General features: G+C 33.1%; 2 protein-coding genes and 1 long non-coding RNA gene across 5 annotated transcripts; 1 reads left to right on the forward strand and 2 right to left on the reverse strand.

Annotated features, from left to right (window-relative positions):
- Nucleotides 1-12530: 12530 nt before the first annotated feature.
- On the reverse strand, nt 12531-15771 carry LOC143067641 (uncharacterized). Its single transcript, XR_012975993.1, has 2 exons — nt 15615-15771; nt 12531-14920 (listed from the first exon to the last, which is right to left on the reverse strand). It is a non-coding gene; the product is annotated as an uncharacterized LOC143067641 (long non-coding RNA).
- Nucleotides 15772-19821: 4050 nt separating this feature from the next.
- LOC143067643 (tetratricopeptide repeat protein 13-like) lies at nt 19822-59180 on the reverse strand. The gene is made up of 24 exons (XM_076241055.1): nt 58894-59180; nt 50122-50222; nt 49309-49384; nt 47855-47925; nt 46984-47049; nt 46267-46359; nt 44204-44320; nt 43614-43727; nt 43018-43100; nt 42365-42506; nt 36866-36970; nt 35210-35276; nt 34451-34610; nt 31971-32142; nt 30655-30694; nt 29898-30036; nt 29276-29359; nt 27493-27574; nt 25460-25575; nt 24804-24936; nt 24203-24282; nt 22901-22979; nt 22617-22696; nt 19822-22001 (listed from the first exon to the last, which is right to left on the reverse strand). The coding sequence occupies exons 1-24, from the start codon at nt 59156-59158 to the stop codon at nt 21899-21901; spliced, it is 2568 nt and encodes an 855-aa protein (XP_076097170.1). The 5' UTR covers nt 59159-59180; the 3' UTR covers nt 19822-21898.
- A 211-nt stretch (nt 59181-59391) lies between these two features.
- Nucleotides 59392-76745, forward strand: LOC143067645 (uncharacterized). Of its 3 annotated transcripts, none has more exons than XM_076241058.1 (4): nt 59392-60027; nt 71171-71402; nt 73676-73811; nt 75599-76745. In XM_076241058.1, the coding sequence occupies exons 1-4, from the start codon at nt 59471-59473 to the stop codon at nt 76489-76491; spliced, it is 1818 nt and encodes a 605-aa protein (XP_076097173.1). In that variant the 5' UTR covers nt 59392-59470; the 3' UTR covers nt 76492-76745. The 3 variants fall into 3 exon arrangements, with proteins under 3 accessions (XP_076097173.1, XP_076097175.1, XP_076097174.1); XM_076241060.1 differs by lacking the exon at nt 59392-60027 and adding an exon at nt 61366-61462; XM_076241059.1 differs by lacking the exon at nt 59392-60027 and adding an exon at nt 61665-61696.
- Nucleotides 76746-108182: the final 31437 nt, after the last annotated feature.

A 108182-nucleotide genomic window follows, 5' to 3' on the forward strand; every position in this document is an offset into this window, starting at 1 on the left:
TGAAAGCCTCTTCATTTTTATCCAAATTTGCATGTTAAAATATTGACTGAGCTATTCTTAAATAAGGGGTACATGAATTGAAATTCTTTGAAACACTTTTTAGATAACTATTTAAAATCAAATGAAATTTTCATTTCAGGTTCAATCCACCACTTTCTACTTTTGAAAATGCCTGTACCAAGTCAGGAATATGACAGTTGTCCATTCGTTTGATGTGTTTTGTCATTAAATTTTGTCGTGTGATTAGGGACTTTCCGATTGAATTTTCCTCGGAGTTCAGTGTTTAATGTGATTTTCTTTTTTTCCCCATAAATTCTCTCTTACGTAATGCCTTGATGGCAATTTTATGAGTTATTTTAAGGTGTCCAGTAGCAAAACACCGAATAAACAAAAACTAAAAACGCCTTATTAAATACGGAAAACCAGAAACGAGAAACCCCTTATTAAACACAGAAAACCAGAAGCTAGGAACCTTGTTAGACACCAGAAATCAGAAACCCCTTATTAAACACAGAAAACCAGAAGCTAGGAACCTTGTTAGACACCAGAAATCAGAAACCTTGTTGAACAAGAAAAAACAAAAATCCGATTTCGCCTGAAACCAGTAACTAGAAATCTCTTGTTAAACATAAAAAAAAACAGTAACCTGTTGTAAATTAGTAACCTAGAACCTATTGTTAAACACAAAAACAACAAACAACATGATGCATATAAAAAAAAACTCATCATAGATACCAGGATTTAAATTTTGTTACAAAATTATCAATCCTGAGAATTATAATTTTAGCTAGGATTTATTTGAAAAAGGTTTCATTTGCAATTACATGATTCTCTGTCAAACATATTGGTTGCCTACTATTTATGAAAATGCCTACCAAATTACAGTGTTATGATTTAAAAAAATTTTGGTATATTTTAATCAGGAACAAAACACAACTTGAATTAATTTCTGATGTCACGTTTTAAAAAAATTAAATTTTTTTCTCGGTATGCATCAAATCTCTTTGCCTCACATAAAATGGACAAGCAGGGCCCTTGCTAACATGATGTCTGTTTTATAGTCTTTTTGACCAACATATTTCTTATGCTGTATCTCAAGTTAGTCGAATCATTTTCTTAATCAATACTGTAGTGATTTAATGTTTTCGCTCATTAACTTGAATGTACCCTCTGATAACTGACCTTTATATTTCAAGGTAAGATGAAAGGCCTTGCATTCATTAAAGATCCTGATGGTTATTGGATAGAAATCCTCATTCCAAACAACAATTTTTGCTTGATTTTTATATAAATGATTTTGAGACCACAAGGCGTCTATTGTAGTAAGAATATATGTTTATATGTATGGATTGTTCCATGCCTCATTATTTTCCAAATCAGAGTTAAAATGTTTATGTTGCCTGTTTGTTTATGGATAATGTATACAGATATGGTGCAAATGTACTTTCCTATTATTGTCAAGTTTATCAGCATAATAAAAATGTTTGGTGAAAAGCACATTTAGTGATTAATATACATTCATTCAATTTGTAATTTCTCAGAAATGAGACTCTTTTACAAAATCTTAATGTAACACCTAATATGTTTTTATTTTCATGATTTGATCCCTAGTGAAACTATTATTCTTAAGTCAGTTAAGAAGGTCTTCTAATCTACAACTTTTTGTAAACCAATATACAGATTTCCAAAATTTTTATAACATAATTTTTTTGTTTGGCTTCCTCTAGTTTTTAGTCAGAACTTTTAGGGGTTTCCTAAAATAAGATGTGGGCATAAAAAATTCTATATGATGTTGCTGGTGGGTACTTATAAGTTTGTTTGTAGAAAACTGGTTCACTGGCAATATATTTAGAACAGCAAAATGACAACACTTAACACCACTTTTCCAAAGGGGGTCAGTGTGCATTACTACCACATTGCAATCTTTCTCTATCTGACATCCACACTTAAACGCCTTCAAATTTGACCAGAGTAAAGTATTGTTTATTCAAACAGTGTTTTATGTCCTTCTGATTCAGTGTTGAACTTGTTGGCAATGGTGCTCTATATCTTACCACTGAAGATTATTTGGAAGCAACTCTTACTTTTTTAAAGATACTTCCTGATACTTTTTAGATTTGCTGGTTAGGCAATAAGATACATTATATTAGAATATGAGGATATTTGTTTGAAATCAGTATGTCATATTTTTTAAAAACTTTACAAGTGCTAGTATATTTACAAAGTGATTGAACGTCTGCCTTTTAGACTTGTTTCATTTTTTATTCAAATTAAAATCAGGTATTCATTGTAAAAAAGGGGAGAGAATCACAAACACAAAGATGAAGAAAAACAGGCAACACAATGGACAAAAACAATCCATAAACACTATATAATTAGGTTTAGAAGCTTTATCAGATTCAGCTGTTTATACTTTATCTTCCGTCTTGTATGGATGACTACCATTTCACATGATATGATAGGTGTCATGGTAGTCAGCAGTGTTTATAATATATGTTGTTTGATCTGCTAGTCAAATGCGTTTTGTTAAAATATACTTTTCCATTTTTTGATATTTTGGAAAATGTTGTTTATACTGTATTTAGACCTGTCTATCAAGAAATTTGTTTTGCATGAACATGTATAAAAATTGTGGTTTTTATACAAATTCAAAAATTAAATATTTTGGTTCATATATTGGTATCGCATCGGCGGAGGCGGCGACGTCGTCAGCGTCACCCAAGACAGATGGTTTCCGGATAATAACTTTAGTATAAGTAAATAGAAATCAATTAATTTTTTACATAATGTTTATAACCACAAAAGGAAGGATGGGATTGATTTTGGGGGTTATGGTCCCAACTGTTTAAGAAAAAGGGGTAAAAAAGGGGCCCAAATAAGCATTTTTGTATTTCCAGTCAATAACTTGTGTTTAAGTGCATAAATCTCTCTGAAATTATACCACAAGTTTCCATACTAGAAAGGATGGTTACGTTTTTTTTTTTGGCTCAAATCAATTAGCAATTAGAGGCAAAAAGGGGGAAAACAAGGGTTTTTCTGGTAAAAGGACAATTTAGACAATTTAAAAGCAGTGTAAGGAAGGTAATCCAATTCTATTTGAAGAATACTGTTATATATATATGTTTGGTTACCTCCCTTACACTGCTTGAACATTTTAATATTTTCTTATGTATTTAAATGAGTAGTTGTCGCAAACTCCATTAGAAATTTATATTGAGATTATTTTTGGAAAAAGGGTAGGGGATGGGGTTGGTACAATTTTTGTCAATTACATTTCAGAAATTAAAAAGAAAATTTTTCAAATATATTTTTTGAGGGGATTAATATTCAACAGCATAAAGTATTGCTCAAAAGCAAAAATAATTAAGTTCATGTGTTAGAAACCTTTGCTGTGTCAACTATTTAATCACAATCCAAATTTAGAGCTGTATCAAGCTTGAATGTTGTGTCCATACTTGCCCCAACTGTTCAGGGTTCGACCTCTGCGGTCGTAAAAAGCTGTTCCCTCCGGGACATCTGGTTTTCAATGCAATCATAGTTTTGAACGTTGTTTTCCACTTAGACTTGTTTATATTTTTCATTTTGGCTTGTATTATATTTGCCTTTCGGGTTTATATAATTCGTTCTTTAAAACTTTAAAATGAGGAAATACGAATTTTCCAGTATTTCAAAGGAAATCAGTCTTAACTCAAAGACTCAAATTATATAAATATCCGTCCTCTAATTCTTCATTCTCTTTCCAATACTTGACCTACAATTAAAATAATAATGTACAAGTCTGTGTACTTTAAACATCAAGACATAGGATAAATTTTTTTTTATTACACATAGACATAGGATTAAAAAAGTTTTTATTACACACTAATATGTAAATAATTTCTTTTATTATATATTGTCCTAGTAAAATAAAGTGCATGGACATTTTAACGTAGAAATATTGATGTCTTTTATTGTATCTATGCTTACTGAATCAAACAACAAATCCAGTTTTGGTGTTAAATTGCTTCTAAGTTAATGCTATATAGATTACTGTAATTTGAGTTAATGATACTTTATACATTTTAAACAGTTTGTTCTCTTATAGATATCTATCCCATATTGTTCTAAGTATTACAACAAAATTTACAACACAACCTCAACCATTAATCAAACAGTTAGATAGCTATTCATTCAAGTAAACTGTAGTTTTCAGGGATATATCTATTATCACTACTGATGCATTTTTTGGAAACAAACTAGTATAATATTTTGATACTTTTAAATACAAATGTATGTTAAAAATGTAACAAGATTAAATATATTTCAAATTTCAATGTATGCACAGTAATAACACATATATGTAGACATATCCCTGTTCCTATTGAATAGAAATTATGGACATATATATATATATATTAAATGGTTTGAATGTTTGTAGATACAGGGTTTATGAGTTGAAGGCCAACAGGAATACCTGATTCTGAGTATTAAGATGTGATAAAGACTTACAATAAAGAAAGGAGATTGGACAGTGAAAAAATAATATATTATCAAATACATAGGCTTTTTTCATCACTATTAGTATTCAGGAATATAAGCCCTCCGTAGAATTTCATATTATGTGAGCTTGCAAGTACGATACATGTATGTTTTACAAGGCACAATATTCCACAAGACCCATGTTATAAGCTATTTATTGCATAGCAGATGATAAAAACACTTACTTCAATGATTGGCTCTTGATGAAAACAAAAAATATTAAGGTTTATTGCACTGGTGCAACATTAAAGAATCATTGAAAACTAAATATTGGTTAGTTTATTTTGAAGATATGATGTTTCTATACAATGAAAATAAGAACCAATATTAGTCAAAAAGTATAGCGGTAGAAGTCAATAGAAGAATATGTACAAATTGTAATGTGAATAAGAGTACTGGGCAGGAGTTTCATGTGTGAAAATTAGCTTTAAAATATGAACTTTCAATAGTATTAACTTCAAATTCTTGATTTTGGTAGGATTGCAAACGATCATTCTAACAACTGTGTTCTGATGTGTTGCCATCCTCCCAAGTATGAACAATTTCTTTATAAACTAATGATTCTGGATCGTTGAAAGGATTACGATGGTAGATCAACTTTTTTAAATTGGCTACAAGTTCAAGAACGGAGAGTGGTTTCCCTTTTTTGCTAAATATCAGTAAATTTTTATCGAATTTTAATATGTCCAAAACTTGATCGTCTTTATAAAGATTTATTTGCGTCTTTAATGCCTTAATTTTTTTCAGTTTTTGTTCTTAATTTATCTACCTCTGTTTCTAATTCAATTTCCTAGTTCCAAATTCCATTTTCCTCTATTGTTTTCTTTACAGTTGCCTTTTTATCTGATTTTCTTCGAACTCAATTCTTTGATTAATTATTTTAACACGGTTATTGAATAATTGTTTTTTTTAAATAGCGATCTAAAGTTACTTGTTTTCGGTTTTTAATTGCCGATTTTAATAAGATCTTCTTGTCACTGTTTGATTTACTATTTAGCCAAGTTTGTGTTTTGTTATTGTTATACACAGTTTTAGTCTCGATAGCGCCTACTATAGAGTTTGGAGACTGTTTGATTGCACTGTCCAGTTTTCCCATCAATAGCTCAACAGTTATATGATTAGAAGGACACGTCCTTGCTGTTGTTTTTAAATCATCTTCTGCATTGAAATATTTGCCACCACACAGAAAATCAGAGAATATTTTTTAGCTTTCTCCATACATGCCATAATAACAAAACATAATTTGGAAATAAATAATTCTGTTTAATCTCGACTTTCATCCGCTGTGAAAATATTGTGAAAATATTCGGAACATCATGACAATTTTTTTCGGGGCCAAAAAATAATTTTATATGATTATCATATAATAATGAAGGTGATTTTTACAATATTGTCTAACACATGAACTGCAGTATATATGTCCCATTTCAATCGGTATTATCTTTTCTGAAGCTGCTTTCCAATGTGGACCTATTATGGTTTAATTTACATATCATTCCCAAAGCTTGGCATATACATATTAAAGTTTTGTTTTGGAGACAAATTTTAAATTGTTGTTTATAATTGGTCGATGCCACTGCTGGTGGAGATGTATTTCCCCGAGGGTATCGGTAGTCGGCACTTTTTGTGTTGACATGAATTATCATTGTTATGGTTATATTTATAACTTAACTGTTTACAAAATTTAGATGATTTTTGAAATACTAAGGCTTTTCTACCTCAGGCATAGATTACCTTAGCTGGATTTGGCAAACTTTTTTTAGAAATTTGGTCCTCATTGCTCTTCAACTTCGTACTTTATTTGGCCTTTTAACTTTGTTGGATTCGAGGTCCACTGATGAGTCTTTTGTAGACGAAACGCGCGTCTGGCGTATATACTAAATTTAGTCCATGGTATCTATGATGAGTTTATTTAAAGACATTTTTGACTGTAAAAGATAATTTTACAATAACATGTTTCAAAAAGAAAATTCCGTCAGCATTGTGAAATTGAACGTTAAAACGGCTCCCTCGCATCTTTTCAATAGGAGTATGGTCAATACCTTGACTCTTTAAATAAACATTTGACATTGTTGGGTCTCCTGACCCATCTTTATAAAAAAGTTTTGAAACAAAATTCAATAAAATAGATATATATGTGTCTTTTCGGTTTTTATCACCATCTCTCAGTTTAAAGTTTTCCCCCTTTTCTATTTCTTTAATACTTTTATCACAAACATCCCAAAACTGAATGAGAGGACGCACAGAACATTAAAAACTATTTATGGTATTGTTATTGGAAGTTTCCATCAAAATGCGGTTAGTTTTTTCCTCTGTAGCACTTCTATCAGTCATATTTTTTTAAAATTTTAAACATTATATTTAAATCAGGATTAGCAATACACACATCATTAATATTAATAATGATTATGGAATATAAAACTGTTTTATGTGTTTGAGCTTTTGATTTTGCCATTTGATTAGGGATTTTCCGTTTTGAATTTTCTTTGGAGTTTAGTTTTTTGTAATTTTACTTTTTGCAATAAAACACATTTAAGCGATATTTTCTTTGTTGCCTATAAATTTCAATTATGTTTACATTTTTTTCTGCATCATATCGACATATGAACATAAATATACTAAAAAGAACTTGTTTTTTTTCTTCATTTTTTTTATATCCATTCCAAGTCATCACATCAACAGCGTAATGTATATTAAGACCCGGCCTCTGCGGATGTATGAAAATGATTGAACAGATTGAAATTACCGAATACCACTTTGAATAATATAACCTTGTAATAGAAAACTGCAATAGATAAAAGCTTTTATCTTGAAGTTAATAAAATATAAATAGAGGAATTTTAAGGAGCAACGAAAATAAACAAAACAAAAAGTTTCACAAAACTGAAAAATTACCCCTGTAGGAGTTATTGCCCTTAAATGCATATTTTCACCTATTTACCTTATTGTTACTTTTACTTTGAGGAGTATAATAGTGTACAAAGAGTAATGAACACGGCATACTTTATTAAAAATTAAAGATCTAGACCCCATTTAGGAGTAAGTATTTATTTCTTCACATTTGGTTACTATCTTGAAAACAAAAATATATAGCAGAACAATGTAAACTTCTAAATATACCCTAGGGTACTAGGAAAACGGAGCATCAACTTTTATCCATTGATTAAAAAAACAAAGATCAGTAGACGTTTAATATATATTCGGACTGATACACAGTTTGTAGAAAGCGATTGCAAGATGTAGTTTTGCTGCATTCATCTCACTTCTTAATTGTAGAGAATAGTTCAACCATTGAATCCTTGCCAATGATCCCCTTCTTGAAAATAGCACCAGGCCAATATGTTGCATGAAGTTTCTCTGTGTTCGAAGTCTTCGAAATTCATAATCTATTCATCAAACAGTGAGGAAATAATGCCAGTGTTCATATTCCGATAAAAATGACGAAATATTGTATTTCTGCTAAACGACAACGCGTTAGCAACATTGTTATACTCATTAAATATCTCATAGTCAAGATTTTTTTGAATGGTAAAGTTGTGAAATGATGTGTATTGGCTGAAAATCCTATATCCTGAACACAGTTTTGCCAATGCCTCTCCAAAACTGTCAAATGCGATTTTAAGAAGATATTTTTCTTCATCTCGTAACAAACAGTGCAATAACAATTCTAGTTTATAACAGACCAAACCTTCAATTTTGTTGTTAAACAAATTTTCATCCTTTCTAAAATAATGGGGACAGTTTCCCCCTTCAACCCACTCCAAAATTCGACTTAACAGCAGCTCTAAACACAAAAGAATGTTGTCAGGCCGCTAAAAACTATTATTTGTTTCTGTTGTGAGGTAGAATATACGGTTTTTACAGTGGAAACTTGACAAAGAATCTCCAATTACTGGCCGAATAAATGTCCCTTTAATCATTTTCAACAAGATATAGCATTTCATTTGGGTGTCATTCAAACTGTGAATATATCGTTGTTCAAAAGAAAACAAAAGCTTCCATTCTAGTTCTGGCTGTGAGCTAAATGGATGACAAACTGCAACTACTAAAGCTAGACATGTGTCAGTGGGTAATATATTGCACTGCCTGGAATATTGTTAATATCATATGACTACTAAAATTTTGTTTCATCTCAAATATAGATTTTTCTGGTAAAAAAAAATCCTCTATAACTTTATTACATAAATCTTGTACCTGAACAATTCAAGCATTTATAAAAACGTACCATAGTTATATTGGTCTTAAATCATACAATACATTTGAATTACTTAAGAAAGGTTGGTCCATTTATATTTTCAGTTTCAGGATCAAATTCATTATCTGATAATGAGATGAAAACCTTCAATTTTTTTTTTTTATGTTTATTCAATTATTCAACATTTATATACAATAGATATATTACATATTACACAAAAATATCAGAAGACAATGTTTTCAGTAAAATGGCATATATAATCACCACAATAATTAGAAATTAAATGTTATGACACCTTCAACAATATTTTTTCTAAGAAAATATCTTTTTATTTTCATTTCTACTTCTCCATACATCATATACATTACATGAAAGAATTATTTCACATAACTCTTTATAAGCTACATCACAAATATGTTTTGATAAACAACCTTTATCTAAACTACTTAAAGTAGTATTAAAAATCAATTAACCTTTCAATTAACTTTACACAACAGAAATGGAAGCTTTTAACGACCTTGACTGGCTATACAGCCCTTGCACGGTCGGATATATTAGGAGTGGAACCGGGGATCGAACCCGTTAACTTTACAATCCAGTTGATATTGAACTACTATGAAATATAATTAAGCATTAAAAGGAAGTAAAGAAAATAAAAAAGAATTTCAAAATAATTTTTTTAACAGTTCTAAGATAGAAAAATAAAAGAAATAATATTCTGATATGTATTTGCATTGAATTTCTTATAAATTTAATCTTTTTACAAAAAAAATCCATAAAATCAAGGAGTATATTGTGAAAGGGGACAAAAAAGGGGAAGTAGCTCAAATTTATTGTAAAACAACTTTGAAAAAGTCATCATTTTAAAACGAGGTGTTTTGACAACTAAGCTGTCAAATGAACCCTTTTACTCAGAAAATTGAAGATCCTATCCAAGAAGAAATACAAATTTGCCTGTATTTCAAAGGAAAATCACTTATGAAATCGAAAATCAGTTATGAAATCAATCTTAAGGTTCAAGAATTTGAATCATACAGGATCATTTTATGATTTTCCAGGTTATTTTATGAACTGTCTGATATTTGAAAAAAATCCTGGGTATGGTGCGAACAGCAGGATACAGGTCAATTGGGAGGTATGAATGTGGTTTTATTTCCATTGAGACAACTATACATAAATACCTCATCACACAATAACCTTCAACAAAGAGGAAGTTCTAAACTGTACAGTTATCTATAAAAGTGTGAAAGAATTCAAAGAAATCCTACAGCCTGATTTTGATTTTATGATTTTTGGTGTTCTAGAGCCACTTTTAAGCACTGCTTTTGGACTATTTCTTGGCAGTCAGTTTTTATTGGTGGAGGAAACCGGAAGGCCCGGTGAAAACCATGGACCTTCGATAGGAAAACGGACAATTCTAGATAATTAAAATTAAAGTCGAGTGCACCCGCACGAGCGGGGTTCGAACTCACAAACCTCAGTGTTGACTGGCTAGTGATATTAGTAGTAACTACTTAGACCACTCGGCAACCTAGTTCCTCAGCCTCATCTGTACTATAATATTAAACGATAAAAACAATTGATACATCCAACGACCACTATATTACAAGATCCTGACATATTAAAGAAAACCATATAAAGAATATGCCAAGATAAAACTGTTTTATGAGTCCTTTCATTGAAAGTGGTGTATTATTACCACAAAAAAAGAATTCAGCTTGGTGAAAACACATTCATCAGACTTACTAAGCACAAAACAAGTTAAAACAAGAATGTGTCCAAAGTACACGGATGCCCCACTCGCACTATCATTTCCCATGTTCAATGAACCGCGAAATTGGATAAAAAATATAATTAGGCATTAAAATTAGAAAGATAATATCATAGGGAACATGTGTACTAAGTTTCAAGTTGATTGGACTTCAACTTCATCAAAAACTACCTTGACCAAAAACTTTAACCTGAAACATGGACTTTCATTTTCTATGTTCAGTGGACCGTGAAATTGGGGTCAAAGTTTAATTTGGCTTTAAAATTAGAAAGATCATATCATAAGGAACATGTGTACTAAGTTTCAAGTTGATTGGACTTCAACTTCATCAAAAACTACCTTGACCAAAAACTTTAACCTGAAACATGCACTTTCATTTTCTATGTTCAGTGGACCGTGAAATTGGGGTCAAAAGTTTAATTTTGCTTTAAAATTAGAAAGATCATATCATAAGAAACATGTGTACTAAGTTTCAAATTGATTGGATTTCAACTTCATCCAAAACTACCTTGACCAAAAACTTTAACCTGAAGCGGAACAGGCGGACGAACGAACAGACGGACGGACGAACGAACGGACAGACGAACGGACGCACAGACCAGAAAACATAATGCCCTTTACTATCGTAGGTGGGGCATAAAAAGACAAAAGATACAATTTATGGATTTAACAAAAGCTCACTTGCAGTTACTGAATATATACACAGTAACAGTTACTGTGGTTTTTTTTATCTTCAAATATTTTTTCTTACTTTAATTTTTCATTGAGGAAAATACACACAAAGCATATTTCACTGATGTTTTACAGATCTATGTTAATTTTTACTGGATGCTGAAGACCCATTGGTGGCCTTCGGCTGTTGTCTGCTCTTTGGTCGGGTTGTTGTCTCTTTGACATATTCCCCACTTCCATTCTCAATTTTATTGACGAAAAATTATATACAGAATCTGTCCAATTGTCAAGGATCAGGATACATTTTATAAATTTACAAATTTCAACAATTTTAAAGCTTTCAAAAACACTAGACTACAAATGTCACAAGAGAATAAAAAAAGATTGGACATGCACATACACATGCTTTCCTCGTTCAAATCCATTCATTTGAACCTGTGTGGCAAAGGTAACTGAAACGACAGGCTTCTACAAATACACATCATGTAGGAGGCACACTTGTCAACACCTGATACAAAAGAAAAACAAAGTGATTGTGAGCTTTGAATGGTAAAGATTGCTTTTCTTTTACAATTTCGAAATCGAACATTGAATTGCCAATTACCACTTTGTTACATGTTTATATGTCTTTTTAGTGATGAGAATTATAGCACAACGTTGACTGCTGTATTGTTGACATTTTTACTATAACAATGTATGTCTGTTTGTTTTGTTCACGCATCGTTGTCAATATAATGGAATTTGAAACGACTGTTTTACAAGTGAGAGGTTTAGCTAGCTGTAGAACCAGGTTCAATATACAATTTTATAAATAAGAAAATGCCTGTACCAAGTCAGGAATATGACAGTTGTTATCAATTCGTTTGATGTGTTTGAGCTTTTGATTTTGTCATTTGAATAGGGACTTTCCGTTTTGAATTTTCCTTGGAGTTCAGTATTTTTGTGATTTTACTTTTTGCAATGGAACACATTTAAGCAATATTTTCATTGTTTCCTATAAATTTCAATTATTTTTGCGTTTTTCTGCATCATATCGACATATGAACATAAATATACTAGAAATAACTTGTTTTTTTTCATATTTTTTTTTATCCATTCCATCATCACATCAACAGCGTAATGTATATCAGGGACCTTTGCAGATATATGAAAATGATTGTAATAGAAAACTGCAATAGATAAAAAGCTTTTATCTTGATGTTAATAACAGATATATAGACGAATTTTAAGAAGCAACAAAAACATACAAAACAAAAAGGTCCACACGACTGAAAATTGACTCCTTGTATGAGTTATTGCCCTTAAATGCTTATTTTTCACCTATTAACCTAATTTGTTGCTATTACTTTTAGCAGTATAGTGTATAAAGAGAAATGAAAACTGCACAATTTATTAGAAATATAAGATCTACAAAGGTCAAAAATAACTATCACATCAATGGACTCCTCGTAGGAGTCATTATTTATTTCTGCAAATTTGTTTACTACGGCTATTTTGAAAACAAAAATATATAACAGAACAATGTAAAACTTCTGGATATTCCCTACGGTTCTAGGAAAACGGAGCATCTTCTTTTATCCATTGATATTTTTGTTTTTTTAAACCAAAGACCAGAAGACGTTTAATATATATTCGGACCGATAAACAGTTTGTAGAAAGTGATTGCAAGATGTAGTTTTGCTGCATTCATCTCACTTCTTAATTGGAGAGAATATTTCAACCATTGGAATCCTTGCAAATGATCCCCTTCTTGAAAATAGCACCAGGCCAATATGTTGCATGCAGTTTCTCTGTGTCCGAAGTCTTCGAAATTCACAATGACGTATTTTAATTTCTCCAAGTTTCTTGTGGCGTTTTGGAACTTTTTGTTTCTTTTATTCATCAAATAATGAAGCAATAATGCCAGGGGAAGACAGTCTATAACGCAACATCCATGCCAGAAACCAAGTCTCAGATCAGCACCAAAATGCTTACTCGATCCAACATGTCAATAAAACTCGTATATCAACGGACCAAATGTTAGTGGTTTTTCAGTTGGTAAGAACAGCACGCAGAATGCCATACACTGTTCATTTACAGTCTGGAATGTAGGTTCATCCTCCAACAGCCAAGTAGCAAAATTCTTATTGACCTTTACATTGAAATTCCAACACCGACAAACTTGGCATATATAGTTGGAACTCTTCTTTCGGACGTAATCTAAAAGTTTAGTTTCCTTTTCAACATCATCAATTACATGATAAATAACAGCTCTTTTTAAAATCGAGGAAAACAAATCCGGACTAGGCCCTTTCTCTAGATGATCTAAGGCAAGATTGATCACACTAGTTAGGTTGCCAGAAATCCCCAAAGAAACGCATTGCGCCCAACGGCTCGTATTCAAGAAACGAATCATCCAACTTGCAAACTTTCTCTCCAAGTCTTTTCCATTTTCCGTGATTTTTATAAGTCGTTTTATGACAACTAAATGGCAGAGGATTGAGACACCGGTGTTCTTACTCCGACAAAAATGACGAAATATTCTGTTTCTGCTGAATGACATTGCGTTAGCAACATTGTTGTACTCATTAAATATCTCGCAGTCAAGATTTTTTTGAATGGTAAAGTTGTGAAATGATGTGTATTGGCTGAAATTAATCCACAATCCTGAACACTGTTTTGCCAATGCCTCTCCAAAACTGTCAAATGCTATTTTAAGTAGATACTTCCCTTCATTTCGTAATAAACAGCGCAATAACAATTCAAGTTTACAACGGACCAAACCTTCAATTTTGTTGTTAAATAAATTTTCATCCTTTTTAAAATAATGCGGACAGTTTCCTACTTCAACCCACTCCAAAATTCGCCTTAACAGCAGCTCTAAACACGAAAGAATGTTGTCAGGCCGCCAAAGACTATTATTTGTTTCTGTTGGGAGGTAGAATATACTATTTTTACAGTGGAAACTTGACAAAGAATCTCCAATTACTGGCTGAATAAATGTCCCTTTAATCATTTTCAACAAGATATAGCATTTCATTTGGGTGTCATTCAAACTGTGAATTAATCTTTGTTCAAGGAAAGAAAACGAAAGCCTCCATTCTAGTTCCAGCTGTGAGCTAAATGGGTGACCAACTGCTACTACTAAAGCTAGACATGTGTCAGTGGATAAAAGATTGTGTTGCCTGGATTTTTTTGACCAAATGCTCGTTTGCATTCGATATTTTGGAACTACTAAACCATATACAATATCTCTCGACTGAAATCCTGGTTCTTCGTCATAAGTAAATGCTGGACCATGTTGGTCAAACTTAGGCATGTTAGTAATATCTTTGAAGCATGTGTTTCTAAGAACTATTCGACCATGTTGGTCAATCGCATGAAGACTGTGTAACACTATGTCTGGCTCTGGCTTGTCCGTTTTTAAACGCTGTAATTTAACGTATCCAGGAAAAGATAATTCATCTGCTACTATCAGATAACACTGTTTATTTGGCACCCAGTCTGCCATGTTTTGAATGACAATACAATTTGTAGGACACATAACCTGATCAATATCAGAATTCATGTCAAATGTTGTAGCTCCCTCGGAAAGACTGCCAAAAGAATATGTAACTAAAGATTCGTTCCTACATTTTATAGTGACGTTTATTGCTACCTCTATCAGCTTTGTTTTCATCTGTCGTCTGTGTCTTGCTTTGTCCGATGCACCGATTCCATCAAGTACTTCATTAATTGCTAGTGAAAGTTTTCGTCTCTTTTCACCAAACATTGCAATATTCCTGCTGTAAAATAGGGAAATAAACGTAGAGACATTGCTGTAGTCAATTTGAATTCAACATAAACAAAATATTTATTGAAGATCCCCTTAAACGTAGGCTTTCACTATTTTTCATACTATGGGACCAGATATTTTAGTTCACTTTTCAATTTCAGTTTCAGTCGACTTTTGTCGTTTTCCTAAGGAATGAAAACGTGACAGAAACGTTAAGAAAGCAAGAAAAAATGTTAACCAAAAAAATAATCCAAAGAATAATGTAGATAGATATGTGCGGTTTTAGTAAAAATGCATTGGTGTCTACAAGTTAGGAAAAGTCTATTAAGCATGTTAAGTGACTGTCCCAACTAAAATGATATAATTTCAGTGGAGGTATTCAAATGACGGTCTCTCTTTTTCTTTCTTTCTCTCTAGTCTAGACTACTATGTTATTAGTAGTCTCAGATTTCAGTTCGAAGCAGAATTTAGACTCTTCTCTCTTCTACAGAGCATTCAGTGAACTTTGAATTGTAACCGTTGTTTGACTATAGATTCTTCCAAATAATTGCATACCACCTCGATCTGGTTGCAAGGGTTTATACACCCACCATACAAATCCCTTATTCATGTTATTGTTGGTTTTTGATAATATTATCTATACTTAGCAATGCTGCAAAGCAAATGACGCTATGCCATTCAACAATTGCGTGAATATAACATACCTCAACTATTTCTTCGTTATATTTAAACCAGGAAGAAATAATCCCCAATAACTGACGACCGTTTCCGTTTCACCTCTTCCCATTTATACAACTAATGCAAAATGACATAGATGACCATCCTTCTCGAAATTATTTGTTTTGCTAGCATTAATTATTTTACCCAGTAAAATCACTTATACATTATCAAAATTGAAAGCCAGGTACAATAATAATATTTTAACATAGGCAAAGTGTGTTAGTAATTTTTGGGTTAAAGTCATATAGTACATTGGGACTTTCACACTTGTATCATGCATGCTATTAATAGTAATACTGTGGAAATATAATCCCCTTTATTTGTTCCAATTTAAAAAAAGAACCAATTTTAATCTTTTAAAAGAAATTGAATTTATAGGCTTCATTACTATAATATAATTATATGTGAAGTAAAGGGTCACCCTGATAACCAATAGGGTCATTGTTATGAAAGATTCTGGCCACTAAATAATCAACATAGTCAAGAATCATAGTTGTAAATGATATTGGGGACTAAAGGTGTAATCTCAATAGTAAACAAAGTCCTTATTGTAAATGATACTGGAAACTAAAGGGGTCAACTTAAATGCTAACAGAGTCCTTGTTGTAAATGATACTGGACACTCAAGGGGTCAACTTAATATCAAGTTCTTGTTGTAAATGATGCTGGACACTAAAATGGGCCAACTTAAATGCTAACAGAGTCCTTGTTGTAAATGGTACTGGACACTCAAGTGGTCAACTTAAATGCTAACATAGTCCTTGTTGTAAATGGTACTGGACACTCAAGGGGTCAACTTTATAGCAAGTCCTTGTTGTCAATGATACCAGACACTCAAGGGGTCAACTTTAAAGCAAGTCCTTGTTGTAAATGATGCTGGACACTAAAGGGGTCAACTTAAATGCTAACAGAGTCCTTGTTGTAAATGATACTGGGCACTCAAGGGGTCAACTTAATAGCAAGTCCTTGTTGTAAATGATGCTGGACACTAAAGGGGTCAACTTAATGACTAACAGAGTCCTTGTTGTAAATGAAACTTGACACTTATGGGGTCAACTTAATAGCAAGTCATTGTTGTAAATGATACTAGACACTCAAGGGGTCAACTTAATAGCTAACAGAGTCCTAGTTGTATATGATACTGGACACTCAAGGGGTCAACTCAAAAGCTAACCGAGTCCTTGTTGTAAATGATACTGGACACTCAAGGGGTCAACTTAAAAGTCAACAGTCATTGTTGTAAATGATACTGCACTAAAGGGGTGAACTTAATAGCAAGTCCTTGTTGTAAATAATACTGGACACTCAAAGGTAAAATTAAGTCGCCCAAGTCCTTGTTGTAAATGGTACTGAAAACTAAAGATATCAACTTAATAACAAACAGAGTCCTTGTTGAAAATGATATTGGACACTCAAGGGGTCAACTTAAAAGCTAATAGTCCTTGTTGTAATTGATGCTGGACACAAAAGGGGTCAATTCCATAACTAACAGTCCTTGTTGTAAAAATACTGGACACTCAAGGGGTCAACTTAAAAGTTAACAGAGTCCTTGTTGTAAATGATACTGATCACTCCAGGGGTGAACTTAATAGCAAGTCCTTGTTGTAAATGATACTGGACACTCAAGGGGTCAACTTAATAGCAAGTCCTTGTTGTAAATGATGCTAGACACTAAAGGGGTCAACTTAAATGCTAACAGAGTCCTTGTTGTAAATGATACTGGACACTCAAGGGGTCAACTTAAATGCTAACAGAGTTCTTGTTGTAATTGATACTGGACACTAAAGGTTACAATACACCATTAGATTTTATGGGCGCAGCCATTTTATGAGCATAACATGGTATTCAGAATTAAGAGTATGACTTATCCTGATTGGTCGATATGTGCGCCCGTTGTTTTTTATTATTAGAGACTTCGTGCACTCTGCTTTATACAAAAGGCAAAATAAAAATTATTCCGTAGCCCTAAAGGCACTGAGATGACTTTTCAACGCTAGGACAAGACACGTATTTTTAAGGGCAAAATTGATAGGCATGGGAGATAAGTACAAAATACGCTAAGAAAAGCAACGCGAACCTATATTTTTTGGACCAAAAAATACTGTCATAATAACTTTTCTTTGATTCTAGCAAGGTTTCGTTAAGAAAATCAACTTTCTAAAGTCTTGATCTCGAAAAAGGCTACCATTGTCGCCTATGGGGAAATTAATTGTTTATTTCAATCTATAGGGGTCAATGCAATACTTAACAGTCCTTGTTGTAAATAATACTGGACACTCAAGGGGTCATCTTAAAAGTTAACAGTGCGTTGTTGTAAATGATACTGATCACTCGAGGAGTCAACTTAATAGCAAGTCCTTGTTGTAAATGATGCTGGACACTAAAGGGGTCAACTTAAATGCTAGCAGAGTCCTTGTTGTAGTTGATACTGGACACTCAAGGGGTCAACTTAAATGCTAACAGAGTCTTTGTTGTAAATGATTCTGGACACTAAAGAGGTCAACATAATAACTAACAGTCCTTTTTGTAAAGGATACTGGACACTCACGGGGTCAACTTAATAACTAACAGAAACGTTGTTGTAAATGATACTGGACACTCAAGGGGTCAACTTAATATCAAGTTCTTGTTGTAAATGATGCTGGACACTAAAGGGGTCAACTTAAATGCTAACATTGTTGTAAATGGTACTGGACACTCAAGGGGTCAACTTAATAGCAAGTCCTTGTTGTCAATGATACCAGACACTCAAGGGGTCAACTTTAAAGCAAGTTCTTGTTGTAAATGATGCTGGACACTAAAGGGGTCAACTTAAATGCTAACAGAGTCCTTGTTGTAAATGATACTGGGCACTCAAGGGGTCAACTTAACAGCAAGTCCTTGTTGTAAATGATGCTGGACACTAAAGGGGTCAACTTAATGACTAACAGAGTCCTTGTTGTAAAAGAAACTTGACACTTATGAGGTCAACTTAATAGCAAGTCATTGTTGTAAATGATACTAGACACTCAAGGGGTCAACTTTATAGCTAACAGAGTACTAGTTGTATATGATACTGGACACTCAAGGGGTCAACTTAAAAGCTAACCGAGTCCTTGTTGTAAATGATACTGGACACTCAAGGGGTCAACTTAAAAGTCAACAGTCATTGTTGTAAATGATACTGCACTAAAGGGGTGAACTTAATAGCAAGTCCTTGTTGTAAATAATACTGGACACTCAAAGGTAAAATTAAGTCGCCCAAGTCCTTGTTGTAAATGGTACTGAAAACTAAAGAGGTCAACTTAATAACTAACAGAGTCCTTGTTGAAAATGATATTGGACACTCAAGGGGTCAACTTAAAAGCTAACAGAGTCCTTGTTGTAATTGATGCTGGACACTAAAGGGGTCAATTCCATAACTAACAGTCCTTGTTGTAAAAATACTGGACACTCAAGGGGTCAACTTAAAAGTTAACAGAGTCCTTGTTGTAAATGATACTGATCACTCAAGGGGTGAACTTAATAGCAAGTCCTTGTTGTAAATGATACTGGACACTCAAGGGGTCAACTTAATAGCAAGTCCTTGTTGTAAATGATGCTAGACACTAAAGGGGTCAACTTAATAACTAACAGAAACGTTGTTGTAAATGATACTGGACACTAAAGGGGTCAACTTAATAGCAAGTCCTTGTTGTAAATAATACTGGACACTCAAAGGTAAAATTAAGTCACCAGAGTCCTTGTTGTGAATGGAACTGAAAACTAGAATATCTAAATAGGGTATGTTCTTTCCTAAGTATTTTTTTTGTAAATCTTGTCTTACTGATCATTTTTGCTTATTTAAGTTACTTTCTATCAATTATAATTTTCGAGATAATAGACCCTTTAGATGAAAATCAACAATATGAAGAACTCAACATTTTAAACATTTTCCCACTGCCAGATTTTCTCTATTTTAAGCAGGTTTTTTTTTTTATAGATAATAGACTTGCATTTAACTAGAAGGTTGTATTTTTGGCCTTATCATCCTCATTGCTTGTCATCAGACACATGTTTTAAACCAGATACTCCAATGATGATTGTGGTCAAATTTGGTTAAATTTGACCCAGTAATTTCAGAGAAGATATTTGTAAAAGGTACCAACGACGACAGATGTCAAGTGACGATAAAAGCTAGCTTCAGGTGAGGTAAGAATGCAAATAAACAAATTAAGAGGTAGTTTTCTTTTATTGACTTTTATCACAGACAGTAACTGTCAATTTTATTTGTTCTGTGCAAAAAATTTAAAAAAAAGAAGAGAAAAAATACACAAAACACATTGTTCATCCAGAAACTCATAAGCAACATAATATTTGCAGATATAAAATAAGAATAAAACTAAAAAAATATAACTGTTATCAACTATTACAATACATTTGGCACTTTAGCACTTCAGAAATTAACAAATATTGCTGTTACTGAACAATTTAACGAATCAGGATCTTTAATGGTTTTGAGTTGTCAATTCTTGGGAAAAAGGAAAAATTAGCACTCACAATTGAAGAATGTGTAAAAAAGCTAAAAAAGCAAAAAAAGCTATAAAAAAAAAAAGGCATACAGCTTTTAATTAAACCACCAGTATATACACAGTAGAAAATGTGCATTTAATCATATCTTACTAAGGATTTGAAAAAAAGTGTCCAATACAGGCTGTCCAATTTAAACACCTGGCACCTAGATAGAAAGGATGCTCTTTTTCTGATGCTTTTGAATTTAAATTTAAATACTTTCAAATAACTTATCAAATAATAAGAGTTTAAAAAAAAAATCATTTCTCAGTTGTATTTTAAAATAGTTATAACCTTTTTAAGCCATTTATAAAAAAAGATAAAATATTATATAGAAAGGTAAAAATATGAAGCAGAATATATTTGAATAACCAATAACATCAAAACAATCAGAATTCTATCTGATACTAATTTGTCAACAAAAACTTCAACAATAAATCTATAAAATAAGCATTAATATGAATTCAACATTCTTTCAAGCTGTTCTAACAAAATTTTGTTTCCTTGCATGAGGGTTCTATTTCTAACTCATATTAACAAACTTTATAAATTGTACATTTTAAAAAAGAAATAAAAATGAAACCTTGTTCATCTTTTGAAATTTTGTACAAAATTAAAAAAAAAAACTGTTAAAAATCAAGCAGACCAAGTTCCTTTAGTTCTAAATGAAGTACAATGATACAAACGTAACTGTATTTTTCTACAATGTGTATAACAGGTCAGAAAATTACAATTTCATTATTTGAAAATGTTGACAGTACCAAAAATAATTTTGTAAATATTTTTGATTTGTACCTTTACTGTGACATTGCAAGAGAAGACATAGAAATATTTCACCTCAATAATTGATTATATTTGGCAATAATCTTGGGTTCAAAAGACTCATTTAAACCTAAAAAGGCGGCGTTTAGAGCTCACACTTCAGAATCATAGGTGACTTTTGTCTAATTCTGCAATCAAATTCATAAAATACCATAAGAGAAAAATAATCACAAATATTTCAGTATTACTTACAAACCATTTTTATGGCACCGTTTAAAAAAAAAAAGCCAAATGAAAGAGTACAAGGCATCTGTTTGTCAAGTGTGTATCACTAGCCTGTCAACACTGAGGATATGCCCTTGACTAAATTCTTAATTGACTAATATCGCATTTTCTAACTGATGGTCGGTTGTACTCTCCAACTTACGCCATCAATAAAAACTGATCCTCACAAAAAAATACAATAGTCCTGAAAGTTGCATTATCCACCAATCTATCAATGTAAAGTGTGAATTGTCTTGCTCCTCTGACATTTGAAATTACCAAGTTTTGTAGACTAAATTTGTTTGTTTATCAGTACAGCTTATAAAGTGTTTAAATAAAATTGAATTAAAGTGTATAGAATGGCATCACGATTGACATATACCAGTCACAACTTCTCATAAAAACAGTCTTAATGTTTGATGGAGTGTATTATGCTAACCATTCAGTAGCCAATATTACAAGTATATACAAAACCAGATGATAATTGTGCCATTGTACTGTAAAAAAAAACACCACAAGAACAGCAAAAACAAATGTCCTAGTGTATATTAATTGTTTTGATCTTTTTCACTCAAAGTAGAATGGATTAGTTTTCATAAGTGTAGACTTTATGCATATTTTTTGAAGATTTCTTTCAAATATAAAAATCTGGTTTATAAACTCCTCCTTAATTAATTTGTGTGTATAAAATTATAAAATACAAGACAATTGGTTAAGAACATAAATCTGTATTGACATTTAAAACTTCGATGATACTTCGGACTGTAGGAAAAACTTCAGTAACAGATGGTAACTGTGAAACTGGTACAGCTAATCTAAAAATACAAATTAATCTCAACGTTTAAGGAAGATTCAGAAAGAGAACAGGTAAATACAATATTTAATGAATTAAATTGCTCAGTTTGAAAAATGTCTTTCATCCACAACAAATTTCTTAACATTGAAAAACTGAAAAGGCTAATGAGTTGTTATTTAGAAGAAAAAGACATTACAATGAGTTTGAAGTGATCAGAAATACAAATAATTGAATATACTCAAGAAGTCACAATTTTTTTGATACAATTAGTCAATAATGTATAACAAACCTGTAGTAACCATTATTATGTAAATAATAAGTTTGGACAAATTATTCTGAAATTTTAAACTCAACTCAGCACAAATGAACATAAAATAAAATATTGAAAACTGGTTGAATTAAAAAAAAAATGGAAAGCCCAAGATAACATTACCATCAGATTTCTATAAATAATGAGGGCAATGTACAGAGTATTTAAAATTGCAAGAAATCGTTAAGTTTATACTTAGGAGTGTCAAATACCTACTTAGAGCTCATGCAAACAATGAAAACAAGAACAAGCCAACACTGATTCAAGGTAAATTGTATGAGTACCTGAACTTACTGTACTCAAGCTAAATAAAAATATACCTACTTTTTAGTTTGCATCCACTGTTTGGTTACAAGAATAAAGGCATCTGGAGCTCCAGATAACATGGCCTCCATCTCTAATAACTGAAATAAAAAAAAATCTCCCAAAATTATATCTAGTTCATGATAGTCATCACAATTACGAGTAAATACTTTTTCATAATTCAAAAGCTTTATGTGTTTACTAGTTTAATACTGAACATACTGAAGGACGTTTCTGATGTTGTAGAAAAATCAACAAATACGCTATTAACTACAGAATAATGAATAAATAAACACAGCAGTTACCTTTCCATTGGGAACTTTTCCTGTCACCTGTCTACCAACAGACATTAACAATCCTAAGGCTACTGAATAAGCTACCACACTACAAAAAAGAGTTTTTAATGCATAAAGATCCTCAAACCTCTGATTTAATATTCTTCTTAAACTTGTGCTTAATATTTAGCGCAGTACTTAATAGTGACTGGTAGTTGGTATTATAATAACTAATATACCAATAACAAGACCATACAATATGACACCATGCCCCACTGACATTTCTAATTAACATTAACATGACAAGTTGTACTAGTTTTCAGTTTATTGTGACCACAACTTCATATTCTGTGTTTATGATCAATGTAATTTACCATGATGTTTTGGTCACATCAACTATAAACTTAGAAATAAGAGGACGTGGTATGAGTGCCAATGAGACAACTCTCCATCCAAGTCACAATTTAATTAATGTGTAAAAAGGTAAACAATTGTAGGTCAAAGCTTATTTAGAGGTAAACTTTTAAATTTTACAAATTGAATACATGTACACAAAAATACTATAAATTATTATTATGTTCCTCAGTTCTTTTTTGGCTGAATTTTGTATATCATGAAATGCGGCATATTCATGACAATAACAGTATTGATTAATTTTCATGATAGAAAGTTCTATAAATGAACAAGAAATATGTTATGTAACCAAGTTTGAAAATTATTTCTCAGTGTTGTCTTTACATTTAGGATATTATTTGCACTTTACAGGAAGGATGAAATTGGTTTGACTGATTCTAACTAAAATAACATCCCAAATAACTTTGGCTTAGAAGGTTCAACCTTAAGATATTGTTGTCAGTTTCAATGGACTTGTTGAATTTACCTTGTAATTTGGAATTTTTGTCACTACATATTATTTTTTTTACTTTGAGCAGGACCAAAAATACAAAAACGTGTAAGTTACAAAGCTTGCAAAAGGAATAATTTATTTGACTCTTGATCTCTAATTGTCTTTGGTCATGGCAGTTGCCAATCACAATGGTATTCTATTGGATGTTGCCTTACAAAAATAACCAAAATAGCCAGAAAATTGACAAATAAAAACAAACATACTTGAATTACAGGCTAAAAAAAGACATAATACAAATTTTCACAGTTCATTTGTGAATATGTTCACAGACATGAAAATTCTTGGCTCCTGTTTGGTGATGCCTTAGAAAAGAATTTGAACAATGCTTTCATTCTATAAAAAATGTTATGTCATGACTACATTGGTATATCTAACTAAATAGTACTATATAGTTTTTTAATATAGGCTTTTAACATAGTACTTACGAGGAGCCTCTTGTTAAAGGCATTAAATTGTAGAAATAATACACTAATGTCAGGATGATGTTTACTACAGAATCCACATCCTAAAATAAAACAATCATATATAAATCTTTACAGCTCTTCTATAAAAGCATGAAAACAAAACTTTGATCAACTTGCTTGCTATGTTTGCTTGGATGTTTGCAAAAAATAGGTAGGTAGAGTTTCAGTCTGTTTTATATATACTGGGGTTTGATTTGTGTTTAAAAGAAAGATAACCCTTTTTTCAGGAATTTGTTCACATCTTTTCTTTGATGAAATATCATTTGAACAGCTGGATGTTAAGCCCAATCATTACTTTAACATTTATAAATTGTTGCAAATACTATAGAAGATTTATGACATCGCATTTGTTTCAAACCAACATATCTTAACCCTAAATATGGACCTCGTCAGAAACATTTAAGTTGTTAATATTCTACCATGAAATTTGGGTAATTTCAGCCATTTTACATAATTTTTTAAAAGATACAATGCATGAAGTTTTAACTGATTATTTCCAAGCTGGTATACTTATCAAACTTCCTTCTAACCATAATCTTTATAACATAAATAATGTACATACTGTTAATTTAGTTATTCCTGTCCTTTTTATTTCTTCCTGTAACTGATTGAATACAGCATCCAGTTCTGCATGGTATGCTGATGTCCGACTCTTGGAATGTACGACATGGATTGCAAACATCATTTTAGTACTCCTAAAAAAAACAAAAACAAAACCATTACTGATTGGTCCCTGTCAATGCACTGGGTTATTTAGAAAGATAATTTGTACTTGATAAAATGGTATTGTTCAAGATGTCACCTTGATATAAACATTTTGTTCCAAACTCAGTCTATCAATTACTGCTGTGATCTTGACGATTATCCTGTTACCAAAATGTTGACAACTGGATGGTAATACATTAACTCTGGAAAAGTAATTGTGAAAATTACAATTGACCTGCATTTCACACCTGGTAGTAAAAAGCTGCATGGCTCACATCTTGCACAAAAGTGGACTTCTGTCCAACTGAAACTATATGTAATATCTTATGAAGCAAAACACTTAAACAATGAATATAGATCATGACTTTGAAAGTAATAACACAGTAATTTAATTCTTTCCCTAAGGAAACGTCAGTTTTCATCTATTGAATGGACAAATAAGCAAAGTGGTGACCACCCAAAAATTTCAGTGCATAAAAAGTGAACTTGTAAAATGTTTTAGAAATGACGTACCAGCTATCTGTCAATATTAACATTGCACCATCTAATCTATTATTGTTATTGCCATCTTTTCTGCTACTTGGTACTTGTGTAGACACCATAAAGCCATGCTGATTTATTTGACGCTTCTGTAAAAAAAAAAAAAAGTTTTATGTAAAAAAAGCACAATATAGACTTAATATTTTAACTACTAGTAACGAATGAAGATACTCCCAGCTCAGATAGCGACCTACAATTATGTAAACTAGCATAAGAATGCATCAAAGAAAGCATAAAGCCTGCCACCAAAAATGTCATTCTAATCAATCTATTGATCTTATGATATAGATTCAATCATCTATCTGTGAACACCTTCTGTCAGTACGGACCAATAATAACAAGAATCAACATTTATTTGATAGTAAAGAGTCATATGCTAATCCAAGAAGTTAGGTGTAGCAAAATAGTGTGCTCTGTCAGTCTGCGACGTTAAGCGGTAGCCCGAAGCCCGTGTCTAGTTTAAATAAGCTCGGACTAGTTAACGTACGCTGCCGATAGTCCGACCGTTCTAGTGCATATCTGTGTACACTTTTTTAATCGTTACTGTAAGTTAACGCAGAATGTCACTCAACGCCATCGATATTAATAAACTGATACTCTCTTCCTTGCAAAAATTCCGTAAACAAGTTTTGACGGTCTCCCTAATAACCGATTGTTCAAAATTAAAAAAAGCGCGAAAATGGTCAGTACCACGTGTTTTGAAAATGTCAAATTTTGGTAATTATTGATTGATTTATGTTGCATAGACTGAATAAAATATAATCATAACAGTAAATTAAAAAAAAACATTGAACATTTTTGCGTCGGAAGATATTAATTTGTAACTGCCCGCTTGACATCTTGTGTATTTTAGACGATTGGTTATTAGTACGACTTTAGTGACTGGTTACCATTAATTTTATGAAGAAGTGGAACCAGTTTTGTTTTCATTTCGAAAAAGTACACATAATTTTGGTGACAAACATCGTTTAATATAAATGGCTTCACTGTCAGAAATTGCGAGACCATGAAAGGCACCTAAAAGGCCGTCTCGCAAGTCGACCAAGTTACGGAGGCTAAAAAAAATACGAGGATAAACGGGTCCGAGAATTTAAAACTCATTGGACGGACAGTCGTCCCTGACCCTGGCTCCAGTATGAGAATCTAGGATCATCTAGTTATGTTTTGTAGCTACTGTAAGGAGCAGGGAAAAGGAGGCAAATTTGTATCTGTATTTGTATTTGAACAGGAGTTGTTCAGCAAATTGAAAAATAATATGAAAAATTATGAAGAATAAAATTTTAACTGATTGATTTTCTTCTTTTCTTGGACTGCATCAGAAAGGATGATCTCTTTAACTTCCAAAGTCAAATTTGAACGAGAAATTAATTTAAATAAAATGTGATGGCAAGGGGTTTATATCTACATGTATACATTTATTTTACATGTATGTCTTAAATTCAAAGAAAAGAGTCTTAAACAGTCTTGTCAACAGTTTTGAGAAGGTTTTTTTTAAGGAAAGTAGAATTTTTTATATTACATGGAGAAAAAACTCTATATTTTTGAAAAGTTATATACACTTCCAGATACAAAATTGTAACCTCAGAATGCAGGATTTTACATCTAATATTCCAAAATTTTCTTGAGGGGGCATGCCCCCAAACTGGTTCGGATCACTACGTGATCCTCACCGGTGACACAGATTTTATTCGGTCCAGTACATATGAATTCGGGGCTAGTAATTTTTTTTTTTAACTAGCCCATAGGGCTAGTACTTCAAATAGTTTTTGGCACAGACTGCTCTGTTTAAATGCAAAATTTGAACATAATTTTCACACCAATGTTCATCTTTTAAATCATAACATTTATGAAATCAAAATCAATTTAACATTTTTAGTAAAACAGTCAAGTAAAAATGAAAAAGAGTAAGAAAATTGTATGCAACCTTCAGAATATATACGTAGATTAATATGAGTATGTTTTTATATGATTTCAGTACAACAGATTCTTACTACTTTAACACTTACTCTTGCTACAGTTAAAAGATCATCAACTGTTTTAGCTTTTTCTATGTCATCTTGTAATTCAGGATAAAAAACAGCTCCATTCCTGTTGATTGAAAAAAATGATTTGTTTTATCTAACATTTTTACAGCTATTCCATCTGAATAATATATATTTGTGAATTGATCAAATGTTTACTAACTACTAATCTTATCATGAAATATTGACATAAATATATGAAGCTAACTAAAGTTCAGATGATATATCAGAAATGTACAACTATCAGTTAATCTATGAAACGAATTACATTAAAACTAAACAAACAATATTTTTAACATCTATATACCTGCCAACTTTTGAAAATGCCCATGGGGGTTTTAGCGCGCGACAACAATTTCAAAGTTTAAAATTCTTTGCGACGACTATTTTGCGCGAAAAAGTGTCATTTTTGCATGATTTGTAAGATGAGCTTACATCCCTTTTTTTTTAAGTTTATTTGCATGATTCTAGTTATTATATCAGCAGAAAATATGAACATGTAGCTGTAAGACCAGGAATTATTTTCATGTGTAAGGATACTAAATAGTTGTTGACTTTTCCAATTTAAAATTATACACAAAGAAGGACTTTTATCAGGTTGGGAACAACACATAGGGATCCCCCCTCAATGTTAGGACATTAAAAACCACTTTTTAAGTACAAATGAGCATTCATATTATTTGAAGAAACTTTTCCCAAAGAACTGTACATCTTATGATCTATCATCGTCTATCTGGTATTATATGGTCAACACATGTCCAAGAATTTTGATATGTTCTTGGCCTTATATCTTCTTTATTATTCAAAATAATAGGACTCTTCATTTAGAAAAGCTGTTCCAAATATAATGTCAGAATTTCCCATTTTCAAGTTAACAAATCTACATTTTCCTATTTAATTTTTACAAGAGTGACCCCTTGACTAAGGGTTGTCCCTCATTTAAGGGATTCCTCATGTTGATGGGGGGGGGGGGGTTCCATGTGGAAAATAATGAAGAGTACATTATCCTTTAAATGATTGAATACATAAATAAAATTATGTTACAGTAAGTGTACATGTAATGTCAATAAATTAGTGAATAAACTACTATTTATTATATTCATGGTAGTACTGCATCATTGAAGTTTGTCAATCAGCCATGCTTTTATTCTTATTCAGTGTAAGAACCTCCTTGCAGTTGAAAAATCATTTGCCATGTTCACGTTTTTACAATTCTGACCAACAAACAGAGGAATACAACACAAGTTCAATATCTAGCATGTTAAAACAATCTTGAGAGAAAACGTTTTTGATTGGCTGATTAATTTGATCATGAGAAACGCACAATTTGATTGGCTGAACATGATTTTCCTCCATTGGACACAGTTCAAAATCGGGAACAACAATATTTTTCGTGTAAATTTTCACCAAATCGTGTTTTAGAGGGTTTTTCAGGAACACGATCGTGCAATCGTGACAAAGGGTCAAAATCGTGTAGTACACGCCTAAATCGTGAAAGTTGGCAGGTATACATCTAGCAGCCAAAAATATGCAGGTCACCTACTCAATTTTATTTTTTGCTGTCAACTCAAAACAAAATAAAACTTTACAAACTGTTGTGATGGCTTGAACTTTTTTTACTCTTGTAAGCACAAGTTTTTTTCTTTGTTGTAATCAGATAAAAAGATAGATTTTTTATAAATACTAACCCTGAGTAATGTTCAAGCATTGTCTTAGCCAGTTTGTTTGTTGTAATTAGATAAAAGATAGATTTTTTATAAATACTAACCCTGAGTAATGTTCAAGCATTGTCTTAGCCAGTTTGAACACCAAATCAAAATACTGCATCAGTTTTATATTATGTACAGATCCCCTGAAAATAAAATAAATATATATAAAAATCTGGCAATGAGTTACCTAGTTTGTTTAAAATAAACAGTCCAGTAATTTGTGTTTAAATGGCTGTTATATTACAGTTTTTGTTTACAAAGGATCATTTGAAGCATTCTCTGTTTAAACTTGGTTATTATATCACATGCTTTTTTTGTAAAAGAAAATTGGGACCTGCATATAAAAACAGAGGTTTTTTTTGTACAGGATCATTGTGACTATGCTTGGTTTAAAGCATCAGGTAAATTCATAGTACATATGTTTGAACAGTTGAAGGCCAAAAGATAGGGTCCAGATGGGGGTCATACTATATTCTTTTTTTTCTTTTTTTCCCATTATTCTGTATTTTTTATATGTTAACAACATATTATTCCTTATTCTTTTTTTCAGCCTTTATTTCAGCAGTTATGACAGTTTTCTGTAAATGCCATCCAGACCTTGGTAAGACAACAGATATATAAAACTGAATGTTTAAATAAACTGACAAGGCTCTATTTAATAACCTAGTGAGCTTAAATTACCTGATAAAACTAAATTCTGTTCTATAATTTTCATTATCTGGAGGAGTCATTAAATCTAACCATAAAACAGGTTGTTCTGGATCTACCAGTCTTCTGTATTGTACTGCTATGTTAAATACATCACGCCATAACGCTCTCTCTGAAAGGGTAACAACTCTATATCAACAGTTATTCTGAACAGCTGTGTTTTGTTGAATACATCTTCCCATGAAAGTTTTATGTACACTGTTATATATAATGACAATGTATTCAACAATTTGGGTCATTATTCTTACATGGGGTTCCAATATATATCATAATTTGCCTGTTTTTCTATTTCTAGTAAACATAGCAGCCATTTATGGGGGCAGTTGGGAGTCCATTGTTATATCTTTTTTAATCTATTCAACAAAAGTTTTGTAGGAATTGGATATTTACATTATTTTGCAAGTTTCAAAAAAATGATAACTGTTAGATTGTAGTTTTATTCAACTAAATTCAAAAAGAATATCATAAATGTCTTTTTTAACCAATTTTTTATATAAACAAATGAGGTGTCATGATGTAAGATTTTTTGATTGGATCACATTTAACTAATGTTAAATAATTGGGTTTTTTTTTAGGTTATCATTTTTTTTACATGAAATCATGACACTGTCGCAGCTTGCAATAATAATATTATGAAAATATTACAAACATAGAAATTATAAATGTCTTATTTATTGATAATGTAAAAATAAAATTAATACAATAATGTGTTCTCTCCTTGAAAACTTACCCATTTGTTGCTTGTTTTGTCGTAATCCTTTCCATTTTGCCTGAAAAAATTATTCACTTAGATTAAAGTTTCATTGAAATAATATACAACATAAACTAAGCTATCAAATTTCTGAAAGTAAATTTAAATTGATTTAAAATATCAATGTTCTACTTATCTGAGGCCATGAGCTTAAAAATTAGTTCAACTCATCAGACATATAAATTCAAATTTAATAAATACTTGTTTTACTTTATATATCTTAAAAATTTAACTTTTCTGAACTTACTCCAATAAAAGAACAGAGTTCCAATGTCCCCCCATGTTGCATATATCTTATATTTCCAAGGGGCATTACACTTTTTAAACAAGAATGTGTCCACAGTACACTGTCAGATGCCCCATTCACATTATCATTTTCTATGTTCAGTGGACCTTGAAATTGGGGTAAAAACTCTAATTTGCCATTAAAATAAGAAAAATAATATGATAGGGAACATGTGTACTAAGTTTCAAGTTGATTGGACTTCAACTTCATCAAAAACTACCTCGATCAAAAACTTATAGCGGGACAGACAGACGGATGAACGGGCGAACGAGAGGGAGGGAAGCACAGAATAGAAAACATAATGCCCATAAATGGGGCATAAAAAGTTCATCGTTCACCAATATAATACTTGTCTGAGATATTGCTGATGTTAACCTATAGTAAAGTTTTATAAAAAATCTGGCAAGAATTGTACACATGAGAGCACTAAGGAGCCATTTTCCATAAATTTAATATTTCTGAGGGGCATAACTCTTTTTAAAATAGTTGATTGTCAACCACTTTAAAACTTGTCCAAGATATTGCTGATATCAACCTATAGTATAAGTTTTATAAAAATCTGGAAAGAATTGTACACATGAGAGCAATAAGGAGGCCATTTTCCATGAATTTAATATTTCCAAGGGACATAACTCTGTTAAAAAAAGTTGATTGTCAACCATTTTAAAACTTGTCCAAGATATTGCTGATATTAACCCATAGTAAAGGTTTAATAAAACTCTGGAAAGAATTGTACTGTGAGAGCACTAAGGAGGCCATTTTCCATAAATTTAATATTCCAAGGGGCATAACTCTTTAATAAAACAGCTATGAATCTGGCATGAACTAAGTGTATGTGATTATATAGAAACAATGAAGGAAAGAAGTATGTTTAAAATATTAAGCTTCAACTATGTTTTGTCTGGTAACAGCTATGATCCAAGTGAAAGATTGGAATGAAATGTTCTACAGATTTTAGTAAATGAATTAACTGACAAAGTGTAGGTAACAGAGACAATTATTGACTTACCTCTAATAACTGGGCTATGTGTATTGAAGCTAATCCCATGGCTAAATTATATCTTTTATTAGGTGTATAACCATCAGTATTGACTTGCATCATTTTACCAACAGCATCAGCCTTACATAATAATATTTCTTTATTTTTATCTAATTCTTCAAATTGTAATAAATTCACATCACTGAAATTACAAGCATATGTCATATTTACTATGAGTTCAAGAAATAGCATCAAACAAGTGAGTATTAGTTACTCTATTTAGTTTAGGCCTAAATAATGCCAATTGAAAAATGATAATATACCACAAGGTTCTGTAAATTCACAAATTATTGCAATGTTTTTATTATTACGAATAATGCCACAGGGTTATAATCGCAATAATCAAAACTAACATTTAATTTTTTTTATATGAATCAAACAGGATTTTTTCTGAATATTGCAAAAATTCAAATCCCATTTTAAGTCTAAAATGACAATCGCAATAATAAATGCACTCAATAATTTCTAAATTAACAGTAATATTGAGGGTTGTTTCTTTTTTCTTGTCCAAGGAAGTTTATATCAACATAAATCAAAGTGCATCTCAATTACATTCAGACCTCCTTTAACTTTGGAGTACATTATTTATAAATAAGCTAAATTTAGGTTTTGAGCAAGCTTTTTGTAACTGTCAGTACATGGTTTGAACTAGCTTTTAATAACTGTGAGTACTGGGTTTTGAACTAGTTATAAGTTACTGTAAATACTGTGTTTGCACTAGCTATCAGTAACTGATAGTATTGGGTTTTGAACTTGCTTTTAGTAACTATGTGTACTGAGTTTGAACTAGCTTTCAGTAACTGTAAACTATTTGTTTAAACTATTAATAAGGCCTAAAATAAAATATTGTTTGTTTCCCCTCACACGACCGACTCGGTAAAATCACCGCGACCCGAAAAATTTTATTGGCCATTCTTGTCCACTATTTTTTTTTGCTATGTTGGTTATTGGTGATATCTTTTCGATGCTATAGTCAACGATCGTTGGGTTTTGATGATACCTTTCCGATGCTGTAGTCAACGAGCGTTTTAAATCAAGGTATTTTTGCATTGAAGCGTCTACATGATTCGGATTCAAGGAAAACAAACAAAATGCTTTCCACACGATTTGTTTGTGTGAAAGGGTGATCTTTTTTTGAAAATAAAAAAAAAATGTAGTATCTTTCAACCCGCTGAGTGCATCTTGATTTGCCTTGTGTCTAACCTCTGTTCCTGTTTAAAGGATAAAATCTTAAAGACTTTGAGTAGAAATGGTCTGACTCGTGCTTTAAAATCTATCTGCTTTGTCTTTGAACAGTTTGGGCACAAGTCAGGAAATGTGGGATACAACGTCCTTGTTGGGTGTAAAAAAACCCAATTTAAATGGGATTTCCTTTTTCAATTTATGGCATGAAAATTACAAAAGGGCACGTTTTAACGTTATAACTGCATCAGTAGAATTCGTAAATACTTATTAAAAGTATTTTAGGAAATACAAAACATGAATATAAAGTGAAGCCTTGTTTCTTCTAGAACTCGAAAAAACATACAAATTTTTGTTTAGGAATCAATTGACCAAGCTGCATGATCCAGGTGTAACTGAAAATAACTGAATTATGTTCACTTCTATTGAAAATTTTTATTCATTGAATTTTAATTCCCAAGTGATTAACATACATGTATCTTTTTGTCATCTCATAATTGGTGATCAAGGTATGAATTGGTGAACAAAGGAATTGTTTTGTTTTGAGTTATGCATCAAATTAGACTTGAAATAAGCTTGATTTTTTAACTAAAAAAACACTTTTTCATTAAGCATTGTTATCACAAGTAGAATGTGCGCTTTTGTAGATTTCATTACATTAAATGAATAGGAAAAAAAGGAGGTCCCTGTATACTGTTTTTTTTAACACCAGAAAACTGTGGTGTACACTGAATTAGAATACAGGGAATACCCCACTTTTCTTGACTTGAGCCTTACCTGTTGAATTTTGTACAAATTCAATATAGAAAACCATATCAAGGAATAAAATAAAATAATTTGCCTACCTACCTACCCATACCCTAACAACCTCAGTCGGGAGAGGGGAAACAAAGATATTTTTAATGTTGAGCCTAACTGTAAGTACAAGGTTTTGAACAAGTTTTCAGTAACTGTGAGTACTGAGTTTGAACTAGTTTTCAGTAACTGTAATAGTCAATTGTGATTATTGGGTTTGAACTAGCTTTCAATAACTGTGAAAACTGCATTTAGAACTTGCTTTCATTTATTGTGAATACATGGTATAAACTAGCTTTTAGTAACTGGGAATACAGGGTTTGAACTATTTTTATGTAACTGTGAATACTGGGTTTCAAACTAATTTTCAGTTACTGTTTTTTTGTTATTTGTTTTTGTGCTTGATTTCAATTTGAGTCATAAAACCTTCTGACAAATGGTCATTTAAGTTTATTTAAATCCCATTTACTTACGGTATTTCTGGTTGAAGACCAGGTTGTTCCTTATATTGTGTTTTAAATGTAAATGGAGATATCTTGGCCCAACGATCTTTAAATTCATGGTTTAAATCTTCATCCAATTTTAGATCTGTTAGAGAATATTCTAAATGTGCATGTAGATATCTTCCATATTCTGTAAAATATAAGTAATTGTTGTAGCTCTAGCACATTTTAATTACTAGCCTTATTAGCCTTACACTTATGTTGGATAATTAGGTATCAGTGCAATTTAATGTTATAAATTCATTATTTTCTGCAAAGAATTGCAGTATTTCCATTGTATTTTACCAACCACAATAAGGTGGATATTATATTCTGATGTGTTCAGGTTTTAATAGCATTAGGGCTCTTTTGTCATGTGTAATAAATCTCACAAATTATTCTAGATACAAACTTTAGAAATCATTGTCCAGCTACAATAGAAATATTACTCATGTAACTGCACGAAGCAAGACACATAAATTGTTACAGTGTATGAAAAATACAAGTCACTTTGTATGTAATTTATTGTATAACCTTAGTTTATGAAAGGCAAATATTAAGGTCTTTTGTTTTCATGACATTTTTATACAGGTCATCATTTTATGCCTTAAAGCAAATTTTATTGAAACTTGGTATCTTTCGGGTTGATTCTTCAAAAGAATGACCTATCATTCTGAAAGAAAATAACTTCAAGTAGGTAAATAATAACAGGTAAAAGACCTGACATGTCACAGATTTACATCTACATACCTCTTAAATAATGAGCTCGTAAAAATTCAGGAGTAGCTTTCATCATAGGCATATTGTTAACCATTACCTGATAATGATATTATTCATATGATCATATTAATGATCTTATAACAATTCTTTATAACTATATTTTTCTTTATATATAGAGTGGGGTGCTCATTTTCGCCATACCTTTCCATGTTTCTTCAGTTTATGTTCAGGTCTTTATGTTTTTGAAGTATACTGATATTTCTATATGAAGATAGCTTCAAATGCAAAATATTCTTAGCTTTAAAATGTGTTTGTTTTGAGAAAAATCATTTGAAATGTTGGATTAAAGGGTGTTTGAAATTTCCTTATGTTTTGTCAACGGGGGACACATATTCGCCTTTGTTACACATTTATTTAAAACCAAATAACTGCAGCTTTAAACAATATTTATCAAATAAATTTCATTATAGATGAATAGCAGACATTTGAAAGGTGTAAAAAACTGAAAATTAGGGCAATCAGTCAAAGAATTAGTAAAGAAATACTTCTTTGAAATCGTTTTTTTCATTCAGGAAATTGGCTGAAAATCGTTGTCCGTTTTTCGGTCCTTTGCAATAAGTGCCGAAATTTGGTCTCATTTTCAAAAATAATCATAATTGTTATAAAAATATAATTTATCGGCATATTTCTTCAATTTCAACCATCCTTTGAAGTTTTTACACCTCAAAATCATAAAGCGGCGAAATTGTGTCCACGGCGAATATGAGCGCCCCACTCTATTATGAAATGATTATTTACTGATATAAAATATTACCTACAACATTAAATTGACAGAAATATGATCAGAACAACAAATATAGACTGAAGCTTGGTTTCTGTTTGTTGTTAGAGTTGTTCCAAAAATAAATGTATGGGGGGTCAGAAGGCACTTTTTATTTGTCCCCACCATGCATACATTTTTATTTGGATATTTCCTTTAAATGTTCGACCAATTTTTTTAAAATAACCACCACCCATCAAATTTTAATTAAAGTGCCTTCCAATTAATTCTGGAACAGCCCTTAGTTTAACTGCCTTTCAGGGTTTGTTGTCTTGTTGACATATATTCCACATTCCCATTTAATGAGGAAGTTGTAACACCAAGTAATAAAATAAAACTACGGTAACATTGTATACTTTACACTGTAGTTAATGATGATATTGTATAGATTTCATAAATATCATGAAGATTCAGCGTATTTTGCAATCATAACGTATTTATTGAGATTCCACAACAGGGGTTGAGCTTTCGTATTGTTTTGAAGTCCTCATTGTGACTTTCAGATGAAGATCAGTAATAAAATTGTGAATACTTTGCTTTCTGTTTTTTTCAAGTGTCTAGTGATTTTTCACAATGAATTGCTACATCTTATCCTTTCTTATAAATTATATCAGAAAGTCTAAAAGTACTGTGGATTCATTAATATTTGTTGGATACCAATTTTCGTTGATTTTGTGGGTACAGGTTAACCCGAATTTAAATGTTCAACGAATTGTATATTTTCCATTGGATTGTATGCAGATTATGGCAAAACCACAAAATTAAATATCCAAGAAAGTGTCAGTTTTCCTCAATCCACAAAAATTGGTACTCACGAAAATAAATGAATCCACAGTAATAAAGATAGAAATAAACTTTGACCTTACCTTTGTTGTTGATTTTAAACCTTCATAGAATTTTCCAGTAGCTATATATGACAAAGCTTCCATATACTGACAGTGTATATTGTCTGGGTCCACACTTAAACATTTCTGTGGATAAAAAAAAAAATAAATTTAAATGTTCTGCTTTTGCTTTGTAAACAACAGCAGAATAAAATTTGTAATATATCTATATTTAGTGCAGACTGACAAATGTACACATGTATGTCTGTCACAGTTATTTCCAAAGCAGATTTGTATGTATCCTAACTTATATACAAACTATATGTTGATCTGCGTGTACCCTAACTTATATACAAACTATATGTTGATCTGTGTGTACCCTAACTTATATACAAACTATATGTTGATCTGTGTGTACCCTAACTTATATACAAACTATATGTTGATCTGTGTGTATCCTAACTTATATACAAACTATATGTTGATCTGTGTGTATCCTAACTTATATACAAACTATATGTTGGTCTGTATGTATCCTAACTTATATACAAACTATATGTTGATCTGTGTGTATCCTAACTTATATACAAACTATATGTTGATCTGTATGTATCCAAACTTATATACAAACTATATGTTGATCTGTGTGTACCCTAACTTATATACAAACTATATGTTGATCTGTGTGTATCCTAACTTATATACAAACTATATGTTGATCTGTATGTATCCAAACTTATATACAAACTATATGTTGATCTGTGTGTACCCTAACTTATATACAAACTATATGTTGATCTGTGTGTATCCTAACTTATATACAAACTATAGGTTGATCTGTATGTACCCTAACTTATATACAAACTATATGTTGATCTGTGTGTATCCTAACTTATATACAAACTATATGTTGATCTGTATGTACCCTAACTTATATACAAACTATATGTTTGATATGTTGATCTGTGTGTATCCTAACTTATATACAAACTATATGTTGATCTGTGTGTACCCTAACTTATATACAAACTATATGTTGATCTGTATGTATCCTAACTTATATACAAACTATATGTTGATCTGTGTGTATCCTATCTTATATACAAACTATATGTTGATCTGTATGTATCCCAACTTATATACAAACTATATGTTGATCTGTGTGTATCCTAACTTATATACAAACTATATGTTGGTCTGTATGTATCCTAACTTATATACAAACTATATGTTGATCTGTATGTATCCTAACTTATATACAAACTATATGTTGGTCTGTATGTATCCTATCTTATACAGTGAAACCTGTCCAAACCGAACACCTACGGGACTTTGCGTTTTGTTCGGTTTTCACAGGTGTTCGGATTGAAGAGGTAAACGGAAGTCAACACCAAAAATAATTTTGGCACTTACTGACAAGGCACGATAGGTGAAACAACAGACGACCATTTATTTTCATGATGATTTAAATGTAAATGTTAAAATTTAGATAGATGAAAATAGACGTATTTTTCCTTTTTTGATATAAATCAAACGCCGCTCCGTCAATCACAATCCTCGTTGTGTAAAGGTATAAATCGTTCAATAATGTCCGACATGGAGCGAATGTGCTTTTCATAATTATTTTCTAATCCGTTAATTCAGTGACTAATTCAGATTCTCAGTCACTGCCAAAAGACGATTCCGTTGTTGAATCGATAGCGTCATTTTCAATAATCTGAACACACGAGTTCTTGGACTAAACTGGTCACCCCCTGATCGATACTTTGCCAGAAGATAAGAGCGAAACAACAGCAGGGGTCCAGTTTATTCTTGGACTTTATCGTTGACAAATAGATAACGGAGGAGGAGCATGAATTATATAAACAGGGCCTCAAAAGGGAATCCGGCATCCCGTAAATTTAATTCGAAAGTCTTGCACGACTTCTTAATCCAGCGAAAAGCTTTAAAACTATTGTTTAATTAAACAGGTTAGCTACTTAATGACAGTTACCAATATACCGTAAATATTTGAGTAATGAGCATTTAATTGATCAAAGGAAAAGATCCATTCTTGTCCTTTTCGGCGATAGGGCAGCTGACCAGAACGTTTCTTTACAAACAAATCATTTGATCACTGAATACAAAGACACAAACATGCTTATTAGCTGATTAGTTTGTAATAACAACTCACCAGTTCATTAAACCTCAAATACCCTCGGGGATATTCTGTCATCCTGTGTTTGTTTAATTAAATCATGCAAATAATTAAAAATACTTTATTGTTTTGATTGCTATCGATCGATTTTGACAGGTAATTTTTAGATACATACTTACTAACGAGCCTTCAAAAAGCGTTCGGAATTCGGTGTTGACAGGGTTCGGTTTTTCCGGGTTAGATTAACGTTAATTGATAGGGAAATTTTGTAGGACTTTGAAAATTGTTCGGTTTAAACTGAAATTCGGTTTTATCAGGGTTCGGTTTACCCAGGTTTCACTGTATACAAACTATATGTTGGTCTGTATGTATCCAAACTTATATACAAACTATATGTTGGTCTGTATGTATCCTAACTTATATACAAACTATATGTTGATCTGTATGTATCCTAACTTATATACAAACTATATGTTGATCTGTATGTACCCTAACTTATATACAAACTATATGTTGATCTGTATGTATCCTAACTTATATACAAACTATATGTTGATCTGTGTGTATCCTAACTTATATACAAACTATATGTTGATCTGTATGTATCCTAACTTATATACAAACTATATGTTGATCTGTATGTACCCTAACTTATATACAAACTATATGTTGATATGTATGTACCCTAACTTATATACAAACTATATGTTGATCTGTGTGTATCCTAACTTATATACAAACTATATGTTGATTTACTTGTGTGAAAATTACAATTGAAAAATATTACAAAATTGTTATTCCTGTCATAATGCATATCAAAAGAATTTATGTATTCAATATTAGAGCAAAAAAATATATAAGATTCTGCACATTGCATGAATTATCTTTGGGGATTGATGTAATGTCAACATTTGACCTCATTGGAATGAACTCTCAAGCTGTAGGTAATTCCATTGTTTGTATGATTTAAATTCAGATACTATCTCACTAAAATAGAGTTTTTGATATATGTGTTGTTTCACTTTTGATACTATTGCATTAATTGAACATTTAGATTTCAGCAATGCAAAAGGCTGCTCACTTCTTAGTTACAACAAGTTAAGTTAGTTAACTAATGATTTGAGGGAAATAGAAGCCAACAAAACAAATTGTAATTAAAACTGCCAATAAATGGGTTGAGTGTTATAAGAATTCAGCAAATTCTTAGAGAGATTATTTTGGATATAAATTCATGCAAACCAATGATATGTTGGGAATTTTAAAGATGTTTTATAGGCTGATTTGCACATATTTTATCAGTCCAAGGGCAATAACTTAAATAAACCTTCTATTTCTTTCTTTAAAACTTTTATAAATATCTTACAGAAATAAAGGCATGAGAGTATATGCATGGCTTTTTCCAATAATATTTCCAAAGGACATAACAATGATAACTCTTGTAAAAATATTTGATCAGCACTTATTTTCAAACTAGTCCTAAACATTGCTGATATAAACCCTTGACATAAATTTGATAAAAATCAGGTATAATTGTTCTTGTAAGAGCACTTATAATTCAACTTTCCATATGATTTATATAATAAAGGGCATAATATTTTTTTAAAAGTCAGAAACATTGCAGACATAAATCTATGATATAGTTTTTGATAACATCTGCCATGTCAGAATTGTATACTAGATAGCTCTTACAAATACAGGAGGACAGACCAACAGACAGGTCTTACTCAGTGATCAGGAAGGACGTGCGCCCTGCGCCTATAGCGCATATCGACCAGAAATGGCGCATAGAGTGACTTATGTAAGCCCCCACGTGGCGCACAATATTTTTCACTTCATTTCGAAATGTTTAACTATTATCAAAATGGATTAACGATCGTATTCTGTGTTGCCATGTGTGTGTACACAATGTGTTATGTTCCTCCAATGATAGGAGCACCTATATATTTTTGGGACGTCTCGGGTGTTTTCATATGGTAATAATAGAACCATGCGGTGCAACTGATTACCCAAAAAACGTAATTAACCATCATTCATGGTATGATTTTTCATAAACAACTTTAAATTTGGGAAATTTGGTTAGTACAGATGAGATTTATCTCTAATTATAATCTTTTAAATTAGTTTAGCTTGCTATTATTTCGATTAAAAAAACAAAGCTTTTTTATGAATATATTTTTTGTCTTCATAAAAGGCGCTTGACTATCCTTGTCACTTCTTGGTCTTTGGCTCGTTTTGACATTTTGTAAACATGCCTTCAACGAATTGTTGTTTTGTTCTATCATTTAATGATACTCTCTACTGTTATTGTTGTCATTGTGATGAAGTAATAATAATACAAGAAGTGCAGAGGATATGCCAGAAACGTCCTCTAATACGGAACGTTGGAATAAGTATGGTATAGACGAAAACCCAAATTTAATGTAAACAAGAATGTGTCCAAAGTACACGGATGCCCCACTTGCACTATCCTTTTCCATGTTCAATGGACTGTGAAATTGGGTAATAATCTAATTTGGCATTAAAATTAGAAAGATTATACTATAGGGAACATATGTACTAAATTTCAAGTTGATTGGACTTCAATTTCATCAAAAACTACCTTGACCAAAAACATTACCTGAAACTCCCACTTTCATTTTCTATGTTCAGTGGACCGTGAAATTGGGGTCAAAAGTCTAATTTGGCTTTAATATTAGAAAGATCATATCATAAGCAACAAGTGTACTAAGTTTCATGTTGATTGGACTTCATCAAAAACTACCTTGACCAAAAACTTTAACTTGAACGGACGCACAGACGAACGGACGGACGGAAGGACGAACGAATGAACGGAGCTACAGACCAGAAAACATAATATTCAAGTTGATTGGACTTCAGCTTCATCAAAAACTACCTTGACCAAAAACTTTAACTTGAATGGACGCACAGACGAACGGACGGACAAACGAAAGAACAGAGCTACAGACCAGAAAACATAATGCCCCTCTACTATCGTAGGTGGGGCATAAAAACATGAACATGAACAAGACAACAGTACCAGTTTAAACATTGTAAATAAAGGTTATCTTAAATATTGTCTGGTTTGGAAAAACTTATTTTATATTCTTTGAAATTGAAATTACAAAATCACAGCAACAATATCCATGATATTATTTAGAATCAGTAAGGTAAGTACAAAAAATGTACCACCACCTCTTTGGCGAAATATACACCATTAATTTTTTTCACTGTAGTCAATTCAAATCATGCAAATTGCCCACTCATTTGACAACATGGCCCATATTTTTTTATAAATGGCCCATTGAATTTATTTTTGAGGGGCCCTGGGCCCATAGAGAAAAAATCCTTCCAGATCACTGCTTAATGGGAACAATTATAATTATATCCACCTATTTGTGTCTTACCTGGTCATCCTGTAAAGCTTTCATTGGATCACCACTATAGTAATACATATTAGCTCTCAACTGTAATGTTAATGAATGATTGGAATTTATTTCTAAGGATCTGTTAAACTTTCCTCTCGCTGCTCGTAAATTACCAAGTTCTCTGAAAATGACAAATAATGACAAATAATGATGATGTTTTAAAAAATACAAAATTTCAAATACAGCCCGACTAAGAACTATTTGATGTATAGGAACATGGATAAAACCAAGAAATAAGAATGAATAAGACAAGGTTTACAATGTTATGTCATAATATCTGTATATATCATTAAATTAGGAAAACATGCAGATTAACATCTATAGCTCCTTGTTTTAACAGCAAAATACTTTGAAAATATTCCACTAAATATAATACTGTTATTTTGGTGTGCCCATACTTTTCCAACCAAAATATACTCAAAAGTTATTACACAATCAGGAAAATCAAGAATTTTTTCCTCATGGTTTAAGACCTAAAGTGACCTACAATTAAAAGTCAAATGAACTACTAATTTTGAACATTTGGTGAGATGGAAGGACAGTGGTACACCAAATATACATTTTTACCTGTTAGCGTGACCTTTGTTAAACATGTACATGCATCTTTACATCCAATACATAACAAAACTTACTTGTAAGCCTGGCCTACACTGGAACAAGCATCAATATGATCTGGCTGTACTTTTAATACCTCTTTAAATACTTCTATTGCATTCTGTAAGGTTAATGGAACATAAATCAATACATTTCCTTTGTATACTGTGTAAAATATGGTGTTCTTAAAACTGGGATGTGAACCATAAAATAATTTCAGATAAAGCAAGGTATAATGACAAACAGTTATAAAAATGCTTCTCTTTTACTTCATCAATTTCAGCTGAAGTGACACACCTTGTTATTATCCCTATACATCTACAAAATGTGCATAATTTTCAAAACTAGTATAGAAGTCAAAATATAATACCAGACTGGTTTATAGATTAACTATTTTCTGAATTCAGCATAAACTCTATAAATATATTTTTCCAAGTTTGTGACACTGGATATTTTTAAACAATTCTGCATTAAAGTCTTTAAACACTGAAAGTAAAGAACAGTTTCATTTATTAACTGTTTTCATACTATTTTGAACTATTCTGAATCATTGACAAAACAATTTGTGATGCCTATTGGTTTACATTTCAAAATGAATCACATAGTACAGATCTGACATAACAATAAACTTTACCCGTATTCTTCCTCTATAGTATTGTGCTAAGCCCAAGTGGTACAGATTAGTAATATATGTAGGACTGTCTTTATCTAAAGTTAATTTGAAATCTTTCTCTGCATCAGAAAAATTCTACAAAAGATGATGGAAATGAGTAATCATTAAAATAAACAGAAATCCTATATCTAGATGTGGGGGGGGGGGGGGGGGGGGCAAAATTAGATTACAGAACAAAACATAAGTAAAGAGAACATTAAAGTAATCATTAAATGAAATTGATGTAGAATGATTACAATAGTCCACATTTTAAAATTACCATCTTTGATTCCATTTTTTTTTCAAAAAGGGAAAAAGGGAAACAACCCCAGGGCAAACTGTGGTCCCTTTCTAACCTGACCAAGCATCACGACAATGGTATATTGTCTAGGATCTGACAATTATGTTGAGTTAAAATGTGCTCAAAACCTTCATGGTAAATAGGGGATCATATGTTATATGGTTATAAAATGGAAATACTTCATAATACTTAATATGCAAGTCTGCTATGAGTTGTCCCCCTTTTCTCTTTGATTTATTTTACAACCCATATGCATTTTACAAATGCCTACCTCCAATAAAAGATTTACAACTCCTCTTAAGAACAAGATCCTTGTTGGAGCATTTAACTTGATAGCTTTATTGAAATCATTCAAAGCATCTGGATAGTGACGAATTGCCATGTAAGCCTGCAAAATAACATTAAACAGATATTTATATTATTATGTTTGCATTTTCTTCAAAAACTTATATTTTCTTTAAAGACTAAAATTATGCCATCTTTCATAATTGTTAAATACAATCAGCTTAAATTCAAAGGCTGTTTGTTTTCACTTTGAAACAGTGATTTTGCTAGTGCTCATCATTTTCGTAATTTACAAAACGGATTTCAAAAGGACAAAGGTATTTCAAATCAATTTTGTCACTTAAGTTTTGACAGTGTAAAATCTTTTCACATGAAAATACTATAAATCTTGTTTTTGACAAGTTTATGACCCTAAGTAATTAACGGTTTAACATTTACAACAGGTGTTACAAGTTGTGATTACAACTAATCTGCTTATCGCCATCGGATGGGACATTAATCTGTTAAATATTTATAAACCTCATGATTGACCATCAAAATTATTTCCCCAGGAAAATCAGTCAGTCGAACATTTCAACAACCAGGAGCATAATTTTGTCATTAGATGATCAAAATTGTTTGCCCTCATCAGACAGTTTGCATTTAAATTTCAATTTCTCTCAAGCTATCACAATTTGAAGTTCAATTATCGTAGAATTGTTATTTGAACGCATTTTCGTCATATTTGATAAAAGATAGAACTTTATTCAAAATGTTCAGAAATGTTTTTCACGAGTCAAACAGGTGCTTCCTGTACTGTGTACAGCGCATGGGTAAAAGTATACCTATGAATATTTGTAATATTTGAGATAATCGTTTCAAGTTCAGGAATGTCCTCTGGAACAAACTGATGGGACATTGTGATATAAATTTCTGGATCCTATATAAGAATCTTTTCATTATAAGCCAAACCAGTCTGCACCAAAAACTTTTTCAACTACTAGTCCGAAGACCAATATCCTGACATTTTTCTTATTGGTCCAAACAAAGTTTTGCAAAAACTTACTAGTCCGAATGAAATTTTACTAGTCTGGGGCATCGAACTAGTGGCTAACCGTGCAGACTGCAAACTAATCAAATCATACATTAAGGTTCATGCGAACCCTTTGGCTAAAATGGCTGCATTTTCACCTCAAGAGTACAGACAAATAATAACATCTGGAAAAGTATTAAGGCATAGCATGCTTTAGATAAATAAATTTCAAATATGTTTCATGCTTTAGAAAAACAAAATCTTAACAGGATTTTGCAGTACACTTTTTTTTCATTCCTCTAGAAGGTGGCAAAATAAACTAAGTTGGAAAGAGATGGAAATACCTGACAATAATTTGTGATTTAAACTGTGTACCCGAGTGGAAAATATCAAGCAAAACTCAACTGTTTGTTTATTTTATCATCTTCTGCAGGGTCGAAGAAAAGTGCACTGCAAAATCAAGTTAAGTTTTCAATTTTCTTAAACATATAATGCATTTGAATTTCATTTATCTAAGTCATACTATTGCTTTAAACTTTTCCAGATGCACAAGTTGGTCTGTATTCAGAGTAAATTTGGAGGTGAAAATGCAGCCATTTTAGCCATAGGGTCCACATGAACAATAACTGCCAGTCATGACTAATTTTAAGTCCTTTAAAGTCTGACAAAGATGCAGATAGTTCTAAACATCCTTGGTCCCTTGCTGTTACACAAAATAAGGTTAATTTTAATATTGTGCAGAATTGACTAAAGCCCTCAAAATCCTAGCTGAAACCCTGCTTTTAAATTATTTCATATTCATTGTGTTTTTCTGAAAGCTTTTTATAGCTCACTATATGGCATTGGTTTTGCTTATTCTTGAAAGCTGTACAGTAATCTGTAAAATTGAGAATGGAAATGGGGAATGTGTCAAAGAGACAACAACCCAACCAAACAGCAGAGATCAGCCAAAGGCCACCAATGGGACTTCAACACAGCGAGAAAATCCTGTTTAATACAAAGCTTGTGACATCATGGGATATTTTATCTTCTATTACCTCCCCTCTTCTTGCAAATGGTTCATGAAAATTTTCTGTTCTGTGTATAACTTCAGTAAATTCTCTGATGGATTTAGCTGCATTGGCTTTTTCCTGGTGAAAAGAAGAAACAGATGAATGCCATAATTCAAGGTATTTTGAAAGTTTAATATACAAGTATTTCCAAAAAGATTATTGGTTCTTTCCATAATTACACAAAACGAAGTGTTTTTTTAAAATATTTTCATGAAGAAACTGTACTTCCTAGAATTTAAATAATTTGAACACTATATAACTTATGACACTGCTTCTACAGAGAAAACTGTATACTGCATAACCTCATGACTACAAGAGACATTAACGGTGCTCAAGATGATAAAGAAATTGAAATTACAATGTGTTAAGTTTTTAGGGGATTTACTATAAAAAAATAAGTAGTTAAGCAGCAAGTCAAAGTGTAACCTGAATAATTCAGTCATTTTATTCCGCTGAGCTAAGATTACTCAATTAAAGCCTGAATTCATAAACAATGAAAAAACTTCAATCAATCATTCAGAATTAGCTCTGGATTTACCTATCTTGATAAAATTGAACTAATTGCTAATTGGTCCCCTCTTCTACAGGGCACCTATCACAATCCAGGATACATGAAGATTTTTTATCTTGTTAGTCATGCAGGCCTGTAACCAAAACCCAGGATACATCATGTCCATCATGTATGCAAAGTAATCAATTTACCTGTAAACCTCGCCTGGCATACACCATTCCTCTTCCATAGTAAGCCCCTTTTAAATCATTACTCTCCTGAAACAAAATAATAGAAAACTCATTTTTACATACAAAGTTATTAACATGAGGCAGGTGCTACCTAATGAGCTCCCAAAAGTTATTGCTGCACATGACTTTTACTAATAATCATACTTTTCAATAATCAGACATATACAAATTTGCAGGAAAAATTGTATGCTCACTTATGTGTTTAGGAATGATCTGTAAAACATAAATGTGTCCAAGTACACGAATGCCCCATCTGCACTATAATTTTCTATGTTCAGTAAACTGTGAAAATGCGGTAAAAACTCTAATTTGACATTAAAATTAGAAAGATCGTATCATAGGGAACATATGCCAACCCTGCGAGGGCTGTATAGCCAGTCAAGGTAGTTAATAACTTCCATTTGTTGGGAACATATGTATTAAGTTTCAAGTTAATTGGACTTCAACTTCAATTAAACTACCTCGACCAAAAACTTTCACCTGAAGCGGGACAGACGGACAAACAAACGGATGCACAGACCCGATAACATAGTGCCCATAAATGGGGCATAAAAATGACATTTTTTTTTTTGTATTTTCACACAAGATTTTGTGACAGGAAATTAATGGTTGCCAGATTGTTAAAGTTAGTTTTTAAGGATATTGGTATGGGCACACTGCCAAAAGGAAGTATAAATGGCAAGTTTCTTTTAGGGTTCCAACACTTCTACCATTTATGCTACCTTTGGGAGCATACAAACATAAAATCAGATGCAAAAAATCTTTTTCTTGTGATAAATTTTGATTGATTTTTGATGCACTATGATATAACAATGAGAATACAACTACTTACATACAACACTTCATTAAATGTCTTCATTGCTGCATCATAACTTCCCATGTTTAACAAAACAAATCCTAAAGCTGGAAAATATAATAAATGAAGTATTGGATGCATTCTCTTCTTTTTATTCCATTTACTTGAAGCAACGTTTCATGACATCTTTATCTACTGCATATAACACAAAAATTCTCTACAGAACAAAGCTGTTGTCCGTCTATTCAAATGTTATCATAAATCAGAAAGGGAAACATTGTTAAATCTTGATTTCCTTGTTCATATTTCCTTCTTAAGTTGTACAAACAATTGACATTAAGGGAAATGATTCTTTTACAAATAAACAATGCATGAATATTTAATGATTTTAATAAAATATAATCCTTTATAAATAAACATGCATAGACCTATAGAATTTGATATACAAGTCAAGAAAATTATTCATCATGTTGAAAAAGATATTTGTGTAGTTCATTTTGCTTTATAAGATGAAAAATATTAAAATGTTTAAATATATATTAAAATCTGACTGAATATATGTTTTTCTCATCAGTAGATGTATTGACATGCTAGATTTCATAATCTTTAAGGTAAAATTACAATATTATGTCACAGCATTACATAATAGTGATATAACATGTATAAAGGATAACTATTTATATAACGCTGTATTAATGTAATTTAAATGTACTGCATTAAACCATACTAATAACAAAATATCATAAAGTTAGCAATTATTACTTCCTGAAAGCATTTTCTACTAAATTATAAATACTTAAGTGATAAGACCTTTAACACAAGTACTCAGGATTACAAAGTTCAACATACCTACAACCTCAGTAATTGTGATACTAGCAATTCTTTGTCTTACCTAGTTTTTTTAATCAGGCTCAGGATTTTGTGATTCTAGCCATAATTTATCCTACCTAATTTTTAATCAAACTCAGGATTTTATGATTCTAGCCATAATTTATCATACCTAATTTTTAATCAGCCTCAGGATTTTGTGATTCTAGCCATAATCTTTCCTACCTAATTTTTAATCAGCCTCAGGATTTTGTGATTCTAGCCATAATCTATCCTACCTACATGTAATTTTAATAAGTCTCAGGATTTTGGGATTCTAGTCATAATGTATCCTACCTACATGTAATTTTTAATAAGCCTCAGGATTTTGTGATTCTTGTCATAATTTATCCTACCTAGGTTTTTTTTATAAACCTCAGGATTTGTGATACTAGCCATACTTTATCTTTCATAGTTTTTAATCAACCTCAGGATTTTGTGATTCTAGCCATAATTTATCCTACATCATTTTTAATGACAGCCTCAGGATTTTGTGATTTTAGCCATAATTTATCCTACCTACTGGCTAGTTCATTATCAACCTCAGGATTTTGTGATTCTAGCCATACTTTATCTTATTTAGTTTTTTATCAGCCCAAGGATTTTGTGAGTTAACATCTTACCTAATTTTTTATCAGCCTCAGGATTTTGTGCTGCTAGAGGTACTAAATCTCTCTCAACTATCTCTGTGGCCAAATCCTAAATAAATCAATGGTCATTCAATTTCTGCTCATTTAGTGGTTTTTTTAAGAGTCAATAAGTATAAACTTTCATTCTTGTATATGAAAGATTTTTGAGTGAACTGTTTGTCTTGTTTTGCAGCCTCCATATATACAGTTATACTATATGCAGAATTCAATATCATGCCCTTTCCTTTGGACAGTCGGTCCATGATGTATCATTGTCATCTATGGGTACCTTGTTACATTTAATTTCCCAATAATATCTGCTTAAATTTTAGTCATGTAAACTATCCATATAAATTAATATATGGATTATTTACTTAAGTATTATCAGTTCAAGTGTCACATTAAAACCTCAAGGAGGATGACAATTGGAAAATATACATTCTGTTTAAATACCAAAATAAACAGTCTAAAGAATGGGAAACTGTATTATATCATTTATAATGTTGATTTTTTTTTTTTATAACATTCATTTAACTTAACCAATATAGCAACCTATTTTATTCAAAAAATTACAGCCGCATGTTGTATGACAACAATGGTGATGTTTGTAGCTTAATATCAAATTATTAGGGTATGTTGTACAGTGTGATTTAGACATTATTTATTCTTTATGCTCTCAAACATTTGATATTTTTGGTTTTTCAATCTTTTGTGTTAAATGTTAAAACTCTTCATGTCATTTTTGTCCTTGTTAACTGAAAAATTCAAAATGATTAATGATCAGTTTCAATTTGTTAGACAGAATACCTCAAGACTATGCTGACATGTTTCTGTTTCTTCTTTGACACAATATCCAGAATCTCTAAGTGTTGAGCAGAGTCCAACTGGAGGGTCAGATGATTTGTCATCTGTAAAAATAAAGAAAAAATCATTTACTTTCTTATATGCAGTAAAAAAGGGATATATATATATAATATATATATATATGTTCCGGACCATATGAGTATTTGGACCATATGCATATATACTTATATTGTTGGGGTAATTAACACTCTGTTACAGTTTACTTTTAATACTTCTAAACTCTTCATATGGTATGACCTTTCATGAAAAAGACACTATTGTATAGGTAATTTTATTATTTAATATATTATAATGAAAAGATGAGTTTAAATAACTAGAGGCTCTTAAGAGCCTGTGTCTCTCACCTTGGTCAATGTGCATATTAACAATGGACACAGATAAATTCATGACAAAATTGTGTTTTGGTGATGTTGATGTGTTTGCAGATCTTTCATTACTGAACATTCTTGTTGCTACAATTTTCTCTATCTATAATGAACTTGGCCCAGTAATTACAGTGGAAAATATTTCCTAAAAATTTACAAAAATTAACAAAAATTTATGAAAATTGTTAACAATTGACTATAAAGAGCAATAACTCCTTAAGGGGTCAATTGACAATTTTGGTCACGTTGACTAATTTGTGGATCTTATTTTGCTTAACATTATTGCTGTTTACAGTTTATCTTTATTTATAATAATATTCAAGATAATAACCAAAATCTGCAAACTTTCCTTAAAATTACTAATTCGGGGGCAGCAACCCAACAACAGGTTGTCTGATTTGTCTGAAAATTTCAGGGCAGATAGATCTTGACCTGATAATTAATTTTATCCAATGACAGATTTGCTCTAAATGCTTTGGTTTTTGAGTTATAAGCCAAAAACTGCATTTTACCCCTATGTTCTTTTTTTAGCCATGGCAGCCATCTTGGTTGGTTGGCGGGGTCACGCAACACATTTTTTAAACTTGATACCCCAATGATGATTGTGTCCAAGTTTGGTTAAATTTGGCCCAGTAGTTTCAGAGGAGAAGATTTTTGTAAAAGTTAACGACGACGGACGACGACGACGACGGACGCCAAGTGATGGGAAAATCTCACTTGGCCCTGTGGGCCAGGTGAGCTAAAAATTAGAAATTTCACATAGTGAATTTTACTTACTTGTCAAAACTATAATAAACAGATTTTATACGGATTATCATTACCGATGGTCATTACCGATTTGTTGTTAGGAGTGAAAGGCAATTTGTCGACTTAAAAAATAAATTCCAAAAATTTCTTGTTAATGTTACACAAGAAGTCACTGGAAACTCACATGGTTTGTTAAAAATAAGTTGTCTTGTGAATATGTTATATTGCAGTCATGTTACGATATTTGAGATCTAGAGCTTCTTAAAAACACCGGAATGGAAGTAAATGTCACCCAAGCCTACATGCAAAACTGTAATTAGCGATGAAAACTAACTATGGCATCAATATTTAATTTTTATGTAGTATTTGAAATATAAAATTAATACATTGTCATGTAACCATCACTATTTTTTTAGATAACATTTTTGTATTATTGAAACGTTTATACTGCAATTTGAAAACAAGAGTGCACACACTGAAATGTCTCGCCTTCTTTACTAATCATTGATATTATGTTGATAGTCCTAAGTATAAAGCTTTATTACAACGGTCACATAAACTTAACATTAACCAAGATAGCTAAACAAAGACCAATGAACCATGAAAATGAGGTCAAGGTCAGATGAACCATGCCAGGCAGACATGTACAGCTAACAAAGCTTCCATACAACAAATATAGTTGACCTATTACTTATAGTTTAAGAAAAATAGACCAAAACACAAAAACTTAACACTGTGCAATGAACCGTGCAATTGAGGTCATGGTCAAATAAAACCTGCGGGACTGACATATAGATCATAATATATTTCCATACACCAAATATAGTTGACCTTTGGCATATAATATTAGATAAAAAGACCAAAACTTAAAAACTTAACTTTGACCACTGAACCATGAAAATGAGGTCAAGGTCAGATGACATCTGCCCGCTAGACATGTACACCTTACAATCATTCCATACAACAAATATAGTAAACCTATTGCATAAAGTATGAGATAAACAGACCAAAACACAAAAACTTAACTATAACCACTGAACCATGCAAATGAGGTCAAGGTCAGATGACACCTGCCAGTTGGACATGTACACCTTCCAGTCCTTCCATACACCAAATATACTAGCCCTATTGCTTATAGTATCTGAGATATGGACTTGACCACCAAAACTTAACCTTGTTCACTGATCCATGAAATGAGGTCGAGGTCAAGTGAAAACTGTCTGACGGGCATGAGGACCTTGCAAGGTACGCACATACCAAATATAGTTATCTTATTACTTATAATAAGAGAGAATTCAACATTACAAAAATTCTGAACTTTTTTTTCAAGTGGTCACTGAACCATGAAAATGAGGTCAAGGACATTGGACATGTGACTGACGGAAACTTCGTAACATGAGGCATCTATATACAAAGTATGAAGCATCCAGGTCTTTCACCTTCTAAAATAGAAACCTTTTAAGAAGTTAGCTAACACCGCCGCCGCCGCCGCCGCCAGATCACTATCCCTATGTCGAGCTTTCTGCAACAAAAGTTGCAGGCTCGACAAAAAAGTATACCTATATGGTCGCAATACTCATATGGTCCTGCCAGTTAATAACCAAACGAGTATTATACTCATATGGTCCGACCATACACGTACAGTCGGACCATATGAGTATACGCATATGGTCATGACCATACGCGTATGGTGCAAATACTCATATGGTCCAGAACATATATATATGCTTTGTGGTAAATACAGATAAATTGTAAGGCTAATACAGTCAACAGTAATCATTCCTGCTGTATCAGCCATATGTGATGATATAAAAATCAGTCACAGTTACAAAGGATTTATCAAACCCCTAATCTGTATAACGTACATATGCACAAAAGTGATACATTTGTAGATATGTATTATAAATATAGAAAAATTAATATTTTTATCAATAACAAAAAAATCTGTTTCATAAACCCAAGTGCCTGAGAAATTATCTATTGTAAAGGATCCTACAAATCAATGCAAAATGCAGTCACAGAAATAATTATATTATAGGTACGTCTGAACCAGTGACGGCTCTACAACAGAGTGTGTCCATCAGATCACCAGCAGTGATGGAGATACAAGGCTGATAAAACATATATGTATATAGAATTTGTCTACAGTAATAACAGTCCAACAATGTGAGATCTGTAAATTTGAATTTATTATTATTATTATTATTAATTGAACTTTGGTTGACAGTTGTCTCATTGGCAATCATACCACATCTCCATTTTTTTATAACATTTTAAAGTCAATAGATCTCATTCTGACTTCAGGGGTTGAGCCAAAAAATCTCTATGGAAAGAAGATGTACTTATGCAACTGCAACCTTAAATTACAGCTGATTTACATTAAGTTGTTCCCCATAAATTGAACTAATCATAATGTAAACTTTAACCTTTTCCTCAATGGATTTTTTTTTTGCTTACTTGATTCGCATAGGATTTTGCAATAAAATGCTAAAAATATGCTTTAAAGTTTTTCTGCATTGCAAAAAACAATTATTTCATTTAATAAATTTAAGTCAGATATTCTTTCATATTGGATACAAATTTGATTAAGTTTGATGCAGACATTTCGTAGTCAAAAGTGTTTCAACTAAGGTACTACACAGGCGTCATTATGGAGTAAAACTAGAGGTGGCATGAAAAGGCATCATTTTGGAGGAAAGGGTTGACAAATGGTTGAAGCCTGCACCTCTGCTGCCACTGGAAACAGTATATGTCCCGCTTGTTTACTCTGTCAAGGCGTCATGCTATCAAGCCAGCAACATAAGGGTTTGGATTGTATGAATGCAAAGTTTAGGATAGGGCTCAAAATAATGTTAGGTAGAGAAACCAGAACAACACATTTGTTAAAAGACAAGTAATTTGACGTTGACATTTTTTAGAAATGAATCAAAGTTGAGATGAGATGATTGATGTACTCCAAAAAATTAATTGTGAAAAATTGGTAGATTTTGGTAAACTTTAACATGCTAAAAACTACCAGAAACATTTAAAAAAAAAAAGGGCTTTATCACCTCTAATGCCTAAAATACTAATACAAGTGTTTTACAAACATGAAAATTCAAAACCTTGGTTTAATAGAAAATGCTCGATGAGTAGAAAAAAATTTCATAAAGCTCGAAAGAGATATAGTTTTTTGAAAAATGCTGAAAACAGACGTAAAATGAGACAAGCTAGTAAAGAACATAAAATAACATTAAATAAAGCTTTTGAAAACTATCAACAGAGGGCTGCTGATGAGTTGCGTAACATTTCTAAAAAGGATACAAAAGCTCTATGGAAAATCCTTAATAATCTAAATGATAGTAAAAAAAAAGATAACAATGACGATATATTTCTAAAAGCATTGTATGATCATTTTAAAATACTAAATGAAACTGTTGAGACAGAAAATGACTTCGAACAAGATTTGGAATTTGATACTCTATCAGACGATATTGAGTTATTTTTAAACAGTCCAGTAACAGAAGATGAAATTAAAAAAAATGTTTTAAATTTAAAAAATGGCAAAGCTTCAGGTAGTGATGAAATTTTAAATGAGTATATAAAGAATACAATTGACGATTTAATGCCAATTTACGTTAAGTTATTTGATTTGATTTTATATACTGGAATTGTCCCAGACAGTTGGTCTAATGGAATCATGATTACTATATTTAAAAATAAAGGATCAAGATCTGATCCCGAAATGTACAGAGGAATTACTTTGAACTCATGCTTTAGTAAAACTTTTTCTGCTATGTTGAATTACAGGTTAAATAATTATGCAGATCACGTAGACCTGATTTCAAAGTCACAAGCAGGTTTTCGAAGAGGATTCTCTACTGTTGATAATATATTTGTATTGTATTGTATTCTTTAACCACTATATATTTTTCATTTGGTAAGAAGCTATTTTGCACTTTTATAGACTTTAAAAGCGCTTTTGACACTGTATGGAGGTCAGGATTGTGGCAAAAAATGCAAAAATCAAACATTAAAGGTAAACTATTTAATGTGATCTATAATATGTATCAAAATATAAAAACATGTGTCAAGAAAGGAAATGAATTTTCCGAATTTTCTATATCTCATACAGGAGTAAACCAAGGTGAAAATCTATCACCTTTTTTATTTTCTTTGTTTCTAAATGATTTAGAAAGTTATTTTGTGGAAAATAATATAGAAAGTCTAGATACTTCAAAGCTGTGCTTGGAATCATTAGAAATGTATGTTAAATTGTTTATCATATTGTACGCAGATGATACTGCGCTATTGTCTGAAAGTGCAGAAGGATTACAAAAAACCCTTGTATGTTTTGAAGAATATTGTAAAAAATGGAAACTTAAGATTAACACAAACAAAACCAAAGCAGTGATTTTTAGTAAAAAGAAAGTAAAAAGAAATCAGAATTTTATGATAGAATGAAATTCAAAACAGTGTGGCTGTGGCCATTGATTGGCACATTAAATTCATCCATCGACTGGAACAATTTAGGTGAACGTTTGTATGTAACGACCACTGCTCACTATGTACTTTTTAAAGACACTTAAACTATGGGGTCACCAAAGGTTCTCAACACCTTAATAAAGTAATTCGAAAAATTAATCAGAAATAACACGATGTTTTGATTTATATCAATTATATAAATCAAAACATATAGGTTATTCCTGATTAATTTTTCGAATTATTTTATAATTAAAGGCGTAAAGAAACCTTTGGTGACCCCACAGATTAAATGTCTATCGTGATCTTGGTTGGTTGGCCGGGTCACCAGACACATTTTTTAAACTAGATACTCCAATAATGATTGTGGCTAAGTTTGGTAAAATTTGGCCTAGTAGTTTCAGAGGAAAAGATTTTTGTAAAAGTTAAAAGACGACGCCGGACAACGACGAGGGACGCAAAGTGATGAGAAAAGCTCACTTGGCCCTTTGGGCCAGGTGTGCTAATAATATTCAAGATAATAACCAAAAAACAGCAAAATTTCCTTAAAATTACCAATTCAGGGAAGCAACCCAACAATGGGTTGTCCGATTCATCTGAAAATTTCAGGGCAGATAGATCTTGACCTGATAAACAATTTTACCCATGTCAGATTTGCTCTTAATGCTTTGGTTTTTGAGTTTTAAGCTCAAAACTGCATTTTACCCCTATGTTCTATTTTTAGCCATGGCGGCCATCTTGGTTGGTTGGCCAGGTCAGCGGGCACATTTTTTAATATAAATACCCCATTGATGATTGTGGCAAAGTTTAGTTTAATTTGGTCCAGTAGTTTCAGAGGAGAAGATTTTTGTAAACGTTAACGACGATGGACGACGACGGTCGACGGATGTAAAGTGATGGGAAAAGCTCACTTCAGGTGAGCTAAAAAGGCAAAAATACTAGAACGTGAAAACTGCATAACACCTGAAGTCAATGTACCAATAAGGAAGGTTCAGGGTCAAATAATCCTCTGGGAAAAAGATATGCCTGCATTGTGTATGTGAATACAACTGGGTTAATATCCTTCATGGACTTTAAATTAGGAACTCAAAAGAAGTGTGTACACAAGAAATCTCTGTCCAGTGATCATGACATTGGACATGTTTCAATTTTTTAATAGCTATAATGACTCACCTTAACCATTTGTGCTGATTTGGTGAGCAGGGGACCATAGAATATAAATGTAGGTTTTGAACTATATGAAGTTATTAAATGTATACAAAGAACTTATTGCGTGATAAAAGGGATGCTTTCTCCTAAGAAGCTGAGAAAAATTGAACCTCACTTCATACCCTTAAAAATTTAACCAAATATGTGAAAATGCCTCTGCTATAAAATGAGCAATCATACATCATCAAGATTACAATATGGGTAGAGAAATGGAAGAGAAGGCTCACTAAAGTGACTGCATACCATGCCAAATGTCACTGGCTTATCATATTATTTTTTACCGTTAAATTTTATATCTATACTGTTCTACAATCTATTCTTTACATAGTAGCAACAGTTATGAAATATAATATATTTTCAATTCAAATTCTAATACAACATTGACTTTTTTGTTTCAATCGATATGTACGTGATGTTCAACACATGGAAATATTCATGCTTTTCAAATACATGTACTCGTAAAATTTTAAAAATTGGTGACTATTACATATTTACACATGTATATATGTACATAAATTTTTCAACATCGACTTCCAGTATAGTTTCTTGTCAAAACAATGTCAACGATCAAGAATCTTAGGGCGAAACGATGTGTTTGGGACTCAAGGGGATACAAAGAGGATGTGTCCCACGGACTTACAGGTTTCAAAAATGACGCATCAAGCTTGATTTTCATGCATCCTGGACGCGTATATGCGTCTTAAACGAGAATCCTGACACTCATTTTCGCACCGATACTTTTTACAAATTCCATTTATCTATTTTCAAATATGTCACCAAATCCTCCATATTTTCAATCTTTGTCGTGATGACAGAGTAATCTCTCTTGTAAATATCCTCCAAAGTTTATATAGAATATTCATAATTTTATTATCAGGATCATGGATCGAATTTAGGCCAAATCAACTCGGGACAGATTGTTTTAAGGCCATATTGACTTACAGCCACATCGTTTTGTGACCAGACCCAACTGATACAGCTGACATTATCACATAATCAAAGGAATTTAGAAAATTAGAATGATAATTAAGAAATTTAAATCTTCTTTTAGATAGAGTAGCAAAAGCAATTCATATATTCTTAATGGTACGGGTTTGCAGGGTTATTAGTTAACACTGGTACGAGTTTGCAATGGTATGAGCTGATGCTTCCCTCTCAACTACTTAATAAGATTTCTGTATTATTAAAGTGCAACTTCAAGTGATAAGTGGATTATAAAACTCGACACACATCTAGGATTGGAGACTCGAGGGGCATAACTCTAAAAACAATGTATGATATGGGGACGAAGTCCCCAATAACAGTAGAAAATTCAATAAAAAAAAAATTCGGGAAAATTTCCCGAATTTTTCATTGTACTAATGAACTCAAAATCGTTCAATTTTTTTTATGTCATGTTTTGAAATCCCGTACCTGCGCAGAAATGTACAATATACTTCCTTTTTCCGGTCTCGTTTGTATGAAACTTTGAGTAAAATATATATTTATCAGTCTAGTATAAAATAGGAAGAAACGCGCAATACCAATTTCATTTTTAATAATTCCTTGATATGAAAAAACGTTACCTAATGATAGCGTTTCTTTGTTTACATTGCATATGACGTCATAATTTAAATAACGTCACAACTAAAATCCCTAACAACAGAACCAAACTCGGAAACGTTACGGTATTTCCGTTTCTTTTTTTTTTGACAAATAATTAAGTTACAAAAAAATAATTCATACAGACTTCGTCCCCATTTACAGGTAATGCCTGCCTCATATTAATGTTGATGATAACAATTTGTTTCCTGATTGAGGCCCTTATAAAAGTTATTCTAATCCGCCCCTGAAAACGCACTTTGGACATGAATTATAAACAGTAATTTAGGTATTGTTTTATATTTTTCTGTGATCTTGATAATAACAACAAATCGCAATAAAAATCACACACCACATTCAGGCGCAGCTTCTCCTATTGTCAGAAAGACACTCGATCCGAGTCCGGATAGTCGAGGTCCAGCGTTGACAGCTTGTTGACTGCATGAACCACAGGTGTCTCCCTTTACAGGTTCCAAACGTTTTACTTCAAAAACCTGAATTACTCCATCTTCATTCTCTACTTGAACGTTTGCGACATCGCACATTTGACCAACCTTTACTTTAAAAGCACAAAAAGTAAGCAAAAGTTGCAAAACAAATCTAACTTTCTTTTCCATGTCACCAGTTCAAGTGCTCTTTTCACGCCTCCACTGGTAAAAGAGTAGATTAGGGTAATGAACTCTATCGAACGTGTGTTTTAATAAAACATGGTTTTAAAGTTTAAACATAGATTTTATGATTATTGTTTTATCAAAAATAAAACGAACAATATAGCTCTAATTTTTAATTTACTGGATACAAAATTATATTGACAAGAAAAATTCTATGACGTCATAGCAAAATACTGAACGTCAAATATTCAAGATGGCGGTAAAACATTGAGTCAAATCTGAAAAAAAACTAAAAATGGTTTGAAATGGAAAATCCTAATGGGTTGGCCAAATTTAAAAATCAGCGAAACAACAAGACGTCGACTTGCAAAGGCAGCTGCTGGTCTCAATGTTGTTGGCATTTTTATGTGTTTAATTATTCTTATTACTGGCGCTTACATATCTGCAGCCATTCAAAGTAAATCGCACTTGATTCAAGATTTTGATCCAAATGCGCTGCCAATATTTATGATTGTTGTTGCGTTTATTGGAACGTTCATAAGTGCTTGTGGAATCAAAATTTGCTGGAGCAATCATAAGCCAAAAAATCGCACAGATTTGAATCTATTCTTGTTGATATATGTAATTGGGGTGGCATTTTTGTTTGTGTGTGTTTTTGTATCAGCTATAGTATGCTATGTTGCTATTGGACTTCTGGCAGACGGATTCTCCTCTGGTATTTCATCGTCAATGAAAAAATATCAATCGGTCCAAAGTAAAAAAGCAGAGATTGACCAGCTTCAAATTGAGTACAGATGTTGCGGTGATAAAGCATATACAGACTGGTTCAAAGTTTCTTGGATACACATAGACTACCTAAGTGAAACTAAAAAGAAGTATGTACTACTAAAATTTCGTTTTCACAATGTTTTGATAAGATATCAGATAATATGAAAATATTTGGATTCGACACAACTTAGGCTTTAAATAGTAGAGTACTAGATCTCCAGGGCGGATCCAGCCATTTTAAAAGGGGGGTCCCAACCCAGGACAAAAAAAGGGGGGTCCAGCTACTTTAAGTATAATATGTCCCCATTCAAGGATCCGCCAATGGATCTCTCAGTTGTTTTATACACCTTATCGCTGGAGGAAGGCGTCAAAACAAAAGTTAAAAAAGCCTTCCAAAACGTCATAATTATTTGGACTTCTGTTTTATATGCAAATCTTAAACATTCTTTTCAGTTTTCATATCAATTTATCATCAAATTGACTAATATAGCTACCTGATATGGAAATTAAAACACAAAAGTAATTTTGGGAGACAAAAATTCTATTTTTGTGAGACAAAATTTAAATTTCGTTCTTGAGAGAAAATTCAATTTCGTTTGTGAGAGAAAATTCGATCTTGTGAGTTTTGTTTAGAAGTGAAAATTTAACAAAAGTATTTTTTTTTGTCACAAGTCATTTTTGTTACAGTGACAGAGCCGTGGTGTAGTGGTTAGTGCATCGGACTACTAACACAAAGGTTCCTTGTTCGATTCGATTCCCTTCAGGGACTGAATTTTCGGCTCTCCCTAGACACCATTTGCGAGTATGGTCTTGAGGAAACGATGATAGTCCGTCGGAAGGGGACGATAAATGACTGACCTGTGTTAAGAGAGAGCCATATCTCTTGCACGTTAAAGACACTCTTGTAGATTTCGAAAAGACAGGCTAATGCCGCTACAAGGCAGCATTCGCACCCGCAAATTGGAAAGGGGTTAATATAAGTTGCAAAGCTTGAAGTTTAAAATAAACTACTTTGAATCACAACAATAATCACAAAATTGAATTTTGTTGACAAAATCTCAGTTATGTATGCAAGTAAGTTCACAGAATCCATACTAAACTAATTTACATTCAAAATTGACATTTGTTGCCCAATTTTCAAATTAGGTAATAAAAGCATTTAGTCTGATGATACAAAGTTAAGTCTTTTGTGCACTAAATGATAATGTTGTATGACAAAATTTAAATTTGTAGTATGCTACAAACTTTTAAAGTGAACTTTTTGTCCGTACAAAATTGAATTTCGAGTATAAAACAAGGCCGAGTTCACTTGAAACTCTCAACCGACTTCAGTGTTAATAGATTATCACGTGAACGCACCAGAGTTGATATTCGGAACAGCTCTAAGTAACTCTAGGGTAAGGCCCTGACCAAGCATAACAAATAAAATATTCTCATTGGTTTGACGTCATTCAAGTGTTTCTCGATTTTAACTCTGGCTCGGTGAGGGTTGGAACCAGGGTACGAGAGTGGTTCAAGTAAAATCGTATTGTCGAAACCTGAGTAAGTAAAGTTAACTCGAGAGTTTCAAGTGAACTCGGCACAAGAGTCGGGTCGGCGCTACGTAGGTATTTAACAGGTAATATCTTTGGTTAGGTTTCTTGCTAGCTGAACCGTGAAGTCATATTGGCCGAAATGTTTATACTTGAACTTAGTTTGATAGTTTTTCTCCGCTTCGAAATTGCTACCCCGTGTCAAACATAGCCGACACCCCGCATGCATGTGGCGTTCTACACAGTGAGTTTGGTAATTTTATTATTTACAGTCTAATTGTATTGATTATGTGATTGTGTATATATAAACTCTTTATATCTATGCTTATCTATGTTCTTTTTCCTTATACTTGTATTCTCTATATGCCCCTTGTGGGCCCTTAATTGGAAATAAAATATATCTATCTTATTCTTATAGTCTAGACAGATAGATAATAAGATTGGTTATATAAGTCTGTCGGACTACTCTTAAAGATGTGTAGTTTACTAGCAAGCAATCTAACCAAATATATTACCTTTAACTACACACTCAATGCAATCCGCTGTAATAGTATGCAAGCATAGACTAAGATAATTCAGAACATTTAAGTGAATAAATTGTTAATCCTGGAAATGTTGGAATTTCTATGCTTATGTAGTAACCGATGGCGATCTCATCATGTGTCTCTGTATTTAATTTTTTTTTTAACGTATGTGCTGGGATACGTTATTTTCACTTGATTGAATAATTAATAATGTAAATATTTTTAAGAACCAAAAGAAATACTCTCTTTCATGTATAATTACACCTTATAAGTTATCATTATGTAATAATCCTGGGTTTTGATTGGTTGAAAGCCAGTGTATTTTTTACCAATTTACTGTTATCAAATGAATATCGTTCATTTTTAACGCCGCCAGGGTATATGCAAAAAGAATATGCCCTTTTAACCCTCTCTGTCAGTGGTATTTGCCAAAAAAATACACTATCCGATTGGACGCTTGTAACGTTAAATTCGGTGTAATTAAACAGAATAGGCTAGCATGTTCTTGAAGGGGTATTTTCGAAAAATACCAGTGTTGAGAATGATGATTTCCCTCGCCTTACGACTCGCGAAATTTAACATTCTCTGGACTGTTTTTTTTTCTTTCTCGCAAATACCCCTCCTTAACATGTCATGATATATCTGTTTATAATCAATAATATGTATATTGTTGTCTTAAATAAACCCTAAAAAAACCGGTCGAAACTTCACTAACCATGATCAAAATTAATATAATTGAAATTAACACAGCTTTAGTTTAAACATATTTGTTTATAGTGATTGGGAAACAAGTTTTGCATCTTATATTTATCCCTTTCCACTTTACGGGGCGAGTGCTGCCTAGTAGCGGCATTAGCCTACTCTTTTTCTAAATCTACAAGGGTGTCTTTTACGTGCAAGAGATATGTCTCTCTCTTAAAACGGGTCATCTATTTATCGTCCCCTTCCGGCGGACTATCATCGTTTCCTCAAGGCCATTCTCGCAAATTGTGTTGAGGGAGAGCCGAAAATCAGTCCCTGAAATGTTCATCTCGAAACGGGAATTTAACAAGGAACCTTTGTGTTAGTAGTCCGATGCACTAACCACTACACCACGGCTCTCAACTTACATATGCTCCTTCGGTCCAATCAAGGGTCAAACATGTAGACACTAACTTGTGAAGTTCATTTCAGATCTATGTATTTTCAAGATAAAATATAAATAAGAAGAAGTGGTATGAGTGCTAATGAGACAACTCTCCAACATCCTAGTTACAATGTATAAACAGTTTACAGTTATAGATCAAAGTAAGGCATTCAACACGGACGCATTGGCGCTCACAGAACCGAGCAAGTAATCAAGGCCCTATAAACGGCTATAGTGTACAATTTAAATATGAAACCCAACGGTCAAATCGTAAAAGGAAACATGAGAAACGAGAAACGAGAAACATTTGAACCCCACCAAAACAACAACAACCACCAAACAAAAGGCTACTGACATAAAATGCTATTTTTAGCTCACCTGGCCCGAAGGGCCAAGTGAGCTTTTCCCATCACTTTGCGTCCGGCGTCCGTCGTCGTCGTCCGTCGTCCGTCGTCGTCCGTCGTCCGTCGTCGTCCGTCGTCCGTCGTCGTTAACTTTTACAAAAATCTTCTCCTCTGAAACTGCTGGGTCAAATTAAACCAAACTTGGCCACAATCATCATTGGGGTATCTAGTTTAAAAAATGTGTGGCGTGACCCCGCCTACCAACCAAGATGGCCGCCATGGCTAAAAATAGAACATAGGGGTAAAATGCAGTTTTTGGCTTATAACTCAAAAACCAAAGCATTTTGAGCAAATCTGACTGGGGTAATATTGTTTATCAGGTCAAGATCTATCTGCCCTGAAATTTTCAGATGAATCAGACAATCCGTTGTTGGGTTGCTGCCCCTGAATATGTAATTTTAAGGAAATTTTGCTGTTTTTGGTTATTATCTTGAATATTATTATAGATAAAGATAAACTGTAAACAGCAATAATGTTCAGCAAAGTAAAATTTACAAATAAGTCAACATGACCGAAATGGTCAATTGACCCCTTTAGGAGTTATTGCCCTTTATAGTCAATTTTTAACCATTTTTCGTAAATCTTAGTCATCTTTTAGAAAAATCTTCTCCTCTGAAACTACTGGGCCAAATTAAACCAAACATGGCCACAATCATCATCGGGGTATCTAATTTTAAAAATGTGTCCGGTGACCCAGTCAACCAACCAAGATGGCCGCCATGGCTAAAAATAGAACATGGGGGTAAAATGCAGTTTTTGGCTTATAACTCAAAAACCAAAGCATTTAGAGCAAATCTGACATGGGGAAAATTGTTCATCAGGTCAAAATGTATCTGCCCTGAAATTTTCAGATGAATCGGACAACCTGTTGTTGGGTTGCTGCCCCTGAAATGGTAATTTTAAGGAAATTTTGCTGTTTTTGGTTATTATCTTGAATATTATTATAGATAGAGATAAACTGTAAACAGCAATAATGTACAGCAAAGTTAGACCTAAAAAGAAGTCAACATGACCAAAATGGTTAATTGACCCCTAAGGAGTTATTGCCCTTTATATAGTCAATTTTTTTTTAACAATTTTCACAAAATTGGTAAAATTTTACTAACATTTTCCACTGTAACTACTGGGTCAAGTTCATTATAGATAGAGATAATTGTAAGCAGCAAGAATGTTCAGTAAAGTAAGATCTACAAACACATCATCATCACCAAACCACAATTTTGTCTTGAATCCATCTGTATCCTTTGTTTAGTATTCACATAGAGCAAGGTGAGCGACACAGGCTCTTTAGAGCCTCTAGTTTTCATTTATTCTGAGCCATAAATCAGATCCCGGGGATGTTCAAACTTAAAAAGAATTTATGCATCATTTAAGTATGCCATGAGTGCAGGTTAAATAACATATGGGGGAAACAGTGTACATTGCATTAGGTCGAGAAAAACCGAGACAAGTAAAATAATCGATACATATAACATAAACTGATCTTTTGATTCATTGGAGAGATTTTGTTTCAATCGGTTTGTAACATTTTGGATTTAACGAATCATTTAAAAACTGGGTATAAAACCTCACGAGGAATTAAGCATGGATGTCACTGATCAACTTTCCTTTTTTTATCTGTGGAAATTATGACTTTGAAAATTTGAAAAACAGAGATTTTAAAGGATTCATAGTTAAATTAAATAATGAAAACCATATATATAAAGCATTAGAATTACTCAATTGTAGCTTGATGATGATGATAAGACTTCATATCTCAGTAGAAAGGAGTTAAAGCTGCAATGAACGAAATAGATGTTTTTGGATCATTTTTAACCGGATTTTTGTGACAAAAATGTCGGTTATTGATTTGGGGATGTACGGCGGGCGGGCGGTCGGGCTGTCGGGCGGGCGGGCGGTCGGGCTGTCGGGCGGGCGGGCGGCAATCAAATGTTGTCCGTGCATTAACTCATGAACCGTTCAACCAAAGCTTTTAAAATTTTAATATGTTATTACTGACAACTATACGAAGGTCAAGTTCAATAATGGCGATTTTGACTTTTACCGTTCAGGAGTTATGGTTCTTGAAAGATTGGAAAATGGAGTTGTCCGTGCATTTACGCATGAACTAATCTACCAAAGCTTCCCAAATTTTAATATGTTGTTACTAATGAAAGAATGGAGGTCAAGTTCAATAATGACGAATTTGACTTTTACCGTTCAGGAGTTATGGTTCTTGAAAGATTGAAAAATGGAGTTTCCAGTCGTGTCCGTGCATTTATGCATGAACTGTTCTACCAAAGCTTCCGAAATTTTAATATGCTGTTACTGATGACAAAATGGAGGTCAAGTTCAATAATGACGATTTTGACTTTTACCGTTCAGGAGTTATGGTTCTTGAAAGATTGAAAAATGGTTTTTCCCGTCGTGTCCGTGCATTTTCTCATGAACCATTCAACCAAAGCTTTTGAAATTTTAATATGTTGTTACTGATGACAAAATAGAGGTCAAGTTCAATAATGACGATTTTGACTTTTACCGTTCAGGAGTTATGGTTCTTGAAAGATCGTAAAATGGCGTTTCCATTCAGGTTGTTGCATTTACTCATGAACCATTCAATCTAAGCTTTTCAAATTTTAATATGTTGATACTGATGACAAAATGGAGGTCAAATTTGATATTGACGATTTTCACTTTCACCATTCATCAGTAATGGTTCTTGTGATATAGCCAGGACACAAATAAATGTTAATAAATCCGGTTTGCTGTCGTTGTGACAGCCTCTTGTCTGTGTTAATTTTGAATAAAAATAAAAGAGGGATAGGAAAACTGAATAATATTTAAGATGAGGTATTTGGGATTACTTGGTCAAATAATTAAATCAGTTAAGTAAAGCATTGTAAAAACTGATCAGATCACAGTCAGAATAAATGAGTATGAAAAAGGTGGCATGTTATCCTGTCAGGGCCGTAACTAGCCTCTTCTAATAGTGAGGCAAAATATATTCGCCGAGCGGAGCGAGGCGAAAACATTTTGACGAGGGGTTTGGGGGCCGCTCAAGGCCCCCAGAAGCTCTGAGAAAAATTACGAAAAATCGTGCATTCTGAAAGTTTCCCGGACTCTTTCTGACATTAAAACGCAAAAAATTGTTTGCTATTTTCCGACAATAATCTGGTCTCAAAGCAAGAACATAGATTCATTGTGATTTAAGACTTTTAGGTTTTATAGAAACATTAAAAGACCGATATGTAGGATAAAGCAAAAATCGTAATTCTCATAATCATCAATACAGGATCTGTCTGTCTGTTTTTTGTCTTAATTGTATTGTGCTTAGACTATGGTTATTTTTTATGACTAGATTTAAATATAGTGACAGATTGTACTTTAAGTACTAGTACTGCTTCATTCGACACTAGGGACCATCTTGGCCCTCTTTTACGGTATTATTGATTCTTTTATTGTTGAAGACCTCTCCAGCAACTTTGACCATTGTCTTTTAGAATTTTTTCTATGCATTGACTCTGTGCGATTATGTTTCGTGCACATTTACTCCATATTCCTTTATTTTCTGTTAGAGGGTCTGAACATGACTTCATGCAAGTTAAACCCTTCAATGGAAAGGTCATATGGCAATACATTATTGGTTTTTTTTTCCAAATTATTTGAATCCGGGAAATTGGTGACCTTACTTTAATTTAAATCATGTCAGCTTTCTAGTTTTATCTACCTCACAAAAAAAGCCAGTTTTGTATTCTTTGATATCAAGTTCAATTCTCCATGCAGAAACGACCATTTTTTTCTGTGTCTTGTAGCATCGTATATTCTTAAAATATTTTCTCGCACAATATCTGGACATCGGTGGGCATGCAACATTGCAAATCCACACGTTTACAAATGAAAATCATCACTCAAGACTATAGTCATAAAGTAGGACAATAAATGAACAAAAGACAAACCCGGGACAGTCACATAGAAGTACAAACAATAGACCATCAACTCTGAAAACTAAAAGTAAAATAGAAACATGGATCACGAAAAACGTGCAGGGGCGACACCAGAGAGTGAAGAGAACTTGCTTCTTGCTAGACACTCTCCGTGAAAACAATTTGATATTAAGACTTTGTTTAAGTTTTTTTTTTTGAAATTTCTAACATGAGGCATTTGCCTCATTTGCCTCAATGTAGTTACGGCCCTGCCTGTGGAAAGTTACCATGTCCTTGCATGAAATGCAAATTAACTATGATCATATTCAGATTGTCTGTCTAGAACAAAACAAAGTGCGTATTCTGCATGTTCTCGTCATGATATGAACGTGAAGGTAATTCGTCAATGGAAGTTAAGCACAAGTCTCACTTTTACCATCTTCTTGTTTCTTGTTATAAAAAGTAAATTCAATAACTTGTAACATGTTTGTTTGTCATTTAATACATTCTAATGAAGCTTTATTCAATGAGCAAAGCTTGAACACAAACTGCATGAGTTTCTTCTACAGGGTAACAGATACAAAAAAACTATACAGTAACACAATAAATTAAAAAAAACCGATTGATCAGCACTTCATCTGTAGTTATAATTTTTCTCGTAGAAGATAATATCATGTTGAATTTTGCACACTTACTTTTATCGTAATGTTATAAACATAAATTAATTACTCACAAATTAGACTTGTAAACTTGGCCAAATTTCTTTCAACAAATGCTGGATTGTTTGATGGATTGTTGGTTGCTTAACTCCAGTGGCAAATATTTTATGCATATTCGGGACGATCAGGAGACGTGAAATTTAATGACAAATTAAGAGTGCATTTCTTTCTTACACAATCGATGCAAACGGCTAAGCGCGCACATGTTTTGATCATTTCTTTCAAACATACGTTTACAAAGTTTACATAAACTTTGACAAACTATGCACACGCTAGAAATGCGTCTGCAGTTTGTCGTTTGTTAGTACAAACGCTACATTTGTTTCTTACTTAAAGATTAAAGGAAATATTTGTTTCTACGTTTGTTAAAAGTCTGTTTACCAACAACATGTGCATGCATTATTGAAGGTTCAAACAGGGTCAGTAAAAGACTTTTTAACAACGTTTGCAAAATTTTGGTTTGAAAGAAATGCGGCCTCAGTTTATACATTTCTTTCTTCCCATTATCTTACAATTTTAAATGCTAACTGACTTCTCCCAAATACATTGATTGAGTACTGACCAGTCGGGAAAACTCTGGGGAAGAATTTAGAAGTTGAAGAAATTTGCTGATGTAATAACAACCAAAAAAAGAAAATTGTACAGAGTGTTGTTAGATATTCGTAAACAAAGCGTGGCCGCATATGCATGGAGCGTTTTTCAGAGTGATGTTTCTAATTTTTGTGTTTGTTTTCGAGAGTGTCACAATTCATCAAACTGCTGTGGTTACATACAACCAAATAATCTATAATGGAGGAGCTATGTGATAATATTAATATGAAGAAATCGTTCCTCAAAACTTTGAACCACATTGTAAAAACAATTTATTGGAAGCTCACTAGACGCTCTCTCTGCTGCTTGAGCCAAGTTGTTAAAATCATCCCTCCTACTTCTTCTCTGAAGTTTAGGGCCGCCATCATCTTCCGATATCATTTAACGATGAAACAGCGGACTCGTACAGCTGTGCTCCCAAACACATATTTCAAACCGGCGCATTGTGTAGATAGGAACCTGTAATGTAATGGTTGCTGTTGAAGGCTTATACTTGTCTTTCGTTTATAGTTTTTTTTCACAAATAAGGCCGCTGGGGTTTTACCATTACAAAGATTCACATTTTATCACGTTTGTGGGACTGTTATATGCAACTTTGAAGTATGAGTTTTGCTCATAGTTGATTGCCCGCTTACGGGGATTTATTGTTGCTTACATTCGCTCTATTTTGTTGTTTTGGATAAATGATTTGTTTGTATTCAAACCAAGTCTCTTTTATTTTTATAAACATTCAAAATCAGTTACAGATATCACCCTTGTACCTAAATCTTCTAGCTATAATCTGCGTTATAACCGTAATAATTTATACAATTCCAACAACACGACTTTAATCAGTATCATCAATCTCTCGTTTCTTCTTCTTTGGCCCTAGAACAATTTAATATACATACTAACATAGCATTACGAAGTTCTATGCATGCATACCTTTCAACAGAATCATAATTTGTTTACTTTTCCAGTTCGAAAAGAAAGCCTTTGACTTTTAAAAATATATCTCATATTGTTAGTCTGTAGAGGTTTCAGATATATATACAAACTTATTCAGTATATCGGTGACAAAAAATCTTTATTTACAAAATGCATATGAAAAAGTTTTCGGTTTCCTTTTTTCTCAGATTTTATGATGAGAATCTTAGTATTTGACTCAAAATAGATTTGTTTTTGTCATTAAATTCAGCAAGTTTCCTCACAAACTCATGTGCGTTATGTATTAAATAGAGTTACATTTGACAAAATTTCCGGTTTTCTATTTTCGGAGATTTTATGATTAAAATCTTAGTTTTTTGTCTCATAATAACAATTTCCTTATACACTCATCTTTGTGATATTTCTAATAGAGTTATCTCGTAATGAAAGATATTGCTCATTTTTTGTTCATAAAAAAATATTGACATTTCCCAATTTTTTATTTAAAAAAAACACATTTATTACTTTCTACCACTATTTACTTTTAGTATATCAAATAAGATGACGTTATAGATACAAAAACACTCTGATGCTTTCTGATGAAATTTTAAGCCTTTACCTCCATGTTGACTGGACTACAAGCCATCAGACATCGATTCAATTTTTTTCCAGGGTATCATGATAAATATGAAAGCAAATATGTTTTGGTTAACCCAATAAGCACCGTTTAAATCCAGAACCTTCCATATAGAGTCTACACCTAAAAATCAAACAAAACAACAAAACAAAAACATAAAAAAATTCTGTCAGCAAACAAGAAACAAGCTTATATTTCATTTACATTAAGATACTGTTACAAAAATACTGCCTGATTTTCTAAATCTCTATGTATATATATATAGAGGTAATTACAGCGGGTTAGACTCCATTAAAAATTGAAATAAAGGTAATTTGTAATATAAATTGCATTTTTCTTTCAATGTTTCAATGAAATAATTTGCTTAAAAGGTGTGTGTGTGTGTGTGTGTGTGATCCAGTCACCTCATCTGGATCGAATACCTTGGCTAGCGAGGATGAAATGTTTCTGAATAGACGAACAATGCGTTTGTAGTAAAATATTGAAAACTACTTAAAATACTAAGAATTTACTTAAAATTTATTTATAATACTTGCGCTTATGACAAAGTAGCACTAGCGGAAAAAAATCCACAGCTACGGTTGTATCTGACGCTTTAGTATCAACGTACATATATACTAATCTTTTAGCAACGGTAGAACCCTAGAAATTGACATTTCAAATACAATGGTACACCGATTGAAGTTGTAAATGGCTTTAATTATGTCGATAGGAATAATATTTCATAAAACGGGAAACTTTAATACATGTACAAACCCCACTTGGAAGAAAATATAGCTGAGGCAATGTATTGTGCTACCACAATAGTGAAATATAACCACATTGTTTGGAAGTAACAAATATAGTTTATAACTAAAAAGATAAACAATGAATTGGTCAAATAGTTTTTAATCTTCGATATAATTGCAGGACTGGAGAAAATTATTTGAATGACGATGTTCCATTCAGCTGCTGTAATCCAATATATGATAGACCCTGTGTACATCACCATGTCCATGACAGCGACTTGCATTTCAACTATGACTTTAAGACTCAGCATTCCCTCTACACGGTTGGATGTACAGCTGCTTTGATGGACTTCTATGGTGATAAGGTTCTGAGTGAGATCGGTGGTGTCATTATGTTTGTGTCGATTTTAGAGGTAAGCTCAGTTAGATGAAAACACATTCATTGTTAAAAATTAATAAGAAAAGATGTGAAAGTTTTTTTGCAAAACAAGAATTTAATAACATTAGGATTTCAAGTAATATAAATATAAGTCTGCAATAACTTTGCAAATGTGTTTCATAATTCATTTGAAGAGGTAGAAATGCGAAACTTGAAGAGCATCTAATTTGTCCAGATTCTTGCGAAATACAACTCATAACCATTTATGAAGTGTGGTCACTGTTCCCTGCCAGTAATTGTATATATATCAAGAGGCTTAAAACAGAAAGATGTTTCAAAAATCCAACTTCCAATTACTTTTTTATTAGTATCCACAACGGCCAAAGTGCTTTTGATAAGTTACTGTGGGTTCATCTATTTTCGTGGGTACCAATTTTCGGGGATTGTGGTAATCTTGCATTTTCGCGGATATTTGATTGCGTGGTTCTGCCAAAGTATGCATACATTCTTATTGATTTTTTTTAATTCGTTGTACATTCAGATTCGTGCTTCCCGGATTACCACGAAATCCACGAAAATTGGTATCCAACGAATAAAAACGAATCCACAGTAACTGAATCTTTATGAAATGTTTGCCACTGAACGGTATGCAAACAACAAATTCCCTTTTAATCTAAGTATATTCAGGGTAAAATCATAAGTCCATTATATATCATTATTGATCAAATAAATGTAAAATAATAATTAAAAAATGCGCATTTAATTATTCTAAGGCTGACTTGTATAGTAAGGAGACTACAATAAAAAAAAAATCCCGACTAGTTGATTGATTTCGTTGCTTACCGCTCAAAGGAAATCGGTGTTTGTACATTGCGACTACAGTGGTCAGCCTTTCTGGTCTCACGGATGAAGCTTGGCCTGTCAAACAGTAGAGAAAGTGTAAAACAAAAATAAAATGGCACCATTCCGTGCATTAGGTTCTTGTTTTTCTTTTTTCCAATCATATTGTGCATAGTACTGTTGTAAATGATGACGCCCTTTATGGATTCTTGATAAGGCTAAACAAAAAATGTTATCTAGTTTTTCTGTTCTTTATTTAACATTGTTATAGGAACTCACTTTGCGGCAAAAACTGTGACACTTTTACAATGAAGTTTCGTGAAAAAGAACATCCAAGAACGGAAAGTTTATATGCACTATTTTTTTCAAAGGTCAAAATATAGGGCTGTGAGGCTAATTTTCATTATTTATATGCCACGAACTTCTAAGAGTAAGTAAACTTATACTAAAACTGTATACTACCTTACCTCTAGTTTTGGACCTCCTAAGGATTAAAATTTAGGCTCTACCATGTGATGTCTCAATGAGATGAAACACAGAGATCATATCTTGGAACCAGTACGTTAACATGAATACTATATATTTTCCTCAAAAGAGCCGTGGTTTGAGAAACAGCTGTATTTACAATGTGCAACCTAAATGATCTGGTGTATTAAACCAACATTACGAGACCTGCATGGGTAGCCAAGGTCGGGAAACAATCCCTTGTATAGTCCGAGATTTTACTCTGACGTCCAGGCTGTTTTGCCAGCCAAGTTGGGGTCGTCAAAACAGCTGTTGGACGTCAGAGTAATCTCGGCCTATCCATTATAGAAATAGTGCATTTGGTCCGAGAACACAATTATTTCGTAGTGCATTTCTTTTAGAACATAAATGAAAATAAAAAAAATCCCACCTGCGCTTTCTCAAAGAAACTTTTACAGTGTGTTGTACTACTTTTGGGACAAATTATATCAAAATTATAGAAAATTTCATCGGCTCTAACTCAAAATATGGACACTTTTATGTTTAGGGCGTCTTGAAATCTTTTGACAGCTTCCGAAGTGCTAATTTTCAACCTTTTTCAGCTGGACCAAATCACTACTTTCCTTTAAAATTCTGGACCCCCATACTTGCAATTTGAGGCAATAAACATGGAGAAATAAATTTGGAAGGGGTATAAAAATTAATGGCAAGTAACCCACTGTCAACACTAGGGACTATATTCGTGAACAACGAACAACAACGAAAAAAACAACGAAGAACAACGAAAAACAAGGGACGACAATTGTGGTCTCGGACCATTTAAAATTTCCCCCGAAATGATTAACACTAGGAAAGTTTCTACGTGTGTTTTCCTTTTCTCATCACTTTTTTTTTTCTTGTTCTGTTGTCGATTGCACAACTATTTTAACAAGGTTTGAAAGTTGTGAAAAATGGGTTTTATAAAAAAAAAAAACTCAAATTATAAAAGTAATTGTCTTTCAGCTTTCCATATTACTCATATCCCGAATTCTACAGACGTCTATAGCAACAGCCATAAAAGCCGATGACATAGAAGGAACTTCAAATGGGTACCTCTTTCCTTTTGACTTTGGTAAGGGCACAGGAGACGATTCTATGGGTAAGGATAATAGCATATACTTCCTGCCCCCCCCCCCCCCCTTTATGGAGCTACATATATGATGAATGCATATATTTTTTACAAGCATCAGTCCAAATGTTGACTAATAGGAGCCCTCCTTTTTAACATCCATGATCCGCTCCTGAACATAACAAAGGTGACTTTATATATATATATAAATACTCATATGCAAGGGAATTTTCTGTTATTATCATTGGCTATTATTTATTTCTATTGCGTATCATATGTTAATAAATAATATTCATAAAATATGTTATATACTAGTATTCATAAAAAGAATGTATATTTCAATTGCAGCTGATGTCTTACAATATGATTAACATAAATATGTTCTTACTCTTAAATCATTATGTTATAAGTGTAAAAACAGTTTTTTATAATTTTCCAATGATTTGATACATTGAATATTTATGCAAAAGCGAAATCAAACTGTTCATCTAAATATTTTTAAATGATTGATTGATTGATTGATTGGTTAGTGGCTTACTGATCGACCTGCGGCAACACATAACATGTAAAAGAGGGACGAAAGATACCAAAGGGACAGCCAAACTCATAAATCTAAAACAAACTGACAACGCCATGGCTAAAAATGAAAAAGACAAACAAACAACAGCACACACGACACAACATAGAAAACTAAAGAATAAACAACACAAACCCCACCAAAAAACTAGGGGTGATCTCAGGTGCTCCGGAAGGATTTGAATTTGATTATTTGATTATTATTTTCTATACTTGGCATCTGCATAAAGTAATATTTGAAATTTGATCTTGGACTTTATACTATTAAAGGATTATATGAAATAGGAGCCTGTTGTTCAGTGGTTGTAGTTTGTTGAATTGGTTCATATATAGCCTAGCCGTTCTCGATTCTCTGTTTGTATATATAGATTACCGGAACGTTGATTTTTCCTATTTGAATTGGTTTACACTTGTAATTATGTGGTCCGCCTCATTTTAAGACGTATACCTCGAATTTGACATACACAGTCATTTTAGTACCAGAATCTATGACAAACGAGACGATTTTAGTTTTGAAATTAATAATTCTTTTTGAAAATGTGGGGGAAATTGATAATTTGAAATTTGACAAACGAGACGATTTTAGTTTTGAAATTATTATTTCAAAAGGGAATAATTTCAAAACTAAAATCGTCTCGTTTGTCATAGATTCTGGTACTGAAATTTCAAATTATCAATTTCCCCGGGCTCCACAGTAGTAGCAATATACCATAATCACCTGCATATGGGATAGACAGACATTTCCCAATTTATTCGGTATTCAAGAGCTTGCAGCTCCTTCGTAGACTTTGTAAAACGTCACCAGTGTCTCAGCAGAAAGTTGATGAACCAGGGATATGGCAAAGCTCGTCTCGTCCTTTTTCTAAAAAAGTTCATCGGAATGTACCAAGACCTTGTTGATAAATATTCCGTATCAACTTCACAAATAATACATGAAGGTCTTGGAGTATAGATTCTGCGTACTAACCACAGGCACTTGTCTCAGAATATTTTTTTGCCATGTGTTATAATAAGGTATATAGGATTTTTTTTTTCTGAGACAAGTCCCTGTGGTACTGACGTTGTTTATCATCTATGTAGTTAATAGAGTATTCTTTATTATTGAGAAAAATTTAATCGTTATGTTGATAACTAACTACATTTTGTATTTTTTTCTCATAAATGGATATTGAACATTACGTGAACTTTCATATTTTGATATAAGTCTTCCATCATAAAACTTTATTTTATATATTAAATAGGAGTAAAGACCCAGGATGATGCAGATAAAGAACCATTACTCAATGCTGAAGTAGTTAATATAAACGATCCTGATGGCGATTCTTACTTTGACGATTCTTCTTTTGACAATCAGTACGATGATAACCCAGATCAGCCTCGTATCGCGGGTCAAGACAAAAAATATCTCCCAACACGATCTCAAACCGAGGGCTTATACGTGAATTTACAACCTACACAGCCTCCTATTGAGGGTGACTACATAGAATTTTTGCCGGTACCTGAAGGTGAGGACATGGAATTTAACCCAGCACAGCCTCATGGCGAGGGGGAATACGAGGAATATCAACCACAACATTTACCTAACACAAACGAAGAGCCACTATATGATAGTGCGGATGGGATGTTAAATAGGCAGTCTTTACCTAACGCAGACGAAGAGCCACTATATGATAGTGCAGATGGAATGTTAAATAGACAGCCGTATGAACCACAACCGAATTATGGTTCACGTACAATGAATTCGTTTGGTGTTCCGCCTCATCCTCCTCCGCCGCAACCGCCACCGCCACCACCACCACCTGGTCATAAGCCGTATGAACCACAACCAAATTATGGTTCACGTACAATGAATTCGTATGGCGTTCCGCCTCATCCTCCGCCACCACCACCGCCGCCGCCACCACCACCACCACCACCACCACCACCACCTGGTAATAAGCCGTATGAACCACAACCAAATTATGGTTTACCTACAATGGATTCGTATGGTGTCCCGCCTCATCCTCCTCCACCGCCACCACCACCACCACCACATTATGGTTTACCTACAATGGATTCGTATGGTGTCCCGTCTCATCCTCCGCCGCCGCCACCACCACCGCCACCACCACCACCACCACCAACAACATTTTAAATAGAAATCAATTGATTAAACTGTTTTCTCTGGACAATATGTCCAAGGGTGAAAGTAACTCGTTTTACCAGTCTGAAAAAAATGTCATATTCAAGGCTTTTTCCCTTTCTGCTTATTTGTGATTTTACTGTGGTTAAATATAATATGAGTTCTTATGCAGATAGATTCTACAATCATAAACATTTGCATTTTTTTTCAATTTTCATGTCAGTTAAATGAAAATACATTTGAAATAAATTAAGTGTAGCTACTTGTTTCTGTATTTGTTCAATTGTATGGTGATCTCGGTACTGTTTAATTTCAGTTGAGAACACCATTTATATATAAAATATTACCAATTTGCATGTTTTGGTAAACTTTTACATTGACGGGCTACAAAAACGGAAATCGTAATATTATTTGGAAGAAATTAAAATTATACACATATGAGATAATTTTGACTCGATTTTGCATGTATTTCAATACCTTTTTGAGAAATCTATTGCATAAAATTTAAGTCACTATGATTCTCTATATAATGAAACAACTCTCCATTAGAGACCAATATTTCGGTTGCCATGCGGTCTTCAACAATGAGCAAACCCGTACCACATACTAAGATATAAGAGACATCGAGATTGTAAATGTAAAATAATTCAAACAATAAAATGATGGCCTGATTTATGTACAAAATAGTTAACACAAATCGCTTAATTTCAGGTTTCTGACTTGGAACAGCTAGGAGCATCACAAATATTTAGGGGTTTAACATGTTTTCGGGCCGCCAAACACTCCCTTTACCTGACACAGTGTTGTAACAACACAATTTAAAAACAAATTGTCATGAAATCAGTTGAAAAGGGCTGAACATTCCCACCAGATTGATAAAAGAAAACCAACAATATCCGTTTTTTATAAAAATCCTTTCGTTGATTGTTCAAGTTAGTTTATGGGCTAAAAATACATCACCTTACAAATTGGGATGGACTATCCTACTTGTAGTTAGTGTTCTACAGGTACTGTCAAACTTCCAAACCATATATTTGTATTTATGATATACCTTCATTGTTATACCAAGAGCTAGTGCCAAAAGAACATCACCACCCGAAAAAGGGAAAAATAACAATTGGGAACGAAAAATCGTTCCTTTTGTTTTAAATGGTACACCTGATTTTCGTTTAAAACTGAAATAGCGTATATACCTAAAAAACGGACAGTTTGTATTCGATTTATATAAAGTAAGTTCCCTCGGGTAAATGTTTGCAGTATATTTAGAGAATTATTGATTACTTTCAACAGAGACATATAATACAATTGTATTATATGTCTCTGCTTTCAACAACATATCGGTTAATTTTGAGGATTTTTTTTAATTAATGGAATTTAGACGGGGCTGTTCTAGGTCTTGCCATAAACTGTGATTCCTTACAGTACAGAAACCGCTAAGTACATATATGTCTGAATCTCTTTTTTTTTTCACAACCTACATAAATTAAATCATTAGTTTCTCGTTTGAATTGCTTTACATTTGTCATTTCGGGGCCTTTTATAGCCGACTATGCAATATAGTTTTACCGAGTCATAGTTGAAGTCCGTTCGGTGACCTATTATAGGTGTTAATTTCAGTGTCATTTGGTCCCCTGCGAATTGTTGTCTCATTGACAATCATACCATATTTGATTTTTATATTTTTGAACATTTTCTAATTGCTTTACATTTTTGCAAAGTAAGAACAAATTCTATTATATTTCGTTTATAGTTCCATACAATGCTTAAAGGGCGAAACTAGTCCCCATAGAATACCTACAACCTATTGATTAACTGGTATTGCCAAAATATACACCCGTGTTGTCAAGGAGAAAATGTACAATCTTCATCATCTAACATATTTTTTGTTTGATAAGGTTGTGTGCAAACGTTGTGTAAAGAGTTGAAAAATAAAAGCTGTCAATCTAATAATAAAATAGAGAATGGAAATGGGGAATGTGTCAAAGCGACAACAACCCGACCATAGAGCAGACAACAGCCGAAGGCTACCAATTGGTCTTCAATGTAGCGAGAAAATCCCGAAAAAATGTATTTTTTCTAAAACATCTAAAGAATTTTTAATGCCTCAAAATAATGTCAATTCCACTCTTTTCATATGTTTTATTACAAAACATAACAATAAGTTCCTTGACAGTTACAGAACTAATAAAAAGCATAGAAAGATTACTTGTAGAGCACTACTACAGACCGATAATGTTTTCATCTCGCATAGCGTATAAGCTAGTATGAATGATACATGTAAAATAATTCAAAGTAGAAAACTAATGGCCTGATTTGTGTAAAAATTAATGAACGAAAAACATATATGATATATAAAATCAATCAAAAATCACCGAATTACAGGCTCCGTGAGACTTGGGGCAGGCATATTGTTGAAGACCGTACGGTGGCCTATAGTTGTTAATTTCTGTTTCATTTTGGTCTATTGTGAAGAGTTGTCTCATTGACAATCATACCACATCTTCTTTTTTTATATATACAACAGAATGTAGAGGGGTTCAACTAGTTTGATGGCGCCTTACCTGGGACAGTGGTGTAACAGTACAACATAAGAACAAACTACAAAAGCCAGTTGAAAAAGGCTCAACTCATCAGATCATTACAAATGAGAAAAAAAAAAAACCTCCCCAATAACTTTTAAGTACAAATCTTTAATATAGAGTACTCACAGTAAATGGCAACTGGTTCAAAGCAAATAGCAGCTAAAAGAAACATTATGCATCTCCCACTAAAATATCAATCAGTTCACAACCAACATCCAAGGAATTAAATGTAAAGACGCCATTGACAGTCGGAGGAAAACATGACCTTGTGCAATGATAAGGTATCGACATCGTGTAGAGACATGAATGTGCATATATTAACAATCCATTCTCAATTTTATTAATATCTCCGTGAAAGTTAGGATGTGCTATCCAGTTTTAAATAAAATTTCTACAGGTACAGCCAAACTTGACAACCAAATCTTTGTATTTATGAAAGAACTCAGAAAAATTTAAAGTAATTTGTGGAAAGAAATTCCTGTCCTCATTGAATCTCAAAACATCACAGCAGACACATAGCGTATAAGTTGTGATACATAAACACCGACACATAGCGTATAAGTTGTGATACATAAACACCGTAAGATAGTGACAAGGCAGCATAACTACTAAATAAAAGAAAAATTAACAATAGGAAACAAAAAATCGTCCCTTTTGTCATAAATTTAGAGGTAGAGTTTCCGGAGGAAAACTGTTATATCTAATTTTGGGAAATGACAGTTATTACCGTTTACATTTGATTCATTTGAGGTATAGAGTTTATTTGGGTAACTTTCCTGTAAAAAGCATGGAAAGATTAGTTGTACAGCACAATTACTACAGGCCTAGAATTTTTTCATCTCACATAGTATATAAGCTGTAAAGATAAATGTAAAACAATTCAAACAAGAAAACTAAAGGCCTGCTTTATGTAAACAAGACTACACATGCTGAAATGTCTCGCCTTCTTTGTTAACCATTGATATTATGTTGATAGTCCGATATATAAAGCTTTTCTTCAAGAGTCACATTAACTTACCATCATCCAAGACAATGGGATCAAGGTCAAATAAACTAAACCGGAAATACATGTACACCTTACAATCATTCAATAAACTAAATATAGTCGATCTATTGCTTATAATACACGATGGTCTTGAAGTATAGATTTTGCGTACTGACGTTGTTTTTCATCTTAATAACGTGTTATATTATTCTTTTATTTGTCTTTATTAATATTACTTTTACTGTTAAGTCTGTTTTTTTAGATATCCTTTTTGACTTAACCCTGTGCTTCTGTATCTTGTCATACTTGAATGACAAAATTATTTTATTTATTAATAGTACTTTTACTGTTGACCCACTTTTTTGTGATATACATTTGACGTGACTCTGTACTCATGTATCCCGTCATACTTTGAACCACACTATTATTTTATTTATTATTACTTTATACTGTTTTGTCAGTTTTTGTTATATCTATTTTGCGTGACTGTATTTATGCATCCCGTCATACTTTGAACGACAAAATTATTTCATGTCTACCTGTGCGAATTTCAAACGCACAATTTTACAATAGTACTCAAAACCCTCCTTCCTTGATGGGTGCATTTTACATAGACAAATAAATCGTATAATATAATCAAAATGAGGATGTTAATTTGATGTGTGCTTCTTCGTTACATTTGTTGTTTTTATAGTGATTAATATGATAACACAATGTTGACTGCTGTACCCCTATTTTTGACATTTTTGACTATTGTGTCTGTTTGTTTTGTTCAAGCATCGGTGACAATATAATGGAATGTGATACGACTGTCATACAAGTGAGAGGTTTAGCTAGCTATAAAAACAGGTTCAATCCACCATTTTCTACATTTGAAAATGCCTGTACCAAGTCAGGAATATGACAGTTCTTGTCCATTCGTTTTTGATGCGTTTTGTTATTTGATTTTGCCATGTGATTATGGACTTTCCGAATTGATTTTCCTCTGAGTTCAGTATTTTTTTGATTTTACTTTTTATAGTTTCTAAGAAACAAACTTAACCAAGAAAACTAAACATTGACTAATAAACCATGAAAATGAGGTCAAGGTCAGATGTCCCATGCCAGGCAGACATGTACAGCTTACAATCTATCCATACAACAAATATAGTTGACCTATTGCTTATAGTTTAAAAAAAATTACCACTGAGCAATGAAACGTGAAAATGAGGTCAAAGTCAAATAAAACCTGTGAGACTGACATGTAAATCATAAAATATTTCCATCCACCAAATATAGTTAACTCATTGCATATAGTATAAAAAAAAACAAAAAAAAACTTAACTTAGACCACTGAACCATGAAAATGAGGTCAAGGTCAGATGACACCAGTCCTGCCAGTTGGACATGTACACATTACAATCATTCCATACACTAAATATAGAAGACCTATTGCATACACTTTAAAAAAAACCAGCCCAAAACACAGAATCTAAAATATAACCAATGAACCATAAAATGAGGTCAAGTTAAGATGACACCTGCCAGTTGGACATGTACACCTTACAATACTTCCATACACCAAATATACTAGACCTATTGCACGGTGGGTATGGTTGTCCTGCGATAGAACGTTCTGTGCTGGTGATTTGGTCCTGTCAGGTGCTGGTGGGTCCTGATCCTGTGCTGGTGGGTTTGTTTACATTGTATCAGAACGGCAATAAAACGACTGTTTTGTTGCTTAATTTTTCTCTGATGCGTCATAAGTACCATGCAAAGTATATTACAACAATATTATATTGCAAAAGTCGTGCAAGTTCGTTAAACGGAATTGTCCTGACGCTGTGCTGGTGATAAGAAAAACGGTCCTGGTTCTGTGCCTTTATATTTTAGTTAAAAGTGGCATATATTCAAGATCATTGATGCTGTACTGTTATTGACTAATTAACTGTTGTCAGCTTTCTTGAAATTGACATTGTTGTGAATCTGTTTACTGTTATTATGAGAGAAAAAAATACCCCTATTTTTTATATTTTTTAAATTAACTGTAATCTTATTTATTGGCCTGTTAATGGAACCCTTCTTGCCCCCTTTTAAGATAAGAAAATATGTTTACGATTTTCGGGATTACGATCATTTTACAAGATCACCAAAATACGTTGTAATTTATACAATACTTATATAAAGTAGATGATGTGGTATGTTTGTTGTCAATGGACAAATTTCCATAAGAAACCAAAGGAAGTATGTGTTAACAACCATACGTCATCGTACGACCTTCAACAATAACCCATAAAATAAAAATGTAAAAGGTTTTGCATAAAAATGGAGAGCAAAAATATAGAACAAAGGACTTTCTGAGCGTTTGAATCATATGTCTTTAGCAGCTTAAAACAGATTTGTTTGTGGACAATTAAGTGCTGACTATAAGAATGACAATAGTATTGCGGGTTTGTTTGTTTCCGGTTTTTTTTGGGGGGGGGGATGGGGGATAAGTTAGAGCGAGGTTACAGTGAAAGTTTTAAGCTTGGAATAGTTTCCCGTAAGATTTAAAAGTTTTATTTTAAAAGAAAAATGTATCTTATATCTTGCTGTATCTGTAAGATTTTTGCAACATATTTTTTTTGTCTGAACGGTTACCAGGTATGTTTTTCGAAAGTTCGATAGAACACACAAAAAAATTTCACTATTTTATGAAAGGGCAGACTAGAATATGTCAATTTCAAAAATTAAAATATCTCGTAGCTTCATACTACCAATTGAGTATAAAACAAGTATATAAGTTTAAAAAATAAATTCTTAGATTAAACACCTACATTTAACTTTAAAAGGTCATAACAGTTTAAAACAATACAAATCTACACACACAAAAAACTGGCCTAGTTTCAACTGGTTATCAACCCGAATCGCTATAAAATCATATCTAAGCTCACCTGTGTCGAGGGGTCGTGTGAGGTTCATGTATTGTCTTGGCGTCCGCAATTACAAAAAGATCTTTTCTGAAACTACTTGACCAAATGTTACCAAATGATTTTTCAAGACTGAATCTAGGAAAAACAATTTTCATCAACAAACATGACCACTGTCTGTTAAAATATATTAGAGTTTTTAGTTACAGCCGATTCCATTGAGTATGTAGGCAAAGGTAATATTTTTGGTTAGCTTGCTTGTTAGCTAAACCGTGAAGTCATTGTTAGGTAAGGTATACTACCCTCCTTTCGAAGTAGCCTGGTCCTATAGACAGAAAGATGTGTCATTTATCGGACTAGTCTACTCTTAAAGTAGGGTAGTTTACATAATCTAACAATGACTTTTCTGTTCAGCAAGCAAGATAACCAAAGATATTCCCTTTGTCTACACACTCATTGAAATCGGCTTTAATATTGCAAAAGTTCAAGCAATTAGGGCAAAACTTACCGAGTAAAAAAATCAAAAGGCCAATGTCTATCTACCTTGCACATTTCAGAAAATTCAGATCAGATAACGAAACTGGGTCCAGCAACATTTATAAGCAATTTAAGATTTTTACCCTCACAGTTTCCATTCACCACAAATATTCTCGTTACAACGAATCATTTTAAATACAAAAATACCAGTTGCAGCCTTTTGTTTATCTATTAATATACGTATACGGATAAAGTTATGAAAGGCAGCAGGATCACCAGGGTGAGGAGTCCATGTCATCTGAAACAAATGCTAAGCATAGATCTAGAAAGCGACAGATAATCATGACATTAAAAAAACTCTCTTCTTTTCGACTTTTTTCGAACAAATTGACACATAAAATGGATTATATAGTATTGTGGAATTTTTAACTTGTGTTCAATTCATTGGTTACACCTTTTACTAGGATAACAATCCTGTCAAGTATGAGCTGGGTAAAATATTTCAGAAAAGAAGATGGAAATGTGAAAGTTTCCGTGCGTCAGGTGCAACAGCATACGAACAGCTAACATGCCTCGTCAGGGTGGAAGCTAAAAAGTCCACGAAAATTTGATTTAAAACCTTTATTCGTTCCAACAAAGTTATTGAGATTTTGTTGAGGATTTAACCATCTACGACAACAAGAATTTTTTTTTTAGAATTTACAGCTCTTCTATTAATATGGTATTAATATATGCAAAGCAAACCATTGATAAAATTGCTTGCTATGATTGTTTGGATGTTTGTAAACGACAGGTAAGTAGTCTGTTTACTATATACTAGAATTTGTTTGGGCAATAAACATTTACTTCAATTCCTGTCAGTTTGTATGTGTCCAATCAAATCCCAGTATGTATTGAAACTCCGCCTACCTATTGTTTGAAAACATCCAAGCAAACATAGCAAGCAAGTCAATCAAAGTTGGTTTTTTTTTGCATGCTTTTATAGAAGAGCTGTACTATATAATGCAAAGAAGCGTTTAAGTCTTTCGCCAAAAAATACTATCAATTTCTTTTTGTCCTATGTAAACTTCCGTACCATTTCCTTCCATTCATGATCATTAAATTGAACTGTAAAATATTTCTTGGTACCTTCTTAATTCCTTTATAAGTCTTATGTAAACATAATAATGACAATAACTGTTGTGAGCACAAGATTCACTGCACACTTTTAAAGTTCTGCTTCATCAAACATTAAAATGTGAACTTAAGTTTTAAGACTTTTTTAATCGACACGATTAGGATTTTTGTAATTGAGAACATGGTTTATCTATTAGTTGAAAATGCGGCTTTGAACTAGCTTTCAGTATCTGCGAGCATTCGTTGTTCAATAATGCGTATCTTTGTGTTATTATTCTATGTGATAAATTGTTGTGTTGGTACACCACTGTAACAATGAAGGAGGAAATGAGGAGGGTTGGTTGGGTAGAAGTGGGAAGGGGTATGCGGAGCGCTAACAAACATGTCTATGCGGCATGGGCTTTGATCATTGTGGAAGCATCAATGTAAGGGGCATTTAATATCTGAATAAAACTATTCTTATTTTAGATACTATATATTGTTATCTGATATTGGACGACAGATGTTGCCCTTTTATGTAATTATGTAATACAAGTTACGATCATTTGAAAACACACATTAAACAGCCAAATGGATGCACAAGAGCTAAAATAGGAGTCATAGATCCTATTGACAACAATTACAAATGTATCTGCCCAATTTTATTGATTTTGTAACATTTGTTTCAAATATGACCAACTTCTTATCCGAAATCACCAGCACCGTATCAGGACCCACCAGCACAATGACAGGACCCACCAGCACAGTATCAGGACATGAATAAATTGAGAAAATGCTAAATTTTAATAAATTGCAATGTTTTTTCACAAAGTAGTTTTGTCGTGTGGATTGCGGTGTAGAAAGCGGACTCTATGAGCATTTTTGTTTTATTATTTTCTGAAAATGAGCATTTTTGTGTTACGCTTACTAAAACAGTTTAGAGAGTCAACTTTTTAATGGTTTACATATGAACCCATAAGAAACAAAATTGAAAAATCGCAACTGTTTTCTTCCATTTTTTATGAGTGAAAACGTCAAAAATCATCATTTTCGTCTTTGTTTACATTTTTTCATTGATCACCAGCACCCGTCAGGACCGAATCACCAGCACAGAACGTTCTCTCGCAGGACAACCATACACTTAATACCCACCGTGTATTGCTTATAGCATCTGAGATATATGGACTTGACCACCAAAACTTAACATTGTTCACTGATCCATGAAATGAGGTCGAGGTCAAGTGAAAACTATGTGACAAAATATAGTTATCCTATTACTCATTATAAGAGATATTAACATTACAAAAAACCTGATTTTTTTCAAGTAGTCACTGAACCATGAAAATGAGGTCAAGGACAATGGACATATGACAGACAGAAACATCGTAACATAAGGCATCTATATACAAAGTATGAAACATCCAGGTTTTCCAACTTGTAAAATATAAAGCTTTTAACGGAAGTAAGTTAACGCCGACGCCGCCACCGGATCACTTTCCGTATGTCGCAGGTTTGACAAAAATAATAAACGAAAAACAAATGTGGTATACAGAATCAAAAGAAAAACCACTGAATTACTGGCTCCAGACTTGGGACAGGCACATACAGTGTGTAGAGGGGTTAAACTACTTTGAGGGGCCAAACTTTCACCTTACCTGGGATCGTGGTGTAACAGTACAACATAAGAACAATGTAAAATAGTCAATTGAAAAAGGCTCAACTCATCAGATCAATACAAATGATAATTGAAATACAAACCTCCCCAACTAAGTACAGATCTGAGAGAGAACGTATAGTTGTTGGTAACTGCTTCAAAGCAAATAGGAACTAAAAGAAACATCATGCATATCCAACTAAAATATCAATATATATATGTAAAGACGTCATTTTAAAATACTTAGAGGAAACCATGACCTTGTGCAATACCAAGATATCGACATAGATGTGCATATGTTAACAATATTTCCGTAAAAATAGGATGTGCTATCAAGCTTGAAAGAAACTTTCTACGCAGTGGCGTAGCTAGGTCGTTTTTACGTGTACTCCCTAACCTCAGCGAGGGGTCTGAGGGCCTAAGTCATAGCACCTGTTGGTAGTTGGTTCAACGGAGAGACGCCCACGTAAGCTTACAGGTTATCAAGAATGAGATACCGTTCCTGTTATTGAAAATTCTTATCAAAAGCAACATACTTAAAGAATTTAAATTGTTTATTTTTAATGTTTAGTTTATTCATCGTGTTAATGTGGATTCTAATCAGACTAATGGTCAATGGATATGAAGAAAATGTCGTAATTGTCGTTAATGAACATGAAATATTTGATGTTCGGAAGGTTTCTGTTGAATTCTGGTTCTCGGCTGGAATTGCTCCCGTAGAAAAGTGAATGCATTTATCAATCTTTTACAGGATTTAAAAAAACATATTTTTTCAGATTTTTTTACTTTTCTCGGAATATCGACTCAACCCAACTTTAACGAAAATCTATTAAGGTTTATAAATTTATCATGTCAAAAAGTCACAGATCGTTAAATTGCGTAAAGATAAGCCCTTCTTTCAGATTAATACTGAAACAATGGAAGTAAAAAAAATGCTTTAAAAATTTCGATTCAGACATAAATCAGAAAAAAGCTTCTTCTATCATAAACCCGATAAAGGTTTGACAAAGCAATTGATATATAACAAACTTTCATCCCAGACTGTATCTACTTGTGCAACAAGATTTTTTTTATCTAAATATGGCAAAATTAAAAAGATGATTTCATCATTATGCACTGGATACTCTTTTGTCATAAACACTTTCTGTCCAACTTCCATCTATAAAGGGTTGCTTAAGGTATTGATATTAAAAAAAAACAAAAAAAACCTTTTAACCACATATTTATCCTAAAGAGTGGAGGAGGGAGGCACGGCCTTTTTCGTGACGTCGGGATCGGGTGTTTTTAGGCTCGGGATTTCGGGACAGATCCTTTTGGGATCCGGGATTTCTTTTTTCTTATTTCGGGATGTCGGGATTTATTGTTTTATTTAAATTTGGGACCTCGGGATTACATATGTTAAGCCCGGGATTTCGGGATCAGGACCCCCCCCTCCCGACCCCTCCTCAAGAGTGGCATCACCGACGAAATTTAGAATAACATATGTCTTGCTTTTGCGACAGATAAAAATGTCACAGGCTCGACAAAAATGCAAACCACAATATCGAATCACAGAAGATAATGAATTCATTTAAATAAAAAGAAAGTTGGTAAAATTCTCTGAAAATCCACAGCTAGTAGATTCAGACGTTGAAAGACAATTAACAGATCTATATAATATGATACCTTTTGTTTGAAAAGTAAAATTCGTCACTTTTATTCGCAATTGAAAAAAGATTTACAGGGCTGATGTACTTTTTATAAGTAATTTGTATTTTATTTAGATTAAAATATATTTTTTATCAAAATTCAAGTGTATGCCCGGGCGTTTTGACGTAAACGTAGCTACGCGCCTGCTACGGGTTCAGTCAAACTTGATAACCAAATCTTTGTACTTATGGAAGAACTTAGTAAGTTTAAAATAACTTGTGGTAAAAAATCCCTGTCTTAATGCCAGAAATACATAGATTACTTTCATTGAATTCGCAAACATGACAGCAGACACATAACGAATAAGTTGCGACAAAGGGACATAACATGTACATACTGAAAAGTAGCAAAGCATAATAGACCCTGAAGACAACTTTCGAGCTCGATGCATTTCCGTCAAAAACTCTGGTTTTAGTGAACGTTATTTGTGCGTTTAGGGCAATCGTAACTACTCGGCCATTCTCGCTACGCAGTACAAATAGCAATCGTAACTACTCGGCCATTCTCGCTACGCAGTACAATAGTTATTTCTTCGTGCAACCAGAAAGGCCGAGTTGTTCCGATTGCGTTTAGGGGCGTCGTCACTTCCATTCCAATGTTGAGCGAGTGGTTGGAAAACTATAATTCTATATTGTACGGCAAATTGAATTCTCAAAATTGACAATCAGCATTGTTGTCATTAGGGAATTGCCATTAAGTACCTTACAGAACAACCATTATTTCTTGTTTATCCTGCACAATGACGACCACTAAGACGCTTGATGAACGTAAATAGTGCAGGGATACAGGCGACCCCCTTTATCTGGTAAATGACGTCATAAAGGCGCGTATAATTGACAAGTTTTTTCCGGTGACGGATGAACTCGAAAGTGGTCTAACGATGGTTCCAAATAAATACACGAGGCTATGGGGAAGCCTATGCAGCTATGATGAAGCCTATAAGGAAGCATTTAGGAGGTCCGTAGGGAGGCTATGAGGAAGTCTAGTAATGTTGATGTTGAATTTGTGTTGGAATGAATTTGTATGAAATTTGACAGTTTATCTCCAGAAATTATTAGGGGATGAGTGAAATATTTTAAACAACCAGTTATAAAATTTTATAAATAACCATAACACAGATGGTAACAGCTGAGTGTCCCCAAGGATGTGTGAAGTAAGGGAGGGGATACCTTCAACACAGCCATGAAAAAAACCTTGAAAAAATGTATATCATAGAAGAAAAACTAAAAGTAATCACATAATGATAACACATTATTAAAATTATTTGTCAAACAAAACACTATCATACAGAAACTTTATGAAAACAGTGATGAAAACATGCATGAAAATGAGCATTCCGTTAAATTCTACATAACCTACATTGAGCTGTTTCAATAGATGCTGGCGTTAATACCCTAATGTATCTGATGTAACTATATGAAGACCAGTGCAAGCTTATATCTTTATCAAGTGATCTTCTATTTTTGTCTTACAAGTACTAGTAGCTGTCCAAATTCTAAAACTATGACCATTATAATGACTTGCATTGAAGCCATATATATCCAGTACTTTTATTTATACAGGTGGGGAAATATCACGGGAAATATATTCTCTCCAGGTTTCTTATCAATGGTTATGAAAAGTGGATCAGTTGGGTTGATAGGAAAAAATTCCTTCATTACTTGTATATATTCTGACAATATTTTGTACGGGCAGATACTAGTTAGCCGCCCTAGGATCAGTTTTTGATTGTTTAAATTTTAAAACTAAAGTCTGTGTGAAATGCAACTTTTTTTTCAATTCACTCTGTTCAAACGAAAATAAATCATTTGTGTACTCTTGGCTCCTTATTTTCTGACGAAACCCTAATACCAACCACGAAAAATAATACTTATATCTCAAATATTTGCAATGGAAGTATTTCTGTATTTAATTAACATACACTATAACAATATATCATTTTACCAGACCACGGTTTGCGGAAGTAGTCAAGAAGACAATATTATGTTTTTCAGGGGTTGACAGGATACACGTGATCGTTGTTACGTTCAACTTCAATATTATTATGCAAGCAGATGTAATAAACAATGATTTCATACATTATTTTTTTTTTTTTGGTTTACACTTTATATAGGTTTTGGTTTACACTTTATATAGGGCTTTATTTATGATCTTATTCCAGAGTGCACAATTCTTATTCTACATATTTCACCTTTATTATTAACATACACTATAACAATATATATCATTTTACCAGACCACGGTTTGCGGAAGTAGTCAAGAAGGGGTTACACTAATGACTGGACCGAATGACAGGACCAAATGAAAAATGCTAATAACTTTTTCATTTCTCAAAGGATTGATCTCAAATTTGAAATATAATAAGATTTTATCATTTGATAAAAAGATTTAAGAAAAAAATTAAAAAGTATTGTAAGAAACTTTAGAAAATGTGACATGACCAACTTTGATAATGACAGGACCAACATCGAGAATGACAGGACCAAATAAAAATGCTAATAACTTTTTTGTTTTTCAAAGGAATTATTTCAGATTTGAAATATAAAATGGTATGTCATATTTTGAAACCAAAATGTTATAAAAAATATAGATTTATTTTCAAAAACTTTCGAAAACGTGACATGACCATCGCTGATTGACAGGACCAACCTCGACAATGACTGGACCAGATGAAATTGCTAATTTATCTTTTATTTCTCAAAATATTTTTCTAAAATTTGATATATAATAAGATTTCATCATTTGATAAATAGATTTAAGAAAAAAAATTAAAAAAAATTGTAAGAAACTTTAGAAAACGTGACATGACCAACTCTGATAATGACATGACCAACATCGACAATGACAGGACCAAAGTAAAATGCTAATAACTTTTTTTTATTTTTCAAAGGAATTCTCTCAGATTTGAAATATAAAATAATATGTCATATTTTGAAAAATAAATGTTATAAAAAATATAGAAAGTTTAAACGTGACATGACCATCGCTGACTGACAGGACCAACCTCGACAATGACAGGACCAGATGAAATTGCTAATTACTTTTTATTTCTAAAAAATATTTTTCTGAAATTTGAGATATAGTCAGATTTAACCATTTTATACATAAAAATAGGAATAATATAGGGAAAAAAATGTTAAAAGCTTGCTGTAATGTGACCTGACCAACACTGACAATGACAGGACAAACATTGACAAGGTGCATATTGTACATATATAGAAAAAATGATCCTTGACCTTCCAACAAATGACCCAGACCTAAGTTACAGCAACCAATCAAAACCAAAGAAACTCTTTTCCTATATTAAATCAATCAGAACTGACAATAGTGGAGTTTCTCCCCTAAAAAAAGAGGGCCAATTAACAACTGATACAAAACAAAAAGCCAACATTTTAAATGAGCCGTTTCAATCAGTCTTTACCACTGAAACAACAGATAATATGCCTGATAAAGGGCCAAGTCCCCATCCAGTCATACCATCACTCACAATTACCACACCTGGCATACAAAAACTCTTACACAACATCAATCCCGACCCTTGCATGCATGATTTCTTGGTAGTTTCAAATATTTTCATAAAATATACTGAATCAAACATTTTCACGGACTACTTTAAAAGGTTTGATACCTTTTCAAAGTGGCTTAAATTGGGCTTCACGAAGTCAAGAAATTATGATGACAATTCAATAAATCTGAATTTATCTATAGTTTAATGAACAATCTCTTAAACTATAAAATGATTATATGTAATTACATATAAATATTTCAAGATCTCTTTCTTAAATATAGTGATCATTCGTGTCTTTTTGTCCTGTGACTCTACATGTCCTAGCTGTGACTCTCTGCCAACATACGTTTAGCATGTTTAGTAGCTAGGTCAAGAATATTAACCACCATAGAATATATTTTCCTGAATTTATAAGATATATCTTACTAATTATGGATCAGAATTGAACAATTTCAGTAAAATCATTGGCCAGATCATAGCCGATGTTGGTCAGGTCACACAACCGCAAGCTTTCAATACGTTTTTTTTTCTATATTTTTCTTATATGATGTGCAAAATGGTCTTAATTGTCATTATTTCAAATTTGAGAGGAATATTCTGACAAATGTTATGCATAATTAGCATTTTTATTTGGTCCTGTCATTAATTGTCGAGGATTGTCCTGTTATTGACAACGTTAACCAGGTCACATTTCAGCAAGCTTTTTATACCTTTTTCTTATATTTATGTATAAAATGGTATAATCTTCACATATTTTAATTTTCAGAGAAATATTCTGCGAAATAAAAGAATAATTAGCAATTTAATTTGTTCAGGTCATTGTCGAGGTTGGTCATGTCAGTCAGGGATGGGATCATGTCACGATTTTGAAAGTTTTTGAAAATAAATCTTTATTTTTTATAACATAAATGTTTCAAAATGTGACATATCATTTTATGTTTCAAATCTGAGATAATTCTTTTGAAAAATAAAAAAGTTATTAGCATTTTTATTTGGTCCTGTTATTGTCGAAGTTGGTCCTGTCACGTTTTCTAAAGTTTCTTACATATTTTTTGTGTATTTTTTTTTAATTATTTATTTGATAAATGATGAAATCTTATTATATTTCAAATTTCAGAAAAATATTTTGAGAAATAAAAGATAAATTAGCAATTTCATCTGGTCCAGTCATTGTCGATGTTGGTCCTGTCAATCAGCGATGGTCATGTCACGTTTTCGAAAGTTTTTGAAAATAAATCTATAATTTTTATAACATTTTGGTTTCAAAATATGACATACCATTTTATATTTCAAATCTGAAATAATTTCAAATTTGAGATCAATCCTTTGCGAAATGAAAAAGTTATTAGCATTTTTCATTTGGTCCTGTCATTCGGTCCTGTCATTCGGTCCAGTCATTAGTGTAACCCGTCAAGAAGACAACATTATGTTTTTCAGGGGTTGACAGGATACACGTGATCGTTGTTAGTTTCAACTTCAATATTATTATGCAAGCAGATGTAATAAACAATGATTTTATACATTATTTTTTTTTGGTTTACACTTTATATAGGGCTTTATTTATGATCTTATTCCAGAGTGCACAATTCTTATTCTACATATTTCACCTTTATCAAAATTAGGAAATGTGTTTGGTCGTCCCATTTTGTTGTAGGGATGGTTAGATTAAGTGTCGAGTTAATATGTATATTATTTTGTGTTGTCTGCGAGAAACAAATCATTTTTCTGATCTAGTAACTAAATTCAAAACCAATATAGATAATGTTAACATGTATATTTTATTGAACTGTGTAAATTAATCGGAATGCGAATGACAACATGCACCTACAATTCTTTTGTGTGTTTCCCGTTTCGGTAACACATGACATTTGCTCGGGAACTTCTTACATAAACATCGTTTTTGGATTATTGAAACATGTGAAATGTAGTACTGTAACAGTTATTGATTTTTGGAGGTAATGTGATACTATTTATTATTCAATAGTACATAATTTTACGTCGGGTTTGTACACATTAAGTCTCTGGTCAGTGGCGGAACTAGGGGAGGGGGGATTCCGGAGGTTGAACCTCCCTTTTTTGTTGACGATCAATTCATTTGGATAGGGATATCAGTTGGAACTGACCCTTTATCCTGGGTTAGGATCCCCTTTTAAAAATGGCTGGATCTGTCTCAGCTAGACAAGTCAGAACCGAAACACATCAGTGGCAGATCTAGCCATTTTGAAAGGGGGATCCAACCATGTCCCCATTCAAATGCATTGATCACCCCACTAAAGGGGCGATTCCAACCGGGAACCCTCCTGCTGGATCCGCCACTGCACACTACTCGGACCTATGTTATTTAGTGCTCAAGTGATTCGAAAAAACTCAATTTACATTAGGTCCCCCTTTTTGAAAAATTACTAAATCCGCCTCTGCTTATCCTGGGTGAGGTCCCCCTTTTAAAAAAATGGTTGGATCTGTCTCAGTTACTCTAATCTAAACTGAAACACATCAGGGGCGGGTCCAGCCATTTTGTGAAAGGGGGGGGGGGTCCAACCATGTGCCCATTCAAATGCATTGATCATCACCCAAAAAGGGGCGGTTCCAACTGAAAACCCTCCCCTGGATCAGCCACTGCACATTACTTGGACCTATGTTAGTACGTTACGTGATGCGAAAACAACTCAATTTACTAATAAACTTCCTTATTAAAGAAACTTTATATAAAAGTAAACATGTTCATTATATTTTGCTACATGTGAAATTGCTTATGCGGGAAAGACCCATTACAACCCGACCATAGAGGAGACAACAGCCGAAGGCCACCAATGGGTCTTCAATGCAGCGACAAGCTCCCACACCCGGAGGCGTCACAACAAACCCGTTCTAGAAATAATTTGTGAATGAAATTGGTAAATACAGTTATTCTTGATCGTCATACAATTTAAGGGCATTTCCAAATAGTCCTAAATATAATGCTTTATGCATCTGAAAAGGGTTGAAAATAACACTGAAAAATCATCGTTTTTCCTCTAGCATAGTTTGTACGTGCAGTATAGGTGTATTTTAAAGGCACAACAGTGAAGCCGCCGTATAATACTTCAATCGAACCGATTTACTTTTTGAAGTTTAATTACTATACTATATACAAAATATTAATTTTCGCGAACCATTTAGGTCACGGAAATTCCAAAATATGGCATCAGTAAGGAGAGTTGTACAAATAATGTGAATACACAGAACCCCCATCCAATTCATCTTTAACTAAAAGTATTCATCATTTTCTATTTTATATGTACTAACAATATTCCATTTTTCTATAATTTGGATTAAAATGTGCAAAAGTCTGAGTTAGAATAGGTTGAATGCCCCAAATAAACATTCCCTGATTGGTTAAAGCATTGTGGCGTCGATGTAAAGCATAGCAAGCCTCGATGTAAAGCACACGCTTCACAGGAATAATTAAGGAGAGTTTTACAAATAATGTGAATACACAGACCCTCAATCCAATTTATGTTTTGCTAAAAATAATCAAGTGTTCATCATTTTCTGTTTTGATTCTGCTAACAACATTCTATTTTTTCTATAATTCCATTTGAAATATGTGAAACCCCGCAATGAAAATAGATGGCCTCAATGATGTAAAAGCAACCCAAAAAATTTCCGTTAACATGTTAACATCTTGAACTTCGACCCTGGGTTCAAAGGGTTAATAAACCGATTCACAAATAGAGATATCCTTTCGCTCAAGTGAAGTATACAGGCAACTTCGTTTACAGAAATATATACACACTTTATCAGTAATATATTGTCATGCTTCTGCATATCCACGTTTTTTTGTATGCTGAACTTCAGTCAAATTCAATTCTATACAAACTTTATTACGTAAAGCAATAGGAGTAAGAATATTTTTTGCGCCAATTTAACCGTGACCAGCATCATCATCAGTATCAAAATTGTTTATCGTAATCATTGTGAAATTTCACTGACATAGGGTTTATTAATATAGAGTAATTTTGGTAAGTATGGCTTATTTATGTTAAAGTTCTCCAGATGTGCTTCTCTAGACATCTTTGACGGTCAGTTTAATCCCATTTATCTCAATATTATCCCTGATGACAGAAATGTCAACCCGACCTATTCGTGTCAAAAGTGAGAATCTAATCTATTTGATGAACTAATTTCTTCTAAAACTGTACATGCATTATTTCTGTATTATTTGATAACCAATCACATTTGCGTTGCATGATAATGGGTACTGTTTGAGCGAACTGTCTAGTGTACATTGTACTGCAAGATCGATGCAAATTGTGATGTCAGTGAGTGATCACGTGACATTATTATTTGTAAACAAACCAGCTCCTCATGTAACACGTGTCTCAGTCTGAACTATACATTCAAAGTGCAATCAATCTTTCAATCGCTATTTTATGATATTTTTGTGTGTTTTTTGGTTTGCATATCAGTAGTCGAAGTAAACTCAAGGTTATTATATAAAATTATTTGTCTCTTTTCGTCTGTAGTACATGCGTTTGAGGTCCGGTTTAATTTGTACGCATGAAATCTCTAGTCTAAAAAAAGCTAGTGATAGAACCTTAACCAGATAAGCAACTGTCTAGGGCCAAGTAAGGAAGGTGAAAAAAAAACAGTATTGGTACTATTACGCAGAACCATAAACAGATGCATAGACAGACCCAGGGGGTGGCAGTGGCGGATCCAGAACTTTTCATAAGGTGGGGCCCGCTCCAGTCATGCTTCAGTGATTCCCTATATAATCAACAAAATTTTTCCAACGAAAAGGGGGGAGGTGTCTGCCCCCTAGATCCTCCTATTGGTGGGAAAAATTTAGTTGATTATATAGGAAATCATCAAAGCTTGACAGCAGTGGGCAGCCCTTTGGAAAGTCAGAGGCCACCCCTTTATGAAAAGTGCTGAATTGCCACTGAGATTTGCAGGTTTTCTTTGTAAAGATACCTTAAAATATCAACAACTCTGACCGAGTACACAATTTGATTCATTTTAGCTCATTAGCTGGGCTCACTCGCTAAAAATATTCATTGCGGCTCACTGGCAAATATCTTACGATACTCATGTGTAGAAAAACTGATAATCTATACATGTGTGTGACGAGTAGTTAGCTTAAATATAGCTAAATTTGGAAAATTTGAAAATGACTTGGGGAATGAAGATGTAGTAAAGACCGAATATCAGTTTTGGTCTTATATATGTAGTTGTAGTACTTTAAAATTTTAGTCTTACATGTATATATGTGTACAAATATATCACTGTTTCAGTGGCAATGGTAAATAGACACTGAAAAGTCTTGGATAACATTTTATAGTTTTGAATGTTTCTTCATCAGTTGACTTAAATTAGGTGGAGCCAGGAGGTGTGTTCTTATTTCCAACAGAGGAGCGCTCAACCTATATCAATTTGTGCATGAAGCAAATTGATAGTTGATAGATACTGAATGATTATACCACAAGAAAGTTTTAACCTGTGCATACTTAAAATACGATAAAAAAAACATGTCTTTTTCAGGACTTCTGATCCAACCATGTAGTATGGCATTTTATTGAGATATGGTTTTGGTCAATGGATGTTCATGAAGAACCTCCAGTACAAAGTATATCACTGGATTTAGCTCTTTGTCTAAGTGTATTATTAAAGTACTTTGCTTTGAGCTCAGTTCATTGTTATGCAATTCATTCTTTGTGAAAGAAAGATTTGACAGATAACTCTCATGTACAAGGATTTGTCAAAGTAGTATCACCTCTTTCTTCAATGTAAGTAATAGGGAGATAAAAAGCATATATCGATTTGAACCAAACATTATATGTCCTTTGACCAAATTTTATAAAAAAAAACAAAGGAGTAAGTTCGGTAAGGGCCATATTTGGCCCCAATTATAAAGTTCATAGTAACAAGACAATAAATGTTTTAAGTTGCCTTAAAGATATGTGAGAAAGTTTAACAGAACTGTTTTTGTCAAAATTTTATTCTAACACGTTGATTTTTACATCCCAAATAGGTCAAAATAAAGGGCTTTGGTGAAATTTGACAAAAACAGCTAGATTTCAACCAATTTAAGGACCAGGAAAGATAGAGCGCAGGCGTCGACAAACTTAATATTCAAATAAAACATGTGAAATGTCTTCACAAACATTATATTAAAAGATCTTTGTTGTCGACGTATGCGCTCTATGTTTCCTGTCTAATAATCTATGGGAAATTTACCCATTTTCATTGATTTTTTCGTGAAAAATCAATATGAGTACAACTTGTGACGTCATAATGAAACGCAAAAACGTAAAATTTTCAACAAAATGGCTTATTTCCTATCTAGTCACTGTATAAGCTATAATTTATTGTGATATTGGTCAATAAATCCGAATTTGAAATTGACGCTAAAAATGGAGGCCATTTTAGGACCTTACATAACATACTCCTTCACCCGACAATGCTACTCCCGCTACTAGCAATATGATGCTAGGTTGTTTTAATACATCTGTACTGCCTACTGATGACTTGGTCCTGAGTGTAAATGGTCATTCGATTATGTTTAAAAAATATTATAAGGCCTATCTGGCCTAATTGATTTCTAAAACTATGTTTCATTGTACATGTTCAACATTTTTCATTCAATTGTTTATTTCTAATAAATTTGTGTGAATTAACATTGTAACAGTAAATGTTAATTACTACACTTTCATACCACAACAAATACTGTATTTGTGGTACCTGTATCACTTATATTTGTATCTATATAACCAAACAAAAATGAAGAGAATAATTTTGCAATACCTTTTGAATATTATAACTTTTTAGATATTTAGACAAATTAAGACTAATTAAGTAGATGTTGATAATATCCACTTGACATGCTTGAAATTCTATTAGATTACTTTTGGAGCAGTTTTGAGTCTTTGAAGCATGCTCAAAAAAGTTCTTTTGGTGAAATCATTTTCATATTTGTCAATTTTTTTTTGCTTCGAACAGCTTTGGAGGAAATAGTATCAAAGAATTGATAAAAATCAGCACAGAAGTTTACTTCCTAGCTCATCTAGCCCCTAGCATCTTGTCAGGCATTGTCATTACTAAAAAACCAATAAATGTATTCTAATCTGAGGAAAAATTCGACCTTTTTAAAATTTTTTTTTACTAATGATACTGACGATCCTCCACAAAGTAATATAAATAGAACCATACAAATAGTAAGCAAATACATATAAAAAAAAGATGTGGTATGATTGCCAATGAGATAATTCTCCACAAGAGACCAAAATGACACAGAAATTAACAACTACAGGTCACCGTAAGGCCATCAACAATGAGCAAAGCCAATTCCGCATAATCATCTATAAAAGGCCCTGAAATGACAATGTAAAACAATTTAAACGGGAAGACTAACAGCCTTATTTATGTACAAAAAATAAATGAAAACGAATATGTAACACATAAACAAACGACAACAACTGAATTACAGGCTCCTTATATCATGTTCTCAAATCTAGATATCATCTCCCATTTAGAAAAAAAAAAGAAACACATGAAAAAATGAACCTAGAAAAATGTATTATGTGTTGGTCTCCTAGCTACAAAATGTATCCAAAATCAAAGATGTGGAACATATTCTATCATAATCATTTGGTAACTATAAATGCAATTAATGTCTCTTCCATGCCCGTCTTGAACATAAAAACTAAATAATAAATAAACAACACTCCTAATGCTCAGATTGTTTGTCATCGTGCAACACAACTAATAACACCATATAGGAAAAACATAGAACTCCTTTTGTCATAAGACACTGTCAAACATCCAAACATACTATCCACACTCATATGTGTCCACACTTGTAATAATAATAAAAAAACACCATTGTAGAGACTATCAGGTGCGGTGACCATCTTCGAAATTTATCAAACACATTAAACATAAGACAAATGTCCTCAATAGTTTTCACCACAACTGGCATCAGTACAATCTACAAAAGAGAAGGGCATAATTAAAATATGAACACTACATATATAATGCATGAACTGTTATACTGAAGATTAATCTTCCTAAACACGTTCTCGTTAGATGGTGTTCACCTTTGTCGATAACTTTTCTCGTACACGCACAACTTTAAATATTATACTAAAGGAACTTTTTACCTATTGTTATAAAAATTAGTCCGCTACCTGTACTCGAAAATTCATACACCTATCGTACATAAATATATATCATAGATTTTATGTCAATGAATAGGTTACCATCATAAATTCGGAGTACATCCATTTGCGCAAGTCTGACATGCGGAAAACCCCAAATAAAAATATCATCCAATGAGAATAGGGATGATCAAGCAGTCCCCGTATAACCATGCCTTTATATCACTTATTTAATTTCCGCCTGCGCATCAGGCCACAGACCACAATTAATTCCTCTATCAGTTCTTTATAACCTTTTGCATCATTAAAAAAATTGCACCATGCACTTTTGTCCAATTTTTTGTGTGTGTAATGTATAGTCCTAGTCCAAATATATATCCAAAATTCAGAAAGATTGTAGCAATCACTTTTACAAATTTAGCCAATACACATCCATACCCCTATTGACAAGTCAAGAGATGTTCCGAAAACTGTAAATATTACCTTTTTGCACTTGGCCTAATCACTCATTCCAAATCAAAATAAGTTAAAATACAACATCCTAAAATTTATTTCACCTCTCTTCTTTCATTTCCACCAAAAAAAATCGAAGAAATGAGTGAGGAAGGGAAAGAAAAAAATTAAGGAAAAATACACTCTAATTAAAAGGAACTATATTCGTCATAATTGTGGTCTTGGGCCATCAAGACACACGTGTTACAACTTACAGAGGAAACTTTTTAAGTTTTTTTTTTTTTTACAATAGTGAATATTGTAGGTATCCCCATACCATTGTTCAGTTTACATTTTGTTGTTATGATATTGTTGTTTATAAGTGTTTAACTTCATACTTCGTTAATTATGGAGTTTAATGCTCCCAGTCCTTACGAGGCCATTACATGTAGTGATGTTTTTTTAGACGATTCGTTACCCTTTCCTGTGACCGAAACAACGGTAGGGCAGGGAACCCCTCCCAATAGAAGTCAACTAACCGACGTTTTTACCTCGGTGACTACTAAGACCGATCAACAGACCCTCAATGCAGGTTATGTCGGTTATCATTGAGGTGTCCCTACCATTACCACTGTTACGCACACATTTTCTATGCCAGTTGACACCACAGGGTCCATTTTAACTTACCCTGGTATCTCTATGGGTTTAAACTTTAAACCTGGGTCTAGAACACCAGCGTCTTACTGTGGCTTCACTTTACCCGCTTCGGCTAGTAATGCCATGTCTTGGTCTAGACCTCCTTTGTCTCAGGGTTATCTTTATTCATGCTTTCCTTGTCAGGGGTTACATGGTCAAGGGTTTCCTAGTCCAGGGTTTCATAATCCGGTTTTTCCTAGTCAGGTTCCTGGTCAGCTCTTTCTGGACTTATTGTGGACCAATTACAACACCAGTTTTTGTTCCTCAGAGTACTACATCTAATCTGCCTGTTACTGCTCCTCCTTTATCAGTGTCATCTAGTAGTTGTACCTGCTGCTCTGCCTACCTCTTCTGTTAGGCATCATTTTAATCAGGTAGCTGACTCTAGCCTCTCTATTCAAGAGTATTCTAGGCGACTTTCGTCAGTCTATTTCTTCTGACGTCTTTCTCCAACCGCCTGGATACTCTAGAGAACATTGCCAAAAAGGTAAATTCTCCAGTTATTTCACTCCCTCCAGATCATAATATTGAAAGTGACCCAGAGGAAAGTGATGAGGAAGAACGCTTTTCGGTGGCCCCGGGCAGTCAGGAAGAAGGTTTTACTTCTGTTGAAGAAATGATAATTCAGTTCAGGTCTCTCAGAATGTTTCTCAACCTTCTGGTCCCGTGTCTATCTCTTCTTCTGTAATTGGTTATTTTTCTACCAATTCCAGTAAGGATCCTGAGTCTGAAGATACTCTTCTACTTTGAAGGATCTTAGAGATTCGGTTTATACCATTATGAGAGATGTCAACAAGGTACCATTTCAGTCTCCCCAGACCCAAGAAACTTAACTCTACTTTCGAGGCTTCATGTGGTCTGTCTGTAGACAACGCTAAGTCACATTCTAGTTTTCCACAATCCAATCATATGTCTAACTCTCTGCAGATCATCAATGATGGGATTGTGGCTAATGAGTCCCAATTTTCCCAAGTGAGTGGTTTTGGGCTTGCCTCATTTACGGAACAATTCCGTTCTAAATATTATGATATTTTTTATTCTATCTTGGGTAAACTGGTACCTAAATGTGACATGGTTTTTTTCATCTACGGTTGCTTCTAAACCTGCCGATGAACTGCGTCTTTCTCAGTCTGTTTGGTACAAAAAGGAGAACCTCCTCGGGAATGCATCTCATGTTCTAGGCACTGTCTAAAACTTTTTAACTGCAATTTCTCTAGTTCTTAAAGACTTCCACCAAAGGTCAAGCCTTTTCTATTACAGGGGAACAAGGCTTTGGGTGCCTCTCAATTGTTGATTTTGGGTTCCATCGCCAACTGCACCTTATCCAAAAGATCTGATATTTTGGATAAAGCATAGGTGTCAGATAATCTTAAGGATGCTTTAATCAAGTCTCCGTTAGATGAGAAGATTTTCGGGTTACCACTTGATGAGGTACAGAAGCATCTCAATCAAACCCCAGGTACAGTGAAGGTGAATGTATCTCTTTCTGGAAATAACTCTAAACGAGGTAGTCATTCTTCCGCTGGAGGCTCATCTTATAATTCTCAAGAGAAGAGGAGGAAAATCATTAATGATGGAGGTAATAAACCTAAGAAATCTTCAATCCTTAGGTCTAAACCTAACAGTTTTAAGAGGGGTGGCAAGAGGGCCAATCCCTCTTCCTAGGAAGTTGCCCCCTCGTACGTTACTGTCAGAACCCAATCCAGAGATGTACTTCAAAACTCCTCTTTCTCAATTGCCAGTAGGGGGAGGTTAACTCATTTCCGAAAAAAGATGGACAAGTATTACCTCAGATTGTTAGGTTCTGTCAGTAATTCGAGGGGGATTGACTTTTGAATTCAAAGAACAACCACCTCTTTGTCCTGTTCTATTCCACTGTTCAATACTCAAAATCCACAGAAGTTTCTTCTTCTGTCAACAGAAGTAGAGACTCTGTTGACAAAGAGGCAGTGGAGGAAGTCCCTGTATCTTCAACAGATCCAGGTTTCTATTCTCGTCTCTTCCTTGTTTCGAAGAAGATCGGAGGAATGAGACCAGTCATCGATTTGTCTATCCTCAATTCTTACTTGATTATTCCCCATTTCAAAATGGAGACCAATCTTTCAATCAGAACTTCTATTCTTCCAGGTAAATGGACAACATCCCTGGATCTGACGGACGCTTATTTTCATGTTCCAGGTTGACATTCATACTGCAAATTCTTCGGTTTGTTTGGAAACAAAAGGGTTTACCAATTCAGAGCTCTCCCTTTTGGCCTGTAAACTGCACCACTAGCCTTTGCCAAACTCATGCAGGTAGCCATAGCTCACCTTCATTCACAGGCTTTTCAGATTCATTCTTACCTAGACAACTCACTGATCAAGGAACTTTCTCCCGAGAAACTCTAATCTAAATACTGATGTAGTCATCAGATTGCTTCTCTCTCTGGGGTTTCTCATCTTTTGGAAAAAGTCAGACCTCATTTCGTCTCAGGACTTTATTTTCCTAGGCAAACATTACTTATCTCATCAGTGCATAGTTCGATCTCCTCATGAAAAGTTTCAGAATCTTTGTTCAAAAATTCATCTAATTCTATCTCAAAAAACAGTTACTGCTCGCCAGTTTTCACAACTGCTAGGTCTCTTGAATTCACTAGCGGATGTTGTTCCACTTGGTCGCCTTCACATTCGACCTCTTCAATTTTATCTACATCAACATTGGCTCCCAGCTACACAGGATTGAGAATTTCCTGTTCCAATCATTCATCAGAAATTGTTTCCTCATTTAGTTTGGTGGACTTCTCAAGCAAACGTTTTGAGAGGCCAACTTCTATCATCTCCAGTTCCAAATCAGACTATGTTCACTCATTGTTACGAGCTGTTCCTTTTAGCAAGAAAAATCCTCCTTCTTTGCAATCACCTTCATCTACAGATTGAAGTTCGTCATGTCCCAGGGAAACTCAATGTGTTAGCAGATGCTCGGTCAAGAACACTTACCCCAGTCAATACAGAGTGGGAACAGTATTTCAGGCAATAACACTTCAGTGGGGGTCTCCTCGTGTAGACCTGTTTGCAATAAACCTCAATTACAAAGTTCAAGTGTTCATGTCTCCTGTACCAGATCCGAAAGCTTACGCAGTAGACTGCATGAGTGTTCCTTGGGACGGAATGTTCGCTTATGCCTTCCCTCCGTTCAGATTTCTGTCAGAAATTCTTCGGGTGATCTCAACAGAGCAAGGGTTGGTCATTCATATTGCTCCAACTTGGCCCAAACAAGCCTGGTTTTCCAGATCTTCTTTATCTGTCTTGTGCTCGTCCACTGGTTCTACCAGTACGATACAACCTTCTGTCCCAGTTCAAGGGCAAGATTCTTCATCCCAATCCAGATAAGCTACATCTGTTCGCGTGGCTTCTCTCAGGGATAGCTTCAAGGAGAACGGTTTTTCTGAATGCGCAGCTAGACATCTCTCCCGAGCAGTTAGAGATTCCACTAACATCGTCTATGATGCCAAGTTGACTATCTTCAGTAGTTGGTGTAGTGAGAAGGAAATTGATCCTTTCCAAATTTCTATTCAACAACTAGCAGACTTTCTGATCCACCTTTTTGAAGAGAAAGGACTATCTCCCTCTACTTTTTAAGGCTATAGATCGGCTATTTCTAGGACTATTCAACTGTCTGGAGGTCCAGACTTTGGTAATAATTAATTCATTTCTCTTTTAGTTAAGAATTTAACTCTTGAACTCCCTAGACAGAGAGTTTTAATCCCGTCTTGGAATTTGAGTGTTGTTTCATCAGCTTTAAAAACCCATCCTTTTGAACCTGCTTAAAGGTTGAAATCAAGTTTTTACCGTATAAGTGTTGTTTTCTTCTTGCCTTAACCTCTGGTAGAAGAAGAAGTTTTCCACCGCTGGTTACTGCCTTCGTTTTAATAGGGATAAGTCATCTGTTACCATATAAACGAATCCAGCTTTTTTAGCCAAAAATCAAATTCCGGGCAGAGGTTCAGAACCGATAGTGATTTCAGCCCTTCCTGATGATTCAAGTGCTAAAGTACTCTGTCCTATCAGAGTCTTACTTTTATATCTTCAGCACCCCGAACCTCCTCAAATTCCAGGTTATTTATTCCTATTAATAAAGGAAAACAAGATTTGTCTGTTAAAACCATTTCAACTTGGATCTGTAAAACTATTTAATTAGCTTACAATTCTTCCAATGAAGAACTTCTGAATAGTATGCATGTTAAAGCCCATGATTTTCGAGCTATTTCTACCTCCTGGCCCTTTTTAATAATGCTTCTTTAGAGGAAGTCTTATCTGCAGGTTTCTGGAGAACTGAAAATTCTTTTTCATTTCTCACTATCTGCAGTCTTCAGCTACTCCAAGCTCAGAGTTTGTACTCCTTAGGACCTTTAGTTTCCGCACAAAGAGTTGTTTTCCTCCTGCATCTTCTAGTTCAGGGGATTCAGCTTTGCGTTAGATTCTATATTTTACTCAGAATTTACGATGGTTACGTATTTATTGACATAAAATTGTACATTTTTAAAGTAAAATGAGATTTTATAAAATAAATACTTACCATCATAAACTAAAGGTCCCTCCCAACCTCCCCTTCATCCCCTGTTTTTTTTTTCCTAGGGCTTCTTGCTTACTTTAGGAGATTAAATGGATGATATTAAGGCATGGTTATATGGGCACTTCTTGGTCATCCCTCTTCTCATTGGATGATACTTTTATTTGGGGTTTTCCTACTGTCAGACTTGGGCAGATGGATGAACTCAGAATTCATGATGGTGAGTATTTATTTAATAAAATCTCATTTTACTTTAAAAATGTACAATTTAGAGCTGGATCAAATTGTGAGGCCTTTGACACTGAAAACTCGCTACATCTCAAAAATCCATTAAAATTCGACAATGCATGCAGTTCTTACCATCAAATCAGTAAACTTGGATCAAAATCCTTTTCTCAAACAATTTACATTTTTTTCCAAAATTTCAAAAGTTATTGGTAATCTTGTGTGATTTTTTTCCGTGGTCTTTTTACAGAATTTTAAACATAATCAAGTCTAATTAAAGGTGTATTATTAGCAGACTGCAAGGGTTCATTTTTACTACCCTGTACATAAAATTGAGAATGAAAATGGGAATATGTCAAAAGACAACAATCAGACTAAAGAGCAGACAACAGACAAAGGCCACCAATAAGTCTTAACCGCAGCGAGAAAATCATGCACCCGGAGGTAATGCTCAGCTGGCCCCATAATAGAATTAGTACTAGTTCAGTAAAAATGGACGTCACACTAAACTCCAAAAGATTAAACTAAAATAAACTAAAATTAAAAAACAAAAATACTTATATCTTATTCCACATAATTATAGTTTAATGGTAGAGTATTGTAAACTCAAAATTTTAAAGCAGTGGGCTTTGAAATAAATTAAAATATCCTCAGAAATAGGAGAAACTGGTAAATCGAAAACTATTCAATAACATTAAAGTCTAAAACTTTTTGAAACCAGTCTCATAAACAGTTCTTGTAGTATTCGAAATAACACTGTTCCAAGGTTTATTCACTGCTTGATTTAGGACCACATTACATCTGAGCTGCTTGGGCACTTCATTTTCTGATATCCTCGAACATGTTTCGCCCTAAAATGAAAGTTGTACTAACAAGCACACTATGTAAGTTTTCTCATTAATTTCATTATTTGTAGTCACTTTGAACAGCCTTTTTTTACTATAGATATTGTAGCTTCAATGTCACGCCAGGAAAAAGGCATTTCGTTGTCCACTGTGGGTCCCACAGTATTGCGGATACTACTTTAGGGTACAATTCAAGAAAATCCATTGATTTTTTTGTTTGTCAGGACCATTCTCGTTTGAAATATCCACCAAGTAACTTGTATAGATTTTCTCCCGTAATTATTTTTTGATGAATTCACAAATGCGATTGACTTTATTAAGGGGAAGTCGAGCTTCCGTTTTTTTTTAGAATCTAGAATTACACCCAAATATTCATAACATTTTACAGAACCTATTGTCTTGTGTTTAGCTATAGGATAGTTATTTTTTTTTGAAAATCATCATCATTATAGCCATAGTCTCACAATCAGTATCTGGTAGATCTATGGTTAGGAATTCATCCAATAAATGCAAAAATGACTTAGTGTAATAAGACACTTTTGAACGCGTCGGATATGTCGAACTTGCAAAATCAGGAAAATCTTCCAAATTTCAAAATAACACCAATGGCGTCATTTATTCTTACATAAGAAATTAATTAATCCTGTTTGTCAATAAGATAATCATTCATGCTTAGATGGTTGTCATCATTATATGTTTCCCTTTTGCAATACCAATGGGGCGTACCCTATATTTTATGACGAGGGTGATCATTAAAGGGCCGATACAAGAAACCTTTACACACTTCTTTATCTATCAATTTAGTAACCACCTCTGATTGTGGCCTTCAGATGATCGATTTCTACATTCTATTGTAGTTAAATCTGTTGTGGCTACCAAAGTATCAAATAAAGGCAACAGTAGTATACCGCTGTTCGAAAGTCATAAACAATTGAGAGAAATCAAATCAAAACCTTTCTCTAAACTATTGCATAAATAGTTAACATTTTGTCAGGATGAGATACTTATTCTTCTGCATGTGAAATTACATTCATTGGTCCATAAGTAGTTGCCTGATATGGAAAATCTTGTAGTCATTGACCTTGCTTATTTGTTGCAGTACTTAATTTCACAAACTTTTGCGAATGGTTAATTGTATGTGGCTTATCTTGTACTTCAGTCCTACTTTGAGAGGGAAACAGTTTTTGACAAGCTAATAGGGTATGACCAACGATTTTACATCTACTACAGATTATGAATAATGACCAAAAACTCCTGGTGCAACCCCTACTGGTATTAACATTATGGCACATAACCCTCCCAGAATGATAAACCTTCTTATTACCTAACTTATCAGTATCAGTAAACTAAGTTCTTGGTAATTTCCACCGTTAGAAGTGTAGGTTTCACTCCTATTGCGCAACCCTGCATGGTTATACAACTGTTGTCAGTTGAATTCTTTATTTATGTCCTAAGTCTTATCTCTGTTAATCAACTGTTTGAAAGTCTCTTCATGTCCTGCAAAACACTAAGCTATGTTTTGTGATTCAGTGTTGTTCCTGTCTGTTCTCATTTTCACTTTTTGATTCACTGTTTCTGTGTTGATGCATTTAAAATGCTTCTAAGGTAATCGGAACAATGCTCTCTGGCGATGAATCGGTGTGACTCTCATCACCAAAGTTCTCTGTTTGTTGTGTATCTATAGGTGTTACTCCTTCACTTTTGTTCTCTATGTAAAGTGGTTTGACATTCCATTAGGTGTCCTAATTCCCTTTTTATAAAGTTCTTTCTTCAGTTTTTTACAGTCCAATTAGATGAGTTATTAGAATCCCTTTGGGTCTCAGAAGGAAACTCCTCGTCTTCCTTCGCACACCTTTTCCTCCGTCAGACATTTTGTTGTCATTTACTGGTATTCAAAAATTTTATTTATTTTCAGATAAATTAGTCTGAATTATATTCAAT

Source organism: Mytilus galloprovincialis, chromosome 3, assembly GCF_965363235.1.
Source record: "Mytilus galloprovincialis chromosome 3, xbMytGall1.hap1.1, whole genome shotgun sequence".
Taxonomy (NCBI): domain Eukaryota; kingdom Metazoa; phylum Mollusca; class Bivalvia; order Mytilida; family Mytilidae; genus Mytilus; species Mytilus galloprovincialis.

Excerpts from the sequence above, each read along its gene's own strand:
- LOC143067643 (XM_076241055.1), bottom strand. The coding sequence starts at position 59,158 with ATGGAAAAGAAAGTTAGATTTGTTTTGCAACTTTTGCTTACTTTTTGT. Across the intron at positions 50,223-58,893 it reads AGAAGCTGCGCCTGAATGTG|ATGACAAATCATCTGACCCT; the intron begins GTGTGTGATTTT and ends TTATTTTTACAG. Across the intron at positions 49,385-50,121 it reads CATGTCAGCATAGTCTTGAG|GATTTGGCCACAGAGATAGT; the intron begins GTATTCTGTCTA and ends TGATTTATTTAG.
- LOC143067645 (XM_076241058.1), top strand. The coding sequence starts at position 59,471 with ATGGGTTGGCCAAATTTAAAAATCAGCGAAACAACAAGACGTCGACTT. Across the intron at positions 60,028-71,170 it reads CTAAGTGAAACTAAAAAGAA|GACTGGAGAAAATTATTTGA; the intron begins GTATGTACTACT and ends ATATAATTGCAG. Across the intron at positions 71,403-73,675 it reads TGTTTGTGTCGATTTTAGAG|CTTTCCATATTACTCATATC; the intron begins GTAAGCTCAGTT and ends ATTGTCTTTCAG.